This window comes from Tursiops truncatus, chromosome 8, assembly GCF_011762595.2.
Source record: "Tursiops truncatus isolate mTurTru1 chromosome 8, mTurTru1.mat.Y, whole genome shotgun sequence".
Taxonomy (NCBI): domain Eukaryota; kingdom Metazoa; phylum Chordata; class Mammalia; order Artiodactyla; family Delphinidae; genus Tursiops; species Tursiops truncatus.
The window spans coordinates 30,376,794-30,520,972 of record NC_047041.1 but is presented as its reverse complement, the minus strand read 5'-3'; the positions used below and the strand labels follow the sequence as shown (position 1 = coordinate 30,520,972).

Sequence of the window (144,179 nt, the reverse complement as noted above, 5' to 3'; positions counted from 1 at the left end):
TTCCCTCACTTCCCTAATTAGTAACTGCTTGAGTCTGCTCTTTGGAACCCAAGGAAGGCCTAGAAGACTAAAGCCTTTTACTACAAAAAAGAAATGGGGGACACTGAGGGGCTCTTGTACCTGGGAGGGGCCTGCAGGGTACTGCTTGGTTTCAGTGCCCCCTTTTCTCTGATACTTCTTAATCCTGAGAGGACCAGGGGCAGAATGAGAAAGAGAATAAAGCTTTGGCTAGAGAGGTTAATCATAAACTTGGCAGGGGAGCTCGGTTTTAGGGGGACTCAGTTTCAATAATAAAGTCTAATAATGATCTCCTCTGTGTGTGTGTGAGCAGGTTCAAGACTCCCATAACAATTCTTCTCTCATGTAAGAATAGAGTTATAGCTGTGACTTCAGGAAATATGCATAATCTGCATCTAGTTCTGTTACAGTTTGGATTTGTGTAATATGGAAGAAAATAGCAACTTGTTGGCTATTTTCTGTTTTCTTTGCAGGTATCCATTGATGAAGGAATATATAGACTCCTCAGCTGGCTCTTAAAATTGTGTTCTTTTCATTACTTTATTTTGTAAATACATATTAGAAATCCCATGTAAGGTTTTTTTGTTTTGTTTTGTTTTTGTTTGTTTTTTTGCGGTACACGGGCCTCTCACTGTTGTGGCCTCTCCCGTTGTGGAGCACAGGCTCCGGACGCGCAGGCTGAGCGGCCATGGCTCACGGGCCCAGCCGCTCCGTGGCATATGGGATCCTTCCGGGCCAGGGCACGAACCCGTGTGTCCTGCATTGGCAGGGGGACTCTCAACCACTGCACCACCAGGGAAGCCCTAGAAATCCCATGTAAGGTTTTAAGCCCCTAAAAATTTATTGGATGAGGGCTGAGCCTGCGCGTCCGGAGCCTGTGCTCCGCAACGGGAGTGGCCTCAATGGTGAGGCCCGCGTATTGCAAAAAAAACATTTATTGAATGAGACTTTTAATACTATTTTTGTAAATACAATTTAAATGATTTTAATATAATTATAAAATTAATCACCAGAATCCCCCTCCTCCTTTTTTTTTAAAGATACACAATAGAATCAAACATTTGAAATTGGGATCATAATAGCCATTTTGGCTATTAGTTTTTTTTAAATCACCATCAGGATGGAAGTATGTTGAGTTTAGAAAAATCTACATATTTAGAACCAGAAATTCATGAAGTTCAAGAAGTTCATGAGCTAGAAATAAATCGGTGTCTTATCATGATACATGATGCTTTGTCGTATGGGATTTTTTGTTTTTTCTTGAAGGGGTTTGAAAATACCAATGAACTGAATCTTCAGGGAAAGAACAAATTTCCAAGAAAGAGAAATTTAAAACAAACAAAAGCACCAGTATCTGGACATATTAAATGAGAAATTAATCTATTCATGAAAGTATTTGTGGTAGCTAAAATCTTAGCCACATAGTTTATTTGTTAAAGATATTTGTGGTCAGACTAATTCTTATCGTTGATTTTAAGTATTATACTTACTTAATAAGTAAATGCAGTACAAAAGATTCAGTTTGAGCTTGTGTAAGTATGTTCAGATTACTCCTTAAAGAAGGCACTTTAAAATGGTTGCTAATCAAAAGGTTTCTCACTTGGCTCTAACTTTCAGTATTTAAAAATAAATGTAATTATTAGTAGTTCTTGGCATGTCACAGCTTGATCTTTGGATGAAAATATTTTTATCTTCCAATTATATTTTACAAGGTGAAGTAAACAGATAATTCCATGAAAGTTCAAACATGCATTCTTTCTTAAGAAAGAATATAACACTTTCCTCATCTGATATATAGAGATACATCTTCAGGACTGCATGTAACAATTCTCTACAAAGATCAGTTTTTTCTAATTTTTCTCTTGAATGAGTATAAATTGGAGCATGAAAATTTCAAAACACACTTGAAAATCTATTTGATGCAATAATAGTGCCATTTTGCTTTTTTTTTTTTTTTTTTTTTTGCATTATGCGGGCCTCTCACTGTTGTGGCCTCTCCCGTTGCAGAGCACAGGCTCCGGACGTGCAGCCTCAGCGGCCATGGCTCACGGGCTCAGCCGCTCCGCGGCATGTGGGATCTTCCCGGACCGGGACACGAACCTGTGTCCCTTGCATCCGGCAGGCGGACTCTCAACCACTGCGCCACCAGGGAAGCCCCCACTTTGCTTTTTTAATGTATAACACCTCAAAGTATTTTTTAATGTAAATCAGCCTTATTTGGTTGTTGATTTAAGATAAAGTCTGACTAAAAATTTCTAACCACTTTCAATTTTTGTTCAACAGTAATTTTACACGGATACCACATTTAGCTGTAACAGAACAAAACTTTCAGCTTGCAAAGCAAATTCAATCTCAGTGGAAAGAATTTGGCCTGGCTTCTGTTGAGTTAGCCCTTTATGATGCCCTGTTGTCCTATCCAAATAAGACTCATCCCAACTACATCTCAGTAATTGATGAAGATGGAAATGAGGTAAAAAGAAAGAAAGAAAAAATAAGTCCCCCTGGTCTACTATTTTGAAATACCTTAGGTGAAAGAATGCCCTCTACCATGTCCAAATACTGATAGAAATCAATATTGACACTTGTGAATGATGCCTTTTATAATCTTATTACTGGTGCCAACTCTTTCTTATGATGTTTGAATTTATGTGATGTTGGAAAGATTCTGAAAAATTGATGTTTCATGACATTTGCTATTTTTTAGTATTGTACACTAATATAAAATATGATACATTAGTAAACTTCTAAGCAACTAAATTGATACATTTTTGAAAGGTTTGGACTATAAAAGATCATGCATAGATTTGAAGATGCTAGAAAATTCAGAGAAGTGCTGTTTGAGCTAGCAGGTTTTTATTGGTACTTAATGATTAAATCTCATATGATCATGTGTTCAGCTCTGTGCCCAGAACTTGGGTGTGGTCATTTGGAAGGAGGAGAATTTGGAGAGAAATACTATAGAATTATATCTACACTAAAGAATTTACAATCTTCTTTGCTAGTTAGGGCACTTAGGAAAGAAGATAATACAAGTAATTGAGGTATTTCTTATCACGATATATATTCAATATGAAAGCTCATAAAATATAACTCAATATTCATCCCTATTTGCCTTACAGCTACCATATTTAAAGTAGCCCCTTTTACTCTGGAGAGCTTCTTTCAGTCCTTTGGATAGCTGGGCCTTTTAAATTGCATATAGCTTCAGATATGTCCAGTTTGATCAGTCAACTAAAAATGTCATGTGATTTAAGTATATATAAATTTTTAATCACCTCCCCTTATTGACTAGTGAATCAGCCTCTTCTTAATGATTAATATGTTGTTTTACAGTCAGTGATGTAATCCCATGCTAAATTTCCTAATACGAGTTGAAAGTTTCCATATTCAATATTTTCAATTATAGTAGTTAATACAGTTTAACTTTTAAAAATATTATCAAACTATTTCAAAATTTTAAAAATTTTTTTAAGGTAGGTATGGGGAATACTGATATACTTCCTATGGTCCCATAACCTTTATTAAATAAGCAGGGGCATATCTATATAATTAAGTATTAAGGGGTCTTTAAATGTATATTTAGGAAGATTATTTAATGATGTAATAAAATATTGGTAATGTTAAAAAAATACACATACTTAAACCAAATTTGATCTATCAAATTTGGCAATTGTGTGCAATGAGGAAAATAGCAAACTTTCAATTCTCTTCTTTTTTCCTTGCTCTTCACTTCCAATTTTGACTGTACCTTTGCTATTATTTCATTTCATTGTTTCTTTTTGCTATTATAAGCACTTATGAAATTTCTAAAGCCTGTCACTCAATGTAAACCTATCTTGTAGAAGTTTCATTTTGGAGATTTTCCTGAATGGTGTTAGCTGCCAAAAGCTTATTAACTTTTTTGGAAGTTATATCATTGAATCATTTTTATTTTTACCCAAGTTTTACCTGCACATAAAGAATCACACAGTTCTCCAAAGGGCCCCTCTATATCCCCCTTCCCTGAGGCAATCACTGTTCAACACTGAGTTGATTCTTTTGGTATTTACTTCTGTTTCTTTAAATGACATGCTTGTATTGCTTGTGTTTCAGACTCAGGCACTATCTTTTGACCTTGTGACAGTTCAGCTCTATTTTCACCCCAACTACAAATGCTCTTTTACTGTGTCCCCATCTCCCAGTTTAATTACTGTGACTATTCATAGCCAAGCTATGTGGTAAACTGCAAACTTTTACTTTCCTGCATGACACAGAGGAGTTCCCCTTCCCACAGGCAACAAATATGATTAGCATTTTATAGATTCTGCAAGAAATATTTTTAATACTATATGCATTATTTTATCTTTGTTTACTAAGGATAACGTGCCATATGGATTGAACTATATACATTGCCTTTTTTATGTCACAAAAAGTAAATAGAAATTTGTAAACCAAAATTATTTTAGTTATACTCAGAATACATAATTTGAAGCTATATTAGTGAATTTTGGATAGTGAGCAGTGCTCACTGGTGTATTGTCTACCTTTGATAAAGTCACCCAAAGGACTCTTTTCCGTCACCTTAAGAAACTTTTCCTAGTTGTTAGAATAACTCATAAACTTGATGTAAAATCCACCTGCTCAGTGGTGTTGTAAAATTGAAGATTACCGTAAAGGCAAGTCAAGTGAGACGAGCTTGAGTACTTCCTTGGCTGAAAGACTTGCTGATGGGATGACTTTGTCTCTAGATGGATTTTCATTGCACTTTAGTATAGTTTTTCTTATAATCTTTCCCAGTGATTCAGCTTCATTTGTACCCTATGTGGACCACAGAAAAATTATGGGAAAGATGGAAGATATGGGAATTTTTGAAGAGTAGTAGTTGATTTTGTTTCATTTTAGGTTCTATCAGCATCAGAAGTAGGTAACTGGTGCTCTAGTCAGTACAATATAATGTCAGCTCAGAGTCACTCCGCATCTCCCACAACCCTTTGCATTACTGCACGGACCAGGACTTATAGTTTAACATGAAAAATGAGTGGTGATAGCAGGTGTCCTTGACTTGAATGTTTTCAATGTTTCACCTTAATTTTGATATTTGTATCAGGTTAAGTTAATTCACTTCCTTTCCAAGTTTACTAAGACTTTTTGTCATGGATTTATGTTGAATTTTATCAACACATTTTTTCTTTTTTTTGGATATCTTTTGAGATGAGCGTATAATTTTTCTTTTTCACAATGATAATTATATTAAATGATATTCTAATATTAGACTAATCTTACATTTTTGAAATTTGTAATATTAGTAGTAGAGTTTTCAACTCATATATCTATATATATTCAGTTTATATTCATAGCATGTTTGGCTTGTATTTCTGCAATTTGCTTATTGGGGTATAATTTCTAGATTAGACCTGCCTTATAAAATGAGCTGAGTTTTTAATCTCTGAAATAGGTTGTGTTATACTTAAACAATCTTTTACTTTCATCTTTCAAACTCAAAGGAAAAGCAGTTGGTTTTGATACTTTGTTTTGTGGGAGATTTTAAAGTACTGATTCAATTTTTTTTATTGTTATAGGACTATTTAGATTTTAAAAAATGCATCCTTATGTCAGTTTTAATAAATTTTTTAAATGCATTTTTCCATTTCATCTAAGTTTTCAATTATTGGCATAGTTCTTCCTAGTATTTTCTTATTACATTTTTGAATCTGTGCTACATCTATAGATACGACTCTTTTTCAACTCTTAATATTATTTATTTGTGCTTACCTTATATATTTTTCTTATTGACATTGACAGAGATATGTCCATTTTACCTGTATTTTCAAAGAATAAACCTTCAGCTTTGGCAATCATTTCTTGTATATAAGTTTTATGTTTCATTAATTTTGTTCTTACTTAATATAATTTCCTCTTTTACCTTCCTGGTGTCTATTTTGCTGTTCTTTGTAACATTTTCAGTTGAAAATTTATTGATGTTCAACCTTTCTTCTTTTCTAATATGAGTATTTAAAACCATAAATTTCCTTCTAAGAGCCACTTCAACCAGATCTCACAAGTTTGGAGAAGTGTTTTAGTTATCATTAATATCTTAATATTTTCTAAGTTCTATGTTTTCATCTTTGAGCCTTGGAGCTATTTAGGGGTATTTTTAAAATTCCAAATTTAAAAGTTATTCCACTCTTGGTTTGATCTGATTTTCTAACTTAACTACATTGTGATCAGATAATGTGGTTTCTATGACACTAGTCATTTGGCAATTGTTGAGGCTTCCTTTATAGCCTATTATGTGGTCAATTTTTATAAATGTGTTTCTTTGAAAACAATGTATTCAGTTGTTGAGTTTAATGATCTTATATTTGTTCATTAGTTCAAGTTTGTTAATTGTTTGGCTAAAATTGCCTTTATCCTTGATGTAGTCTTATTTTGTCTGCAATCTTTATTAATTGCTGGGAAAGGAATGTTAGATTATCTCACTATAGTGGTGGATTATTTTTATTTCCCTTTGGAATTCTGTCAGTTTCTTCTTCCTGTAGCTTGGAGCTCTCTTTTAGAGGTAGTGGTTTGGAACGTAAAAAAAAATTGATTCCTACTAAACAATGTCAGTGATACACTTAAAAGATTATATTATATTTGGTTCAAAGTGAATTTAACATTGATTTGCTCCCAAGTAATTATCTTAGCATTTTTATAAGTGACTAAGAATATTGTACGCTGTTATTTTTATTTGGGAATTAAAGTTTTCCTTCTAAATCAAAAGCTAGTGCTTATACATCCTCTAAGGGTCTCTAAGTTTATCATCTCATGAAATCCTTATAGCCTCTAGCACAGTGCTGGCTCTTTGATCTGTATCTTTAAAATACCAAAGGCTTCATTAACCATCTACTGACAGAAAGAGATAGTACACACTTCCTTTTTTGGTTATAGTAATGAAACTTTACCTCATTTGCCTCTGATTTTTATGTTTTGTTTCTCTAGATTTTCAACACATCATTATTTGAACCACCTCCTCCAAGATATGGAAATGTTTCAGATGTTCCACCTTTTAGTGCCTTTTCTCCACAAGGTATGCCAGAGGTAAAAATGCATGCAATAAAATAAAAATAACAAAGAGAACTTCCTTATACATACAAGCAATAATTAAAGAGGTATTAAGAAGGTTTTTGATGTAATCCAAATTCATCTTTTTTTACATTGAAGAAATAGAATTTCTTAGTAATAAAAAGGAATACATACTACTTTTTGTTCATAGTTTTTTTAAGATAATAAAATTTACTATACTGAGATGGAGAAATCCAAAATGTACATTTATTGACTTTTGACAAATGCATACACCTGTGTAATGCAAACCCCATCAACATATAGAATACTACTATCACTTCAGAAAGTACTTTTAAGCCCCTTCTCAATCAACTCCACACACTCTCAAGGCAATCATTCTTCTGATTTTTTTTTTTGCCACCTTTGATTAGTTTTGCCTATACTAGAAATTCATATAGATAGAATTGATAGCATGTAATCATTTGTGTCTATTTTCTTTCACTAAGCATAGGGTCTGTGAAATTCACATGTTTTGCATTTATCAGTAGATTGTTCCTTTTTATTGCCAAGTAATTTCCATTGTATGAAAATACTACATATCTTACTACCACTGTATAACTTGGACTAATTTTCAAAGAACTTGAATGAGAATTTGAAATTGTTGCCATTTTCAAGTGAAGAGTACGAATGTCCGTTTTAGAAAATGTTATGTGGTTTACTCAATAAAGCAGTGTCGGGGCTTCCCTGGTGGCGCAGTGGTTGAGAGTCTGCCTGCCGATGCAGGGGACACGGGTTCGTGCCCCGGTCCGGGAGGATCCCACATGCTGCGGAGCCGCTGGGCCCGTAAGCCATGGCCGCTGAGCCTGCGCGTCCGGAGCCTGTGCTCCGCAATGGGAGAGGCCACAACAGTGAGAGGCCCGTGTACCACCAAAAAAAAAAAATAAAGAATAAAGCAGTGTGTATAACTATCATCTGAGATTTCACAGTAAATCCCCAGATTCTTGCATAGTACTTTTTTTTTATAAGAAAGTTAAATTTGAAAGAGTTGAATATAATTTATTAATGTCTTTTAAAATGTTATGTCTCCTACCATAATATTTAACATTAAGTAGATTCAGTTTTGGACATACTGAGTTTCAGGTGCCTAAGATATATTCCAAGAAGTTGCTAATAGACAGTTGGGCATATTGAAGTATCACTCAATAGGGAGATAAGGGCTTGACTATCATCGAAACATCCTAAGTAAAAAATTTACATTTAGAATTGAATTTATTTATTTATTTATTTATTTTTTGCGGAAAAAAGGAAAAATAGCTCTTATTTTTCTTAAATCTGAAGAAATGACAGAAAATGTGTTTTTATTTTGAGGTGGAGTTTACATGTAACAAAATGCACAGGTCTTGAGTTAATTCAATAAATTTTTTAAATTGCATGTATCTATATCACTCAAAATAAGATATAGGACATTTCTGTGACTCCAGAAGTTCTCTGGTGCCCCTTTGTGGTGAATTTTTACCATATCCCCCTAGAAGCAACCACTTCCTGATATCTGTCATCATTGATTAGTTTGGTTTTGAACTTCATATAAATGGAATCAGATAGTAGCTATTCTTTTGTGTGTTGGTGGAAAATCAAATAACAGTCAAGCTAAGAAGAAAGAAAAGAGAATTTTATTTGAGTCAAACTGAGGATTATAACCCAGGGAACAGATTTGCAGAAGCTCTGAGAACTGTTCCATTGGTCAGGAGTTAGAGATGCAATTTTATGCATTTCTGAGGCAAAGAATTTCTGTGTTATATTGACAGGTTAGCATTTTACATAAAGTTGATCAAAGATGTTTTGGTCAATACAGCTCCCTGTATGGGATGAAAAAGAAATTAAAATAACCTTAAAACTACAACGTTGGTGTCTGAATAAAGCAGCCATTTTTCTTAAAGGTTGATTACATCCTCCTGTTTGAGGAGGTCTGGTTAATGTACAATACAGATGCACATTGCACATTGGGAAAGGCCTACCACAAAGCGGGCATACTATTCTTTTCCTGTCTTAGTTTGATTTCCCGGTCATAGAAAAGTTTATGATTTTCCCTCATCATTTGCCTTGCTGCTCTCACTCAGTACAACGATTAGAGATTAGTTATGTTATTGTGTGTGTTAATAGTTTCTTCCCTTTACTTGCTGAGTAGAATTCTATTATGGGACTGTTCTACAAATTGCTTATTCATTCTCCTATTTACAAACAGCTGGACTGTGTCCCATATGGGCTACCTAGATTCAGCTGCTATGAGCAATTTTGTACAGGTCTTTTTGTGGACATATGTTTCCATCTTTCTTGGGTAAATACCTAGGAGTGTAATTGTTCTGCCACAGGGCATAATTCTGCATAACATTATTTTTCAAAGAAGTTATTTAAAGTGACTCTCTAATTATACATTCTTACAAGAATGTATGAGAGTATCAGTTGCTCCACATTTTCGCTAACATTTGAAACTGTCTTTCTAATTGTAACAGTTCTAGTAGATGCAATTTAAGAATGTGTGTGTGTGTTTTTTTTTAACATCTTTATTGGAGTATAATTGCTTTACAATGGTGTGTTAGTTTCTGCTTTACAACAAAATGAATCAGTTATATATATACATACGTTCCCATATATCTTCCCTCTTGTGTCTCCCTCCCTCCCACCCTCCCTATCCCACCCCTCCAGGCAGTCACAAAGCACCGAGCTGATCTCCTGTGCTATGCGGCTGCTTCCCACTAGCTATCTACCTTAAGTTTGTTATTGTATATATGTCCATGCCTCTCTCTCGCTTTGTCACAGCTTACCCTACCCCCTCCCCATATCCTCAAGTCCATTCTCTAGTAGATCTGTGTCTTTATTCCTGTCTTACCCCTAGGTTCTTCATGACATTTTTTTTTCTTAAATTCCATATATATGTGTTAGCATACGGTATTTGTCTCTCTCTTTCTGACTTACTTCACTCTGTATGACAGACTCTACGTGTATCCACCTCATTACAAATAGCTCAGTTTCGTTACTTTTTATGGCTGAGTAATATTCCATTGTATATATGTGCCACATCTTCTTTATCCATTCATCCGATGATGGACACTTAGGTTGTTTCCATCTCCGGGCTATTTTAAATAGAGCTGCAATGAACATTTTGGTACATGACTCTTTTTGAATTATGGTTTTCTCAGGGTATATGCCCAGTAGTGGGATTACTGGGTCGTATGGTAGTTCTATTTGTAGTTTTGTAAAGAACCTCCATACTGTTCTCCATAGTGGCTGTATCAATTTACATTCTCACCAACAGTGCAAGAGGGTTCCCTTTTCTCCACACTCTCTCCAGCATTTATTGTTTGTACAGTTTTTGATGATGGCCGTTGTGACCAGTGTGAGATGATATCTCAGTGTAGCTTTGATTTGCATTTCTCTAATGATAAACGATGTTGAGCATTCTTTCATGTGTCTGCTGGCAATCTGTATATCTTCTTTGGAGAAATGTCTATTTAGGTCTTCTGCCCATTTTTGGAGTGGGTTGTTTGTTTTTATAATGTTGAGCTGCATGAGCTGCTTGTAAATTTTGGAGATTGATCCTTTGTCAGTTGCTTCATTTGCAAATATTTTCTCCCATTCTGAGTGAACCCTATATTTCTAATAATTTGTCTATCAATGCAAATTAATGATTAGATTTTAATGAGAATGTTTCAGGTATTTACACATTAAGGATAATGCTTGTTAAGGATGTGTATATTTGTGTTCTGTACTTTTTTCCTGATTTTGTTTACATAGGCACTCTTTCTATAATGGTAGATTTTTATCTGCGTCCCCTGTTTTATTATAACGTGATATGCTTGTACTTTTCTCTCTATTCTCTTTTGCTTATGTTTTTACACTTTTCGTGGTCTACAAATTGCATTTTGGTTTCAGTCATCATTTCTATTGGGTGTTATGTTTTCTTTTGTAATTGTTTCAGCTTATATCATTGTTTTCCTTTCCCTAATTTTTCTTTTGGGTTAAGCCACCCAATTTCTTGAGTTGAGTGCTTAACTCCTTTCTTTTCAAGCTTGCTTAATGTCCTTACTGTTCAATTAGATATTCCTCTTTTTCTGTCTTATGATTTGTCCTAATTCTTTATTTTTAAATTTCAGCTTTATTGCTGTATAATTGACTTTTAAAATTGTAAAATATTCAGTCAACTTTATGGTGATTTGCTATACATTGTGAAAGGATTCCCCCCATCTAGTTAATTAACACATTTCCTTCATATATTTACTTTTTTTGGTAAGAACATTTAAATCCTACTCTTCTGGAAAATTTCAACTATACATCACGTTGTTATCAACTATAATCACCATGGTTAACATTAGCTCCTGAGACTTTTTTCACTGTGTACCCTTTTACCCTCCCTTCCCTGACCTCCCCCGCAACCACTTTTCTACTCTGGTTCTGTAAGCTTTACTCTTTTTTTTTTTTTTAAGATTCCACATATAAGTGATACCACGCCATATTTGTCTTTCTCTGTCTTATTTTACTGGACATAATATCCTCCAAGACCATCCATATTGTTGCAAATGACAAAATTTCATTCTTTTTATGGCTGAGTAGTATTCCATTGTATGTATGTACCACATCTTCTGTATCCATTCAACCATCACTGGACATGTTGGTTGTTTCCATATCTTATCCATTGTGAATGTGGGAGGGCAGATATCTCCTTGATATTGTTTTTATTTCCTTTAGCTATATACCCAGAAGTGAGACTGCAGCATCATATGGTGGTTCTAGTTACAATTTTTGAGGAACCTCCATACTGTTTTCCATAGTATGCACCATAGCTGCACCAGTTTACATGCCTACCAAAAGAGTGTACTTTTTGCCCTTAAATTCAAACTTTGAAATTAAGATTGCTATACAATTGTCTTTTACTTGATGTTAAATCAGTTTGTTTTGTCATCCACTTATTTTCAATATTTTGTACTTTCTTTAGGTTTGGCTTGGAAACTTCCATGAAGAGACTTGCTGCTACAGTGAGGTGAGAAGCCACCCATGCACTCAAGTGTGGGAATCTAGAGAGGTCTCAGGCACTTATACCCCCAACAGAGGAAACTCACAGAGCTGCAGACTGAGGCAGGACTTGGCTTAGAGAGCCGTCTCCTGTGGGAAATACTGGATTTCCTTTGGCTCCAAAATGCTGACAAGAGTGGAATCCTTCTGGTGGATGGACAAGCCTGGAGAAGATACCACCTCGTTTGTTTAAAAGTTCAAGTCTGAGTTCCAGCCCTAACATAGAGCTTGTTGCTTTTGTGTGGATAGAGAGGAAGCTCATTTGTATCTGGGGCTAGAGAAGGGAGAGGCAGCATCTTGTAGCTCATGTTAAATATTTGAGTTTTTTCAGCTTGAAATGAGAAGGCATTGGAAGTTGAAAATAGCATTTGACATGATATAATTTGCATATTTAACTAATCACCTTAAGTGTTCTGTGGACCCCTTGGGGGCAGGAGAAGTAGATAGAACATCTAAGTAATACAGGTGAGAATCGATGGTTACTGACTTAGGCCATAGTGTTGAGAATGCACAGAAGTGGCCAAACTCAGAATAAATTTTGGAAATTGAAAATGATAGTTTAGATGCAGAAGGAAACATTTTGGAGAATCAAACCACCTCTCTCTTCCCTCCAGCTGTCCCCTACAGAATTTCAGTAAGATTCTGAAATTTGAAGCACCATGTAAAACTACAGGCCAGGAGCAATGAAAAAGTAAGGCTTCTTTGAAGTTCTCATTGAGGAGTAGCAAAAGCCCATGTGTCCTCCCTATCACCATGCAGCTAGGCAACTCTGTGGTAGTATATTCTGTGGAAAACTGAAGCTGAGAGACTGAACTCCAGATCCTCAGTGGAGGATGGCAGTGACATGCTTGGCTGAAAAGATGATTAAGCCCTGTATTGAGATGGTGGAACCACATGATGGAAGCAGACTGGAATTACTGAGAAGGCAGCAGCCCTGGAGAGCAACTGGACCATAGTAGATCTCATATGAGCAAGGAGTAAACTTTCATGTGATAAGTAACTGAGATCTTGGGGGCTTTTGGTCCTTTAATTTAGGTCAGTTGTGGATATGGCAGTGCAGAGAAATATGGGAACTCTGAGAAGCCTCTATGAAGACAGTAGCCTGGCTCATATTGCTATTTTAAATTTTAGAACCTGAAATTTTCCTTGTTACATTTCAGGGATATCACAATCTCTTCCCGGCAGATACACGCTCCAAATAGCCTAGGATAACAAAATGGGGGGTTTTGAAGCAAAAGAAACAAAAATAAATTTCAGAAAATATTTCTTCCACTACACTCCCTATGTTTTCACTTCACTTTTGTACTTGAAAGAACATTTCCTTTGCCCAATAAAGAGAAGCAATGTTAAAAATACAGTTTAGTTTTTACCAGTACACTGGTTCCTAAATGAGTCTCCTTGACCTAAGTAGGCATTTCTCAAAAGAAGATATACAAATGGCCAACAGGCACATGAAAAGATGCTCCACATCGCTAATTATCAGAGAAATGCAAATCAAAACCACAGAGGGGTATCACCTCACACCTGTCAGAATGGCCATCATCAAAATGTCTACAAATAATAAATGCTGGAGAGGGTGTGGATGAAGGGGAGCCCTCTTACACTTTCGGTGGGACTGCAGATTGGTTCAGCCACTATGGAAAACTGTATGGAGGTTGCTTAAGAAACTACAAATAGAGCTACCATATGATCCAACAATCCCATTCCTAGGCGTATATCTGGAAAAGACGAAACCTCTAATTCGGAAAGATACATGCACACCAGTGTTCATAGCAGCCTTATTTACAATAGTCAAGACATGGAAACAAACCAAGTGCCCCTCAACCGATGATTGGTTTAAGAAGAAGTGGTACATACATACCATGGAATATTACTCAGCCAGAGAAAGATGAAATATTGCCACTTGCAGCAGCATAGATGGACCTAGAGAATATCATACAAAGTGAAGTAAGACAGAAAAAGACAAATATATCACTTACATGTGTAATCTCAAAAACAATACAAGTGACTCTATATACAAAACAGAAACACACAGACATAGAAAACAAACTTGTGGTTAGCTAAGGGGAAAGGGAGCAGGGGAGGGATAAATGAGGGCTATGGTATTAACAGATACACACTACTGTACAGAAAACACATAAGCAACAAGGATTTGCAAAACAAAACAAAAACAACAAAACAAAACACACAAGGATTTGCTATATAGCACAGGGAACTGTATTCATTATCTTGTAATAACCTATTATGAAAAATAATCTGAAAAAATATGTATATAACAATCACTTTTCTGTACACCGGCGACTAACACAATATTGCAAATCAAGTATACTTCTGTTAAAAAAAAAATTAGTCTTCTTGAAAGGATCAGGAGTTGGGGGTGGTAATGAAGGGGGTTCATCAAGCAATTCTATTGAAAATTCTATTTTATTTCAATTCAACCGGCACACTCAGTTTGGATACCCACAATCTGGACCACTCTTCTCAGGAAAAGATGCCCAAATCCAACTGTTCTTCCATGTCCAGTAAGTTTTTGCTATACTTAATCTTGGAAAAGCAAGGGACATTGACAATGACAATTACATAGAGGCAAGGATAGAGCCACCTTTGTTCTCACTGCCACGATCTCTCCTAGGCCTCTCTCCACTTCTGAAAAATAACAATCACGAGTCCAGTGTATATTCATCAAGTTTGTAGACAAAAGGCTGTGAAACCGAAAGTAGTATGTCGTGTTGGTTTAACAACTTACCCCCACCATCACCTTTTAGAAGAGTCAGTATTACATCACAGGTGCTCAATAAGTGCAGCTATAGATATGTGCTTGGCGGGTGAAGGAGAGAGAATATGACCCAGAACTTGATACAGTATTATTCCTCTTCAAAATAAAGTCCTCTCAATATGCTGAAATGGAGTCCTCTCTGGACTCCTCCTGCCCCTTGCACTGACACCTGCCATGATGCCTTCTCTCTCTTACACACACACACACACACACACACACACACACACGATAGGCCAGTAGTACATTGGGAAAGACCTGGGAATTCTACTCAGGATATCTGGCGTGCTGGTTTCAGTAATGTGGGGGTAATTACTTGGCCTCTCTGATCCTCCAGTTAAGAGGCAGCATATTGTTACCAGATTTTTTTCAGAGATTTCAGGAATTTTTAATACAACATGAAAATTCTGATTTTTGTGCATCATTTTCCATAGTGTTTATTTTAATAATGTCACTAATGGCTTCTAAAAGGCTTTACAGTGCTGGGCATAAATTAAACCCCCCCCTTTTTTTTTACCATTTCCTAATCTGCTGAATTCCAGTTATATTTATTATTTATTTTATTTTAGTGAAGTATAGATGATTTACAATGTTATGTTAGTTTCAGGTGTATAGCGAAGTGATTCAGTTGTAAATACATATATATCATTTTTTTTCAGATTCTTTTCCCTTATAGATTATTACAAAATATTGAGTATAGTTCCCTGTGCTATACAGTAGGTCCTTGTTGGTTATCTATTTTATATATAGTAGTGTGTATATGTTAATCCCAAACTCCTAATTTATCCCTCCTCCCCCTTTCCCTTTTGCTAACCATAAGTTTGTTTTCTAGGTCTGTGGATCTATTTCTGTTTTGTATATAAGTTCATTTGTATCATTTTTTTTTCAAGATTCCATGTATAAGTAATATCATATGGTATTTGTCTTTCTCTTTCTGACTTACTTCACTTAGTATGATAATCTCTCAGTCATTCCATGCTGCTGCAAATGACATTATTTCATATTTTTATGGCTGAGTAATATGCCATTGTGCGTAATATATACCACATGTTCTTTATCCATTCAACTGTCAGTGGACATTTAGGTTGCTTCCATGTCTTGGTTAATGTAAATAGTGCTGCAATGAATGTTGGGGTGCATGTATCTTATTGAATTACGGTTTTCTTGGTGCAGCCACTATGGAGAACAGTATGGAGGTTCCTTAAAAAACTAAAAATACAGCTACCATATGATCCTGCAGTCCCACCCCTGGGCATATATCCAGAAAATCCTGATTTTAAAATGATATTTATTTAAATAATTTAAATAATAAGTAAACAAATAAATAACAATACTGTGTGACCCAACACCCTGCAGTTCAAAGAAAACATGCCTTTAGGTTAGCGTTTCCCCGTGGACCACCCTTTCCAACTCTGAAAACAGCCCGACCCCCTTATCTCTGGTTGACAGAACAGGAGTAAACCTAGTGTTTATGGCCTATGGAGTGAGTCATTGTTTTTAACACCCCCTTTCTCTGTATGACAAAATTATTTTGTCATAATCAGGAAACAAAATGAATAAGAATACTGACTGGAAAGGAAATGCAGAAAGTGAAATTTTCAGTTACTGAACATCGTAATGAATGTTAAAGTTTTTTTTTTCAGCCTGAACTTCATTGTAATTGATCTTTGCACATTTGGGTTAAAATTTGTCAGTATATCTTGACTCATAGTTAATTGAAGAACAATTTTTTTTGGATTTGCATTTTATTTATTTATTAAAAATTTTAAAATTTGAAATATAGTTGATTTACACTGTGCAAATCTCTGCTGTACAGCAAAGTGACTCAGTTATACACTTATGGACATTCTTTTTTAATATTCTTTTCATTATGGTTTAATCACAGGATATCAAATATAGTTCCCTGTGCTATACAGTAGGACCTTGTCATTCATCCATTCTGTATATAATAGCTTGCATCTGCTAACCCAAAACTCCCAGTCCTTTCTTCCCCTACTCCCTTCCCCTTTGACAACCACAAGTCTGTTCTCTATGTCTGTGAGTCTGTTTCTGTTTTGTACATACGTTCATTTGTGCCATATTTTAAATTACACATATAAGTTATATCATATGGTATTTATCTTTTTCTGACTTACTTCACTTAGTATGATAATCTCTAGTTGCATCCATTTTGCTGCAAATGGCATTATTTCATAAAGAACACGTCTTATTAATTTAATTTTAAAGTTTTCTTTCACATGGAGCAACCAACATACAAATAGGAAAAATCTTAAACTTAGGGATAATTTTGTCAGAGTCATAAAAAATCCCATTTCACATTAATTTCCAGAAATCACAGTGCTGTCCATGTCTGTTTCTTTGGGATTGAATTTATCATCTTTCATATGTCTCTACAGTTGAAAATTTTAAAATACCAAAAAACTCCACATGGTCACAGGGAATGACAGAAATGATGGAATTCAAATTCTGTTTTCTTATTTTTATAATCCCATATTTTGATTTATCTCAAATCTACTGTTTAAATACAGGAATCAGTAGTGCTATAGAAATTGGCAAAGCGAATTTTACCATAGTGAGCATGAACTGTTATGGACTTACTTTTAAGGGTATGTGTGTAGCTGAGTCCTCATTAGTCCACAGTTAACTTCAGCAAAAAGTTCTCTAAATTAAATTCTATGTGGGACACAATATCTATTAAAGATAAGTAATAAAAATATGCTAACTTGAAGTCTACATATACATTATTAAAATTCAACAGTAATTTCAATATTTATTTAGAATAGAGACTAAGACAAGATTTTTGAAGGGGGATTATTTCATCAATGCTATTTATTAGAATTTCTGGCACATGGAGACTGAGATTTAGTCATTCTGGAAAGATGAAGCAAGCCATCCAAGAACTCAGAGTTCATTAGCAGAAGACCAGGACTGGAACTCAGATACCTTGTTTCCTAGCACTGGGTAATAAGATGGGTAACACTGCAACATGAAACAATTCCTCAGGACTGTAAAAGGGAAATAAAAATAATTATTAATTATTTTAATATTATACCAACCATTAATTTATTGCTTATTGTGAACTAGGCATTGTGATATGTGTTTTATATAGACTGTCTCATTTAATTCTCACAACAACAATTCTGTAATTATTATTCCCATTATGCAGATGAGAAAACTGAGGCTTGTGAGATGTGTGTCATCAGAAAGGTAAAGGTGGGAGAGAGCACATTGATCAACAGGGCTGTCTAGAGCTGTGAGCTCCTGCTGCAGCCACTGCCACTTTCCCTCCCACCTCCACCCACATAGCAATTCATCTTTTCACTTTTGGGTTCTGGGAATTTAGGTGGGGTCTGAGTTCTAGACTCTAACAACCTGTGGGTTTGCAGGTGTAATATCTAATCTTCATTGCTTGGTGAACGAGAGAGGGTGGGACAGATATCACCCAGGGCCCTTCCTCAGTGAAGCATGAACCCCTTATAATGATAGTACGTTGACAACAGTAGCTCCAATGGGATCCAGACAGCCTGTGGGCTGCTCTTTCATGCTCCCAAATCCTGTTTGTGTCTGGACCTTTAACAGTTTGTCTGGGAGAGTTTGAAACTGCCTTGTCTCGGGTTACCAATTAGAAAAATACAACCCCTGTGTACTGATACTTACTTCTCATTTTTCACTTTGTATTCTCCTCACTCAGGCTATGAGACTTGGGCTGGAAATCCTGCCCTTCCTTTATAAGATTCCTGAAGCTAAAACATTCCAGCATTTTGTGATTTAAAAAAAAAAAAAAAGGTGTTCTCCCTATCCTGGAGAGGCAGAGCAGTAAACAAATAGATTTCTCCAAAGAATAATTAATAATTCAAATACTTTTATCAATTAATAGGCTACCAGTATACTTAATAACAGAGGCTGAAATATTTAATGTTGTATTTGTTTTTCATGTTCCTCTCTGCTGCCTTAGAAAGCTGTCTTCATATTTTATTTTCTCATTGCCCCTTATGTCCCCTCATTTGATGTAGTTTTTGGAGGATTTGAGGCAAGAGGCAAACACTAAGAGGTAGATTGCCACTTGGATGTTTGACTTAGTATCTTCTGTATTTTGGGGAAACACAAATTGCTAGGGACTTGGAATCTGAAGAACAAGATTTTAACCATTCTTCTGGCACTAATTTGTGTTAAATTAGGCAAAAATCTTAACCTCTGTGGGCCTCAGTTACACTGCTTGTTAGGTGAGAGTAATAACCTCAACTCCCAGGACCATTCTGAGAATTACACTCTTGGCATAGAGTAGGGGAACAAAAAATCTTCTTTCACAGGGACCACAGGAAATAGGACCTAAATAACTGATGTGTAAATATTATGCACCTTGAAGTTAGAACTGTGTTTCAGATCTCTGGAATATTCTTTTGTATACGACAAGAGTTTGTTCTTCAGTTTGACTCGCCATGTGTTTCCTGCCTATTTGTGTTGGCTGCATAATCTAGAGGTGCCTTATTTTCCTGGTGGGAATAGTGGAGAGGAGAATTTTGTGCATCCTTTGATGTGGCCAATCCTTAACTTGAGCTTTTGTCTGATGCCAGAGACATGATTCATCTCTGAGACCATGTCCTCGAGAAGTACTTTTACCCATGAAAGAGCAGAAAAAAGCCCCGGCTCTGATGTTTGACCAGGTAAGGGAGAGACTAGCTTGAGAACTGCTCTCCTTCCACCTACAGACTCCCGGAAGAGGAAAGCACAGGTGCTTTCACCATGAAACTAATAAAACCTGAGTCGGAAGCTTTGAAGTTGTTTAAAACGTTCAGAGATCTGGGCTGCTGCCGAAGTTGGAAGCCTAGAGTGCATAGTTTTCTTTTAAGGATACCACTTATGATATTTTGATTCTGAAAATTCAAGATTATGAAATGGGAACTGGAGGCAAAGGAAACTACCAGTAAATCAATCTGTGTAATAAAGTAATAGGAATTTCCTATTTTTCCTGGTGGTCCCCAGGAAGTGTTCAAAGGCCTCTGAACTTGGGGAAGCATAAGGGAAAATACAGGCAAGAGGAGAGGGAAGAGTACCACAGATGTTGAGGATAAGGGTCTGAGAAGAGAAACAGCCAGGAAAGGACATCGGGCTGATATGGTCAGGAAATGTTACAAGAGAGCCTTAATAGTCAGTTGTAAGTTGTTTCCTCTTCTGTGCTCTAATCTTCTCCTTAAACCTGCTACTCACATCAACTCTGTGATTGTGATGACCTGGGGCATGGGGAAGAGGGGCTGTGTCCATGCTGAAGGGGACAGCAGGCCCAGGGCGGGTGACAAGGCACAGATGACCATAATGATGATCTGAGGAGGAGCTTGGAGAAAAGATGATGGAACAAATAAGAGATGAGAGAGAATGCAAGCATCCCCCCAGCATGGAAACTCTCAGAGGATCTGACTGGTGATAACTTAAACTCAGTGCAGAAAGGGGGCTCTCATTTTTGTATTTAGATAGTGAAAATTGTGACCTCAGAGGTGGAAATTTGGACCGAAAATGCAATACTCTGAGCTGGCTCAGACACATGTCCACCCAGAGAGTAAGGCCAGGCCAACTTGGATCTCAAAGAGGGGAAGATACCGATGATCTGTGCACAGACACACTCCACTTGTGGGTTGTGGGAAGGTGGTCAGACAGCCAGAGGCTCAGAGCACACTTCCCAGGCTTTACCGGGCTCAGCTCATCAAAGAGACTGCCAGAATTTTAAGAGGAATTCCCATCAGAGTGGGAGGATAGACCAGCACCAGGGGAATGAGAAAGAGAGGAAGAAAATTCCACTTAGAAACAACAAACAGAACCAAAGAACAAAGGGTGGAATTCCAGGAAGATATAACAGAAATTTTCTCCCCAAGGTGAAATGTGTGTGAAAATCACTTTTTCATTCAGAATCGTGGTGTCTGTAGTATTCTGGGGAAAGCTCCAGAAAGTCAGACAACTCACTTCTCAGGAAGTCATATATGCATGAGGCTGCAAGTGCAGAGCACAGAGCAAGCCCAGTCACATAGCTCTTTTTTTTTTTTTTTTGGCTGCGTTGGGTCTTCGTTGTGGTGCGCGGGCTTCTCATTGTGGTGGCTTCTCTTGTTGCAGAGTACAGGCTCCAGGCACATGGACTTCAGTAGTTGCAGCACATGGGCTCAGTAGTTGTGGCTCGCGGGCTCCAGAGTGCAGGCTCAGCAGTTGTGGCACATGGGCTCGGCGGCATGTGGGATCTCCCCAGACGAGGGATCGAACCCGTGTCCCCTGCATCGGCAGTTGGATTCTTAACCACTGCGCCACCAGGGAAGGCCCAGTCACAGAGCTCTTGACCTCACTTGTGTGTTTTCCACCTCCCAGCCTTGCCTAAGCCATCCTTCCCCTCTTTCCAAATCTCTGAATCATCTTCCCATGCTAACTGTATCTGGAAGGCTTGTGTCTGCTCCCATCAGCCCTCAGGCATATCCCCATGCAGAGCTGACCGTTGACTGATGTGCAGAACTAAATGCAGCTCTTCCTTTACTGCATTGAGGGGTATTTTTCATATGTGTTTGCTCTGGATGCACTGAAGTCTTTCTCAGGGAAGGCTTAGTGGCTTACAGCATTGGACATGGGCTCCAATCCTGGCTCTGCCTCTTTTTAGCTATATGACTGGGGCAAGTTCACCTAACCTAGAAATAGAGAAACAGTAATACCCACCTCACTGAGTTGTTGTGAAGATCAAATAAAACTACACATGAAAAGCACTTACACGGTGTCTGGCACATACTAAATGCTCAATAAAAAAGATTATTCGGGCTTCCCTGGTGGCGCAGTGGTTGAGAGTCCGCCTGCCGATGCAGGGGACATGGGTTCGTGCCCCGGTCCGGGAAGATCCCACATACTGCGGAGCGGCTGGGCCCGTGAGCCATGGCCGCTGAGGTGGTGCGTCCGGAGCCTGTGCTCCGCAACGGGAGAGGCCACAACAGTGAGAGGCCTGTGCACCGCAAAAAAAAAAAAAAAAAAAAGATTATTCACTGGAACTCACACACTGCTGGCTGGAGTGTACATTAGGACAACCCCTTTTGAAGATAATTTTTTGGTATATATTATATATTAAAGCTGAACATATACATAGATTATGAACCAACAATTCTACTCAAAGGTATATAGTCTTTTGTTAGTTTAAAAGATCACCGTCTTGGGAAATATGTTCTGAGTTCTAAAGAGCCAACTAACAAAGTTTTGAAATACAACCTAAGTATAACTTGAGGACTGTTTTGTATTTTATTAATAATGCTGTGGTTTGGTACTCTTTGGTACTTAAATTCCTGAGCCTTACTGGCTTGAAGTTTTTGGCATTCTGTGGTTAGGTTAGTCACATGGTCATGTTTTGGAATTTGGGGCTCTGTTATTAGAAGAATAGTTACATCTTGGGTTGATTTGAAATTGACTTGGAATTGGCTGACTTCCTCAAATAGACAAGAGTAAGTCCCATGATGCTAGGCCACTAGCAGAGTTTCTCGGTGTGACAAATGTCACATTGAAATGCTTGACAGTTTTCACTGTTGAGGACATTATTACTTGTGTAAAAACTAAACTCTCATCAAACTCTCACTTGGTGAAATTATATTCAATGTTCTCTTATTCTCTCCTCAGTAGAATTTTCACACTTGGTTGTAATGTTTTATGAATAAAGCCTTATTGAAATATATTTTGGTGTAATTATGAAATTGTTGGCTCATTCTACTTCTCTTCCTACCACTTTCCCTCTTCCGTTGTATCTCCTCTGTAATGTTTTTAGATATCTCATAAATATAAACATATATTATGACATACTTTACAGATGACTTTTAGTTTGAAAACTTGCTGAATGACATTGTTGATATGATAAAAAGTTTGAATTTAAGGCACATCATTTTGAATGGCTCCATTCTATGGACCAGGGCTACCCAAAATGTGCTCCACAGGGCAATGCCGGTCTGGGATCTGCTTGCTACCAGTCTAATGACATGCATACAGAACTAGAGGGTAAGCATTTATAAGCTTATATAAGCAATTTCTCAGAGTAATTTTACATCTGTTGAGTATGTCTGTAATAATATCTTCCAAAGAGAAGCAAGTGGTTTGTCTCATGCTGTTGCTTCTCTTCCTCTTTTTCTTCCTCCCCACCCTCCTTCTCCTCCTCCTCTTTCCCATCATCCACTTTCTCCTCCTCCTTCTCTTCCCCCTCCTCCTTCTTTCTTTTCTTCTTCTTGTCCTCCTTGTCTTTCTCCTCCTCTAGACATAAAAGTCCATGATATTTACATAAGGTACATAAACAATTGTTCCTCTCAGTCAATGCAATGGCAACTTAGTTTAAACCATTGTTGGAGGAGGTCATGAGAGGACATGACTGCTGGTTGACCCATGAACTGGACCTGGGCAATCAAAGGCTCCTCACTCCTCCCCTATCCCTGGAATGTATGTTCTGCCCACTGCTCCCAATGCTGGAGCCATTTTCAAGGATGCAGCCTTGAGAGAGCCTGTGTTGTTGAGATCACATGGACTGGATATGTGAGTTTGACTGAACCCAGTTAAGACCTCTGTATAAACAAGGTTCTGGGGGCAGGTGCAGAGATCTACTCACCTTGTGGTCGCCCAAGACAAGCCTCATATGTAAGTTCCCTTGCTTATCAAATCTGCCACCTACCAGTCTGGAGTGATCTTCCTTTCTTCAGTCTCTCTTTGCTTTCCGTGTGTGGGAGCCAGTTTCAAATTTCACCCAGGGAACTCCTGAGGTTGTGAACCTGTAACAGGGAAGAACCAAATCTGACTACATGTTGGATCTGTTTCTTTTACTTTAACCTTTGCTTTCCACTGCTTTTGTTCACTAAAAGGATACTGTCTATACATAATGGCCTGCCTCAGGGGAACCCTGCCCCTCTGCCTGAATGTTAAACCCACGTGCCTTTGTTCAGGGAAGCATCCTGACCCTGTCCACCTGTGGATGTCTGCAAGAAAGAAGAAATTAACACATCCCCTCCCCGAGGCTGGCCATTCTAGGGGACATTTGCAAATCTTATGCCTTTTTTACTTTCCTTCCTCATCTCCTCCCCGTCTCTGTTCTATAAAAGAAATTGACATCAAATCCCGACAAGATGGTTTTTTGGAGACACCTAGTCTGCCATTTTCTTGGTCTGCGGGCTTTCCAAATAAAGCTGTATTCCTTGCCTCAACACCTCATCTCCCGATTTACTGGCCTGTCGTGCAGCAGGCAGAACGAGCTTGGACTCAGTAACAAACCAACAACCATTATTTAAAATACCCCGTTTCCTCTGTAGCTCCATTTAAAAAAATTCCGTTTTGCAACCTGCATTCTTCGTTGAATAAAGTCCAGTTCTTCAGCTTGATCTCCTGTATCTTTCATAACATAGCCCAATATAAGTTATATAATTTCTCCTTATTGTCTATTTAAACCATTTCCGTTCCCAGAATGTGTTCTCTGCTTAGGTATTTATTAATTTATTCACTCATGTAATGAATATTTATTTAGCATCTACTAGATGCTGGGCAATGGGTTCCTGCCACTCAGTAGTTTAATAACTAGTACTTCAAATACGTACCTGTTTTTAGGGGACTAGCTCAAGTCTTGCCTTCTCCATGCGGTGCAATTAGAAAAAGTACTGCCTATCATGAGAAAAGTTGAGAATCAGAAGACTTGGCTGTAAATCCCAGCTGGTCAAGTTACTTTACTCCTTGCGTCTCATTTGCATATTCATCTGTGAAATGGGGATGATAGTGATCTTTTCTTCATGTAGATTTATCTTAAAAAAAAAGATTATGTGGAATAATGATGTAAAAATGTCTGGCATAACACGAAGCCACTCAATGCTATTTTCCTCTATTCTCCTATGAAAAATTTTGCTTTTTATTAACTCTGCCACAAAAGGCATTTTTTTTTTCTGTCCTCTACACCATACACATTCTAAATTAGTTCCTTTATCTGGTACTATCTTCCTATTCCAACTTCCCCTTTTGCTGGAATCCTCCCCCACCCTCCCTTCCTTTCTCATCTGCCCCAATTCTATATATTTTTTCAGGATGGGATTCAAAACCTCGCTCCTCTGTAAGTACTCACAGGTCCCTTGACTTTCTGGCATTTTCTTATAGAACTCCTTCAGCTCTTAGTCATGTTATCTTGGGTGTTGTTGGCCATCTTATTAACTCCATCTTGTCTGTCTAATGAAAATAAATATTCTTTGATGGCAAAGAGAATGTCTTATATGTTTATATTCTTCTACTCCCTGGAGTATAGAGCATACGATAGGTAGTTTAAAAATCCAGCAGAACCTTGACACTGGTGAAGGACATTGATTGGTAAGCCACGCTATAATGCAGATGCCCAGTGGCTAGCAGGATCTAGTGCTCAGGTGCTCCTCTCATGCACACCATCCTCACAATGCCACTGCACCCAGTTTTTCCTTTAGCAAAATAATGAAGCCATGAACTTGGACATTCTGTGCTTGCAAAAATCTGAAATTTCAAGGGTAAAGCTTCAGATTCCAAGGGTATCTTATGCTTTTGATAAAGCTGGTTGTACCCAAAAATACTTAATGGGAAAATTCTTATTTGGCCAATTATACTGGCATTGTACTGCTTCAGCAAGAGACATATCTCCAAATACCTGTCAAGTGTGGGTTGGAAGGCTGGTTTCTGGGTAAATATAGACAAGGGAATAACTGCTAGTTCCTGCCTGGAGGCTCTGGACCTGCCTGAATTTTCCCAGCTGTGAAGGAGCAGATGCCAAGCACTCCTTTAGGTGCTCAGTGAACTTCCAGAGGCCACATCAGCTGTCTTCAAAAGTCCCGCTCCAGGAAGTGTCCTTTCTCAAATATTCCATCTTTCAGTAGCTCTACCCAGTAACCAACTTTCTGAAGAATATTGTCTGGCAAGATGGAAGGATAAAGCAGGGTTTTGACCTAGAAAACTGTCTTTTATTTAATTTGAACTTTATTTATGTTGATTTTATTTGTAAAAATTACTTCAAAAGGAAAAAAAAATTCAAATTTCCACCATAATATTAGGAACTAATATTAGAAATAACATTCAAATTATGGCTAACCCTAATGGAAAGCTTATAACGTACCTGTATAGATTTTCTTAGCCCAGATAGATATATGAAAGCAGACTGCAGGCTCAAAATCCAGCTGAAAAAAGAATTAATTAGAGATACCCTCTTCCACCAGAGGGCAGACAGCAGAAGCAAGAAGAACTACAATCCAGCAGCCTGTGAAACAAAAACAACATTCACAGAAAGATAGACAAGATGAAAAGGCAGAAGGCTACGTACCACATGAAGGAACAAGATAAAACCCAAGAAAAACAACTAAATGAAGTGGAGATAGGCAACCTTCCAGAAAAAGAATTCAGAATAATGATAGTGAAGATGATCCAGGACCTTGGAAAAAGAATGGAGGCAAAGATCTAGAAGATGCAAGAAATGTTTAACAAAGACCTACAAGAATTAAAGAACAAACACAAACAAACAGAAATGAACAATACAATAACTTAAATGAAAAATACAGTAGAAGGAATCAATACCAGAATAACTGAGGCAGAAGAATGGATAAGTGACCTGGAAGACAGAATGGTGGAATGCACTGCCATGGAAGAGAATAAAGAAAAAAGAATGAAATGAAATGAGGACACCATAAGAGACCTCTGGGACAACATTAAATGCAACAATATTCGCATTATAGAGGTCCCAGAAGGAGAAGAGAGAAAAAAGGACTCGAGAAAATATTTGAAGAGATTATAGTTGAAAAATTCCCTAACATGGGAAAGGAAATAACCACCCAAGTCCAGGAAGTGCAGAGAGTCCCAGGCAGGATAAAGCCAAGGAGAAACAAACTGAGACATATAGTAATCAAACTGACAAAAATTAAAGACAAAGAAAAATTATTGAAAGCAACAAGGGAAAAATGACAAATAACATACCAGGGAACTCCCATAAGGTTAACAGCTGATTTCTCAGCAGAAACTCTACAAGCCAGAAGGGAGTGCCATGATATATTTAAACTGATGAAAGGGAAGAACCTAAAACCAAGATGACTCTACCCGGAAAAGATCTCATTCAGATTTGATAGAGAAAACAAAACCTTTATAGACAAGCAAAAGCTGAGTTCCGCACCACCAAACCAGCTTTACAAAAATGCTAAAGCATCTTCTCTAGGCAAGAAACACAAGAGAAGGAAAAGACCTACAATAAAGAAAGCAAAACAATTAAGAAAATGGGAATAGGAACATACATATCGATAATTACCTTAAATGTAAATGGACTAAATGCTCCCACCAAAAGACACAGATTGGCTGAATGGATACAAAAACAAGACCCATATATATGCTGTCTACAAGAGACCCACTTCAGACCTAGAGACACATACACATTGAAAGTAAGGGGATGGAAAAAGATATTCCATGCAAATGGAAACCAAAAAGAAGCTGGAGTAGCAATTCTCATATCAGACAAAATAGACTTGAAAATAAAGACTATTAGAAGAGACAAAGAAGGACACTACATAATGATCAAGGGATCAATCCAAGAAGAAGATATAACAACTGTAAATATTTATGCACCCAACATAGGAGCACCTCAATACATAAGGCAAATACTAACAGCCATAAAAGGGGAAATTGACAGTAACACATTCATAGTAGGGGACTTTAACACACCACTTTCACCAATGGACAGATCATCCAAAATGAAAATAAATAAGGAAACACAAGCTTTAAATGGTACATTAAACAAGATGGACTTAATTGATATTTATAAGACATTCCATCCAAAAACAACAGAATACACATTTTTCTCAAGTGCTCATGGAACATTCTCCAGGATCGATCATATCTTGGGTCACAAATCAAGCCTTGGTAAATTTAAGAAAACTGAAATTGTTTCAAGTATTTTTTCCGACCACAATGCCATGAGACTAGATATCAATAACAGGAAAAGATCTGTAAAAAATACAAACACATGGAGGCTAAACAATACACTACTTAATAACGAAGTGATCACTGAAGAAATCAAACAGGAAATAAAAAAATACCTAGAAACAAATGACAATGGAGACACGACAACCCAAAACCTATGGGATGCAGCAAAAGCAGTTCTAAGAGCGAAGTTTATAGCAATACAATCCTACCTTAAGAAACAGGAAACATCTCGAATAAACAACCTAACCTTGCACCTCAAGCAATTAGAGAAAGAAGAACAAAAAAACCCCAAAGTTAGCAGAAGGAAAGAAATCATGAAAATCAGATCAGAAATAAATGAAAAAGAAATGAAGGAAATGATAGCAAAGCTCAATAAAACTAAAAGCTGGTTCTTTGAGAAGATTAATAAAATTGATAAACCATTAGCCAGACTCATCAAGAAAAAACGGGAGAAGACTTAGAAATGAAAAAGGAGAAGTAACAACTGACTGCAGAAATACAAACGATCATGAAAGATTACTACAAGCAAATCTGTGCCAATAAAATGGACAACCTGGAAGAAATGGACAAATTCTTAGAAACGCAAACCTGCCAAGACTGAATCAGGAAGAAATAGAAAATATGAACAGACCAATCACAAGCACTGAAATTGAAACTGTGATTAAAAGTCTTCCAACAAACAAAAGCCCAGGACCAGATGGCTCCACAGGCGAATTCTATCAAACATTTAGAGAAGAGCTAACACCTATCCTTCTCAAACTCTTACGGAATATAGCAGAGGGAGGAACACTCACAAACTCATTCTATGAGGCCACAATAACCTTGATAGCAAAACCAGACAAGGATGTCACAAAGAAAGAAAACTACAGGCCAATATCACTGATGAACATAGATGCAAAAATCCTCAACAAAATACTAGCAAACAGAATCCAACAGCACATTAAAAGGATCATCCATCATGATCAAGTGGGGTTTATTCCAGGAATGCAAGGATTCTTCAATATATGCAAATCAATCAAAGTGATACACCATATTAAAAAATTGATGGAAAAAAACCATATGATGATCTCAATAGATGCAGAGAAAGCTTTTGACAAAATTCAACACCGATTTATGATAAAAACCCTGCAGAAAGTAGGCATAGAGGGAACTTTCCTCAACATAATAAAGGCCATATATGACAAACCCACAGCCAACACCTTCCTGAATGGTGAAAAACTGAAAGCATTTCCACTAAGATCAGGAACAAGACAAGGTTGCCCACTCTCACCACTCTTATTCAACATTGTTTTGGAAGTTATAGCCACAGCAATCAGAGAAGAAAAGGAAATAAAAGGAATCCAAATCAGAAAAGAAGAAGTAAAGCTGTCACTGTTTGCAGATGATATGATACTATACATAGAGAATCCTAAAGATGCTACCAGTAAACTACTAGAGCTAATCAATGAATTTGGTAAAGTAGCAGGATACAAAATTAATGCACAGAAATCTCTGTCATTCCTATGCACTAATGATGAAAAATCTAAAAGTGAAATCAAGAAAACACTCCCATTTACCAGTACAACAAAAAGAATAAAATATCTAGGAATAAACCTACCTAAGGAGACAAAAGACCTGTATGCAGAAAATTATAAGACACTGATGAAAGAAATTAAAGATGATACAAATAGATGGAGATATATACCATATTCTTGGATTGGAAGAATCAACATTGTGAAAATGACTATATTACCCAAAGCAATCTACAGATTCAATGCAATCCCTATCAAATTGCCACTGGCATTTTTCACAAAACTAGAACAAAATATTTCACAATTTTTATGGAAACACAGAAGACCCCGAATAGCCAAAGCATTCTTGAGAATGAAAAACGGAGCTGGAGGAATCAGGCTTCCTGACTTCAGACTATACTACAAAGCTACAGTAATCAAGACAGTATGGTACTGGCACAAAAACAGAAAGATAGATCAATGGAATAGGATAGAAAGCCCAGAGATAAACCCACACACATATGATCACCTTATCTTTGATAAAGGAGGCAGGAATATGCAGTGGAGAAATGACAGCCTCTTCAGTAAATGGTGCTGGGAAAACTGGACAGGTACATATAAAATTATGAGATTAAATCACTCCGTAACACCATACACAAAAATAAGCTCAAAATGGATTAAAGACCTAAATGTAAGGCCAGAAACTATCAAACTCCTAGAGGAAAACATAGGCAGAACACTCTATGACATAAATCACAGCAAGATCCTTTTTGACCCACCTCCTAGAGAAATGGAAATAAAAACAAAAATAAACAAATGGGACCTAATGAAGCTTCAAAGCTTTTGCACAGCAAAGAAAACCATAAACAAGACCAAAAGACAACCCTCAGAATAGGAGCAAATATTTGCAAATGAAGCAACTGACAAAGGATTAATCTCCAAAATTTATAAGCAGCTCATGAAGCTCAATAACAAAAAGACAAACAACCCAATCCAAAAATGGACAGAAAACTAAATAGACATTTCTCCAAAGTAGATATACAGACTGCCAACCAACACATTAAAGAATACTCAACATCATTCATCATTAGAGAAATGCAAATCAAAACTACAATGAGATATCATCTCACACCAGTCAGAATGGCCATCATCAAAAAATCTAGAAACAATAAATGCTGGAGAGGATGTGGAGAAAAGGGAACACTCTTGCACTGCTGGTGGGAATGTGAATTGGTTCAGCCACTATGGAGAACAGTATGGAGGTTCCTTAAAAAACTACAAATAGAACTACCATATGACCCAGCAATCCCACTACTGGGCATATACCCTGAGAAAACCATAATTCATAAAGAGTCATGTACCAAAATGTTCATTGCAGCTCTATTTACAATAGCCCAGACATGGAAAGAACTTAAGTGTCCATTATTGGCTGAATGGATAAAGAAGATGTGGCACATATATACAATGGAATATTACTCAGCCATAAAAGGAAACAAAATTGAGCTATTTGTAATGAGGTGGATGGACCTAGAGTCTGTCATACAGAGTGAAGTAAGTCAGAAAGAGAAAGACAAATACCGAATGCTAACACATATATATGGAATTTAAGAAAAAAATGTTATGAAGAACTTAGGGGTAAGACAGGAATAAAAACGCAGATCTACTAGCGAATGGACTTGAGGATATGGGGAGGGGGAAGTGTAAGCTGTGACAAAGTGAGAGAGTGGCATGTGTATATATACACTCCCAAATGTAAAATAGATGGCTAGTGGGAAGCAGCCACATAGCACAGGGAGATCAGGTCGGTGCTTTGTGACCACCTAGAGGGGTGGGATAGGGAGGGTGGGAGGGAGGGAGATGCAAGAGGGAAGAGATATGGGAACATATGTATATGTATAGCTTATTCACTTTGTTATAAGCAGAAACCAACACACCAGTGTAAAGCAATTATACTCCAATAAAGATGTAAAAAAGTCACCTTAGGGGATAAAAAAAAAAAAAAAAGACAAGAAAGGACACTACATAATGTTAAGGGAACATTCCTAGAAAGAGATATAACAATTATAAACATTTGTGTACCCAACATAGGAGCACCTCAGTACATAAGGCAACTGCTAACAGCTATAAAAGAGGAAATCGACAGTAACACAATAATAGTGGGGGATTTTAACACCTCACTTACACGAATGGACAGATCATCCAAACAGAAAATTATTAAGGAAACACAAGCTTTAAATGTCATAATCGACCAGATAGATTTAATTGATATTTATAGGATGTTACATCCAAAAACAGCAGATTACACTTTCTTCTCAAGGGCATATGTAACATTCTCCAGGATAGATCACATATGGGGTCACAAAGCAGGCCTCAGTAAAATGAATAAAATTGAAATCATATCAAGCATCTTTTCTGACCACATCGCTATGAGACTAGAAATCAATTACAGGGGAAAGAAACGTAAAACACACAAACACATGGAGGCTAAACAATACGTTACTAAATAACCAAGAGATCACTGAAGAAATCAAAGAGGAAATCAAAAAATGCCTAGAGACAAATTACAACAAAAACAAAATGATGCAAGACCTATGGGATGCAGCAAAAACAATTCTAAGAGGGAAGCTTATAGCAATACAAGCCTACCTCAAGAAACAAGAAAAATCTCAAATAAACAATCTAACCTTACACATAAAGGAACTAGAGAAAGAAGAACAAACAAAACGCAAAGTTAGTAGAAGGAAAGAAATCATAAAGATCAGAGCAGAAATAAGTGAAATAGAAATAAAGAAAACAATAGCAAAATCAGTAAAACTAAAAGCTGGTTCTTTGAGAAGATGATAAATAAAATTGATAAACCATTAAACAGACTCATCAAGAAAAAGAGGGAGAGGACTCAAGTCAATAAAATTAGACATGGGGCTTCCCTGGTGGCACAATGGTTGAGAGTCCGCCTGCCGATGCAGGGGACACAGGTTCGTGCCCCGGTCCGGGAAGATCCCACATGCCATGGAGCGGCTGGGCCCGTGAGCCATGGCTGCTGAGCCTGCGCGTCTGGAGCCTGTGCTCTGCAACGGTAAAGGCCACAAGAGTGAGAGGCCCGCGTACCGCAAAACATAAAAAAATAAAAAAATTTAATAAAATTAAATAAAAATAAAATTAGACGTGAGAAAGGAGAAGTTACAACAGACACCACAGAAATACAAAGCATCCTAAGAGACTACTACAAGCAATTCTATGCCAATAGAATGGACAACCTGGAAGAAATGGACTAATTCTTAAGTATATCCTTCCAAGACTAAACCAGGAAGAAATAGAATATAAGAACAGACCAATCACAAGTAGTGAAATTGAAACTGTGATTAAAAATCTTGCAACAAACAAAAGTCCAGGACCAGATGGATTCACAGGTGAATTCTATCAAATATTTAGAGAAGAGCTAACACCCATCCTTCTCAAATCCTTCCAAAAAATTGCAGAGGAAGGCAAACTCCCAAATTCATTCTATGAGGTCACCATCACCCTGATACTAAAAAAAAAAAAAAATTACAGGCCAATATCACTGATGAATATAGATGCGAAAATCCTCAACAAAATACTAGCAATCAGAATCCAACAACACATTAAAAGGATCATACACCATGATCAAGTGGGATTTATCCCAGGGATGCAAGGATTCTTCAATACATGCATGTCAATCAATGTGATACACCATATTAAGAAATTAAAAATAAAAACCATATGATCATCTTAATTGATACAGAAAAAGGTTTGACAAAATTCAACACCCATTTATGATAAAAACTCTCCAGAATGTGGGCATTGAGGGAACCTACCTCAACATAATAAAGGCCATATATGACCAATCCACAGCAAATACCACTCTCAATGGTGGAAAACTGAAACCATTTCCTCTAAGATTAGGAACAAGGCAAGGATGTCCACTTTAGCCACTATTATTCAGAACAGTTTTGGAAGTCCTAGCCATAGCAATCAGAGAAGAAAAAATATAAAGGGAATTCAAATTGGAAAAGAAGAAGTAAAACTGTCACTGTTTGTAGATGACATGATACTATACATAAAGAATCCTAAAGATGCCACCAGGAATCTGGTGCCACCAGGAATTCATAGAGCTAATTAATGAATTTGGTAAAGTTGCAGGATACAAAATTAATGCACAGAAACCTCTTGCATTCCTATATTTTAAGGATGAAAAATCTGAAAAGAAATTAAGGAAACACTCCCATTTACCATTGCTATACAAAGAATAAAATACATAGGAAGAAAGCTACCTAGGGAGACAAAGAACCTTTATACAGAAAACTATAAGACACTGATGAAAGAAATTAAAGATGATACCCATAGATTGAGAGATATACCATGTTCTTGGATTGGAAGAATCAATATTGTGAAAATGACTATCCTACCCAAAGCAATCTACAGATTCAATTCAATCCCTATCAAATTACCAATGGCATTTTTTACAGAACTAGAACAAAAATTTTCACAGTTTGTATGGAAACACAAAAGACCCCAATGGCCAAAGTAATCTTGAGAAAGAAAAACGGAGCTGGAGGAATCAGGTTCCCGGACTTCAGACTATACTACAAAGCTACAGTAATCCGGACTATATGGTACTGACACAAAAACAGAAATATAGATTAGTGGAACAGGGTAGATAACCCAGAGATAAACCCAAGCACATATGTTCACCTTATCTTTTATAAAAGAGGCAAGAATATACAATGGAGAAAAAACAGTCTCTTCAATAAGTGATGCTGCAAAAACTGGACAGCTACATGTAAAAGAATGAAATTAGAACACTCCCTAACAGCATACACAAAAATAAACTCAAAATGGATTAAAGATCTAAATGCAAGTCCAGACACTATAAAACTCTTAGAGGAAAACATAGGCAGGACATTGTGACATAAATCACAGCAAGATTCTTTTGATCCACCTCCTAGAGAAATGGAAATAAAACCAAAAATATACAAATGGGACCTAATGAAGCTTAAAAGCTTTTGCACAACAAAGGAAACTATAAACAAGATGAAAGACAACCCTCAGAATGGGAGAAAATATTTGCAAATGAATCAATGGACAAAGGATTAATCTCCAAAATATTTAAACAGGTCATGCAGCTCAATATCAAAAAAACAAACAACCCAATCCAAAAATGGGCAGAAGACGTAAATGTACATTTCTCCAAAGAAGACTTAGAGGTGGCCAAGAAGCACATGAAAAGCTGCTCAACATCACTAATTATTAGAGAAATACAAATCAAAACTACAGTGAGGTATCACCTCACACCAGTTAGAATGGGCATCATCAGAAATCTACAAACAACAAATGCTGGTGAGGGTGTGGAGAAAAGGGAACCCTCTTGCACTGTTGGTGGGAATGTAAATTGATACAGCCACTATGGAGAACAGTATGGAGGTTCTTTAAAAAACTTAAAATAGAATTACCATATGACCCAGCAATCCCACTACTGGGCATATACCCAGAGAAAACCATAATTCAAAAAGACACATGCACCCCAATGTTCATTGCAGCACTATTTACAATAGCCAGGAAGCAACCTAAATGCCCAATGACAGACGAATGAATAAAGAAGGTGTGGTACACATATACAGTGGAATATTACTCAGCCATAAAAAGGAATGAAATTGGGTTATTTGTAGAGACGTGGATGGATCTAGAGATTGTCATACGGAGTGAAATAAGTCAGAAAGAGAAAAACAAGTATCATATATTAACGCATATATGTGGATCCTAGAAAAATGGTACAGATGAACCGGTTTGCTGTTCAGAAATAGAGACACAGATGTAGAGAACAAACTTACGGACCCCAAGGGGGGGAAGTGGCAGGGGGTGGGGGGTTGTGGTGTGAAAAAAAAGAATTAATTATATAGGCCTTAATAAATTGATATTGGAAACTTTTTTTCATTATTTATTTTAAATTTCAAGAACAATTATGAGACTTGAAAAATCGAGAAAAAAGAGAGCACTAACTGTTCTTTCAGTGGAGTAGTCCTTAGTGTTATCTAGCTGATCCTCCAGAGATTATTTGGTTGTATTTGATTATTTCACTGTCTGGTTGACTAATCTATTTCATAGCTGTTTAGGGATAGAAACTAAGTTGTAGAAAACCAATAACAATCTAAGTTTTTCCAGTCCACAGTAATGCAAACAGTCTTGTCCATAGAAATGCAAAGACTCTAAAAAACAAAACAAATGAAGAGGGACTTCCCTGGTGGCACAGTGGTTGAGAGTCCGCCTGCCGATGCAGGGGACATGGGTTCGTGCCCCGGTCCGGGAAGATCCCACATGCCACGGAGCGGCTAAGCCCGTGAGCCATGGCCGCTGAGCCTGCGCGTCCGGAGCCTGTGCTCTGCAACAGGAGAGGCCACAACAGTGAGAGGCCCGCGTACCGCAAAAAAAAAAAAAAAAAAAAAAAATGAAGAAAGAGTCTCATAGAAACAGTGAATAAACTGGTGGTTGCCAGAGAGGAGGGGGAGGGGCTTTGGACCAAATAGGTGCAGGGGATTAAGAGGTACAAAACTTCCAGATAGAAAATAAATGTCAAGGGGATACAATGTACAGCATATGAATTATAGCCAATAATATTTTAATAACTTTGTATGGTGACAGATGGTTACTAGACTTATCATGGTGATCAATTCATAGTGTATATAAATGTCAAATCATTATGTTATACACCTGAAACTAATATAATATTATATGTCAACCATACTTCAATTAAAAAAATTTAAAAAAGGAATGCAATGGCATATTGTCTCATAGAGATAAAACTTTTAAATGTAAAATTTATATTTAATTGACCTATAAAATTTTAACCAGTTTTGCGTTTATTAGCAAAATCACTTCAATGTTCCTATTTGCACATATATATTCTCCAAAATCTCTTACTAGTACACTCATTAATTAATTGAATAAACAAATTCTTTGACATATGTTTATTTTATGTTTGTTTGAGAGTCATAATTTTACCTTTTAGAAAATTATAGTTTGGCAGTTTGGGAGGTTACACTGAGAAGCCCAAGTGGGCTGTCTTGGCAAAGTATCAAGTAAACCGCATTTCTGGAGAAGTTCACTAATGTTTATATAACCTGGACACATCCTTTCTTGGCCTCCAGAGTGAATTCCAAGTAACGATAGAATTTTAGCTTTGCTTACTCTGTTTCTCTAGTTTTTCTTCTCTGTCTACTGATTTTTTTTTTCTGACTTTCCCATAGTCAACAATATATTCCCAAGTGGTTGCATCAGTGACTGGAAATTTGGTTTTATAGCATAACCATTTGATGATGTTTCTAGATGATGCAGATGAATTCTCTGTTGTGTGAGAAACAACAGAGAAACTGATTGGTTAGTCTTTTTTGTTTGTTTTTCTGTTCATCTATATTTTCATGAGCTCACATCAATTCAGAATTTTGTGCCCCCTGGGAAAGAGGATAACTCTTTAAGATCGAGACCAGTTTGTCTTTGTATTTCTGTGTTTATCCTCGACTGGGCTGAGGTGTGAGACTGAAGCCATAAGTTCACATTCTTCCCATCCTTATTTCTTCTTTCTTTCATAATGTGCAGCAGCAGGTAGAGAGATCTCTTGAAGGTTACTCCAAAGCCCATGGAAGTGAATGTTGTGGTAAACCTCGGGCTCTGCTGATGGGGGCCAGGCCATCTAGGAGCAATGTTGGCACCAGGCTCGGTCACCTCTCTACCACTTGTGGCGGCTAAGTACAGACAGAACACGGGTAGCTCCCCAGAGGAAGCTCAGCACCACAACAAACCCCAACAAGAAGACAATCCTTGGGAAGGTCAGGAACAGGTGCTGAATAAGAAAGACAGTGTCAACAACCTGCAAGTGTCCAAGGTCATCGACGTAAGTCTCCAGGTACAAGTCAGACACCACCAACTGGTCCAGAAACAGTGCTCTCCACAGCCGTGGTGGCAGCTTAGGCTGTCACCATCAAGAGGAAGAAGAGGAAGTACCTGGTGTTCCAGGCCCCAATGCAGTTGTTCACCCACACACAGTGATGGTCAAACTGATGTACACACCAGTTATACATGCTGCAGTGCTTGGATCATGCTGGTTTCCTTAAATCACATGTGGAGCGCTTCACGTTCTTTGGGAACATCACTTCATCGAATTCATAAACTTGAAGAAACAGTAATTCGCTTGCTTTTGTTATGGTACCGGGGTTGGTTACACAACTTAAGGCAAAAACAAACAAAAAAAACAGGTTTACAACCAGCAGCAGATAAGGCAGAAAAAGGTAATACAAGGAGAACTCCAGCTCTTGACAAAGGCAAAATATTTCCCAGGTGTATTTGGCATAAACTATCCCTTGCAAGATGAGATGCAGGATAACGAAGGTGTGGTTCCATGTATGAAAGTGATAATGAAGCAATCTTACTATGGCTGTCCAAAAGCATTCTGGAATCATACAGGAAAAAGAATCTGTGCTCCTCCTCTGACCAGGCCTTTCAAGCAATGGGTTTTTGAGCAGATGCAGATTGTAACAACACCAATCAGCACCAAAGCCAGGTAGAACAAGAAGAGAACCAGAAAGTCCATCCTGCGGGAGGTGATTCAGGGTCCCCAGCCTACATATATCTTTTGTTTGGATAGTTTTCAGCTGGTAGCTCTGGCATTCCTCCTCCAAACATTCACAGAGAATTCAAACGGCGTCTCCTCTTGTGCAGTGGCATCCGCCTGGCACAACAGGTGGCACCCAAAGCTGCAGGACATGGTTCCTCTAAGACAGCGGTCCCTAACTTTTTGGCACCAGGGGTCAGTTTCGTGGAAGACAATTTTTCCACCGAAGGTGGGGGAGTGGTTCAGGAGGTAATGCGAGTGATGGTTCAGGTGGTGATGTGAGCAATGGGGAGTGGCAGATGAAGCTCCACTCACTCGCCCACTGCTCACCTCCTGCTGTCCGGCCTGGTTCCTAACAGGCCACGGCCCGGTACTGGTCTGCGGCCCAAGGGTTGGGGAACTCTGCTCTCGGATGCTGGATCTGGCACCAGGATCCTTACATAATCTTAATATGTCCCAAATTCACAGAAAATGAGAAAAGTAGTTTTAATATAGAAAATGTATTATTTTTTTAAATTCTTTTTTACAGATACTATTAACTCAGAAACATCTTAAGAATTTAAGTTCACATAATAACGGTAAGTCTCCGGCAAATCAGAATGGTTTAATAATCTTGGTTTTATGAAAAAAGCTAAGTCTTCTCTGATTTATTAGTGTTAAGTATAATACAAGAATACACTTTATTTTAAAATAAGAAGTGAGTTTGTTTTCTCATGAACATACTAGTTAATTTGTAATTTCTCAGTGAGTCCTTCCCTGACTTAGAACACTTCAAGTTAAGAACTACACCTTAACCCCTGATTCCCAATTGCCTGACACTGCCTTACAAGTATTTTTCCTATAGAACTTATCATCTTCTAACATACTATATAATTTAATCACTTATTATGTCTACTGTTTATTGCCTGTCTTTCTCAGGCACACGGGAAGCTCCATGAGGGCAAAGGCTTTTGTTTCATTTGCTGACATAATCCAAGAGCCAAGTAGATGCTCAATAAATATTTTTGAATAAATTAATATGGAATTGAGGCTGAATGCCAGCAAAGATGGGAAGTCAGTAACAGGATATATAGTCAGCCTGACCAGTTCCTGAAAAATAACTTCTCTCACTCCTCCCCAGACTAGACACTAGAAAATTACAGAAATAGCAGCAGCCCTCAGAAATTCTCAGAACCTGATATTGAATTTCTGAGGTGTCCCTGAGGGGAGGATCCACTGATCAGGTTGAGATATGAGAGTGGCTGAGTCCAGACTTCCAACACCAAGCTTCCTGTCCTGAGGTGCTTCAATTTCTTCCTGGCCCCTAAACTAGGCAAGAAGGCACAAACTAAGATGAAGGCCCTCATCCCTCCCCCAGCTAGGGACACTGATAATCCATGAAAATATGAACTCACAGAGCAAATAAGTGAGGCATCTGAGGAGAGAAAAGATGTCCAAAAGAAAGTTCACATGCTGAAAACCTATGTCTGTGAAATAGGCTGGGACCTGGGAACTGGGACCTTTACTGGAGTGCTTGCACCTGGGAAAATGTCTCCTCCAGCAACAGAATACAAAGAAACCTATAAGGGACTAAAAATAATTGCTTGCATGTGCAGTTGGGGCAAATTATGAACAATAAGATACAAAAAGGCCAAAACCCAACTGCCACTTCTGAGGTGTCGGGAGCAAAAGCAGGGTACTGTGCATGATCCCTGCACACAGCACCACCAAGACCACATAGAGAAATATTGAAAGACCCCAGAATCAAATTGCTAGAGTTTTTCATGTGATATACTTTCCGGAACAGCCTTTACTTTCTGTAGTAGTTTGAAGCCTGCTTCAAATACAGTGAAATTTCCGTTCATATGCATGTAACCTATTTAGGTTTCAGGCTTTCAAACTAAATTTGATCTGGCTGAAACTTATTCACATATTTTTGTGACTAGCCTGTAATTAGCAAAGAGCGAGAGTAGGGGGAGAGAGGGAAGGAGAGAGAGATACAGAGAAGGAGATTGATTATGTAGTTGTGTTTATGGGACGTGAAAGTCCTGGCAGTTAAACCTAACCACTTTCGAGTATTAATATTATGAAAATAACAGAATTGAACTTCAGGTTCACTTGTAGGAAGGAAAATCTGAGACTCCTTTCCTCCTTTTTTTTTTTTTTTTTTCCGGTACACGGGTCTCTCACCACTGTGGCCCCTCCCGTTGCGGAGCACAGGCTCCGGACGCGCAGGCTCAGCGGCCGTGGCCCACGGGCCCAGCCGCTCCGCGGCATGTGGGATCCTCCCGGACTGGGGCACGAACCCCGTGTCCCCTGCATCGGCAGGTGGACTCTCAACCGCTGTGCCACCTGGGAAGCCCCTCCTCTTTCCTTCTTTCTTGCCACCTTTTCCTTATTTGGGTTTCTGTAGCATGTGTGGTTCGTGCTACTTGCTTGGCAATTAGTTAGCATTGATCTTACTCTCTGTACACATTCATGTACATTTCTAGTCTTACCCTTGTGACCGTGGAAGTAATAATACCTCTCAGGGTTACTGTAAGTCTCAAAGCAGATTAGGTATGTAATGATGCTTGAAAAACTATGGTAATAAATATAATTCTAGGACACCAGCCAAGGGATCTGGGGGTTCAGCCAAAGTAGGGTTATGAATCTGTGTACTGGGAACAAACACTGAGGCAAGGGCCTGTTTGCACACACTGGGTTAGGCAGAAGAAGGTGTACATCTCTGGGATTCATCCTAACCCTTGGTATACTGGCCCACTGGAGAGCAAGACTGGCCCTTCTGATATGAGCGCCACTGATGGCTGGACTGAGGTTCCAGGCATAATGGTTGTTTTGAAGATTGACTTGGGTACTGGGGAAGGCCTTGACTGAGGTAAAGACAAATTGACTCTGGCTTTCAGGCAAAGACAGAAGAATGTTGTAGAGAACTTGCTAGTCACTTTCTCTGTAAGGCTTGGTAAGATTAAAAATAGAAGTGTTTTCACGATAAGAACAAAATGGAGTTTTTAAAAAAAATCTTGAAACTTCTTTTTTAACCTTTTAAAGAAAGTCCTAGGCTACCAACAACTTTCTTCCAGAAGAGCAATCCTTAAGATTTTGTATTTTCTTTTGTGATTTATTCTTTGATTTTTGTACCAAGAAATGTAAATATCAAGGGAGAAAACCCCTCAAAACCTCGAAAATTCTTGTTGAAAATTAAACCATGTTCTTGAAGAGGAGAAGAAGAATGGATTAGTAGACTGAGCACTGGATGGTGATTAAAAAACTTGATTTTATCAGCTTCCATATTCTTTTATAATCCTTTTTCCCCGAGTTTCCTGGGGGAAGGGGGCTCAAAACATTGTAGATAACAATATAAGGGCTATCTATGACTCCCAAATTTCTAGCTCCAAATTCTTCCTTGAACTCCGGCTTTTATATCTACTACCTAATTGGACATCTTCTCTTGGATGTGTAATAGGCAACTCAAACCCAGCAAAGTCAAAATTTCCCTCTTGATTTCCAGCCCTCATAAACCCATTCTTCCTCTAATCTTCCTCATTTCACCACCTTTCTCCCACTTGCTTAGGCCGAAAACTTTGGAGTTTTTCTTGACTCCCCCCACCACCTTTTTTCCCTAAAATCCCACAGGCACTTCAGGAACAAATCCTGTTGGCTTTGCCTGGAAGAATTTCCTCGATCTGACCATTCTTAGCATCTTCATTGCTCCTTCCTTGGTCAGCACTGTCATCATCTCTCCCTTGGCAAATGCCACAGTCTGGTGTCCCTGCACCCGCTCATAGGCTTTTACAATCTCTTTGCCACCCGGCTGCCAGACTGACCCTTTGAAACCTGGCTGAGATCATGTTATGTACCTGCTCAAACCCTTCTCATGTCATCAACATGAGGTCGATCTCCACTGGTGGCCTGCAGGCTCTGGGTAGTTTGGCTGGCTTTCTCTCGGACCTCACCTCCTTCTACTTTTCTTCTCCCTTGCTGCCTCCAGCCATACTGGCCTTTCCGCTGTGCCTCAAATGTGCCCGACCCCTTCCTAGCTCAAGGCCTTGCACTTACTGCTTCCTCTACCTGAAACCCAGAGACACCATGTCTCCTTCCTTCCCTCACTCACATCTTTGCATAAATTTCCCTGACTCAGCATATCCTTTCCCTACACATGCTTTTATAAAATGGCACTCCAACACCCTTTATCCCCTTCCCTGCTTTATTTATTTTTCACATCATTTTTAATGTCTTTCATTGCATCTAGATTTATTCATTCATTTGAATATTGAATGTCTCTCCCATTAGAATGTAAGCTCCTTGAGGGCAGTTTACACTTGAAAGCAGCTGAGCCTAGACTGGTGTCCACATAAAGTAAACACTTAATAAATATTTTTTCATGCATTAAGAATGAGTACTGAGGGTGATGGTGGGATAGCTAGGGCCTTCAAAAAAGGCTGAATTATTTGTGGAGATAAAACTGTTTTAGGGAAGGGGTGAAGTCTTTCAAAATAAATGGTCAAAAATTTATTAACTTCCAGAAATTGTCAGTTCATACATGCAAATATGCCTAAAGTTTAGTAAAGTGACACACTACAGTTGTTGGGCAGCCTGCGATTCATGTGGAATGTGCTCTAATAGGACTTTTGACATCCCATCCTCTACCGAGGCAGCTGTGAACAACCAACCTCAAAAGCTCACATTATTTACATTGCATTACAGGCCTGGGCTTTTCCAAGAATAAACAAGTTACTAACTATTTACACAGACTTGCTTTTTTTCCGCCCACTGCAGATGAGCTAAAATGGATTTGAATGTTACATTTCTCAACTGGTCTTTTGCAACAGTTTTTTTTTTCATTCTTCTATCCTTATCTTTTCTGATCTCTCCCTCTACTCTTGTAGGAACAACATGCTGCATTGTGCAATGAAGGTTTAATATTATCCCCAACCATTTAAAATGATATATTGAATGAAAGGAAAGTGTGTTGGATTAAGAATAGTGGAGAAGAGATTAACATGAGGATATGTGCATTAGAAGCATCCTTTTTTGGACTCCAAAGTCACTCACTAATTTCCTACTCTAACTTATTTACCAGCAGGCTTCCCAATTCTGCTGTATTTCAATTCCAAGAGTCTAAGTGGTGGAACCAAGGCAGAGATTATGGCATTTTGAGTATAATAGATGCCTTTTAGTCTTGCCATGTTGACAAGCCACTTGGGGATGGGAATGAGACCAAAGACAGGGTCAGCAGATGGAAGATAATCAGAAGATGCTGTTTAGGCCTACTCAGGCCTGTAGGAGAGAGATGCAGTGAATCTTTTGACCTAGACTTTTCTATGATCTATTATGGGAGTCTAAAACTCCAACCTGTTGACAAACATTATGCATTTCCTCTCAAATGGTACTTTGCTGGGTAATTTGGCTATAAATATTCACAAAAAACCTTCAATATCATTGTACATATAAATGAAAGCACTTGAAGACCCTGTGATATGTTTTAAACATATCACACAGAATTCCAAATAAAAAACGGTAGTTCATTTGTGATCTACCATGTGAAATGGAAGTCCAAGGTGTTTCCAAAGAAACATTTGGAAAAGAACAGAGGACCTAGAAAGGTGGGTCTGCCATTTCACACCAGGCTAACTGGAAGAGAGCTTGGTCCAGCCACAGAAAATTTAAGGCTGAGCTGTTAGGGAACCTCCTCACCTAGGTGAATCCATTTGTCCTTCAGTAGCCTTTCTGGTACTTTCCAAATAGTTATCACTGAGGTTAATAGGACAATACACAGAGGTCATCAGAAAGCAAACTCTGTTCTGCTTCCTCTTGATCTCAAAAGAAGCAGTCAAACCACACTTTGTTCAAAACTGTTATTTAACTGAATATTTTTGCACTGTTATTCTGAAAACAAGTGAGGAGCATATGTTATAAATTATTTCTGCACAAAATTCCTCTTTCAGATGAGCATATAAATGCTCTGACTGAGTTCTGACACAAACAAAATCACTATTTCTTGTGCTTTAGAGAGACTATATCTTTCCAAAATACATACAACTATATCTGGAAGCCAGTTCTCTTACTCAACAAAGGAATAAGGATTTGTAAGAATTACTTTCAGGGAATGGAGGTTAACCACAGTCAGTATATTATTTGATTGTTGATATAATTTGGAATTTGGAAAAGAAAAATTTCAGGTCACTGGTATCAATCCTTGTGGTACTATAGCTCAGCTATCTCAAGGGATATACACAAATTCTCCAAAGCATCTCAAAACAAAATTAATTCTAATTGTTTCAAAAACAACAATTATAGAGCCCTTATAAGGTACCAGGGACTATCTAGAGTTCTACATATTTTGACTCATATATTTAAGCCTCTAAATATCCCTAGGAGGTAAGAACCATTCTTACTGTAATTTTACAAAGGAGGAAACTAAGACAGAAATTAGGGAACTTGACCAACCTCACAAGGCTAAAAATAGCAGATCTGGGGTTTGAATTCAGTCAGGCCTCAGAGCACATGCTTTTTGCATCCAGTAACATTCGTTTATTTAGTGAAGTGTTTACAGTGGACATGCCCCTTGGCTAGCCCTGGACATAAGGAGAACATCTGGCTGGTTGTGCTCGGCACCAGATGCCTTCAGGCTGATGTTTCATTGCTATGGGGTCCCTGTCACAGCTGACCAGATTGCACGGCCTGCACAGATAATTGCACCACCTTGATCTCCTTGCTTATTATTTAAAACAAATAATAGGTTTATTGAAATATAATTCACATACCATACAATTCCTCCATTTAAGGTGTACAATTTAATGGCTTTCAGTTATTCACAGATCACCTTTAGCATGTTATCCATCACCTTTAGCCACCATCACCTTTAGCGTGTCATGCCTATTAGTAGTCACAGCTGCCCCCTCCCTCCAGCTGCTGACAAGCAGTAATCAGCTTTCTGCATCTATGGCTTTTCCTATTCTGAACATCTCATATAAATACAATCATACAATATGTGGCCTTTTGTGTTTGACTTCTTTCACTTAGTGTAATGTTTTCACATTTCATTCATGTTGTAGCATGTATTAGTCCTTTTCTAAATTGCCAAATAATGTTCCAATATGTGAATTTACCAGGTTTAAAAAAATCCATTCCTCATTTAATGGCCATGTTTCTACTTGTTGGCTATTATGAATAATGCTGCTGTGAACCTTTGTGTGGACATATGTTTTGATTTATCACAGGTATACACCTAGGAGTGCAATTGCTGGGTTATGTGGTAACTCTATGTTTAGTGTTTTGAGGAGATGCCAGACTGTTTTCCCTCCTTGCTTATTGATACTAAGAAGTTTTCCTCAGCTGACTGTTTTTGCAAAAGTGACTTTTCTTACTCTGTAGAATCAGTTGACATTGGAAAGCAGGGATGCCAGATTCAACATCTGGTTGGCTGTAAATAGCCACTTTCAGTAACAGAAACAAAATGGAAAGTTTAGAGTAACCTTGAGTAACTGCTCCATCCTTTTTTTTCCAACATTTTAGTTTTTAAAAAATAATTTTCTACTTCTTATACTTTATTTATTTATTTTATTATTATTATTATTTTTGGCTGCGTTGGGTCTTCATTGCAGTACGCGGGTTTTCTCTAGTTGCTGTGAGCTGGGGCTGCTCTTTGTTGTGGTGTGTGGTTTCTCATGGTGGTGGCTTCTCTTGTTGTGGAGCACAGGCTCTAGGCACGTGGGCTTCAGTAGTTGTGGCACGTGAGCGTAGTAGTTGTGGCTTGCTGGCTCTGGAGCGCAGGCTCAGTAGCTGTGGGGCACGGGCTTAGTTGCTCTGCAGCATGTGGGATCTTCCCGGACCAGGGCTCGAACCCATGTGCCCTGTATTGGCAGGCGGACTCTTAACCACTGCGCCACTGGGGAAGTCCCCAGTCCCTTCCTAATATTGTCTTTTTAGTGAGTGTATGAAACAAATTTAATAAATGATGGCAATAATTATAGCTAATATCTGTTGAACACTGTAGATGTTCCAGTCTATGAAATATGTTAAATGTATTTTATCATCTAATTGTAGAAGTACTGAAAATTTATTTTAATTGAAATGTAGTTGAGTCCCAATGTTGTGTTAGTTTCTGGTGAACAGCAAAGTGGTTCAGTTATATGTATACATATATATATATGTTCTTTTTCATATTTTTTTCTGTCATGGTTTATTACAAGATATTGAATTTAGTTCCCTGTGCTATATAGTAGGTTCTTGTTGTTTTCTATTTTATATATAGTTGTTTGTATATGCTAATCCCAAACTCCTAACTTATCCCTCCCCTCCCTTTCCCCTTTGGTAACTATAAGTTTGTTTTCTATGTCTGTGAGTCTGTTTCTGTTTTGTAAATAAGTTCATTAGTATCATTATTTTAGATTCCACATGTGACATCATATGGTATTTGTCTTTCTCTTTCTGACTTGCTTCACTTGGTATGATAATCTCTAGGTCATTCCATATTGCTGCAAATGATATGATTTCATTCTTTTTTATGGTTGAGTAGTATTCCATTGTATATACATACCACATCTTCTTTATCCATTTTTATGTTGATGGACATTTACATTGCTTCCATGTCTTGGCTATTGCGAATAGTGCTGCTATGAACATTGGGGTGCATGTATCTTTTCAAATTAGAGTTTTCTCCGAATATATACCCAGGAGTGGGATTGCTGGATCATATGGCAACTCTGTTTAGTTTTTTGAGGAACCTCCATACTGTTTTCCATAGTGGATGCACCAATTTCATTCCCACCAACAATGTAGGAGGGCTCCCTTTTTTCCACACCCTCTCCAGCATTTATTATTTGTAGACATTTTAATGATGGCCATTCTGACCGGTGTGAGTGATACCTCATTGTGATTTTGATTTGCATTTCTCTAATAATTAACGAAGTTGAGCATTTTTCATGTTCCTTTTGGCCATCTGTATGTCTTCTTTGGAGAAATGTCTATTTATGTCTTCTGCCCATTTTTTTGATTGGGTTGTTTGTTTTTTGTTATTGAGATGTATGAGCTGTTTGTATATTTTGGAAATTAAGCCCTTGCCAGTCTCATCATTTGCAAATATTTTCTCCCAGTCTGTATGTTGTCTTTTTGTTTTGTTTATGGTTTCCTTTGGTGTGTAAAGGGTTATAAGTTTGATTAAATCCGATTTGTTTATTTTTGCTTTTACTTCTATTGCTTTGGGAAACTGACTTAAGGAAATGTTGCTATGATTTACGTCAGAGAATATTTTGCCTATGTTCTCTTCCACGAGTTTTACGGTGTCATGCCTTATATTTAAATCTTGAAGCCATTTTGAGTTTATTTTTGTGTAGGGTGTGAGGGAGTGTTCTAACTTCATTGATTTACATGTGGCTGTCCAGCTTTCCCAACACCACTTGCTGAGGAGACTGTCTTTTCTCCATTGTATATTTTTGCCTCCTTTGTCAAAGATTAATTGACTGTAGGCATGTGGGTTTATTTCTGGGCTCTCTTTTCTGTTCCATTGAACCATACATCTATTTTATGCCAATACCATGATTCCTGTAGTTTTGTAGTATTTTCTGAAGTTTGGGAGGGTTATGTCTCCAGCTTTGTTCTTTTTCCTCAGGATTGCTTTGGCAATTCTGTGTCTTATGGTTTCATATAAATTTTAGGATTATTTGTTCTAGTTCTGTGAAAAATGTCATGGGCAATTTGATAGGGATAGTGTTACATCTGTAGATTGCTTTGGGTAGTATGGCCATTTTAACAATATTAATTTTTCCAATCTAAGAACATGAGATATCTTTCTATTTCTTTGAATCATCTTCAATTTCCTTTATCAATGTTTTATAGTAGAACTACTAAAATGTAAGATTAAAAAAAATAAGAATGACAGACAGCAGTATTTTATCTGTACTAATGAGTAGGTAGGAAAAAAATGGTTTAGTTTGAAGTGAGAAAAACTAAAACAAAAGATAAACTTCCCTAAATGGAAAGCTGTTCAGAAGAGACCCACTTAGATGGGTTAAAGATAGTTTCATTGAGGGCATTTTATTTTCGGGAAGAAGGAAAAAGAGTGAATTATGAGTATTTTTTCTGGGTCTGCATACTCATGATACTATACCAAGGTTTGAGTTTTCTATAGGTACACAGAATTTGTTGCCAAAGTGTGATAGAAGCTAGTAAACATTAACGAAAGAGAAATGAGGAACTATTCTTATACAACATTTTTATTGGCTTTTGTTAAAAGCCTTCCGGTTGCAAAGTGCCCACCTCTTACATAGTATGAAAATCCATTTGAGTAGGTTTGCCCACTGTAACCTACTTCAAAGACCAGTGAGCACACATAGAATCAAACAAACAAACAAACACAAAAACAATGAGAAACAAAACTTATACAGTATGTTGTCTGTGATATGTTTAAAGTAAAGGCGGATACATTTATATTCATCATAACAAATGTTAAGGTCAAAAAAGCCACTGCTTGTAAAGAATTATTATAATTTGTATAGTAATGCTATTTCCTATTAAAAGAATTATAATACATGTCAGGGAGTCCACAAGTAGGCTTCTTCCTGGAAATAAAAACCAAACTTATCAATTTGCCTCAGTGTATTAGCTAAGAAAAAAATGACCGGTGTCTAACTGAAGCGTGCATTGTGTTGATTCTGATTTTGTGTAAAACTGACCATATAGGAATTTTCCATTTGGATTAAAATTCTGAATCCAAAACTAAGAAACAGTTCAGAAGCATAATTATTTTCAACAAATTCTAAATTTCCCTTAGAATTGAAGGCCATGGGAAGAATACGTAACCTGAGTTCTGATTTAGTCCTTAAGATCCGGTTACCAGCTGCTCTCGGTCATCTTCATTCCTTAGGAAAGACTAGACTTTTCTATTTAGCAACCAATCCAGGAACTAGATTTCAGCACACTAACCACATCTTCCTTCTCTGTATCATACTTGTACGCTTTGGGTCCTGAAAAGAAGTAAATGTAGCCTAAAAGAGACAAAGTTGAAATTATGATTACTGAAAATGACTTGCAAATTTATAAATGGGATTGTCTTGTAGTTGTAACTTTCTTGAGGTAGCACCAAATGGGGACTGAGAACGTGTCAGGTGGCAGTTAGCTAATCCTCGTCACAGCTCTCTCGGAGCCCTAGAACTTGACACCCCTAACATGTTGATCATCTCTCATCTCTCTTCTCATGCCAGAGGTGGTTTTTGCTTCTACTCAGGCTGTTCCCCTCCAGGAAATCCAGCCCCCACTGTTTTCTTTCCCTAATCAAACCTCTAGTCATTCTTTAAAACCCAGCTGAAGTCCCATCATGAAATCTACAGCACCTGATGCCTGTTTTGATCTTTTCTTCCTCAGATCACCTCTTGCAATTATTGTGAAGACTACCACACAATTCAATACTAAATTATAGATTATCTTGTTTTCTAGTAATTTCATCTGTGTTGGATAGAGGGTCATTTCCCAAAGAGAATAACCATTCCACAAGTGCAGAGACCATATCAAACTGTATTTGCATTTCTGAACAGTGTCCAGCTCTGTGCTATGTACTCAAGAAGAATGTTTTGACCAATTCAAAAGATCCAATTAAACTTATTCAACCCACTTCAATTCAATTCAACTTTCCCAGCTATGTGTTAAATTTCAGGAGTTGGGTGATGGTGTGGGGAAAGCCCCTGGGAAGGCTGAGAGTATGTGCATTTTAAAGATGAAAAAGGTAATTTTGACTGGATGGCCTTTATGATGTAGCTGACTAATGCACTGAAGGTATACTTTTAAAACTTTCCATTTGTAAAGAAAGAACCATAATGACAGACTTTTTATACTCTTTCTGGTGGTTAATCTTTTTAGCTAAATTTATAAGGAACTCAGGGACAAAAAAATAAGAACCAAGGACTCCCATTTGGAAATCCATCTTCTTCTATGTTACAGCAGAGACCAGATTTCTTGTTACAATTTCTACAAAGAAACTTTACAGTGGAAACACTCACCATTTAACTCCATAGCAGCATCTATTTGGCCATTAACTCCTGAAAATTCTTCTTCAGTATTCTTTGGATAGTCTTTTTCCATTTTCCTTTTTCGTTCATCATAGCTGGAAGAAATATTATTTCATAAATAATATAAACAAGAAGTATTTATCGATTGTAGAAGACACTGCGCTATCAGGCATATTTAGCCAGGGCTGATTTATGATTTACTTTAGATCTCTCTCTGTCTCTCTGTCTCTCTGTCTTTCATACACACACACACACACACACACACACACACACACACACACACACACACACACACACATTCTGCCATTTCTCTTCCAGTTTCCAGAGATTCTGGGAACACTAGTTTGGGAGTCATTTGCTGTAAACATTCTATTGTTAAAAAATTTGCCAGATATATTGTTTAGAAATAGTTATATTGTTTAGAATTATAGGATCATATTTCTATAATTAAAAAAATACTACCTTTCAATGGGAACTCTGCATATATTTTTAGTGCTTTATTTACTGTTGCAATTTCTGTCTCTCTTTTGTTCTCTATGTATGAATTTCTTGGCTTACCAAACAGTTAAAAACCCTTCACAGAGGCTTTCATTAATGAGCTTCTTACTGTGTACCCATAGAGGAGGGATTGAACAAATAATGCACAGTGAATGAATAAATACATGTGTGAATGCTCAATAGATAAAGACAAGAAATGAGAAAATCTGGAATAATGGAGACTGCCTTTTAAATTGTTTTAATTGAATTAAATTTTTTTGTTTCCTAGAAAGATTATACAACTGACCAAAGAGTAGATTAGGTTTTTTTTTTCTGAATCCACAACTACCGTGCAATGATAACTCTGAAGATTGGTTAATACCTCTCTTTGTGATCTAAATTACCCCTTGTAGAAAAGACTGTGACTTGTATGAATCAGTATGACTTGTATGAGTTCAGCATGTAGGCAGGGCAGACTCTTTTCCCTTCAAGAAGTTTTCATTTAAAGTGTGAGAAAGTCCCTTCTTCATTAGCGTAGAGCTCCCAACGCGGACATTCCCAAGGTGGACACGCCACTGCTTTCCCACCCAAAGGTCAATTTCTCCTGTGTCTGGGCCACTGAGAGTTTCCTGCAGCAGCAGATCAAATCCACCTTCTCCTGAAATGTGCCTTTCTTGTAACTATGACTGCACAGGCCAGGGGACAGATCTCTCATGATACTGAGCAGATCAAACGTTGGGAAAGAAGTATTCAGGCTGAAACTGACTAGTGGACTGAGGTGCTTTATGGCGTGTTGCGGATAGGAGTGGAAGCTAAATCCTAGAAGTATCAATAGGAGTCCAAACTCCCTTTCCAGGAGAGCTATTAGAATCTTCCAAGTAGGCCAAGGGGAAAACCAAGTTATATGAGTTACTGTAAGCACAAATAAACATGGAAGCCATTTACCATATTTTGTTGTCATCAGAAGTGCCAATAAAGAGTGGGGACAGGACACCTGTATGGTATTAGAAGCAGTGGTGGCAAGGTATCAGGACTGTAATGAGGGAAAGACTGGAGAGAAAGAACAGCCAGGCATATTGCCTCTCCCGTGGCTTAGACTTCTTTTGTTCTGAAATCTAGAGTCAGACACTGAAAGTACAGGTTGTTTACATATTAATCTCTGTTCACTAGGTTTTCTTCTCTCAATTCCCTGAGGCAGTTGTACTGGGAAAATGGATGCTTTGAGTGAAGGGAGTGAGGAAGATAATTCCAAAGCTTAAAATATTTGGGGAGAGGGATGCAAAAGGAAGAACAAAGAAGTGACCAAGAGACATTTGGCGTCTGTGGATATAGAGGGAAATGTGGTGGGGGGATGCCAGAGAACATGACATTTTGAATTCTTTGCTTAATGTTGACCCCTAAGCTCAGGGAAAACGGTGAAAAGCCTTTCATGTCTTTATCCTCTTTTGTCTGCTCTGAATAGAGGATTAGAAGCTGAGCTATTATAATTAGAGCTATGCCTTACCTTTGTGTTCATTAAACATTTATGAGTGATTTTGAGAACTTAATCACCATTTATATTGTTTTATGGCAAAAGGTGTTCTCAGTTCCAAACAAGTGACTGACTAAAGAATATCTATAGGGAAACCTATTACAAGTTGGGATCTGCTTGTATATTTAAATTGGATTGGGAAATCTGGAAAGTATGAAAGGAGAGAGTAAAGATCTTTTCTGAGACTAGAAATACTGTTTAAATAATATAGGAATAAGTTTTAAAGAGAAAATGATGACTATTAATCCAATAGAAAAATCTGAAAAAGAAATCTTTCTCTTTTTATCTGTCTGTTTAGTTTGCTAAGGTGGGTGATGGTGACATCTAAAATCTTATATTTTATATATATATATGTTCAGAGGATAATGGAGGTAATAATATTATATGTAAATAAAATTTCAAAAGAAATTTTAGAGATGCAATGTCTGGCTGAGAATTTTAATTTTCAATTGCATTTATAAAAACGTAGGCAAAAATTTTGGCAAAACTATGAAATCATTTTTTTTCCTCCATCCCTTCTACCACTTATGTATTTAATAGTCCCTCTCCCTTTCTGCCAACCCCCTCTCTGCCCTCTTGCCTCTTATCCTATAACTGCTTTCCAAAGAGTATTACTCTCAATAAAATCTATCTCAAAGTATCAGTCTGACACATAAGTCACCATTTTAAGATTAGCTGATAACATGTATATTTCATTTGGACCTTTTACGTAGTCACTGTGTAGATGGGCCTACATAATTAACATAGAGTTACCTACTTTTCATTTTACCAAGTAAGAACATTACCATCAACCCTCAAAATAAAAATTACCACCTATTTCCATTATCATTTCAGAAAGAAAAGAAACTTTAATACTAAAAAAGGCAGAAAGGACATAATCTCAGAATAAAAGATGGTTCTTGCCAATAATACTGACCCAGATCACACCCCCCTGTGTTTATTATATTGTGCTATTTTTATTTTTCTGTGGACTGCTGAAAACTTTGTGATGATCTAGCCCTTGGTTTTTGGACAGATATTTGAGGATTTCTGTTATAGAGCAAAGAGTGTATAGTCAGATGGTTCTGGGTTTGAGTTCTGACTCTGTTACCTGCTGGCTCTGATCAGGGGAAAGTGTTCTGAGCTCTGAACCCTGGTTTCCTTATCTGCAATACAGTAGTCATGAGGATGAGAGAAATCACACACACACAAACACACACACACACACACACGTGCCTGGTACATGTTAACGTCAAGGTCTGGCCCAAGCTATAAGACTTTGTAGTTTATTTTGGCCCCAAGAACCAATAACTCACTGGCTAGTATGACATTTAGTGGATGTTGCGATTTGGTCTGGGATCCTAAGTCACCAAAGAGTTTAGTCTTTACCTAATTTTTTAAACACACTTCATTAAGATAACATGCAATAGTAGACAAGGTTGAGAAGAGGAGAAAGGAGGGCTAGAGAATGTTGGAGGTAGTCCAGAGACCTCAGCAGAAAGGGGTTAGGAGGTCTACTAGTATGTTGAGGATTTGGCTGAGGGTAAAAGAAAATAAAATTATATGATAGGATGAGAATTATGGGCATGGGTATTTTAATTGACAGTAAATAAATAAATCAATGGTGAAGAGAATAAAAGGTGACTACGTATGGTAGATGGGACGGATCTCTGTATTTGGATTCAGAGGGCATAAAATATATCCTCAGATGGACTATTTTTAGCTGTGTGACCTTGATCTAATCACTTAATCTCTTAGATGCAATATTTTCAACTATGAAATCGAGATAGCAATACCTACTTCTCAAGACTGTTGAGAAGGCAGATGGGAAAATGAGAGAATATGAGAAAATACGCAGTGTGATTCCTAACACATAATAAACCATCAATATTTGAATACTAAGAAAATATTTATTGTAAATATACTAGAAACCTGCTAAAATCGTTGCATACGTTTTCTCATTACTGAGGTCTTTTTTGTGAAATCTAAATATCAACTAAAAATGATTCACCGGTAACTATGTTTATGTCCTTTAAGGGTATTTGTTTAATCATTTAATATTGATCAATGGGTATAGATATTAACTAAATCATTACTGACAGTGACACTTTACTAGTGATATTGCCATAGATATCTGATGTGGTTTTTCATATATATTATCTTGCTCTCTACCTTTGTAATCTAAGAATTTGGGGACTATATTGGTAAAGTACTTGCATATTGTTTAACTGTATGCTCAGACCTTAGATTTGTTAGGAATTTGTGGTGTTTTCATTGTAATGATTTCTAACTTATGTCAGTGGCAAAACTTAACTCCATTCTGCCTTCTTTGAAGTACTGAATAGGGAGTTCAGTCTGCTAAAAGATGCTTAAAGAAAATGTGAGAAAGGATGGCAAAAAGAGGAATTTATTGATAAGTATTTATGGTATATGTTTCAGGAAGTTTCTTCAAGGAGACCTTTCTAGTGAAATCTAGTGGAATTTCTAGTGGAATCCCCTTTGAAGTTAATAATCCACTCCTAGCCAGGAATCACATGGCTTTCACGGAGGAAGGGACCTTTGTGATCTCACTAGAGAGGGCAGCCGGGAGAGTGGTCAGGAATGAAGAGAAGGGAGAAGAGTAAGAAGCTGTCATGTACCATCCTAGATAAGGGTCAGGAACCAGGTCCCCATGAGGAAAGTGACTGTGAGAAAATTCTGAAACAAAGAATTAATAACAATGTTGAAATGTATTGATGGTCTCAATTACTATCTTACTGTATGATGAAATGCAAATTTATATCTCCAGCCTGAATTCTCTGAATTCAAGACCTGTATTTCCAACTGCCTTCCAGACATATCCATTCATCAGTCTCACTAGCATTTCAAACTACATATGTACAAACTGGAATTCCTGTTTACTCTTTAATTTTGCTTTACTTCTTAATTTTATTCTTTCCCTATTGAATGGCCTTAGCTTCCTTGTAAAAAATCAACTGAGCATAAATATATGGGTTTATTTCTGGACTGTCAATTTTATTCCATTTACCTATATGTCTATTCTCATGTTAGTTTCACATTGTCATGATTACTTTTGCTTTCTAGTAAATTTTGAGATTGAGAAGTCTGAGCTCTCCAACTTTGTTCTTCTTTTTCAAAATATTTTGGCTATTCTGGGTCTTATGAGTTTCCATATAGATTTTAAGATCACTTTATCAGTTTCCCTGAAGAAACCAGTGATATTCTGATAGCGATTGTATTGAGTCTGCAGATCAATTTTGGGAGAAACTGCCATCTTAAAAACATGAAGCCTGACCTATGAACATAAGATATCTTTCCACTTAGATCTCGTTTAATTTCTTCCAACAATGTTTTGTAGTTTTCATATTACAAGTTTTCTACTTGTTCTGTTAAAATTTATTTCTTAGTATGTTTTTCTTCTTGATGCTATTGTAAGTGGAATTGTTTTCTTAATTTTATTTTTGCATTGTTCATTGAAGTGTACAGAAATACAATAGATTTTTTCATTTTGAACACATACTCTGCAAACTTGATGAACTCATTTATTAGTTATAACAGTTTTTTTTTCTTTTGAGGATTCTTTAGGCTTTTCTATGTAAAAGATTATACGACATACAGATAAAGATAATTTTACTTTCTTTCCAATCTTTTCTATCATTAATTTTTTATAGCATTCATTCTTGCTTAATTGCCCCACTAGAACCTCCAGTAAAATGTTGAATAGAAGTGGTGAGAATGGAAATTTTTGTCTTGTTCCTGATATTAGGGGGAAAGCATCCAATCATTCACCACTGAGTATGATATCAGCTGTGGGTTTTCATAGATGCCTTGTATTAGACTGAAAAATTTCCTTATATTCCTAGTTTGTTGAATGTTTTTATCATGCAGTGGTGTTTGATTTTGTCAAATGCTTTTTCTACATCTATTGAGATGATCATATGGTTTTTAATTTTTTTATTCTATTGGTATGGTGTATTATATTAATTGATTTTCAGATGTTAAACCAACCTTGCATTCCTGGAAAAAAAGTTTCCCCTTGGTAATTCTTTTTATATGTTTCTGGATTTGGTTTGCTAGTACTTTTGGAGGGTTTTTGCATCCACATTCACAATATATTGGTCTGAAGTTTTATTTTCTTGTGATGCCTTTGTTTGGTTTCCATAGAAGGGCAATGCTGGCCTCATACAATAAGTTGGGAAGTATTCCTTCCTCTTCTATTTTTTGGAGGAGTTTGTGAAAAATTGGCAATAGTTCTTTAAATGTTTTGGTAGAATTCACCAGTGAAACATGTAGGCCTAGGTTTTTCTTTGTGGATAATTTTTTAAATTATGAATTAAATCTCTTCACTGGTTATAGGTGTATTCAAGCTGTCTATTTCTTCCTGACTCAGTTTCATCACTTTGTATATTTCTAGGAATTTGTCTGTTTCATCCAAATTTTCTAATTGATTGGCACATAATTGTTCATTCCTTTATAACCCATTTATTTCTGTAAGGTTTGTAGTAATGTTCCCTCTTTCATTTCTGATTTTAGTAATTTTGGTCTTTTTTTTACTAGGTCAATTTAGTGAGCAGTTTGTCAATTTTCTTGACCTTTTCAAAGAACCAAATTTAGTTTTGCTGATTTTCTCAAATTGTTTATATATTCTCTACTTCATTCATTTTCACTGTAATCTTTATTATTTCCTTTTTTCCTCCTTATTTTAGGATTAATTTGCTGTTTTTTCCAGTGTCTTAAGTGGGAAGTTAGGTCATTGATTTGAGTTTTTTCTTCTTTTTAAACATGGGTATTTACAGCTAGAAATTTCCCTTTGAGCACTGCTTTAACTTCATCAATAAGTTCTCATATGTTGTATTTTAATTTTCATTCACCTTTACGTATTTTCTAATTTCTCTTGTGATTTCTTCTTGTCCCATTTGTTGTTGAAGAGCATGAAGTATAATTTCCACTTATTTGTAAATTTTCCAGTTTTCCTTCTGGTATTGATTTCTAGCTTTATTCCAATGTGATCAGAGAAGGTATTTTGTATGATTTTAATGGTTTTAAATTTACTGAGGCTTGTGTTTTGGTCTAACATGTCATCTGTACCAGACAATGTTCTACATGCACCTGAGCAGTATGTGTAGTCTTCTTTTGTTGAGTGAAGTGTTCCATAGATATCTGTTAGGTCTAGTTGGCTTATAATGCTGTTCATGTCTTCCTTTCCTAATTGCTCTTGTTGTCCAGTCGTTCTGTCCATTACTGAAAGTGAAGTATTGAAGTCTCCAACTATGATTATTTCAGTTGTGGTTTTCTCCCTGCATTTTTGTCAATATTTTTGCTTCATCCATTTTGGGGCCCTGCTGTTAGGTTGTCTTATATTCCTGGTAGAGTAACCCTTCTATCACTATAAATTATCTCTCTCTATTCCTAGTAATACTTTTAATTTTAAAAGTATTATTTTAATATGTTTTGTTGCCTGGTATTAGCATAGTCACCCTGGCTATCTTATGGTCATTGTTTGCATGATGTATATTTTTTCCATCCTTTTACTTTCAGTCTATTTGTATCTTTGAGTACACAGTGACATCTTGTTTTTTTATCCAGTCTGACAACCTTTACAATTTGATTAGATTGTTTAATCTATTCACATTTAATATTATTGATATAATTAGATTTATATCTGCCATTTTGCTTTTATTTTCTACAGGTCTCATATCTTTTTTAGTTCCTTTTTTCCTCCTTAATGCTTTCTTTTGCTTTACTGAAGAATTTCCAGTGTACCATTTAAATTTCTTTTATGAGGTTTTTACTTCATTTAATAAAGTTATTTCCTTAGTGGTTGCTATAGAGCATACCATATATATTTTTTAACTTAACATAATCTGCTTCAAAGTTTATATATAAATGTATATTTTATTTCTATATGTTATAAGCCCAGCCATACAATTATATATATATATATATATATATATATATATATATATATATACACACACACAGCTTTATACAGTTAATTTTAATTAATTTAAAAATCAGAGAACAAATACACATTTATACTATCTTTTATAATTACATAATTACACTTACTGGTACTCTTTTTTTATGTGGATTCAAAATTTCAAATAACTGTCTGGGGTTACTTGCTGAAGCCTGAAGAATTTTCTTTAGTACTTCTTGTAAGGAAGATGCTAACGACAAATTCTCTGTTTTTGTTTATCTGGGAATGTCTTTATTTTGCCTTCATTTTTGAAAGATAGCTTTGTGCAATATAGGATTCTTGGTTGAGAGTTTTTTCTTTAAGCACTCTGAAGATGCTTCCCACTACTTTCTGGCCTAACTGGTTTGACTGACTTCCAGTCTTGTCCCCCTCTAATCCAGTCACACTGCTGCCAGAGTGATATTTTAATTACACAAATCTTAATGGGTTACTTCCTTGTTTAAGACATTTAGAGATATCCCTCTTTTCTATAAATTAACACTGATCTCCCTAGAAAGGCATAGGCCCTCCATGATCTCCATCCTTGGACCAAATCTCTCATTCTAGCCCACGTTCTAATCATACTGAACTGCTTGAGGTTTTCCTCCTATACACAGGCTTTTTTATGCATCAGTGCTTTTGCTTCAACTGCTCTCTCTGCCTGGAAGCGCCCTTCCCCTCCTGTTTGGGAAACTCCTACTCAACTCTCAAGATGAAGCTCAGTCACTGCTTCCTCTAAGAACTCTTTCTTGACAATTTTGCTAGAATTGTCCATTTCCTCTTTGTTTTGCCCCACTAATCCTTGTGCAGTCTTTTACGAGGCCACCTGGATTGCTCTTAATTACTTATCTATACATTTACCCTCAACTGTAAGACTTGTTGAGGGCATTAATAACACCCAATATGAACTGAGTACTTACTATAGGACAGGCATTTCACATTTTCTCATTCATTTCCACAACTCAATGAAGTAGTTACTATTTCTGCCTCCATCTGCCTCCATAAACTAAAACAGAAAGGTAATCCAGGTTGCCAGATGACTGCTGTTAGAGTTGACATTAGCACTCTCTTACTCTTGTCTACACTCTTATAAACAGCAAACTTTGTGCCTTCTCATGTGTCAAGGTCCTAGTACAGATCCTGACATGTAATCATGCCCAGTATATGTATGTTGAATGTGGTAGTTTGGCAATACATTAAAAAAAAAAAAGATTAAAAAACCAAGATTTTGAACTCCACCCATCTTTTAAATTTTTATTACTTATTATTTATTTCTCTATGGTGACTAACTATAAAATCCTTAAATAAACAGATCCAGTTCCAGTATTCTTGGGGTATCTAGGAAGGAAAGAATTTAGAAGACTGTATCCTATTTTGCATCAATCATGCCTCCATATATGTAGAAAGAGTGATTTGGGAGTGGAAAAGGGCTGGAACCTGTAGATTTGTAAGTCACTTTACACAAAATTTAGAAAACACTGACCATGTCAAAGAATGATGGAGTTGATAGCGCCTCCCCGTCCCCCCACCCCCCCCCCCACCCAGTTCTCAGGAACTACTTGGTGTAATCACTGCTCTGGTATTAGTAGGCAAGGGAGAACATCTATTGGGAGAGATTAACCATAGGTAGTGGAAGTAATGTAAAGAAAAAAACTGGCTGGATCATTTAGGCCTTCTAGGAAAAGAAAAGGAAGGAATGAAAGCAAACAAATGTATGGGGAAGTAGCCCTTGTTAGTAAAGTTTAACCAGTATGTCATTTGGTAATGTAGCATGTGATGGTATCAGCATGGCAGAATCCCCTTTTGGATTTCACTTTGTAGTTCTGTGAGCTGCTCCTCTGTAAGTTACTATCAATATTACACTGACATGTGGGTTCTTACTCTTACAGCCTGAATCAACCTAGCCCCAAGCCAACACTCAAACCTCAGTGGAGGAATTCTTCAGTAGTTTTCTCATGCCATTTCATTCACTAAAACGGGTCCCCACCCCTAGGAGTTCATGGAGAATTTCCCTGACAACCTGCACATCCAGAGACTTTTCTTCCCTTGGCACATTACTTGTGTCACAGACTGAACTAGCATGAGGACCAAAGAAGAACCTGAGGAATGACTAAGGAAAATAAATCCTAACACAATGTCAATGGGTGTCAATAGTAAAATTATTCGTCTGTAACTTGAGGCTTCTGTATTTTTTGAGTGTGTCCATGTGCTTTACCTATAGAACTTCATTGCCTCCTTTGCTTTTTCCTTCCAGCCCTCTTTCTTCCTATTTAGAATAGGATGTAATGGCTGAGGCGCCATTGACCACCTTGAATCCTGTGGCCACTATGAGAGTGGAAGCTACCTGTTAATACTAGAGCAAAATGCCAGAAGGAACTTGGGTCCCTAATGGCCATGGACCCACCTTACCAGCTCTAAATCTGATAAACTTCAGACATTTTACATATATGAGAAAGAAAGACCCTTATGTGTTTAAGTCACAGTTATTACTAGGTCTCTCTTACTAGCAGCTGAACATAATTTCTAACCAATATAGGCTTTACAAGACAATAAGATGTCATACTCATGCGTGAAATGTGTGGAATTCAGGGGGATTTATTAATAAAGATGATATGTTAGTTTTTCCTGAACTTTTTTTTTTTTTTTGCGGTACACGGGCCTCTCACTGTTGTGGCCTCTCCCGTTGTGGAGCACAGGCTCCGGACGCACAGGCTCAGCGGCCATGGCTCACGGGCCCAGCCGCTCCGCAGCATGTGGGATCTTCCCGGACTGGGGCACGAACCCGTGTCCCCTGCATCGGCAGGCGGACTGTCAACCACTGCGCCACCAGGGAAGCCCTTTCCTGAACTTTTGAGGTTATTTGAAAATAACCTTTTCAAGGTTATTTGTCTTATTCCTTAGTATGTAAACCGGTGTCTGTGTTGGAGAGTATGAAGTAGGAGACTCCGATTGCTGAAATGACTGTCTCTGCCTTGCCAAAAGCAGAGATTTCAGTGCAATTTCAGGGCCCTTCAGTATTGAAAAAGGAAATCCCCTTGACCAGCTCTTTGACTGGATTGCTATTTATAGGAATACTGAAGTTTAAGCAATCATTTGTTAATTATCACAACTTTTAAAGCAATTATTTGCTAATTACCATATAAGTTCCTACTGTTACTGAACAGTCACTCTTTTTGAGCACCTATTATATGTCAGGCACTGTGCTAGGTATGTACATGTATTATATCACTTAATACTCTCAATAACCTGGGGAGATTAATAGCAAAAGTGCCTACTGCAGTTTCTTTTCCTTTCCAGCAAAAGGAGCTCTTTAATATTTGTATTAGTGCCCTAGGCCAACTTTTTAATGAATTTGTTTTATCTAGATTACTAAAGACTTTTCCTTAATAGACATTCACAGAGGTTCAGTTGGAAAGGTTCAAAATTATTTCCTCAGGGGGATAAGGCATCGTTAAAATCAGGGACCCTCCCCTCCCCATCCCTAAATTTATGGAGTATTATAAACCTCTCACCAGGCCCCTTGTGTTAGCCGTTAAGCCTCAGTCCTGCCTGGTTGGAGGTCCATGCTTTACTGCAGGTGCTGGTGGGTGGAAGATTAGTCCAAAGACCAGGTGATGAATGGAGAATGGAAATAGTAAGAGAGTGGATAATCCCCCCAAGGAGAATCGGGCTATGAACAGGCTTTGACAAAGAACCAAATAATCATAACTCATACTCTCACACACTTGCTCATACACTCATCTCTGGATGCCATTCTCTGAAAACCTAAAATGGGAGTTGGATTTCTCAATATCTATCTTCCTGTATGTCAACACGGTGATTACAACCACCTTACCTTAAAGAAAGACTTTGGAGAGTATGCCCAGCAGATATTAGGGACTTAATAAAGGAATAACTATTGCTATTTCATAAAGGAAGTTCTGAAAGAAAATTAGTTGGCTTAGTGGTTTAAACATTGGACTGGAAGTGACAACTCATGACAGCAAGTAATACTTTGAGCAATGCTACCAGGGCTTTCAGTGGCCCAAAAAAGTCAGCAGGGTCCACATTTTGACATTCATTTTTATGAAATAAATTTTTCTTTTCATGAAGTATATCTGTGCTTCAGTTATATTACTTTCTCAGCTCTAAATTGAAGAAGATGACAGATATATTTATAAATTTATTTTATGCCACAGAAATGGTTATTAAAATAGATAATAGAAAATAGAATGAAAACCCTTGGACCAAAGCTGGGTCCTCTGCCAACCAGACCCTAACAGGGACCTAAAGTGTTTAGCACAGTCACCTGTTTAGAGTCTGTTTTGGTTTCTTTCTTATAGTTCAGAAAAACAAGCAATGCTAAAGTGAGAACTGTGAATAAAGAAGGAGCAGAGGCAGCGCTTGACAAAGAGCTGCACTCAGTTCTCTAACATGAGTCAATTAAAGTGGTAAGATGAGGCAGGAGAGATGAGGTGTGACCCTGTGTGCAGTGATTGGATCTGCTTACAATAACCTCCTGCAAGACGGGCATGGAAATGATATGTAATCCTCCTTGGATAAGAAGAATCTTCATGTTCTGGGTTAAAGGACTTAGCAATAAGGCCTTTGCCTTTCAGTAAAAATTTCCTTCAAGGAGCCCCATAGTCATGACCACATTCATTTTGCGCAAAATCACAGACTATGCTGGAATGCATAGATACTCAAGAGGAAATCAGTTCTTCTTTCAGGCATTCCCAGTGGGTAATTATATACTGGGAGTGCTACATCCACTCTTTTAGGCCACTGGGGGTCCAATTAATGAATGATTTGAAAGCTTTGGATGATTCATGTGCTAAAGACCAAACAATGGGATTATTGAATGAATGTTTCACTTATTTGGACGGTTCAGTACCTTGAAGACAGTATCAACCATCAGTAAATGACACCCCTGTGGCTGAGAAGAGTCAATGGGCCTATAGCAAACTTGCCTTGCATTCTTTTCTGCAAAAGCATTTTTCCTTCTCACTGAATACATCTGGACAATCAAAAGGAGAAAAGCCATACCTGTAGTATTCATCTCCCACAAAGAAAAGGGTCTTCTGTGCATCCTTGAGATAGACGGCAGCATCTATTCGCTGCACGTATCTTGGGAACCCAAAGTCATAAATAGTCCGAGGAGTACCTTGCATTTGGAATCCTCTTGTTATCCAGTAGTGGGGTCCTGGAAACAGAAATTAAAATTTACAAAAACTCTGTACCATTTAGTGATGCTCTTTACTCATGAGGATTTCTATGCAGGATCACAAATAGGGCTAGTTTATCGGATATTTACCATGGCTAAAACCTGGTAGGAGAAAAAAGCCTCTATTCAATTCGGTAAAAGACTTAAAACTTGCTCTGGAGGCAAAATCCCTAGTGATGCCTTAAGAAAGCAAGAATATTGATACAATTATGTTTTAAATTTAACACGTTCAATTTTTTCAAGATAACTTTCATCTGTATAATCTCATTTCAGTCTCATATGTGTATGAGAGACAAGGGGCAAGCAACTCACAAAAGCTGATTCTTGCTTAAATTGGCACTAACCTTCTACCCTTAGCCCTCAGCATCAAGAAAATACAAACTAAAACTGATAGTTATCACTTATTGGACAACTTCCATTGGCTAGCCATTGTCATATCTTCAAGGTTGTTATTATTATAATTATTTTGCACAGAAAGAAATGAAGACTGAGAACAGTTAGATAACTTCCCAAAGTCACTCAAATAGTAAAGGTCTGGAGCCAGAGACATATGTATGCGTCCACCTCCTGAAGTTGCAGGCGTCTGTCCTCTCTCAGCTGCGTGTATTTTTCTCCTGAGGGTTCCATGCTGATTTTTGTGAATTAGAAGCTCTCAGAAGAGTATACCATGTCACTCAGAGCAGAGGTCCAGGGGACAGGGACTAGGTTTCTACCTCCCTGGACACTGTCACTTATAACAGTGCCTCACTAGACGACATCTTTGGCTCTGAGAAGAGTTTGATAGTCACTGTCACTCCTGTCATGGTCACAGTACAGAAGAGGGGTTTATCATCCCCAATCTGAGAAGGAGTGACTGGAACATGCTCTGTGATAGCTAACAAATGCTGACAGTACTAGGTGTTCCAAACACACCAGGCACTGTACCCTGCCACTTCTTTCTTTGAGGGTTCTTTAGGGTACCTTTAAAGAAGTAAGCTGTGCCCCTCTCAGCCACTTCATAAGCTGCATCCACATTGGATATAAGCTGGGGAAAGGTGCTGGTGATGGTGTTGGGCCGGATCCCTGACATCAAGTGAACCTGCCGACGCCAGAAAATCCTATTGGGCAATGGAAAAGAAATCAAGATCAAGGGTTGACTTAGATCTTCAACTGAACCTGGGCTGAAATATACTGCAAACCACACTTCAGAGGCCATTTCTAAATGCCTCTTGCTCTTACCTTGTTTTTAAGGAGAACATAATTTTTTTTTAACATATCTGGGACAGTCATAGTCTAACCAAGTTTGTTTTATTTATTTATTTTTGATTTTTTTAAACATCTTTATTGGAGTATAATTGCTTTACAATGGTGTGTTAGTTTCTGCTTTATAACAAAGTGAATCAGTTATACATATATATATGTTCCCATATCTCTTCCCTCTTGTGTCTCCCTCCCTCCCACCCTCCCTATCCCACCCCTCTAGGTGGTCACAAAGCACCAAGCTGATCTCCCTGTGCTATGCGGCTGATTCCCACTAGCTATCTATTTTACGTTTGGTAGTGTATATATGTCCATGCCACTCTCTCACTTTGTCACAGCTTACCCTTCCCCCTCCCCATATCCTTTTTTGACTTTAGTAAACAATTTCTTCTCCCTTTTCATTCTTTTAGCATCTCTGTAATCCTCTTTCCTTCATTTATTTAAGGATGTTCAAAACATGAAAGGATAGCAAGGGTTGACATCAATAATTTATACACTTAAGCTGTGCACCTTCCTATTCCAAGTATCATTTGCTACAAATTTCCCTTTCCACTTCTGATCTTTTAAAAATTAAAATCTCATAAAGATAAATACCATCCAGGTGCACTTTATAGATATTATATAAATGAGCCAAACTTTTGTGGTTGGAAGAGGCTAATTATTTCCTGTAAAAACTGCAAAAACATTAACAATTATAAATGATGTTGTCTATGTATTTATCTACTGAAAATGTTTATATCTTTGTACCTAATGGCTACTTCAGAGAAACTCTGGTACACATACATTAACTTAAGATTTATCAACTCAACCACCCATCTATCCAGTATTATTTACATAAAATTGTGGGAGTATACAAGAGGGTACTGGGCTGAAACCTTCAATGCAAATGAAGTCCACTTTGAATTTTGGAGATGAAAATCATTCTTATAAAATACAAATAGTTTACTTGACTCCACAGAAGTTAGAATCAACACATAAAATTATTTGCAGACAGGGAAATTGTAATAAAGTTCTGACATTTAATTTTCCATATAGTAAGTTTAGGCACTCCTCAAATCTTATGTTGAGTTTTAGTTAATTTAACAAATATTTATGGAGCACCTATCAGCAGGCACTGAGGTAGACGTCAAGGATGAAACACTGAACAAGACTCGGGCTCTGCCCTCAAGAAGCTATAATCTAGTAGTAGAGGCAGATAAGTGATTAGACAATTATAATTCAGAGCAATTTGTGCAATGAAGAGTCAAGCTCATGTTGCTCTGAGAACATAGAGTGTATTCCACAGGAGGGATGTGTCATTCCATCTGGGGGGAGCTGGCGAAGCCATCCAGGTGAGGCACTTTAAGCTGATGACAAAATCTAAAGGAGAGCTGTACTGAGAGAGAGAAATACTTCATGTTCCTAAGCAACATCAAGAGGCAAAAGGAAAAGCACATGTTTTAGAAGGCTGTAAGCTGGAGCTGCAATTCCAATGCTGACGAGTATCTCCAAGTCTGTTTCATAATCTCTTTCTTTTTAGGTTCACTAAATTTATTTTAAAAATCATAAAACGTTTCTTACAAAAGAGTATTACATTCTGCACACTGCTCTGAATAGATGCCAGGGACATATGGACTATTGTTACTTTTCCTCCCTGTCCCCCACCCCCCCCAATGTTACAGTGACCACAAAGCAAAGTGTTCACAATAATTACGTGGGGGATTTTTTTTTTTTTTCGGTACACGGGGCTCTCACTGTTGTGGCCTCTCCCATTGCGGAGCACAGGCTCCGGACGCGCAGGCTCAGCGGCCATGGCTCACGGGCCCAGCCGCTCCGCGGCATGTGGGATCTTCCCAGGCCGGGGCACGAACCTGTGTCCCCTGCATCGGCAGGCGGACTCTCAACCACTGCGCCACCAGGGAAGCCCAATGGGGGGATTTTTTTTAAAACCACCAACAATGAACAAAAATTAAAATTCACTCACTCTGCTGCTGTTTCAAAATTTCAATGTTAGTTTCTGCACACCCTCCCCTACCCCCACCCCTGTTTGTAAGGAACTAAAACATTACATCTGGTGAACAGCAAAGATTTCACTGCATCTCAAATGCAGGACACCTATGAAGCAGAGGAATGTTGGCTTTTTAAACAGAAGCAGATAAAAAAAAATGATGCAGGACTCCTTCAGTTCTTCACTAGTCTTAGATAAACTTTCCAGAATACTGCTTCACACTATAAAAAAGAAAAAAATATCTTGCATTAGAAACCTTCAGCATCTGCATACTGCTTCACACTGTCCTGCAGCAAATATTGTGCATTCTGTATCTGGTCCTGTGTTCCTATAATGGTAATGATCTGATCTTTGGACCCTTCTAAAGGCTCATCAATTTTGATCGAAGCTCCTGACTCATGACGTATTTGTTTAATCTGCTTACCAATTTTGCCAATAATAGATCCAGCCATAGATCCAACTATATCTTTGGGAATAATTACTTGTGTAGTAATAATAGGTCCACCAAGAGCACCATATGAGTCACGACCCCCTGCATAGGAATAATCATATCCAGAGCCACCCTGTGGTTCATAAGTCATCTGCCACTCTGATGGGCTCCATGTATCTATTGCAGAGCCCCAGGTTTCATCAGCACTGAAACCAACCATGCCATCATAACAGTCTCCAGGTCTTTCTCTTCTGTCATAGGCCATTAGATCTCTTCCTCTAGGTGGCGGTGGAGGAAGAGGAAGATTCCGAGCTCTGCCACCACCCCGGCCCCCTCGTCCAGGAGGAGGTCCTCGACGAGGGCTCCTATCATCATAATCTCTTCTGGATGGAGGCATGGGACGCCCACCCCGACCAGGAGGCATTCTGTCAAAACCACCTCTTCCCCACATGGGAAATCCCATGGGACATCCGGCGGTCATTGAACATCATTGAACCATCATAATCATAGGTTTCATCGTAAAAATTGGGATCATAAGGCTGAGCATGTCCTTTGATGGGAGACTCTGATATAAGATCAAGGATGATCTTTATGCACTCTACAACCCTATCAGGTTTTCCTCCAATAAGAACAACTCTGTCAGTGGATTGAGGACAACATTCCTGGAAAAGCTTGATTGATGTCTGAGTGTTCTCTCGAAGTTCTTTGATTTTAGCACCTTTGACCCCAATAATTCCTCCAGCCAGACTCTGGAGGATCAACAGTCTCAACTCACAGTCAAAGTCGCTTCCTTTATAGTGTTGGTAATTTAAGCATTCCACAGCATCAGATTCGAGCGGGAACTGGCTGGTTGCAGTGGGTGATGGCAACTGCAGGCCCTCTTCCAAGGTACGAATGATTTTCTTCAGAATTTCTCCAATTGTTTCAATATCAGCACTGATACTCAATATGTGCTCGGAGCCACTGCTGTCTGGGACTCAAACACTGGCATTGTAGTCTGTACAGAGAGCCTTAATATTCTTGCCTCCTTTTCCAATCACTGCCCCAGCATTCTTGCTCTGAAGCAGAATGCGTAATTCAACCATCTCATCAGTGCTTCTAGATCTTTTAAGAGCTTATTCCTCTTCCATATCTTCAGGAGGGCGTTTACCAAATTTGCCATTGGTTTCGGTGTTGGGAAAGGTTTCCTCTGGCTGTTCAGTTTCCATTTTCTTGTATTAAATAGACACACCAATCTATTATTAAATATATCCTTGCAGGGCAGAACTGAAGTGTTCTGCTGCAGTTGCCAGGCAAGGTTACCATCCCTATGCTGCCGTGCTGCCTCAGCCCTGTTTCATAATCTTGTAAATGCAAATAATAATAACTTGCCTATCTCCTGAGATCCTTATGCGGATCAATTGAGATAAAGCATATGAAAGTGCATTATAAACTGTAAAGTGCCACTTGGCTGAATATTGTCCATTTTTAAAATTATTATTTGGGCATCTACCATAGACAATACTCAGTGTGGCAGGAGGCCATTGAGGGTACACTTCCTCTCCCCAAGCTTTACACATCACAGCCTTATCTAGACCATATGTATTAACAGATGGAAAACTGAGACCCAGAAAACTGATGGGCCCAAATGTCAGCAGTGGTTAGGGGCAAACAGAGCCGATTAGACTCCAGCTATGTTGATTTTCATCACATGTCCTAACTAATCTACTTGCTCCTTCCCAGACTGTGACCTCCAGTTTTTCTCTGTTTATAACTTGACCCCTTACCCAATGAGACCTAGCCTTTGCTGAAGGCCAGAGGGACTGCTTTCCCCCTCTCCCTTCTCTTCACCATCACAGAAAGAGCACAGGTTTGGGTATCCAGAAGAATCAGGTAATGAAAATAGAAAAAGAGATCATGTCAACAGTCCATAATCTCATCTTTGATAAGGAGGACAAAACAATGGATTAACTGGGAACCTGATGAAGAATCCAAAAAGCAAGTGTTTTACAATTAATTCAATTTAATACATACTTCTGAAATGCTGACTCTGCTCCAGTCATTGTGCTAGATTCTCATTAAGGCACAAAGCGTGGCTTTCAGGCAATTATAATAGTGGGGATGAAGAAATGAGAAAAGTGGGCAGGGGGAGCAATGCTACTGGAGTCTAGTGAAGACAAGGGGTGACATTTTAGTTTACATCCTACAATGCACAGGACAGCCCAACATGACAAAGACCAGTCTGGCCCAAAATATCAGTAAGTGCCAAAGTTAAGAAACCTTAGTTAAAACACTTAGACATATTATAATGTATACACTGTATATATAAGGTAGTAATAAACACTACCTATATGTGATATATGTGTGTAAAGTATCACAAATTCCAAAAGAATCTGTACTCATGAAAAATTTCAGTACATTAATGAAGAAAAATTATGTCTACTGGGTAATAAAGCAATAGAACACATATTCAGAGGATTTACAAACTTAGAGCTATAGATTACAATAATTAATAAATTAAAATTGACAAAAAATGTATAGCAAGTAACCTCCTAATACAGCTGTAAATGGATTTAAAATATAAGCAAAATGAAAATCTATAAAACTGTTGTAAAGGAACAGCTAAGGGGGATGTAAAAATGTATTCTATGCAAATGGAAATCAAAAGAAAGCTGGAGTAGCAATACTCATAAGAGAAAAAATAGACTTTAAAATAAAGACTGTTACAAGAGACAAAGAAGACACTATGTAATGAGCAAGGGATCAACCCAAAAAGAAGATATAACAATTGTAAATATATATGAACCCAACATGGGAGCACCTCAATATATAAGGCAAATGTTAACAGACATAAAAGGAGAAATTGACAGTAACACAATAATAGTGGGGGACTTTATTGCCTCATTTATGTCAATGGACAGATCATCCAGACAGAAACCCATAATGAAACACAGGCTTTAATGACACATTAATGACAGATTAACTTAATTGATATTTATAGAGCATTCTATCCAAAAGCATCAGAACACACATTCTTTTCCAGTGCACATGGAACATTCTCCAGAACACATCACATGCTGGGCCACAAAGCAAGCCTCAGTAAATTTAAGAAAATTGAAATCATATCAAGCATCTTTTCCTACCACAATGCTATGAGATTAGAAATCAACTAAAAAAAACACAAACACGTGGAGGCTAAACAATATGCTACTAAACAACAATGGATCACTGAAGAAATCAAAGAGGAAACCAAAAAATACCTAGAGACAAATGAAAATGAAAACATGATGATCCAAACCCTGTGAGACTCAGCAAAAGCAATTCTAAGAGGGAGGTTTATAGTGATACAAGCTTACCTCAGGAAATGAGAAAAATCTCAAATAAACAACCTAACCTTACACCTAAAGCAACTATAGAAAGAAGAACAAACAAAGCCCAAAGTTAGTAGAAGGAAAGAAATTATTAAGATCAGAGCAGAAATAAATGAAATAGAAAGGAAGAAAACAATAGCAAAGATCAATGAAACGAAAAGCTTCTTTGAAAAGATAAACAAAATTGATAACCCTTTAGCCAGACTCATCAAGACAAAAAAGGGAGAGGGCCCGAATCAATAAAATTAGAAATGAAAAAAGAGACGTTACAACTGACACCACAGAAATACAAAGGATCATGAGAGACAAGCAACTATATGCTGATAAAATGGACAACCTAGGGGCTTCCCTGGTGGCGCAGTGGTTGAGAGTCCGCCTGCCGATGCAGGGGACGCGGGTTTGTGCTCCGGTCCGGGAGGATCCCACATGCCGCAGAACGGCTGGGCCCGTGAGCCATGGCAGCTGAGCCTGCACGCCCAGAGCCTGTGCTCTGCAACGGGAGAGGCCACAACAGTGAGAGGCCCGAGTACCGAAAAAAAAAAAAAGGACAACCTAGAAGAAATGGACAAATTCTTAGAAAGGTACAATCTCCCAAGGCTGAACCGGGAAGAAATAGAGAATATGAACAGATCAATCACAAGTACTGAAATTGAATCTGTGATTTAAAAACTCTCAACAAATAGAAGTCCAGGATCACAGGTGAATTCTACCAAACATTTAGAGAAGAGTTAACACCTATCCTCAAACTACTCCAAATAATTGCAGAGGAAGGAACACTTCTTTTTTTAATTTTTCTATAAATATATAACTATATTTATTTTGAATATTAAATAGTTTTTAAATTAAAAGCAGTTTATTGAATCACACTATGCATCAATATACAGTAAAAATCTTACAATTTAAAAATGTACACAATTTAAACTGAAAGTTCATTAACTATTATATTGCCGTGAACCTCTTACAACTGTGTTAAAGCACAACAGGGAAACCTCGGAGGTGGGATGGCCCCACGCGTCCTCATTTGCGGCTGGAATGAAGCAGTGGGTACTCACAGCGGGTCGCTGTTACCGTCTATCTACACCTGTGCCAACTTGAACTTAACCATGTTCCAGCCATTCAAATAACAGGTTGTTGGCGATTCAATACTGTCCACACATCTTTTAAGAATTAATTTACATACTAAAGAGTGTTTTACTTTTTGATAGCCAAAGCTTGGGCCAGCCCCATTACTAAGGAACGTTGTTTTTGAGACTTACACCTGAAGTAACTGTGTACATCCATTCTTATTTTAAGGCTACTTCTCCTAAGGCTAATATTTTGAAGACCCTCGTAACTGAAGCCCGGCATCTCCAGCCTCACATTTGGTTCGCTTCTGGAATTTTCAGATGACGGGCTGAGTAGAGTAAAACCAGGAGCTGCCTCCCTTGCACCTGGGCCCTCAGGACAAACGTACAGAAAGTCATTAACCCCACGAACACCCTGTGGAAAGTGTTAATAAAAGAAGTAGGCTTTGAAAGGGGATTCAGGGCAGCAAGACATAACAAGACCTTTCTTAGATAAACCCATTTTCATAGAAACAATCGCCTGTACACTCAAAAATAGAACAGATACTCTGTTCTCCATTCAGCTGAACTCATTCTATGAGGCCACAATCACCCTGATACCAAAATGAGTAAAAGATACCACACAGAAAAGAAAATTATAGACCAATATCATTGATTAACATAGATGCAAAAATCCTCAACAAAATACTAGCAAACCGAATCCAACAATACATTCAAAGGATCATACACCATGATAAAGTGGGATTTATCCCAGGGGTGCAAGGAATTTTTGATATCTGCAAATCAGTGTGATATACCACATTAACAAATTGAAGAATAAAAATCATATGATCGGGCTTCCCTGGTGGCGCAGTGGTTGAGGGTCCGCCTGCCGATGCAGGGGACACGGGTTCGTGCCCCGGTCAGGGAAGATCCCACATGCCGTGGAGCGGCTGGTCCCGTGAGCCGTGGCCGCTGAGCCTGCGTGTCCGGAGCCTGTGTTCCGCAACGGGAGAGGCCACAGCAGTGAGAGGCCCGCGTAACCCCCCCCAAAAAAAAAATCATATGATCAACAGACACAGAAAAAGCTTTTGATAAAATTCCACATCGATTTATGATAAAAATGCTCCAGAAAGTGGGCATAGAGGGAACCTCAACATAATAAAGGCCTTATATGACAAACCCACAGCTAATAACATCATACTCAACAGTGAAAAGCTGAAAGCATTTCCTCTAAGATCAGGAACAACACAAGGATGCCCACTCTTGCCACTTTTATTTAACATAGTTTTGGAAGTCCTAGCCATGGCAAGCAGAGAAGAAAAAGAAATAAAAGGAATCCAAATTGGAAAGGAAGTAAAACAGTCACTGTTTGCAGATGATATGATACTATACATAGAAAATCCTAAAGACACTACCAGAAAACTATTAGAGCTCATCAATGAATTTGGTAAAGTTGCAGGATACAAAATTAACACACAGAAATCTCTTGCATTCCTATACACTAACAACAAAACCTCAGGAAGAGCAATTAAGGAAACACTCCCATTTACCATCACATCAAAAAGAATAAAATACCTAGGAATAAACCTACCTAAGGAGGCAAAGACTTGTACTCCAAAAACTGTAAGACACTGATAAAAAAATCAAAGATGATACAAACAGATAGAAAGATATACCATGTTCTTGGATTGGAAGAATCAATATTGTCAAAATGACTATAATACCCAAGGCAATCTACAGATTCAATGCAATCCCTATCAAATTACCATGGCATTTTTTTGTAGAACTAGAACAAAATAATTTTTTTAAAAATAAATTTATCTATTTATTTTTGGCTGTGTTGTGTCTTTGTTGCGGTGTGCGGGCTTCTCACTGCGGTGGCCTCTCCTGCCGCACAGCATGGGCCCTAGGTGCGCGGACCTCAGCAGTTGTGGCACACAGGCTTAGCTGCTCCACGGCATGTGGGATCCCCCTGGACCAGGGCTCGAACCCACGTCCCCTGCACTGGCAGGCGGACCCTCAACCACCGCGCCACCAGGGAAGCCCAGAACAAAAGAATTTTAAAATTTGTATGGAAACACAAAAGACCCAAATAGATAAAGCAATCTTGAGAAAGAAAAACAGAACTGGAGGAATCAGGCTCCCTGACTTCAGACTATACTACAAAGCTACAGTAATGGTACTGTTACCAAAACAGAAATAGAGATCAATGGAACAGGATAGAAAGCCCAGAAATAAACCCATGCACCTATGGTCACCTTATCTTTGATAAAGGAGGCAAGAATATACCATGGAGAAAAGACAGTCTCTTCAATAAGTGATGCTGGGAAAACTGGACAGCTACATGTAAAACAATGAAATTAGAACATTCTCTAACATCACACACAAAAATAAAGTCAAAATGGATTAAAGACCTAAATGTAAGACTATAAAACTATAAAACTCTTAGAGAAAAACATAGGCATAAATTGCAGCAATATCTTTTTGGATACATCTCCTAGAGTAACAGAAATAAAGACAAAAATAAACATATGGGACCTAATTAAACTTAAAAGCTTTTGCACAGCAAAGAAAACCATAAACAAAATGAAAAGACAACCTACAGAATGGGAGAAAATATTTGCAATTGATGTGACCGACAAGAGATTAACCTCCAAAATATACAAGTATTTCAATATTAAAAAAACAACCCAATCAAAAAATGGGCAGAAGATCTAAATTGACATTTCTCCAAAGAAGACATATAGATGGCCAAAAGACACATGAAAAGATGCTCAACTTTGCTAATAATTAGAGAAATGTAAATCAAAACTACAATGTGGTATCACCTCACACTGGTCAGAATGGCCATCATCAACAAGTCTACAAATAATAAATGCTGGAGAAGGTTTTGAGAAAAGGAACTCTCCTACTCTGTTGGTAGGAATATAAACTGGTACAGCCACTATGGAGAATAGTATGGAGGTTCCTTAAAATACTAAAAATAGAGCTACGTGTGATCCTGCAATCCCAATCCTGGGTATATATCTGGAGAAATCCATGATTTGAAATGATACATGCACCCAGTGTTCATTGCAGCACTATTTTCAATAGGCAAGACACTGAAGCAGTGTAAATGTCCATGGACAGATGAAAGGATAAAGAAGATGTTGTATATATATACAATGGAATATTACCCAGCCATAAAAAAGAATGAAATAATGCCATTTGCAGCTACATGGATGAACCCAGAGATTATCACACTAAGTGAAGTAAGCCAGATGGATAAAGACAAATATCATATGATATCATTTATATGTGGAATCTAAAAAATGATACAAATGAACTTATATACAAAATAGAAATAAACCCACAGACACAGAAAACGAACTTATGGTTATCAAAGGGGAAAGTGAGGAGGGATAAAATTAAGAGTTTTAGATTAACATATACACACTACTATATATAAAACAGATAACCAACATGGACCTACTGTATAGCACAGGGAGCTATACTCAAATTTTTGTAATAACCTATAACAGAAAAGAATCTGAAAAAGAATAGATATACATGTGTGTATAACTGAATCACTTTGCTGTACACCTGAAACTAACACACGTTGTAAATCAACTATACATCAATTATAAAAAAAACAGCTGCAGGATGTATTGGAACTGGTAATGAAAATAAACAGATCATATCAACAGTCTGTAACCTGCTCTTTGATAAGGAGGGCAAAACAATGGAGTTTATTGATATTATAGACCTGCTGATAAATATTTAACTGCACTGTTTATCTTTGTGTAGCCAGGAGCCACTGCTGTGCCTGGCAGATAGTCAGGGCTCAATAAATATCTGTTGGCTAGATAAATGGGTGTCAGAGGGTTGTGTGGAACTCATCTAATGATCAGTTTTCATATTCTCTGAAATTTTCATTCTCTTTTACTAAAGAACAGCAATTAAATCATCAAGTTTGAGATGAAGTCACTGGTAACATTCTTGAACCTCTTTGCCAGTCCTGTGAGCTCCTTGGAGCAAGGTCATGTATGATTCATCTATGTATTCTCAGGCTTAGCAAGTGCCTGGCACATCTGGGACTTGATTCATATTTGTTGAACTTTTCTTTTTTTGTTTTACCCCACTGTTTTCACTCCCCATTTGCCTAAACCGATCCCCTCAGTCTTTCATTTTCAGGAGAGACATTCACCTCTTCTTTGCTGACTGTCAAGGTAATCCAGCAGGAGCTGATGGGTGCTTTCATTTTCTACTGTCTTCACCCCTTACTCTCCTTGACTCTCTTCTTCTCTGTCACTCTGTTCCCTAGTTTCAGGGGAATAGGTGTCTTTCTTCTTTTTATCATTTTGATGCTCTCAGTTGAACTGATGCTTCTCTCCCCTGAGACTGGACACTGTAGTTCAGTGAAAGAAGAAAGGGGTGCTGGAGACCTTGTTTTATTATTGGATGTGTGACCTTGTATGGGTTACTTAATTTTTCTGGGAGTCAGTTTCTTTCTGTCAAATAAGAATGATAATAATAATAAACCTGTGCTAATATTTCAAAGGATCAATTGAGACAATGCATATTAAAGCATTTTATAAACTCTGGACTACTCTTACAATTATTTGTAAATACTTTAAAGAGACATGTTTTTACTCTACAAATTTTTTAATTATGTAAAACTTAGAGTTTATCAGTAGAGATAAGTTTCCTTCTAAATTTGTCTCGCTGATATAAAATTTTGTCACTGGAAAATTTGAAGTACAGACAGTCACATCATTGGCCAAGAAGCCATTCATTTGAGGGGAGCTCACTAACCAGGGCTGTTTATATGAGGATGTTTCAGAGGCCAAAAATCAGACATGAATCATCCATCTCACTGAACCCACGAGAAACAGAGCTTATAAAATTAAAAACCCACATGTAGACAGTGGTTAAAATAGCCAAAGCTGTGCACAGTGTCCTTAAATTAAGTGTTTATACCCATCTGAGGAGCCTACAGAGATCCATATTTATAAGCCGTAACCTGTGAAGATGTAAAGAACCTCGTCCTTAGTCAGAAGGAGGGTGTTCAGAAGAAATGGCAGTGAATCAGCAATCTTAGTACACCTTCTGCCTCTTTGTCTGAATTTGTAGTACATAACAGAGAATCAGTCTAAGTAAATACAATGCCTGTGTTGACTTTCAGTGATGCAACCTTATAGCCAGAAAAGAAAGATCCCCAGGGAGACTGAAGGAGAAAGACTTCCTCTTTAGCTGTGCAAGCTTTCCTCAAGCCCACGGAACCCTGGGAAATGCTAGGTTCCAATGGTGCCATCTAATAGCAGAGGTTACTGATTTTATTGTCCCTCCTTCCCAAAGTGCTTTGCATTTCTTTTTCTTCATTGGCTCCTTTTCATGTCTTCAAATGCGCCCAGGTATTTCTCATCTTGAAAAAAATCCTCATTTGACCCTGCTGCCTCTTCCAGCTATTATCTTAACTCTTTGTTATTAACAAGATTCTCAAATGAATGACCTACATCTACCATTACCCTTTGCTCCACACCATTTGCCTTTTCACTCCTCGGGATCTGGGTTCATTCCTTACTATGCCACTAAAACTACATCCCTTCATCATCCTGGCCAGTCAGTCCTGTTCTTCAGTCCTCAGTCTGGTGACCTCAGCAGCATTGTCCACTATTGATCACTTATAGAAAAGATAATTCTCTTTTCCCTGGTTTATCTGGGGCTCCATTATAGGGATTCTGCCTCTGAAGTCAAGTAGACCTAGGTTAAAAATTCTAGCTGGGAAAAAGAACAGTGTGGATTAAATGAGCAGATGTCTATTAAATGCTTAGCAGAACACACAGCACATTGTAAATGATCATAAAATGTCAGCTATTGTTATTATAATTATTAGAGTTTATTTTCAAATCTTTCAGTGCCTCCTCCATGTGGGAGATTCTATAACCTATGAAGCCTCCGACTGTGATCTCTCCCCGAGCACTGGCTTATTTCTATAAAACCCCACTAGAATTGTCATCACCTTAAATTCGACACATCTAAAATTGAGTTTTTCTTCATTTGTCCCATAAGTCTTTTGGATTTTCCTATCTATGTGGGCCATGCTGCTTCCTTTTCCATTGTTCTCACCAAATCAGTGTCCAAGTCCTGCTGGTGACTCCTTCAGGATGCCTCTTACATTCGCCCTTCTCTTCAATCCCTACTTGCATGACTCTTAACCATATGTTTCTTTCCATTCGAATCTAGTATACATAACGTCTTTCAAATGTGACAATTAGTGATTGACAGATGTTTTTAAATAAAGAATCCTATTTTGAGAATAAAACAGAATGTGGAGAAGCCTAGCAAACATTTTTGGGAAACCTGGATAGTCTAGAACCTCCTCCTTCTTTACCCTGAAGGTTGGGTAAAGATTGTGGCTCTTTACCCAATCCACAGGCCAAGGGCCCAGGAGAACAGGAGACGCCCCAAAGTGCTTTTCCTACTCACTCCAAATGCATTCCAGTCAAAGAGCATTCATTCATTCAAGTCAAAATTCAGCGTTCTCTTCGTAGTTCCATTGCACAGTCAGAGGTTATCTATGTGAGTGATAAGATAGACTCAGCATCATGAGTCAGCAGACCCGGGTTGCAGTGGAGGGTCTGCTGGGCTGAGAGACCTGGGCCTAGCTTTCTTATCTCCAAAATGAAGGATTAGGACATGATCAACCTTTATGCTTATTCCATATGTAAAATGCTATTATTCTTCTAAGGTCTATAGCTGATTGTGATATTCTTGATTTTATCGTTAAATTATATCATGTAAAACCGAGAATAATCAGAGAGATGCAAATATCATTTGGGTATGACTGGAGTTCCAGTCACCTCGAGGAAATCTGGGATAACTTTAATATTTTGTCATCTATTATAAAGAGAAATCTATATGAATTAAATATATACATATATTTATATATATATGAAAGTAATATATACTTATGACTTTCAACTTATTATAGCTGAAGTTTATTTCTCTTCAAACAGAACATTTGAATGTACCAATGTACATTTATACACTGCAACAATCTCACGGTGACTTTAAAAGACACTGCATTCCATCTTGCTTTGGAAACAAACTGTGTGGTTATTACATCCACAGCCTGAAATGTCTCATCAACAGGTTATTGTTGGTGATGGGGAATTCCAGGCTGGCAGGTGGGAGAGAACAGACTGGGAACTCTTTCATCATGGCCCCCAGGTTGCCATGATGGCTGTGGCTTGAAAGAATTCTTTGTTCTTTGTCCAGGCTTAGCAAGCACTTGGGGACTTTTGGTGACAGCTGGTAGGAGATCAGAGCCATGGGATTCTAGCTCTGGACAGCACCTTAGGAGGTGGTTAGGCAGGGAGGTTAGGAGCATGGGCTCTAGCAGAGGACAGTGTGGGTGTGGGTGTGAGCTTGAACCAGTTATCTTTTCTATGTCTAATAAAATAGGAATAATAATCCATACCTTACAGGGGTGTTGTAAGGAGTTGATAACAAAGAGCTTAGCATAGTAAGTACTGGACACACTGAAGTCGCTATGAATATCAGACAACACCTCATTTTAAAGAGGAGAAATAGAGGTTCAAAGTCCCAAGTTGGGTCAGTGGCAATTCCATTGTTGAAAGGGTACCACTGCTGGCTCCTTCTAGCTCCTCCTAGACCTTTGGTATTACCTGCCCTACCGCAATAGCTCATCAGATCAGAAATGGGAGAAGATGGCTGAGCAGATACAAGTTCGCTTTCTTTAATCCCTTCCCTAACCACTCCTTTCTAAATGTCCCTTATATCTATGCCTCCCTTTCTATTCTGTTACCACCCTCAGTATTTACAGTCAAGATTTAGTCAAAGGATGTATTATCTTCACTTAGTCATGGCAATTTTTGAATGCTCACAGTTTGATAAACAGAAGGTTAAAAAAATTTTCTTTTGCTTTTTTAAGAAAACAATTATAGTTGCATGAAAGGGCATAATACCTTTGACTGCACTGTCTCCTTGGCCTCTATCACAAACATTGATATTACCAAAAGAGTAAGCTGTGTGCTGCACTGGGGCACAAGTGCTACATGCACTTGTATGGGCAGCAGAGTCTGACAAGGTTATCCCTCAGATGAAGCTGATGTCATCTTGCACGGTGTCCAGGATTCCTGCTCTGTGCCTTGCCTATCACTCCTGGGTCAACGTTTACTGATTCCCCTTTGGTTTACTTTTTGGTTATAAACAATAAAAATAAAGTAAATAATCAATAAGTCTTAATAAAAAAGATAATAATTAAAAATACCTCAGGTTGTTTCTAATCCCTAATCTGTTGTACATGTTTTTTGATTTCCACTCCTAAATATAGTAACTGCCTTTTATTGAGTGCTTACTGCGTGTCTGGCACATTAGTTGCCCAGTGTCACCTGATCAGTAAGAAGCATGGCCAGATTTAAACCAACTTAGCCTAAGTCTAAAGCCTGAGTTCCTGGGCTTTCCTCTCATTTGCCTTTGAAAATCCGATGCCCATTCATTATTGAAGCTGTTCCTAATTTTTAAAAATCAGAAACAATCCAGATGTTCATTAATTTGGGATTGGTTAAATAAGTTAGGACAGATCTGTATATTAGGATAATATATACATACATAAAATAAAGATGAAAATTAAAATTCATTGACATGGAAACATGAGAGATAATTGAGTGAAAAAATGTACAAATCAGCACATCCAGCACATTACAAAATCCCACTTTTGTGGACATCCCTGTCTCCCTCCCACATTTACAATAAATCTCTACCCAGAGAAAAAGTCTGGATGGACATCCAATAACATATTTAACAATGTGATTACTCTGTGTTATGAGCTGAATGTTTGTGTCTTCCCGTAATTCATCCCAACCCCCAATGTGATGGTGTGATGGTATTTGGATGGGACCAGTGGGAGGTAATTAGGGTTTGATGAGGTCATGAGGGTGGGGCTGATGGGATAAGTGCTCTTATAAAAAGAGACACCAGGACGTTTTCTCTCTGTCTAAATGTGCACATGAGCACACAGATGGCAGTGCTTTCCCTCTCCCTCTCCCTCATGTCCCTCTCCCTCATCTAACCCTGAAGTGTACAAAAGCAAGGGGACTATTGATCCATCTTTATAGCTCCAGTCACTACAACAGTTTTTAACACTCTGTATGAGCTCAACGACCACTTTTCCAATGAAGAAAAAAGAAGAAAAAATAATGTCACACATGCATATGCCTGAGCCACCTCTGCCTATTCTGATGTGGTTGAATTCAGTCCCCAGTAAGGGGAGGAGTGGAGGTGAGAGTTGGGATGTTTCTCTTGCTGTCCAAGGAGAGAAGTAATTATGCTCCCTGAGAAGCCACAGAACGAGGAAACAAGGAACAATTTAATTTAAACTCATGAGATTTCCAACACATCTTCATGTTTAACCTTGGTCATTATCTGCTTCTAGTAAGGGGGCTTCCAGCTTGGCCTCACCCACGACTTCCCTCAGCTACAGGAAGCCCAGCAACAGCCTCAGCATCATTCAAACACAAGAGTTGAAACAGGTGTCTTTTTACTAATTTGTTTTACCATTGATAGAAAATAATAAAACTATTCAAAACACTGACACTCTGTCTAGGTGCTATCACCACACTAACTATTCACAGCAAAATGACATCAAGCAGACTGTTGTCTTCTCTACTTCAAGCCAGTTAGGCCTAATAGTTACCATTGGTATTACCCAACCATACTTAGCACCCTTCACATCTGCACACGTGTATTTTTAAATTCCATGTTATTTATATGCTCTGGGTCTATTATTTGTAACTTAATGAAAGAGACACCTGAAAAATAGGCAGCTTATTTAGAGCTTTACCCTTTACTTCAACCTCACTTATTATCAGAAGCCTAGAGCTCACAGGTAGGCCTTCCCTTACAGGCTTTTACTCCAAAGCCTTAATTATCAAACTGCTAACACACTGTACACCAATGCCTGAGCCCTATTATTTACTCTTGTTGCTACTTCCCTAGCAGCTGCCTATAGTGTTCAAATTATTTTCTTCACCTGTCTAGCACAACCTCATTTTTCAACACTAATTCTAATGAATGAAAATAATCCTCTCCTAATCGATTCTATTAAACACCTTTCAATCAGAAGCATTTTCACTAGATTTTTTACTTCCAACAAGATTACCCCAACAACTATGCCCTACGACCTAAAATGAGCAGCTCTCCCTGTAGCTGTTTCAGGTTTTATTCTAGCACTTGAACTTAACTTTGTAACACAAAACCTAAAATTTAATTCCCCTTTGCACCTGTATAAATTTTCCAACCTCTTCAGGGTTTTTCCGATTATTACTCACTGTCTGTCACCATTCATCAACATTTCAGCAAGCCAAAAAGTTAGCATCATTAATATTACGTTTAATTTTGATAGAAAACTTTATTCCAGAAACTACTTCTTATCTTCAGATAAAAACTTCCACATTGGGACTTCCCTGGTGGTGCAGTGGTTAAGACTCCGTGCTCCCAATGCAGGGGTCTGGATTCGATTCCTGGTCAGGGAATTAGATCCTGTATGCAGGCCGCAGCTAAGAGCTTGCATGCCACAACAAGGAGCTGGCAAGCTTCAACTAAGGAGCCCACCTGCCGTAACTGAGACCCGGCACAACCAAATAAATAAATATTAAAAAAAAAATTTCTACATCAATTTCAAACCAAAAATGTTTAATTTTCCTCTTTTTCCTTATTACACTAATGTTAAACTTACTTATTTTACTTTTTTTAAAAAATTATTTATTTATTTATTTATTTATGGCTTGTGTTGGGTCTTCGTTTCTGTGCTAGGGCTTTCTCTAGTTGTGGCAAGTGGGGGCCACTCTTAATTGCGGTGCATGGGCCTCTCACTATCGCGGTCTCTCTTGTTGTGGAGTACAGGCTCCAGACACACAGACTCAGTAATTGTGGCTCACGGGCCCAGTTGCTCCGTGGCATGTGGGATCTTCCCAGACCAGGGCTCGAACCCGTGTCCCCTGCATTGGCAGGCAGATTCTCAACCACTGCGCCACCAGGGAAGCCCCATACTTATTTTCTTTTGATGAATAATCTCCATAACAATAAAAATACTAAAAAATAAAGATCAACCACCTACCACCACTAATCATAGCTGTATCTGATACTATAGCTACTCCTATAGCTCCTATAGTATCTTCACTAAAAACCCAGGATCTCTAGTATCGTAAATTACTCAATCTCCTATGCTATTAAAGTTAAATACCAATGCTATCTCATCATTCTTTACAACTCACAGAACTACTGAAACTTCTATTAGTAAGCCCAAAAGAAACATTCCTAAAACAACAGTAATAGAAACTCAAACCTCAGGGTATTCTTGAGTAACTAAAGCTGTAACTAAACACCCACCAATATTGCCTCCTTCTCTGTGCTTTCTGACAGCTGATAGTTGAAAAGTCAGGAGGCCTTGAGAAAGAAGCGTTTAGGAAGAATACTAACTTTAGAACCATCCACCCATCTATCTATCCACCTGACTATCCATCCATCCATCCATGAATCCATCCATTCTTGCAACAACCTCTCTGTCCATCTTTCCATCTATCCAACCCCCATTAACAAATATTTATTGAGAATATACTATGTGCTCTCGCTAGGGATACAGTGGTGAGCAAAACAGACATCAGATAAATCTGGGCTGGTGTCATAACTCAGCCACTTAATACAACTGTGTTACTTTGTGAAGTTACATGTTCTCCTGAGCTTCTGTCTTCATCTGTAAATTTGGGATTCTAACTCTGCTTCACAGTGAAAAAGGTTAGAAGAAACACTGTACTCATACCAAAAACAGTACAGTGGCAAGAGCACAGTAGGTGCTCTTTGGGTTTTGGCAGTTCCATATCTCCCCAAAGACTCCTGCCTCCCATCCAGATGCCACACAGGACAGCACTTCTGCATGATTGCCACCCATGGCAGCAACAAGGTCCTCTAGAGTGACGTGTGTCTGGATACGGAGCTGAGTTCTGATAAGAGTTGGTGGCATGTCTTAATGCTTACCGGTCCCTGAAGAACAGGAGCTCCTTTCCCAGCATTGTCACAGCATCAAAGGCTGAGCTGGAGTCACAGAGGTCGGGGATAGAAGGATTATGAGGGGGGCTGTGGGGCACAGCGGGCTTCCCTGGGAATGTCTTCCGAGGTCCTAGGATTCAAAGCAACTTGGTCAAAATGGTACCAGGAATGTAGAGTCTGTGCACTTCTGCTCCAGGGACCTGCTTTCACTGTATATGACAAGGTAATAAAGAGCATGGCTGTCGATGACAGGCAGACCTGGGTTTGAATCCCGGCTTCATTAGTTGCTGACTTGTGTGATACAGGTGAACCTCTCTAAGCCTCCGTTTCCTCATAGTAAAATGGGGCAATAATGGTACCTACCTCAGAAGGTTTTTGTGAGAATTAAATAATGCCTAAAAAGCACTTAGTGGAGTGCTGGGCATATAATAAAAGTTCCAAAAATGGTAACTATTAATTTCATTACTATGCATAATTTCTTTGATAGCTATGGGTGTTTCAAATTAGGAATCTATTTTGAAAATTGCCTCTGATTTTTTTTCTTTTTGATAATTAAGTATTCTTGTTCTCAATAAGATTATAACTTTCTTGTGTGTTTTCTTATTGTTTTCAAACAACTTCTGGGTGTCCTTCCCTGTGCACAAGCCTTTTCTTAGGCACCCAGAAGAGACTGAGCAAATTCTTGGGGCACTGAAGTACCTTGGAAGTGTTTGCCATTTAAAGTTATCTTCTGGTGGACCCTCTTGGAATGTAGGACCCGCCCTTTGGGAGAGGTGCTGGTGAGTTTTCATCCCCCATTCTGTTCCTGAGGACTGTCTGCCAGCTACAGAAGAGTGAGCTGGGGCTGCCTGAGCCACTGCCCCTCGCAGATCTCTGTGCTTGATGGAGTCTTGTTGTGACCAGAGCTGAGGATCAGGGAAGGAGTGAGGCACAGGGAAGGGTCCACTAAGAGTGAGAGATGGGTGAGATCAGGGTGGAGAAGGGTCAGCAATGGGGCGAAGATCTGAGCTGGGGTGCAGCTTTGGGAAAAGATCAGAAACTGGAAATTGGTCAGATCAGAAGTGTGCTGCCAGGCACTCTACCAAAGATCAGGGTGCTCAGGTGGTCAGGGGTGGCTGATGTGTGTGCTTCTTGGCAATATAAAACCATGTTTCTGCATTTTGTTCACCTGTGTAAAAATGGCCATGTCAAAATATATGCTGCAGCTCCTGGCCGAGTAAGAGTGGCCATCAGATGGTGGTGACTCTCTAGTGCACAAGGACCCATAAAGGGCAGGAATGGATTTGGAGTGGGTTCTTCTTGGTGGCCACAGGAAGTGTTTCACATTGGAGTCCTAGGGCCAAATGTGTTATATGGAGAGATTCACAGTATTTTTTCTTCCTGTCAATCAAGGCCGGAGCAGGACTGCCATATACCCCTCTCTGAAGGGATACAGCTGGCCGAACACGTTTGGGGATGAAATTTGTCTTTTATGCCTCAGGTAAAATCTGACTGCCCATTTCTGTGTCCCCATTTCTGACTGCCCAAATCTGTGTGCCCATTTCTAAGCAGCAGATGGGTTGGCTGGCATGCAGGAAACATGGGCGAGCTGGACTCTACAGACCCTTTTCTAGGCTGAGAGGAAAAGGAGGAACTCCTATAACTAAAGCCTGAATAACCAGGCTCTGAGGCTTAAGGAAAAGTCAGTTTCCTAGATTCTTCAGCTTTTATCCATCAAACACAAAAAAATGTCAAGGTCTAATGACGTTTCAAGATTTCATCTCATGGATTAACAGATTTTTCTTTCTGTTAAGCAAAATTGGATATAGAGTTCCTAATAATCCTTTATTACCTTTGAAAGAATGTTAACGCTTGAGATCATTTTGAATATTTTGGGATAGTTACTGTCTTTGAGCCTCAGCTTTCTCAACTATCGAATAAGGAAAACATTTCACACCCCACAGGCTGATCCTGAGGATGGTAGGGAGATGACTCACATGAGCATGATTTACAAACTGAAGATTGCCTATATGACTGAATGGTACAGTTATTACCATTATCATTGCTGTTTTTAGGAAGATAAGGTCACTTATCTGCAAATGGATAAGCGTGATATATATGAACTATAAAAAATATCCATCCTCTCCCAATGTCTGACTCCTGATCGACACTCAAAATACACACAAATGATTGTATTTTCTATGGCCATCAAGGGACCAATATGCTCCGGAGGAAAGATGTAAAATTTAATTGTACATCTTACAAAAGAAAGCAATACTCATATCTGGTAAATAAGCTCTTCATAAGAGGGCATAGCTGGGGCTGTAGTTTCTAGCTTAATCTTCACTTATGTAGGTAACTTCTGACAAAGTATACTTTCTTTAAGTTGGAGACCAAATGCCTGTCACTTTCAGGGTTTGTGGTCAAAAAAAGCGTAGTGATTGTACCGTACAGTGCCTGGATCCCTTTCACATCATCCTTGGGAAGGTGGAATCCATAGGGATGCTGATACTTATAAGTTGGGTACATCAGTGCTGATGGGTCTGTGGAATGGGCCAGGCCCAGTGCGTGGCCAAATTCATGAGCAGCAACGGTGAATAAATTGAAACCTAGACAATATGAGAGAGAAAAAGACAGCATCAGCACAAGGTTTTATTTTCAACATTTCCTGTCTTCACAGGAGAATTTATGCCCAAATCACAGTTTATTCATTTTCTTTTCATAACTGGGTTATTCAAAGGTTGGTAGGTTGTCCTGGCACTTAACTTTGCTGACTTTAGTCCAGTTCTCCCCACCCTGGCTAGGAAGGGCTTGGGGGTGGGAGAAGATGGAAATGTAAATCAGTTCATTTTGTTCATTGTCAATGGTGCTCAGTAGATTGATAAAGAAGGGCCTTAGATCTAACAGTGGCAATAATACCTAGATTTAGGCCACAGATGCCTTACTAGTTCCCTGCCTACTCCCTTTTATCCACACAAGTTTCACACTGAAGATTTCCACATGACATGCATGATGTTCTAGAACTTTTATACCCATCCCCATCGTACTTCTCAGGAAAGTACTGACTCCCCTCAGGTCATTTCTGAATATAGCCTATTTCCAAGTACAAGTAAGAATCAAAAAATATTATGTAGTTGAAGAAAAATTGAGCTGTGTGTGGAGTAGGGGATTGCTGCTTCTTGAGATTATACACTATGAACCAGAGATCAGAAAAGTCTACAGCACATTTGAGGGTGGATCTTTTTCCCTTACGGTGTTCCTTTTGGATTTTTGGCTTACTTGTTTTTCCTAGCCAGCCCCCCTAGTTAAAGGGTGGCTTGGGACGTTGAACCTCAAGGTTTCATGATGGAGGCCCAGAAGAAGGTACAATATTTTCCAGGTTATGGTGAATTGTGCATATATACCATTCATTCCCATAGTCCACTTCTCAGCATTGTCGAAATGTGTATCTCCTCCCAGGCCTCCTCCAGGTGCAAATGCATGGGCTAGGGTCCCCCGAGGCCCATCGAATGGATAGGAATCCCCGTGATCTAAACAAGTGGGGAGAAACACCAACAGGATTTAGTCTTTCTAGCAATTTTTGAAGGGTACCTAATATCACAGTGAACAGAAAACTTTTTCAATAGCATTGACACTTCTCATACAAATAGGTTTACTTTTCAATATTCATTTTTTTAATAAGAAGAAGCTCACATGCCAATGAGTAACCTATCCATTAAAAAAATGAAAGGGTTATTTTGTATTTTAAAGATAGTAAGCATTAAAAATAAAAAATGTTCTTTTGATATTGTATTTGTTGCAATGTCTATTAATTGGCACAAGGCATACTGTAGACTATGACCATGCCACAGATTACAAAAGGAGAAAGAGCGGATGGTCATTCAATCGCAACCTCGTCCACTGACTGGAATGTGAACACGTTGGCAGAGTGCTTTCAATGTATGATTCGGGGTTAGGTGGGGAGGGATAAATTAGGAGTTTGGGATTAAATATACACACTACTATATATAAAATATAACCAACAAGGACCTACTGTATAGCACAGGGAACTATACTCAATATTTTGTAATAACCTATAAGGGAAAAGAATCTGAAAAAGAATGTGTATATATATATATATATATATATATATATATATATATATATATATATATATACACACACACACACACATATATATAACTGAATCACTTTGTTGTACACCTAAAACTAACACAACATTGTAAATCAACTATACTTCAATAAAAAATAAAATTAATAAGAAAAACAAAAAACCAAACAAAGATATGATTTGACTAAGACAATTATAGAAAATTGAACAAGTGTGTGCTTTCTGTTTCTAGAGCACAATATAATTTAAGGAAGCATCAAAAAAAGAAGAAAATTCTCTGTAATTTTGATATACTTTCATGCATAAAACTCATGAAAGCAATAAAGGTGTTTATAAAATTATAACTTTCAAAGCTTAATATGCTTTTGTATTAGTATCTACATTTAATTAAAAGTTCATTACAAATATAATAGAAAAGGAGGAAGAATAAAACGAGAGATATTATAGAAACTACATTTCACAATTTTTCAGGATTTTCGTGAGGATACCTTGTTTTATTAAAAACCAACAAAACAAATTCTGGTGTGCCATTTCCCAGGTTTCAGTGCAATGTTGTTTAATCAGATTACATGCCCTGAAGGCCTGGTTAAATGGCAGCACAGTCCCTAGTTAACTCTGTTTTAGGGAACAGAGCACAAGCTTGGAAGATCAAGAGACAGCCAGATGTTAACTACATCACCTCCAGAGCTGCCCTGAGCCCACTGCCCTGCTAGTTCACTGGGGGGTGGCCTTGGTCCTCTGGGAGAACAGGATCTGCCATGGACCAGGCCACACCCAGGGCCACCTCTCAAGGGGTCACACTCAGGACTTACTTGATCTTCTCTCTCCCAGCTTCTAAGCATGTATTTCCCCAGTGACATCAGATTAAAATTAAGATAAGGACTTGAAATAGGACACTTAGAAATGTTATCTGTGAAGGGGAAGAGGCAGTGATACTCACCTTGACTCTGAGGAAACTGAGAGGGGAAAGGAATTACATGGCCTTTCCATCATCTACTACTAGACATGCTTCTCTGAAAAGGGCTCCACTCCTCGCTGCGGGGAGTTGGGGGATGGAGAAGTGGGCAGGTTGGAGGCAGGCCTGGCATCTCCAAAAGATGGTATGCAAGTGTGGACAAGACGGCAATGCCAGTCACTCTCCTAAACATTGCTGCACGGGAAAGCTGCCAGGGCTCCTGTGAAATTAATCCTCAGTGAGGATTCAAGGTGGGACATCCTTGGCTAATATGGGAGGGGGTATATGGCGATGGGTATCATCATGGGAATAGAATGAGGTCAGATGACCTTCTAGCCAATGGGAAAGTTAAATCTGACAGCATTTGTCCCTGATGGGGCAATACCACTATGAAAGCTGATTATGTTGAGTCCATTCTACAGCTCAGTCTAATGATGACAAGAAATGCTGAGAACTCCTCTGGTTTTATATTCTGGCCAGACGAAGATTGTGACTTTGCCATGACCTTGTCCTCTGCCCTTCACAACTGTGTGAAGGAGGATTGTGCTGATCACATGGATTAAATACTGTAGAAGGAAAAGTGTTGAGACATTTCTCCTCTGATTAGTAGACAAAATCTAAGAAGCACCACAGTACCTCCAGTTTCAAAAGATATCATAATATCTGCTTCTCCTGAGTTTATTCTGACAAAGCTCAGAGGGACGGCGCTACTCCAGGCCTGCAGGGCCATCTCCACTGCTTTGTCCACTTCTGCAGAAGTCATGGAAGGTGTGTATTTGGATATTCTGTGAAAACAGAAGGAACATGTTTTGCTTTCAGTAAGTGCTCCTAAGTGAAGAAAGCAAGAATTACATCAAGGTTGTATTAAAAATAAAAATATTGAACATAAATCTACAACTTAGATTTTTTTCTCCAAAATAATAATTCTTATTTTGCTTTCATATTTGTTAAATTACTGAAACATGTTAAACAGTAAGAAAAATGAAGGGGAGAAATGAAAGAGTTGAGATAATCTGGTGCTGAAACAGTTTGGCTTTCATTGTTATTATATATCACTAACTTTAAAGAATAATACCTTGTGTAACTTTAAGAGTAGCCGGAAGTCCATTTTCCCTAAAGTGGTTTTAACTGAGAAGGGACCTCTTTCCCCAAAAAGTACTGAAAATTTTCAATTGTAAAAAATAAAAACACAGAGTTTTGAGGGTTTTCAAATTCTTGTTCAGAGACCATCAGGATTTCCCCAGGGCCATGGGGGAATGCTTTTTCTTAAAATAATATGTATCTTAAAGGGGAAGTGCTAGCTCCTCACAATGATGCTCGCTTGAACTGAAAAAGGCTTGAGTCTTTCATCAAATCCTGGCCTGGCAATGACATCAGAAGGCAGAAAAGTACAGAGCATTTTGGACAAACAGTGGGCAGAGACAGTTGGTGTTTTTCTAGGACATGCCATGCTGGAGGCCAGGGGCTGGGGGCTCTTGGCAGCATGTAAAAGAAGGGCAGGAGAAAGGAACTGCCATCCAGAACCTTGGGCTCAGACGGAATCATGGGTGCAGAGTTAGAAGTGAATTCTGTGAGAGTCAATCTTGAGAGCAGATACCTAGCCAACTTTCTCTTTCTGCAGCTCCTAATCCAGGCCCTTGCACATAGTAGGCACTTAGCAAACACTTGCTAAGTGGATGAACTAATGAATAAACGCTAGTGTTTTTTAGGGCCTACTCAGTAGTTCTCAAAGTTTAGGACTTGTGATAACTACTTAGGAAACTTGTTAAACACACATGTATGATCCAGAAATCTGCGTTTAACAAGTATTCTAGGTTATTCTGATGCAGGTGGTGCATTCTCAGCCAGAAACCAACAGTGGTTATCCTGGGGGTCGAAAAGGAAGGGACCATGTCCCACAGAGAGGATGGGAAATAGCTAAACCTCAGTAATGGGAAATAACTAAACCTCAGTAATGGAGAGAGAAGGATCCAGGAGATCTCTAACTCCAGGGACTGGGGGAGGGAGGTAGAGTGTCTGGGGGGAAACCAGAAGAACCCTTGAAGAGACCATTTAGTGTTTTCAGAATATGCCACGCCCACTGCATAATATGAAACTGTGATTTATCATGGCTCTGTGTAGTTGGTATCTCGAAATTCGCTCACATTATAGACAAGCTATCCATTCCCACAGAGCTGCCTGTGTGTTGGGCTGGAGAAGACAGAGATGGAGAAGGGACGACACCAGAAAGGAAGAGCACATGGACAGAGGTCCTGACCCAGGGTCTGGAGACCGACACAGCAGCAGTGATGACAGCTAATGTTCTGTGAATACACACTACGTGCTGGACGTTGTTCTAGGCACTTTTAAATGTGGTACGCACTCTAACGCTCACAGTAACCTTCACAGATTATAGTAACACTCTACGTTTTATGACTAGTCAGGACTTGAGCCCAGTTCTTTATGACTCCAAAGCCTACGCACACAAGCACTATGCTATATTTTGTCTTTTGCAGTCCTTTGGGCTATGTTAAAAGGAGTTATTCTGAGATCCAGTAGCTATACAGACAGAGTACTAAGATAGTCTCTAGTTCCTTTTTGGGTGGGGCGGGGGAGAAGGAGAGTTGTTTGGGAGCAACTGTATGGGCAGTGTGGAGGGTGCTTTTGGGACTGCCCCAAATATTATCACAAGAATATTATACTTCTTTAAGTCCCAAATTAGCTTGATCTCTCCCCTTGTCTTTGCTGTGCATAATCACTGACTAAAATTCTATGATACAGTTTATTTTAAGAAATGACAGAAAAAACTTCATGAGTTTATATAAAATATTTCTGTCTTGCCCTTAATCATCTCATAATCTTTTGGGTGTTTAATTCTTTATAGGGTGTTTCTTCCCCAAATGCTTTGATTTTTGTGGAATTCTTATGCTGGAGCAGAGGCTAATAATTGTGTTCAGCACCACCTTAATGGACTCTTAGGCTCATAGCAACTGACAAGTGGCCTAGAGGAATCATCTGATCTCTCTTTGGGTTTGAGCCCCCATTTGATCACAGGGAATCACTGGTGTGCTGCTACAGTTTAACAACCAGTTCTATGACCAAAACTCCTCATCTGTAGGGTTTGCTGATTTCCATACTCTAAGTACCCTCACTATGGCTAATTTCAACAACCACCTTGCCATGAGTGAACGTAAAGTTGGGAGCAGATGAGTAGCAGCACATCATTTCCATCATACAGATAAGAGATGTAAATGACCTCGTGAATATAGATAATAGTAAAATGTAGTATAATAATTAGGAAGCACCATGGACGGTCCAATGGAGGAGGGTGGACCAACCTGGGAAGGAGGCCTGTACTGGCCCCACAAATGGATGCAGGCTGAGGGGCTGGAATTCTGGCCTGAAAACCCAGAGTACAGTGAGGGTGTAGATTCTGGTTGGGTGAATGAGTCCTCTTGGATCATGCGGAATCCTTGTTCCGCCTGGGACAGGAGGAATCCAGAGGATGGCCAGGTGGGGGCCAGGCTCAACTGTGGAGGTGGAGGGGGGTAAGGTGGGAGATGGGAGAGCCTGGGGCTAGGGGCTGACTGGCTCCCGCTTTGCCTACAAGTCAGGCTCACATGTCACTGGCCAGTCCCTGTGTGACTTGGTAGCTCCCTCCATGTGCTGCCACAGTTCTCTGCTTAGACCTGTAGTTTCACACTTCTCACCCGGAGCTGCAACTGTTTGTATGCGTGTCTCCCCCAAAGAAGAGGAAAGGTGATCTACTCACCTTTACATCTCCAAAATTGAATGCCTATGGTAGACATTTAATAAATTGTCAATAAATTATTATTGGAATTAATAAAAAATTAATTTATCAGTAGGTGAGTTTATTTACTTCTGATTTAAAAGATTGTTTTAAGAAAACTGGTTGGTACCATCAGGTTATTAATCCTAGACTAGTTTATTTTTCTTTAGAGAAAAATGTGTTGTCTCTGATAAAATTGTAATGCCTAAAACGGCCAGCCATTATGATACTCTTGAGATCATATTTTCTAGTGAATTCTCCACTGTCATTTTCTAAAGATTAGACCTAAAAAGTTCTTATGCTCTCTTATGATTGTGATGAGTCATGATTTTTTTTTTTTTTTTTTGCGGTACGCGGGCCTCTCACCGTTGTGGCCTCTCCCGCCGTGGAGCAACAGGCTCTGGACGCGCAGGCTCAGCGGCCACGGCCCACGCGCGCAGCCGCTCCGCGGCATGCAGGATCCTCCCGGACCGGGGCACGAACCTGCGTCCCCTGCATCGGCAGGCGGACTCTCAACCACTGTGCCACCAGGGAAGCCCGAGTCATGATTTTTATACAGATCAGAAGGAAGATATTTTTAAATGAAAAGAAAGAAGGAGAGAAAGGCTCTTTCTCTCCGAATTTGGAAAGACTCGATCTCATTACCTGTATGTCAAAGTATTTTTTTTCCATTTGGGTTCACCTGGGAAGAGGCGATAGTTTGCCACATCAGGAACTCCACAGCGAGGCCTCTTGATCACATCCATGGTGGCCCGGTCTAACTTCCCGGTGACTCGGAGGCCGAAGAAAGCCTGCAGCTCCTTAATGTTTTTAACCATGGAATTGCCTCCTCTTGCAATCATCTCACCAATCTGGTGCCCTCCTTTCTTTGTGTAATATTTGTCAAGGTATGCCTGAAACGGAGAGGCAGGCTGACATCCACAGCACAATCTCTGGACAACACTTATGCTCAGGTAAGACAGGGACGGTATTCTTGATATGCTAAAGATAGTGTGCAGAGCATATTCCCACTTTTGAAAAAATTAGATATATTTGCATAGATGAAGCTTAGACAGATATATGCCAAGTTATGAACAACAATTGTCTTTGGGCGGTGGGATTTTAGATTTTTTTATGTGCGTGCCTTTTATACTTTTTCTACAATGAATAGTTGTTTGAAGAGAAAAAAATAATGGAAGGAGAATAATGTGAACATTTTCCCCACGGACCATTTATTTGTCATTGAGGTCTTTACCAATTTGTAAAACAAAGACTCTCCTATTTTTCTAGTAAGCAGTTATTTGTGTCGTATTTTCATTATACATTATGCAAGATCAGTATGTTCTTAACTCTCTGCGGCTTTATATTGCATCCTCTCATCTTATACAAAGGCAGCAGGTCAATCTGTTTCCCAGCTGAGACTTTTAATTAATTCAGGTGTGTTCAATACATGGGGTGCAAATTGTTTCCAAGGGGCATGTTTCCTAGGACTGGCTCTTTGCCCCTTGAAGCAAATGAAATTAGCCATAAATTATAAGGCTTTTACTTGCGCTTAAAGGCTTAAAACCCTAATGTACCACTCAAAACACTCTGTATGACTTCTTGGGTGAAGTGAGTGAGACAGGGTCGTGAAAATGCAGGGTCAGAGCCTGCTGTTGGCCCAGGAATTTCACCCACCCAACTTATTTCAGGAAAACAAAAAGCAGCTAAATCTTTATATCTATATTTTATTAAATATAAAATTTTATATTTGTATATTATTATAAGGTACTTATTTGTTGTATATAAATAATATTATTTATATATTTTTGAAAAATATTTAATGGCATGGAGTAATGAAGTCAATATAATGGCAATATACTGAGAAAGTTAGAAGTAAAATATTTATACATAATTTCATAAATAAAATTGTATAATGTAAATATATTATATTCATGTTTATTATATCTTTATATTAATATAATAATGTTAACATCTATATTAACACTTAAAATTAAGACATTAATCAAGACATTGATAATTAACATATATATAATTTATAATGAACATAAGTAACATAAATAATGGAAAGAAATAAGTCTGAATATTAATCTTGTTTATCTCTGGGTGTTAAAATTATGGGTGACAATTTATTCCTTATCCTTTCCTATATCCCAAAGTTTTCTGCTATGAACATGAACTGTAATTGTTAAGGAAAAAAAGAAAAGGAGTAAGACTCACTCACTTGTTTGGACAAGGTGTTCTGTGTCCTTACTGTGGGGTCAACAAATCCTTACTCCTTGCCCTGCTTATGAGAGGAGCTCACTTCCCTGGTGGTCGTTCTTTGTAAAAATCTTACTGAGATGAGAACCCAAGAGGAGGAAAAGGGCGATGGAGCCCTGAAACAAAGCCCTGCTCTTTGCTTCAGGGCAGGTGCCCTGAAACAAAGGTGTAACTATTTGCTTTCATTTCCATGTCTTGGTTAGGCCATTTTAAATCAACATTTTATGTTCCTGATCTTTTTGGCAGGATGACGTTGATTCTCTGAGCCATTCTGTTTGCTCAAGCTGATGCTGAGATAACACGATGCTCATGGTAAGTCTGAATTACTCTCTTCAGAGGTGAGCTCTGTGCGGAAAGCCAGATGCTCCATATTTTCTGAGGCCGTTTTGATTTCAAATATTTTATTCCCTTGTTAGGTTATGTGTTACACTTACACTCTAAATTCTAATTTTGGTTTTATGAAATATGGTCATATAAGAAGATGCTTCTGATATATTAAGTGAAAAGAGGTTTACAACTATTATTATAGTACAAGCCACCTTTGTAAACAGAAGTCTGTGCACATTAATACACACAGATATATAGTCCTAAACTAGGACTAGGATGAGGAAGTGGGTGGGGGTTTGCCAAATACTCAATGATCAAGAAAAATAATGTTTAATGAAATATTTTTGGAAAAAACAAAAATTAATGCATAAAATCTGTGATGGACAAAATATCAACATTTTAAATAAAGACAGGGTCCAAGCTTGTGTCACTCCTTCATGTTAGTCCCAGCACTGAGTCATAGAAAGGGTTTTGAAATATGTAGACTAAGGGATTAACAGTGGTTATATTTTAGTGATGGAATTGAGAATAATTCATTTTTAGTTATATATGTTTTATATATATATTTTTCAAAATATGCTTAAGATGCTAGACCTGCAACTCAAAAGGTTTAAGGCAAGTCATAGTAAATAGGATTAAAACTATCTTTAATGAAGTAAAGATAAAATCAAAAACTATTTCTACTTAAAGAGACCACAAGGATTGGTTACTGCAGTGACACAGGTGAGTTGCTCCCTACTGGGTGCTCCCACGGAATGTGGTTCTTAGACTAGTGAACACCTGCCACCTTTTACCATAGTCTACCAGCTTCTCAACACTCTCACCTTTGGTTTCTCAGGCTGGGGATCGTGATGCCTTCACAGATATGGCCCCGGCCTGACCCAGTTCTAGGTGCAGAGTAGATGTTCAGTTACCATTTGAGCTATTTTTCTTTAGGTAAAATATAGAAAATATGCTTCTTTGAAGAATTATCAAGCTCTCTGAAGTACAGAGAGCCCAAATTATTCTGTACACTTTCTTGCCAAAGTTATTGATGAGGTTTTAGCATACTTTTCAGAGTCAAAATGTTCAGTTAGGCACAAAGATGCCCACTTAGAACTGTGTTTGTGTTCTATTCTAACACTTGTGTGCTGTTGGCTCAACACCTAATTGTGGGCCTGGGTCAAAGATTTCAGGACTCACCAGAATTGTCCTACGTGCCTCACCACCCTCCGTACTCCCCCACTGTTGAAACCACAGGAGTCTAGGGTTGGCAATATGGTGGTCCCCTCTCCGTGTCTCCAACAATATTTGACAGATAAGAATAGCAGAGGCCTCGAGGGCAGTCCCAGAAGCTAGTGGCCCAGGTCCCCCTCCCAACTCTTCTTTCAGTGCCCTTTCCTAGTGTCCTTCCTGAGAGTGAAGAGCTTAAAGTTCAGATTTAAGTGTGCTTCAGGACAAGGTGAAGTTCAAGATATGGTTCTTCAATATTTCTTTCTGTTTTGGCTAAGCCACAGGAATGGAACTGTGGGAACTTTTTGTTGTGTGACAAATCCTAGGTTCTAAAAATCTTGGGCAATTCCTTTTGGTGTCAGGTTTCTCGTCTATAACATGGGGCTGGTGTCTATCCTACCCATACCAGTATGAGGATCCAGTGAGATCCTTAGTGTGAAAATACTTTGAAATGTATCAAAAGACTTTAAAATGTATATACCTTTTTACTCATTAATTACACTTCTGGAAATCTATCCTGAAAAAAATAATCCTTTAGGTTAGGCTGATGTACAAAAATGTTCATAGAAACATTATTCATATGGAAATATTCCATGTATCCAACAAAGGAAATGGCTAAATAAATTATAACTCACTTATATTCTGAAATATTTGTAACTTTATAACATGATCTTTATGAACATAGTATAAAATCAAAATTTTATTGTGTTATAATAATAAGAAAGGTAGGAACCAAATTTTGAGTATAATGACAATTAAAAAATATCTTTATGCACAGAAAGTAAAATGGTAGTAAAAGTACCTGAATTTAACAGTTTGTATTTGGAAGGTTTTTTGTTTATTTTCTTTAATTATAAGCTCATAATAATGTGATTATAAAAGCTTATATTATTTTAAGAACAATTTAACAGCCTGTATTAAATGTTGTATTGATATTATTATTTAAAAAAAAACAAACAAAAAGTAGAATAAAACTCTGGATTATGAGACTAAGTATGTCATCATTTTCCAAGCCTTTATGATAATTAGCCAATCAGAATTTAAAAGATACAAGTGGGCATTAAATCAACTAAAACCCTGTTTATCTTTTCAAGCATAGATTATCGTGTTCATGGGTTTAGGAAGAAGCGAATAGTATTTGGAAACGTTTCCTGCCTCGAGTTTCCAGGCACAGGAAACCATTTGTTATCTCTTAGTGAGCGATCTAGAAAGAAGAGAACAGTGTAGAAGGGGCTTAACCTGACCTGGACCCCCAGGCCCCAGGTGTATGCTGGTCTGGCCTGACTCTGGGACTCAGCCAGTATCTTCTTGCCATGCTAGCCCGATGCTCCAATCCAAGCTCTTTCAGTCCCCAGCTGCTGCACTCGCTCTTTTCTCTGCCTGGACTGCTCTGTCTCCAGATCTTCACACGACTGTGAAGTTCAGGTTCACGTAGCTCTTTATCTCAAATATCACTTCCTCAGAGAATCCTTCCTGGACTACTCAAGTGAAAATGCCCCCCAGGGTCCCAGTAACTCACTATCATCCTAATTTATTTTTTAATATCACTTGGGGACTTATTGACTGACTTGTTTGTCTCCTCCCAGCATCTTCCCACTCCTCCATCATCCCCATGCCAGCGCCATAAGAACAGGGACTTGACTTGTTTTGTTCACTGATGTTTGTCCAGTGCTTAGAACAGGTCCTGGCACATAGCATACAGTAAACTTTCAATAAATAATTGCTGAATGAATGAACTTAAGCTATTTTAATGAAATAAGCCTATTTTCATGTCATTTCATTTGTTGTATTGTAAGGCTGCCTAAGTTGTTAAATATTTCTATAAACTATAAGATGGGACAGTAATTCTTTCTAGGCACTGGGATCCACTTGAGAGGTTTGCCCTGATCATTCCAGCTTGCTGCCATGGCCTCAGCATGACCCTCCTTCTGGAGGTCCCAAAGCCTCTAGTTTCTGAATCAGGGTGGCATGAGGCTGGGTGATGGAAGATTACATTTGGGGAGAAGGGATTCAAAGCTTGGTGCCACCAGCAAAATACAATTTGAAATAGACCCCCAGTATTGTGAGATATGTTATTTGGAATTTAGTTCGTCTGAAAGTCGGCTCAAGTCAAAGGAGGTTCAATTCAACAGGTCTGTGCTCGGCATCCACTGTGCTGTTTACATGCAGGGCTGATGTTCAAAATGTTTAACGACTGGTGTGGCAGGGGGATGGACCAATTAGAATGGAAGAGTGGTGTAAACAGTCAGTAGGGACACGCCGGTGTGTACAGGTGACAATCAGCTCTGCAATGTGTACCCAGTTGTAGCCTGGCAGGTAGGAAAGCAACCCTGAGGCAGGGTTGGCAATCACAGATGCGCTGTCATTTTGACAGACACTTGAAACAAAGGCCCTGGTGCAAAAACATCTCACTTACACATCTTTCATGAATGTTGGAAATTCCTTCATTGAAGACTTTTTCTTAAGGTAAAGTTCGCCACTTCTCTTTAAATGTTAAAAACAAAACACTTGGAAGCAAATATACATTGAATCACTTTGAGTCACACTTAGTCTTTGAAGAAATTCTGATATGTATTATTTTATCAGATCCTCTCCGACAGTCAGGAGAGATTTTAAAGGAGGGGAAGGTACAGAAATTGTAAGTAAATAAGGTACTTGGTGAATATGCTTTAGAGAGGAGAGACCCTCACATGAGAAGCAGGTAGCCACCCAGCAAAAACTTGGTTCACTTCAATTTTTTTTTTTTTTTTTTTTTTTTTTGTGGTACATGGGCCTACTCACTGTTGTGGCCTCTCCTGTTGCGGACGCGCAGGCTCAGTGGCCATGGCTCACGGGCCTAGCCGCTCCGCGGCATGTGGGATCTTCCTGGACTGGGGCACGAACCCGTGTCCCCTGCATCGGCAGGCGGACTCCCAACCACTGCGCCACCAGGGAAGCCCGGTTTACTTCAAATTTTGATCAAGTTTGCCCTGAGTACAAGAGCCATTTTTCTAAAAAGTGAACACAGGAAATCTTTCTGTTGCGACTGTTAGGAATCTTAGCACTAAGTTTCCGACCCACCTCTACTGTGCAAATCTTACACTTTGATTTTTATTTTTCTGCCCTTATTTTTCCTCCTACGTTGCTCCTCAAATACTTCTTTTGTCTTTTTTTGTAATGCATGTATTTTTGCTAGCCGCCTCAAATTCTGTGTGCAGCAAGATACCCGAATAGACATTCATTCATTTATTTATGCAATCATGCAACACAGGCACTCAGTGTGTACCAGACACCAGCCTTAGCTGTACAGGGGATCATATCCATTAGACTTTAGTGGACTTAGAAGATGATTTCAAAGCCATAACAGATTTTCCTTATTTTCTCATTATCCCCTTTAGGTTTTCTGGGGCAGGAGGGGGAAGAGGGAATTGTGCAAAGATTCACAAACCTGTGCGAGGTGGTAGCTGTTCCTTGAGGTCCTGGGGGTGGCTGCAAATAGGGAGGGGGCTGCAGTGGAAAACTTCAGAGCCGTGACGAGGAGGACAGCAAGGCCAGATGCAGGGAACACCTTCATCTCCTCCTGGTGGCTTGGTAATTATAGCAGCCTGGGGGATGGCAGACAGTGCACGTTTGCACTTCGACCTTGAGCTGCTTTTATAGAGTCAAACAGGTCTGGGCCCTCAGAGCAAGGATGATTCATGTCTCAAAAGGTAATTATACAGCTCCTTTCTCCGCTGATGACGGGGTAACACAGCAGTACACAGGAGTCAGGGAACCTTCACTCTTTGCAATTTACCAAGTGGCAAAACGAGAAAAACAGTCACTTTTAATGCAGTTTTCAGCTACTTACATGAATTGGAGTAAACGTGATTAATTTGAACCCACATCAACTGAAACATTTGATGAGTCTCAGTTTGGGGCTTTTCCATTCTGCTGGCAGAGAAGGTAAATGAGTAGAATATACTTTAACTTGACTTCTACCTCTGGGCTCCCCACACATCTACCCCATTCACCTTCTTCTGTATCCACTTGGACATTTCTCAGAAACAAATGCTGTTTATAATGATGGTTCTGGGACACGTAAGATCCTGAATCATCAAGGAAGCATTACATTATACCATGCTGACTTAGGGTGGAAGGTGCACTGGTAATTGTTAGAAAGCTTTTGAATAAGTTAACATAAGAGAGATGTTCTTCATTAACCGAAACCGTCAATTCCCCATTCTCTGTGCACTCTGGTTAACTGGAGTCATACTCTTGTTCCTGGCTCTGATTTGGATGGATCCTGATTTAGAGATAGCATGGAGAAATGGTGTTGTATGGTGGAAAAAGTACTTTGGCATCAGACAAACTGAGATTAAATTTTGTTTAAGATACTTCCTAGCTGGGTGACTTTGGGCAAGTTATATAACTTCTCTGAACATCATTTTTTTTTTTAATCTGCAAAAGACTGACAGTAACACTGTGTGTAAGCCCCTCATGTTACAGAGGTAGCATAGCATGTGACATGGTGTCTGTGGGTGTCACTTGCATCCAGTAGACCTGGGTTCAAGTCTTAGTTCTGACACTTGTCCATATGACTGAGCAGGTTACTTAATCTCTTTCAGCTGTGGTAATTTTGCCTGGAAAATAGGGAAAAAAGTACCTACTTTGAAGAATTGTCATAAAGGAGTAAATCAGGTCATAACAAAGCCCTCAGCAGAGTGCTCAGTAGACGTCAGCTCTTACAGAATAATGTTCAATTTATCTTTTTACTTTATTACCAGGCACCAGGTAGGCTTTTTTTAAAAAATGAATTAATTGTTCTTAAATTATTTCACTCTGGAGTTTTTTTTTTAATTTTTGAAATTTATTTAATTAATTTATTTATGGCTGTGTTGGGTCTTCGTTGCTATGCGTGGGCTTTCTCTAGTTGCGGCGATCAGGGGCTACTCTTCGTCGTGGTGTGCAGGCTTCTCATTGTAGCGGCTTCTCATTGCAGAGTACGGGCTCTAGGTGTGCAGGCTTCAGTAGTTGTGGCATGCGGGCTCAGTAGTTATGCCTCGCGGGCTCAGTAGTTGTGGCGCACGGGCTTAAGTGCTCTGCGGCATGTGGGATCCTCCGTGGCATGTGGGATCTTCCCAGACCGGGGCTCGAACCCATGTCCACTGCATTGGCAAGCAGATTCTTACCCACTGCACCACCAGGGAAGTCCCACCAGGTAGGCTTTTAATTAATGTTTTTTGAATGGATGAGTGGATGACTCAATGATTCTCAAAGTGTAGTTCCTGGACTAGCAGCATTACTATTACCAGGGAACCTGTTGGAAATAAAAATTCTCAGGCCCCACCCAGACTTACTGGATCAGAAACTGTGGGAATGGGGCCCAGCAGATGCATTTAAACAAGGCTTCCAGGTCATTCTGATGCATGCTAAAGTTGGAAAACCACTGGAGTAGATGAGCAAACAGGATTATGAAGTATGGGATGAAACGAAAATATATACAAAGTGCCAAGAACATCCTGGTCACAGAAAGTATTCAGTATTGCCCTTGCCATCTACAGCAGTGTGTCTAAGTGGTGACATACCTGGTATTTAAAGTCATTTGTGAAGTCTGTTGCAAATAATTTAATACTATTATTTGTTAAATGATAAAAATACATAAATGTCTTACTTTCGCACTTAGGCTAGATTCAAAGTTATTACTATAGTGATATCTCTCTCTCTCTTGCTCTGTTTGCATGCTGACACATTTTCCTGCATGAAGAGAAAACAGTGGGGTTATGGCCATGTATGGTGTCTAGTGAATAACCCCAGGTACTCAACGAGAGTTTGTCACACATGTGAACATCATCTCTGTTATATGCTGTGAGGCACACAAAACATGATCCTCAGAAGAAAAAAGAAAGAAAACCGCAGATCTAGTAGACTAATTCAACTAACTGAATTATAAGTTCCTTGGAGAATGAATGATATAAAAGTCACGTAAGTTTGTTTTATAAATGAATGAATGAATGTACAAACATATACTCATTGTCTCTTTTTGGTCTAAGTAAAGGAAAATACTATGACAACAATCTTTCAAAATTTGCATTTATATGTTCTCCTGTCCTCTGCAGTGCTACTACTACACTTTCACAGCAGCTGCCACAATTGAAAAACAAAGAATGAGTCCTTGAAATTTCCCTCTCTTTGATCATCTCATTCCCCCAATTTCTCCCCAAACCACTGTTGCAATTCATCGTGATGGCCCCAATGCAGGCAGGGAGTGAAGGAACGATAGCAAGAAATTCTCGGACCTATAGAGAGAAAATACTGTCACCTCCAGAACTCCAAAGAATTTGCTAAGTTCCATTTTTGGAAGTAGACTGAAGTAAATAACTGCTTATAAGGTATGATCTAGATATTTCTAGAAGATTCCAGTATCCACTCTTCAATTGCGTGAATGCAATGAATCCCAATATTCCCAAGTATGACACTTCGATTGTTAAGCGCAAAAACTGAAGAGGAGTAGCAATTTATGTTCTTATAAGTCATTTACACATTAATGTGAGTAGGTATTACCTCAAGGCCAGTGCTAGGCAACACCTTTGACCCTTCCAAAGTGACAAACTCAAGCTGGTAATTTCTCACTAGGTGTTTTTTTGTCCTGACTTTCTCTCTTCACAGGGGAGCAAAAGTTTCCTTTCTTTCTATCATTCTTGTGTCAAATCTAAACTAAATCCAAATCATTCTAACCTAAAAAGATCATATCAAAGCAAGTCAATGACTAAAAGGGAATAGAATGAGAGCCCGTATCACAGAGAAATGTGGAAAGCATAGTATCTGTAGAAAAATCAGATTATAAAAATAATACAAATGAAACAGGAGGTTGGTAGCCTCTGGGCAGGGTTGATGTTTTGGGGTCCTGCAGACTTTGTAGAACTTTACACAGAACTAAAGTTTCCATGTACCACTAATGTAAGAGGATAAGCATTTTAAATTACAGAATCAAGTTTACTGCAAAGAACTGCTTTTCTCTAGACCCTAGCTGAATTTGATTCCATAGGGGTTTTAGTAAATCCTCAACATTGAAGTTGCTGAGATGGTGCCTGCTGTGCATGTTATGCATTGATGAATAATTGTTGAATAAATTACTGATTGCCCAGTTGACTTATTAAAGGGCTCTGTATTTAGACAGACCTAGAATTAAATATTGACTTGGTCACTTTCTAGATATATTACTAGTCAGTGTTATTATGTTTCAAGCTATGAAAACCAGTTTTGGATAATTTAAGAGAAAACATTTGTTTTTTAAAGGATATCAGGTAGCTTAGAGAACTGCCAGGAAGCCTGGAGCATCAGGCTGGAAGAAGCAGCAGGACTAAGGGCAGAAGAAACCAGAGCCAAGGAATTACCATTTGTGGGACCCTTGCCTCTTACTACTGGACAATGTTCCAGATGGACAGTCAAGGCTACTGCTGCTCTTGTTTCTATGTCTTTTTCTCACTCCCTCAGCATTCAGAGTCTTTAATGAGAAATTCTATTGGTTGGGCCTGGATCGTGTGCCCTCACCCTGATGTCCAGAGGCAAGAAGCAGGCCTCCATACTAAGAGGCGGGACAGCTTCCATAGAGACAACCAATTATATATAAATAAATAAATAAATAAATAAATATGAGATGGGAATATCCCCCAGAGAGAAAATTGGTGCTGGGCAACCAAAGAACAAATCAAAACCAGACCCAGAAAATGTCTACCACAATCTGTGAAACCTCGTAAACTACTCCTGCATTGTCAAATGGTGTGGGGGCGAGGTGGGGATAATACCTATGTCAAGGGATGTTGAGAGGATTAAATGGATGCTTAGTGTTCAGTCCAGTTCATAAATAGGAGACTACAGAATTGCTTTTTGCCATGATTTTCAAAAATTCCACAGAAATATTGTGAAGGATTAATAAAAAATGAATATATGACATTTTCTTACTTCTAAGATACCATCGGCTATTGAATTGACCCTTGATTAAAATAACAGTTGTAGGGAAAAAATAAAGCATTACATCATTAAATGTATACACTGACATGCTATATATTGTTCAAGTGTGTTTTGTCTGTCTTTCACTTCTAGAATGTAAGCTCCATAAGGATAAGGACTCTATCTTTTGTCTGCAGCAATATCCCTAGTGCATAAAACAGTGCCTGGTACAAAATAGGTTTTCAATAAACAGCTGTTGAATAAATGAATGTATGAATGAGTAACTGATTGAATGATTAAAGTTAGGAATAAGAAAAATAAGATTGCCCTTAGGGAGAGAAATTTTTCCTTAATCCATGTAATGAATCAAACAAAGGTGTGTAGCATTACCCTAAGGTATTGAAATTTTTATTAAACCCTTATTATATGCCAGACGTTGAGCCAAGCACCTTACGTACATTTTCCACACAACTATAGAACACCTCATTTTACAAATGAAGAAACTTGGGCTTAGGTAAGGTGAATAATTAGTTGAACTGCATGTAGATATTAAGTGGTAGCTCCATGATTTTAACCCAAATCTGTCAGAGCTCAAAAATCTGTGTTCTTGACAGTTACAGGAATACATACATTGATGCATGTGCCATGCAGTGTCCTAGGGAACACTGGGCTCAGAGTTGGCTGGAGGTGGACCACTTGGCTGACCCTGTGGCCAGGCAGCTTCCTAGCACTCCCACGAGTCTTGCCTACACTGAAGGGGGGCCAGCCAACCTGCCCAAGCTCCCTGACTGATGCTATTTCTCATTGCAAATGATCCAACTCTCTCTCTGGTTTCTACATCTCAATCTCTAGTGAGTTCAGCTCTCATAAATGATTACATTTCTTGACTTGCAAGGAGTTCAGCCCCAGGCTGGATGAATGCCTTCCAGTGAGGCAGGCTACTAGCAATCAGCGACCAGCTGGGCTTCCAGCCCACAGCCAGCCATATCACAGTCTTTCTTGCAGACTTCCCCAGTAAATATACTCCACTTTGAATGCCTGATTTGTAAAAATGTTTTCTTTAACCCATAAATCATATCATACTCCATTTTGTAATGATACATATATTTTTAGTTTAGAAGGTCTTTCTTCAGACTATAATACAAAGCTATAGTAATCAAGACAGTAATGTACTGGCACAAAAACAGAAATATAGATCAATGGAACAGGATAGAAAGCCCAGAGATAAACCCATGCACATATGGTCACCTTATCTTTGATAAAGGAGGCAAGAATATACAGTGGAGAAATGACAGCCTCTTCAATAAGTGGTGCTGGGAAAACTACATGGGAAAAGCTACATGTAAAAGAATGAAATTAGAACACTCCCTAACACCATATACAAAAATAAACTCCAAATGGATTAAAGACCTAAATGTAAGGCCAGACATTATCAAACCCTTAGAGGAAAACATAGGCAGAACACTCTATGACATACATCAGAACAAGATCCTTTTTGACCCACCTCCTAGAGAAATGGAAATGAAAATGAAAATAAACAAATGGGACCTAATGAAACTTAAAAGCTTTTGCACAGCAAAGGAAACCATAAACAAGACCAAAAGACAGCCCTCAGAATGGGAGAAAGTATTTACAAATGAAGCAACTGGCAAAAGATTAATCTTCAAAATATACAAGCGCTCATACAGCTCAATATCACAAAAACAAACAACCAGTACAAAAATGGGCAGAAGATCTAAACAGACATTTCTCCATAGAAGATATACAGATTGCCAACAGACACATGAAAGGATGCTCAACATCACTAATCATTAGAGAAATGCAAATCAAAACTGCAATGAGGTATCACCTCACACGGGTCAGAATGGCCATCATCAAAAAATCTACAAACAATAAGGACTTCCCAGGTGGTGCAGCAGTTAAGAATCCGCCTGCCAGTGCAGGGGACATGGGTTCGATCCCTGGTCCGGGAGGATCCCACATGCCACGGAGCAGCTGAGCCTGTGTGCCACAACTGCTGAGCCTGTGCTCTGGAGCCCGCGAGCCACAATTGCTGAAGCCCACACGCCTAGAGCCTGTGCTCCGCAACGAGAAGCCACTGCAATGAGAAGCCTGCATACCACAACGAAGAGTAGCCCCCACTCTCTGCAACTAGAGAAAGCCCACACAGCAACGAAGACCCAATGCAGCCAAAAATAAATAAATTAAAAATAAATAAATTAAAAAATATCTACAAACAATAAATGTTGGAGAGGGTGTGGAGAAAAGGGAACCCTCTTGCACTGTTGGTGGGAATGTAAATTGAAAGAGCTACTATGGAGAACAGTATGGAGTTTCCTTAAAAAACTCAAAATAGAACTACCACATGACCCAGCAATCCCACTACTGGGCACATACCCTGAGAAAACCGTAACTCAAAAAGAGTCATGTACCACAATGTTCATTGCAGCACTATTTACAATAGCCAGGACATGGAAACAACCTAAGGGTCCATTGACAGATGAATGCATAAAGAAGATGTGGCACATATATACAATGGGATATTAGCCATAAAAAGAAATGAAATTGAGTTATTTGTAGTGAGGTGGATGGACCTAGAGACTGTCATACAGAGTGAAGTAAGTCAGAAAAACAATTACCATATGCTAACACATATATATGGAATCTAAAAAGAAAAAGAAAAAATGTTCTGCAGAACCTAGGGGCAGGACAGGAATAAAGACACAGACGTTGAGAATGGACTTGAGACATGGGGAAGGGGAAGGTAAGCTGGGATGAAGTGAGAGAGTGGTATGGTCATATATACACTACCAAATGTAAAATAGATAGCTAGTGGGAAGCAGCTGCATAGCACAGGGAGATCAGCTCGGTGCTTTGTGACCACCTAGAGAGGTGGGATAGGAAGAGTGGGAAGGAGATGCAAGAGGGAGGGGATATGGGGATATATGTATACGTATAGCTGATTCACGTTGTTATACAGCAGAAACTAACACACCAATGTAAAGCAATTATACTCCAATAAAGATGTTAATAAAAAAAATCTATTATGGAAGAATGGTTATCTAAATAATAGGTTTTTAATTTGATGAACATGTATTTATTTTGGTCCTCTGGCATTTATCTTAGCAATGTTCTGTAAGATTTAGTGCAGAGTTATTTTATAAGTTTTGTTGAACTTATCCCTAAACACTTTTGCTTTACTTTCTGGTACTTTTAAATTTACTTGTATAGTTCTTCCTTGATTTTTAAATGTTGACTATATTCTCCAAATTTGCTAAATGTAGTTATTAGCTTTAACATTTTTGTAGATTAGTTAGAATAATCTATGTGAATTATTAGGCTATCTGATACCAGAGATCTAACTTTTGTTTCTAATTTTTGTGCCTTCTAATACCTTTCTTATTACCCCGACTTTTACATTAAATCAGACAGTTACATTGAAAAAAAAAAGAATAGAGAATAATATTAACTGATATTCTGAATTTCTAGGTGAAAACATATTTTAGAATCAGGTGGAATAAAAATAGAAGAAAGAAAAAGTGTATTTGAAACCAAAGACTACCTTCAGAACACCATACAGAAAATGATCAAATGATCTGGCATCACTTGTGAGAATGAGAAGCTCAAAGAGGGCCTGCCAGCCCCTTCCAGAAGCAGAATCCAACTTGTTTATCTTCACCAAGAACAGGAAAAGAAGGAAGGAGAGGAGAGGAGAGGAGAGAAAGAAAAAGGGAAGATTTTATATATATATGAATACCTACATTCATTCACATATTCAATAAATATTTATTGAGCATCAATCATTTTTTAGGCACTGGAAGTACAGAGATATGAGACACTGTTTTTACACTTTAGGAGCTTAAAGTTTTCTCTTGTAATAAGATTGAGAACTTGGAGTAAGATATTAGAAATGGCCTGAATCTTTGTGACAAAAAAATGTGCCTTTACATTGCAAATTGGTAGAATCCTTCTGAAAGGCACTATATACCAAGAACCATAAAAGGGTTCATATTTTTTGGACATATTGCATATTCCTAAGAATTTTCAGTGAGAAATCAATTTAAAAGAATAAAAGCAAAAGTGTTTATTTTATTCTTAGTTATAAGAGCAAAAAATTGGAAACAATCTAAATGTCTAAAAATAGGGAAGTGGTTACGTAAGTGATGACAATTCAATGTTATATAATTTAGTCATTAGAAAGGAAATAGCAGTGCATAAAATATTAAAAGAACAATTTTAACCAAAAAAGGAAAACACAAAATTGGGCACATTTGTTTCTGTCTGCTAAGGAAAAGTATAAAGGCAAAAAAGAAAACCTGGGGAAACGACAACAATAGTGTTAAGGTGGTAAGGCCTTATACCTAACCATATCTGTAAATCTTCCTCTAATGCTACCATACATTTTTTAAAAAACAGTGAAAATTTCAGATATAGAGAACAAACTAGTGGTTATTAGAGGGGAGAGAGAAAGGGGGAGGGGAAGGATAGGGGTAGGGGACTAAGAGGTACAAACTATTAGGTATAAAATAAGCTACAAGGATATATTGTATAACACAGGGAATGTAGCCAATATTTTATAATAACTATAAATTTACAAATTGTGAATCACTATATTGTACACCTATACTTATATAATAATGTACATCAACTATGCTTAAAAAAAGTATGACATTTGCGCCACAAAAAAACCAGTGAAACTTTGAGAGACTATATCCATGTACCCTTTAAGTTTGTATTTGAGAAAATCAGTATGATGAACTCAATGGCATATTTTACTTATTCATTTGCCCACTCTTCATTTATTTACTCAGTCGAAAACTCTTGCATTTAGTCTATATGCTGGTACGAGGCTTAGTGCTGAGATACAAAAGGTAAATAAAAACCTGTTCTTATCTACCATGGTCTCAGAGTCTCCAGGGAGAGACTCAGATGTAAACTCAAAGTGTCCTTGCAGTGTAATTAGTGGAGTAACAGAGGTATTTCGGAGTCTAGATGAGGGCAGAAGAGGGCCAGCCTGTTTCTTCCTGGGCTGTTGAGAGTGGGAGTGGGATGGAGGAAAGGAGGGGTCAGGGTAGGCTTTCCATAGAGAGGAGCTTTAGCTGAGTTCACCAGCAAGATGGGTGAGGTCAGAAGGAGGACTGAGCAAGGGAAGTGGGGAGGGGAGAATTCCAAGCTGAGGGATTATGGGGTGAGGAGATATTGAAAGGCATCTATTCCTAGGAAATTGAAGGTATTTCTATGCACAAGTCTATTTGGTGGCAGAACCAGGAGATGGGGCAGAAAAGGGAGGCAGAGAGCTGTCTGTTAGAGGACACCTCTCACTCACAGTTCCAATGACTGAATCGGCAAGGCAGAGGCCAGGAATCATTTGCTGGGTGAGCCATGGGCAATGGTGAAAGCCAGGAGAACAAGTCCTACCCCAAGCTGAGGTCGAAGAGCAAGAATGAAATGAGGTTCCAGGGCACAGAGCTGGAACATGTTGGCAAAACAAAGAAGGCAGAAGGTGAGCCGAATGCCCAGAGCAAGTCTGGAGCAGCCACAGTAGCAGCAAGGGCTTTTGAGGGCTTGCTGGGTTTATTTAAAGGGCACGGAGAGGAGTGGACTGGGCAACGTCATGGAGCCTTGTGTTCCAGGCTAAGGCATCTACACATTAAGGGTTTGTGATGGGAAACCACTAGAGCGTTTCTTTCCCAGGAATGACATGACTGGGTTTGCATTTACAGAAAGACTGCTCTGAAAGGAGCAAGCACACAGTGTAGACTGGAGGGGGTCACCGAGGGGTGAGTTGTAGGAGGCTGGGGTCAGAGGGCTAACAGTTATGTTTTTCTTAGATCACGTACCATGAGAGACAAACATGTCAATATAGTTAGCATTTTGTTTATTCTTGTAAAATCCCAGGCCTGTAATGCAATGATCACTAACGTGAGCTTCTGAGGTTGGATAGTAAATGTGTTTACAGCAGTCTCTGTAAGGGGTGGGATGTCAAAAGTCCCATTAGAACACATTCCACTTGCCCAATCATTTTAATGAGTCAATTCTCTAAATTATAAACCTATTTCAGTAATAGGAATCAGCAATTTCTGGAAATTGATAGCTTGCCCAGTAGTTTCTTTTGAAATCTCCATTTGTTTCCTCTAGAGTTTTGTCTTCACGTAAAATAAATTCAATCACTTTGAAGGATCTACCACAGCCCCACCACTTCCTCCTCTTCTATTTTCTTTTATATATGTTCGAAAATGTTTTTTGAGTGTCCTCTATGTGTTCCAGGCACTGTTCTGGGTTCAGGGAATGCAGAAGTGAGAAGGCGGCATTTGAGCAGAGATTTAAATGTAAGGAGAAAGTGGGTCTCATCAGTATTTAGGGGGAAGAATATTCCAGGCAGAGGGAACAGTAGCTACCAAAGCCTTTAGGTGGTACAGAGTCTGGTGTGTCTGGGGAAGAGCCAGGAGCGAGTAGGAGGCCAGAGCAGAGTGAGCAAGGGGAGCGTGGTGGAGGGGTCAGAGCGGCAGCAGGGTGAATCTTGGCTGGTCTTGGATTCCTGCACCAGACTCCCCATGTGATGGGAGGCGCTGGGAGTGAGGGGATTGAGCATACGCACCACAGTGCATCCAACGTATCTAAAAGGAAAACTGGCTGCTGTGGACATGTGTGAGTGTGAGCAGGGAGACCAGCTGGGCTGCTTGGTGTCCAGGCAAGAGGTGATGGTGGTTAGACTGGGGCTCTCAAAGTGTGGCCCCTGGACCAGCAGCATCAGCATCATTTGGGGATTTGTAAATTCCTGGTCCCCATCAAGACCTACTGAATCAGAAACTCTGGGGATGGAGGCCCAGCAACCTATGTTTTAACAAGCCTTCCAGGAGATTCTGATATATGCTTATGTTCCAGGGCTGCTGGTGGGAAGAACTTATCAGATCTAGGTTACAGAGAGAGAGAGAGAGCTTCTGAGGCTTGCTGATAGCCTGTATGTATCATGGACGAATCAAGAATGAATCTCATGTCTGAGCAAATAGTGAGGGAATGTAGTAAAGCATGGTGATTTTGAACATAAGTTTGAGGCAGTATGTCTGGATTTAAGTCCTAACTCCATCACTAAGTATGTGTGACTTTGGGCAATTAATGTCTCCTGCAAAAGCAGACTCTGAAACGATTTAGGTGCAGTGATCCCCAGAAGTGCTAGGAGGGACTTCTTGTGTCACTTCCCTGGGGAGGGAAGAAAGCTAATAAAGGGTACATGAATGAGAAGCTTACCACTGTGGGCATTTGGGGTTCAGCCCCACTGGGGACCTTATGTGGAGCGTACTTCAGAACTGTCCCAGGAAGGGGGGCGGGCAGCTGGGCTATTTATCTAGTAATTACTGTCTTCATTGGTTGAGGTTGCTCTTGGGACATTCCTTTTCAGAAGCCTCTAGACTATCCCACATGGGCCAGGTATGTGCCTGTGACTAGAAAATGCCTTCAGAAAGAGGTAGGAATTGACTGTAGGTAACCTCTGATGTAGGCTAAAGGACTCTGAGAGGGTCACTGACACAGCCTGCAGCACAAATTTCTCTGTGCCTCACTTTTCTCATCTGGAAAATAGGAAAGACGGTAATAATACATCCCTTCCAGAAATGTTGTGAGGATTAAATGTTGGGGCATTTAAAGCTATTGGAACTGTGTCAGACACATACTAAGCACTCAGTGAATATCAATTATTATTTTTTACAAGATAAGAAAGACGACGGGAGGTGTGAATTTGTGAGCAAGGGAAGTCACGAGTTCTGTGTCTGATCGGTTACATATGATTTCAGGAAGGCAGTGGGTTGTAAAGCTGGAGTTAGGAGAAAGGTTGAGACTGGAGATAAAAATTTGGGAGGCATTAAGTATAGGTGATGGTGAAGCTACAAGACTAGATGAGATTACCTACGGAGAGAGTAGATGGAGAAGAGAAATAGCGCAGCCTTGAGGATCCTTTAACCTTGATCATGGCATCCACTTGCCTCTTTCTCTAGCTGTTGAACTGGCTTTTGCTCTTCTCTCCCCAAACCCCCCCCCCAACCATTAAAAAATAACCTGTTGTCTTCCTTCTTTTCTTTCTTCTTCCGTCCTCCTCTGACCTGTTTCCCTCTCTCTTTCTCCCCGCTTCCCTTCCTTCCTTCCTTCCTTCCTTCCTTCCTCACTCCCTCCCTCCTTCCCTCTCTCCCTCCCTCCCTTTCTTATCAAAAAGCCATTAAATTAGGCCAAATGGGGTTGGTAACTTGGAGAAGGCAAGCTTGAGCAGGGGTCAGGGTGTGTGTATGTGAGGCAGGATCAAGAGATTGACTACACCTCGAGGACTAAGATAACAGGAGCCAAGTTTCTCACCATTAGAAAAGAGAAGTACAGCTACAGACAGGAGGGAAGCTACAATGAATGAAGCCTGAGCAAATGGGAATGATGGTATTGGTGTAAACTCATAAGACACAGAAATAAATATGGAGCCAAATGTGCAAGCATGTGTGTACGTGTATACATATATGTATTTCCTATCAGTGTCCACTGAGAGAGCCTAGGAACAGGGATACACCAGCTACAACATGCATACTTTGCAGCCAGATTTTGTTTTCCAAATGCTACCTCGACTAAAAAGCACCAGGACTTTTCAGAAAGGGCAGATTCTAGAGCTGGGGGAGGAAAATGAAAAGATGAACCCAGAACATCGTGTGGTGCCAGGTAGCAAGGAAGTTCTCAAATAATGATGGAGGCCTGTCAAAAGAACACAGCTAGCTTGTTAGGCCCCTCTGGCCTAATCTGGGATGCTGTTTAGCATCAAGATACATAATGATAGTAATAGGTTACAGTCCATTAAATAAAATAGGAACCTATGATAGACTATGAACTAAACAAACTAATAATGAAGAGAAGAGAAATCTCTTCCTTCCAGTAGAAAGCCAACTAACAAATAATCGTGGAAAAAAAAAATGACTTTAGGAAAATAGCCATTTGGAAACCATCTTAGTGATAATTGATTCAGGCAAGAAACATCAAGGGCTGCTAAAACTAGTGGGTGAAATGGAGGGAAGAAGGGGATTTTTACATGGTTACAAAGTATCATCTCACAAAATGTGTATTACTCAGGAAAAAAATTACCATCACCTGTAATGGGATTAAACGGACACTATATCTCACCCAATAGTTTCTGTGATAGTGTGGCCAAAAACACAAATACAAATTGAAGAACATTCTATAAAATAACTGCCTATAATTTCAAAAATGTCAAGGTCATGAAAGTATGAATAGAACATATTGTCTGCCATAAAAGTAAACAAAGGATGCTGCAGCCATCAACCCACCACATTACAGCCACTCCAAAAGTGAGAGTTTTTGTAGTTTTGTAGTTTTTAAAGGAACTTCCATACAGTTCTCCATAGTGGCTGTATCAATTTACATTCCCACCAGCAGTGCAAGAGTGTTCCCTTTTTTCCACACTCTCTCCAGCATTTATTTTTTCTAGATTTTTTGATGATGGTCATTCTGACTGGTGTGAGATGATATCTCATTGTAGCTTTGATTTGCATTTCTCTAATGATTAATGATGTTGAGCATTCTTTCATGTTTGTTGGCAGTCTGTATATCTTCTTTGGAGAAATGTCTATTTAGTTCTTCTGCCCATTTTTGGATTGAGTTGTTTGTTTTTTTGTTATTGGGCTGCATGAGCTGCTTGTAAATTTTGGAGATTAATCCTTTGTCAGTTGCTTCATTTGCAAATATTTGCTCCCATTCTGAAGGTTGTCTTTTGATCTTGTTTATGGTTTCCTTTGCTGTGCAAAAGCTTTTTAAGTTTCATTAGGCCCCATTTGTTTATTTTTGTTTTTATTTCCATGTCTCTAGGAGATAGTTCAAAAGGAATCTTGCTGTGATTTATGTCATAGAATGTTCTGCCTATGTTTTCCTCTGAGAATTTGACAGTTTCTGGCCTTACATTTAGGTCTTTAATCCATTTTGAGCTTATTTTTTTGTATGGTGTTAGGGAGTGATCTAATCTCATACTTTTACATGTAGCTGTCCAGTTTTCCCAGCACCACTTATTGAAGAGGCTGTTCTTTCTCCACTGTACATTCCTGCCTCCTTTATCAAAGATAAGGTGACCATATGTGCATGGGTTTATCTCTGGGCTTTCTATCCTGTTCCATTGATCTATCTTTCTGTTTTTGTGCCAGTACATTACTGTCTTGATTACTGTAGTTTTGTAGTATAGTCTGAAGTCAGGGAGCCTGATTCCTCCAGCTCCGTTTTTCGCACTCAAGATTGCTTTGGCTATTCGGGATCTTTTGTGTTTCCATACAAATTGTGAAATTTTTTGTTCTAGTTCTGTGAAAATTGCCAGTGGTAGTTTGATAGGGATTGCATTGAATCTATAGATTGCTTTGGGTAGTAGAGTCATTTTCACAATGTTGATTCTTGCAATCCAAGAACATGGTATATCTCTCCATCTATTTGTATCATTTTAATTTCTTTCATCAGTGTCTTATAATTTTCTGCATACAGGTCTTTTTTCTCCTTAGGTAGGTTTATTCCTAGATATTTTATTCTTTTTGTTGCAATGGTAAATGGGAGTGTTTTCTTGACTTCACTTTCAGATTTTTCATCATTAGTGTATAGGGTTGCTGGAGATTTCTGTGCATTAATTTTGTATCCTGCTACTTTGCCAAATTCATTGATTAGCTCTAGTAGTTTTCTGCTAGCAGCTTTAGGATTCTCTATGTAGAGTATCATGTCATCTGCAAACAGTGACAGTTTCATTTCTTCTTTTCCGATTTGGATTCCTTTTATTTCCTTTTCTTCTCTGATTGCTGTGGCTAAAACTTCCAGAACTATATTGAATAAGAATGGTGAGAGTGGGCAACCTTGTCTTGTTCCTGATCTTAGTGGAAATGCTTTCACTTTTTCACCATTGAGGACAATGTTGGTTGTGGGTTTGTCATATATGGACTTTATTATTTTGAGGAAAGTTCCCTCTATGCCTACTGCCTGCAGGGTTTTTATCATAAGTGGGTGTTGAATATTGTCAAAAGATTTCTCTGCAACTATTGAGATGATCATATCGTTATTCTCCTTCAATTCGTTAATATGGTGTATCACGTTGATTGATTTGTGTACATTGAGGAATCCTTGCATTCCTGGAATAAACCCCACTTGATCATGGTTTATGATCCTTTTAATGTGCTCTTGGATTCTGTTTGCTAGTGTTTTGTTGAGGATTTTTGCATCTATGTTCATCAGTGATATTGGCCTGTAGTTTTCTTTCTTTGTGACATCTCTGTCTGGTTTTGGTATCAGGGTGATGGCCTTGTAGAATGAGTTTGTGAGTGTTCCTCCCTCTGCTATATTTTGGAAGAGTTTGAGAAGGATAGGTGTTAACTCTTCTCTAAATGTTTGATAGAATTCGCCTGTGAAGCCATCTGGTCCTGGGCTTTTGTTTGTTGGAAGATTTTTAATCACAGTTTCAATTTCAGTGCTTGTGATTGGTCTGTTCATATTTTCTATTTCTTTCTGGTTCAGTCTCGGCATGTTGTACATTTCTAAGAATTTGTCCATTTCTCCCAGGTTGTTCATTTTATTGGCATAGAGTTGCTTGTAGTAATCTCTCATGATCCTTTGTTTTTCTGCAGTGTCAGTTGTTACTTCTCCTTTTTCATTTCTAATTTTATTGATTTGAGTCTTCTCCCTTTGTTTCTTGATGAGTCTGGCTAATGGTTTATCAATTTTGTTTATCTTCTCAAAGAACTGGCTTTTAGTTTTATTGATCTTTGCTATCGTTTCCTTCATTTCTTTTTCATTTATTTCTGATCTGATTTTTATGATTTCTTTCCTTCTGCCTACTTTGGGGTTTATTTTTTCTTCTTTCTCTAATTGCTTTAGGTGCAAGGTTAGGTTGTTTATTCGAGATGTTTCCTGTTTCTTAAGGTAGGATTGTGTTGCTATAAACTTCCCTCTTAGAACTGCTTTTGCTGCATCCCATAGGTTTTTGGTCATCGTGTCTCCATTGTCATTTGTTTCTAGGTATTTTTTTATTTCCTCTTTGATTTCTTCAGGGATCACTTCGTTATTAAGTAGTGTATTGTTTAGCCTCCATGTGTTTGTATTTTTTACAGATCTTTTCCTGTAATTGATATCTAGTCTCATAGTGTTGTGGTCAGAAAAGATACTTGATACGATTTCAATTTTCTTAAATTTACCAAGACTTGATTTGTGACCCAAGATATGGTCTATCCTGGAGAATGTTCCATGAACACTTGAGAAAAATGTGTATTCTGAGGTTTTTGGATGGAATGTCCTATAAATATCAATTAAGTCCATCTTGTTTAATGCATCATTTAAAGCTTGTCTTTCCTTATTTATTTTCATTTTGGATGATCTGTCCATTGATGAAAGTGGGGTGTTAAAGTCCCCTACTATGAATGTGTTACTGTCGATTTCCCCTTTTATGGCTGTTAGTATTTGCCTTATGTATTGAGGTGCTCCTATGTTGGGTGCATAAATATTTACAATTGTTATAACTTCTTCTTGGATCGATCCCTTGATCATTATGTAGTGTCCTTCTTTGTCTTCTCTAATAGTCCTTATTTTAAAGTATATTTTGTCTGATATGAGAATTGCTACTCCAGCTTTCTTTTGGTTTCCATTTGCATGGAATATCTTTTTCCATCCCCTTACTTTCAGTCTGTATGTGTCTCTAGGTCTGAAGTGGGTCTCTTGTAGACAGCATATATATGGGTCTTTTTTTTGTATCCATTCAGCCAATCTGTGTCTTTTGGTGGGAACATTTAGTCCATTTCCATTTAAGGTAATTATCGATATGTATGTTCCTATTCTCATTTTCTTAATTGTTTTGGGTTCGTTATTGTAGGTCTTTTCCTTCTCTTGTGTTTCTTGCCTAGAGAAGTTCCTTTAGCATTTGTTGTAAAGCTGGTTTGGTGATGCTGAACTCTCTCAGCTTTTGCTAGTCTGTATATGTTTTAATCTCTCTGTCAAATTTGAATGAGATCCTTGCTGGGTAGAGTAATCTTGGTTGCAGGTTTTTCTCCTTCATCACTTTAAATATGTCCTGCCAGTCCCTTCTGGCTTGCAGAGTTTGTGCTGAAAGATCAGCTGTTAACCTTATGGGGATTCCTTTGTGTGTTATTTGTTGTTTTTCCCTTGCTGCTTTTAATATGTTTTCTTTGTATTTAATTTTTGACAGTTTGATTAATATGTGTCTTGTCATGTTTCTCCTTGGATTTATCCTGTATGGGACTCTCTGTGCTTCCTGGACTTGATTAACTATTTCCTTTCCCATATTAGGGAAGTTTTCAGCTATAATCACTTCAAATATTTTCTCAGTCCCTTTCTTCTTCTCTTCTTCTTCTGGAACCCCTATAATTCGAATGTTGGTGCATTTAATGTTGTCCCAGAAGTCTCTGAGACTGTCCTCAGTTCTTTTCATTCTTTTTTCTGCTCTGAAGCAGTTATTTCCACTATTTTATCTTCCAGGTCACTTATCCATTCTTCTGCGTCAGTTATTCTGCTATTGATCCCATCTAGAGTATTTTTAATTTCATTTATTGTGTTGTTCATCATTCCCTGTTTCATCTTTAGTTCTTCTAGGTCCTTGTTAAATGTTTCTTGCATTTTGTCTCTTCTATTTCCAAGATTTTGGATCATCTTTACTATCATTATTCTGAATTCTTTTTCAGGTAGACTGCCTATTTCCTCTTCATTTGTTAGGTCTGGTGGGTTTTTATCTTGCTCCTTCATCTGCTGTGTTTTTCTGTCTTCTCATTTTGCTTATCTTACTGTGTTTGGGGTCTCCTTTTTGTAGGCTGCAGGTTCGTAGTTCCCATTGTTTTTGGTGACTGTCTCCAGTTGCTAAGGTTGGTTCAGTGGGTTGTGTAGGCTTCCTGGTTGAGGGGACTAGTACCTGTGTTCTGGTGGATGAGGCTGGATCTTGTCTTTCTGGTGGGCAGGTCCACATCTGGTGGTGTGTTTTGGGGTGTCTCTGGACTTAGTATAATTTTAGGTAGCTTCTCTGCTAATGGGTGGTGTTGTGTTCCTGTCTTTCTAGTTGTTTGGCATAGGGCGTCCAGCACTGTAGCTTGCTGATCGTTGAGTGAAGCTGGGTGTTGGTGTTGAGATGGAGATCTCTGGGAGATTTTTGCCATTTGATATTATGTGGAGCTGGGAGGTCTCTTGTGGTCCAGTGTCCTGAAGTTGGCTCTCCCACCGCAGAGGCACAGCACTGACTCCTGGCTGCAGCACCAAGAGCCTTTCATCCACACGGCTCAGAGTAAAAGTGAGAAAAAGTAGAAAGAAAGAATTAGTAGAAGTAGTAAGAAAGAAAGAAAGAAAGAAAGGAGGGAGGGAGGGAGGAAGGAAGGAAAGAAGGAGGGAAGGAAGGAAAGAAAGAAGTAAAGAAAGAAGATAAAGTAAAATAAAATAAAGTTAGATAAAATAAAATAAAGTTATTAAAACAAAAAATAATTATTAAGAGAAAAAAAAGGGACAGATAGAACCCTAGGACAAATGGTGGAAGCAAAGCTATACAGACAAAATCTCACACAGAAGCATACACATACACACTCACAAAAAGAGGAAAAGGGGAAATAATCATAAATCTTGCTCTCAAAGTCCACCTCCTCAATTTGGGATGATTCTTTGTCTAAAGGAGGGAAGGAAAGAAAGAAAGAAAGAAAAGAAAGAAAGAAAGAAAGAAAGAAAGAAGATAAAGTAAAATAAAATAAAGTACGATAAAATAAAGTTATTAAAATAAAAAATAATTATTAAGAAAAAAAAACGGACAAATAGAATCCTTGGACAAATGGTGGAAGCAAAGGTATATAGACAAAATCTCACACAGAAGCATACACATACACACTCACAAAAAGAGGAAAAGGGGAAATAATCATAAATCTTGCTCTCAAAGTCCACCTCCTCAATTTGGGATCATTCCTTGTCTATTCAGGTATTCCACAGGCGCAGGGTACATCAAGTTGATTGTGGAGCTTTAATCCACTGCTTCTGAGGCTGCTGGGAGGGATTTCCCTTTCTCTTCTTTGTTCTCACAGCTCCCGGGGCTCAGCTTTGATTTGGCCCCGCCTCTGCGTGTAGGTCGTTGGAGGGCATCTGTTCTTCGCTCAGACAGGGCAGGGTTAAAGGAGCAGCTACTTCGGGGACTCTGACTCACTCAGGCCGGGGGGAGGGAGGGGTACGGAGTGCCGAGCGAGGCTGCGGTGGCAGAGGCTGGCATGACATTGTACCAGCCTGAGGCGCGCCGTGCGCTTTCCCGGGGAAGTTGTCCTTGGATCCCGGGACCCTGGCAGTGGCAGGCTGCACAGGCTCCCTGGAAGGGGGGTATGGATAGTGACCTGTGCTTGCACACAGGCTTCTTGGTGGTGGCAGCAGCAGCCTTAGTGTCTCATGCCCGTCTCTGGGGTCCACGCTTTTAGCCGCGGCTCGCGCCCATCTCTGGAGCTCCTTTAAGCAGCGCTCTTAATCCCCTCTCCTCGTGCACCAGGAAACAAAGAGGGAAGAAAAAGTCTCTTGCCTCTTCGGCAGGTCCAGGCTTTTCCCCGGACTCCCTTCCGGCTAGCCGTGGTGCACTAACCCTGTGCAGGCTGTTTTCACGCCGCCAACCCCAGTCCTCTCCCTGCGCTCTGACCGAAGCCGGAGCCTCAGCTCCCAGCCCCGCCCGCCCTGGTGGGTGAGCAGACAAGCCTCTCGGGCTGGTGAGTGCCAGTCGGCACCGATCGTCTGTTCGGGAATCTCTCCGCTTTGCCCTCCGCACCCCTGTACTATGCTCTCCTCCGCGGCGGCTCCGAAGCTTTCCCCCTCCGCCACCTGCAGTCTCCGCCCGCGAAGGGGCTTCCTAGTGTGTGGAAACCTTTCCTCCTTCACAGCTCCCTCACAGAGGTGCAGGTCCCATCCCTATTCTTTTGTCTCTGTTTCTTCTTTTTTCCTTCACTCTACCCAGGTATGTGGGGAGTTTCTTGCCTTTTGGGAAGTCTGAGGTCTTCTGCCAGCGTTCAGTAGGTGTTCTGTAGGAGTTGTTCCACGTGTAGATGTATTTCTGCTGTATCTGTGGGGAGGAAGGTGATCTCCGCGTCTTACTCTTCCGCCATCTCTATTTTGTATCTTCTAATCCTATTTGACCTCTTGAACACTGAGGCGATCCTCTGGCTTACACTGCAAAATAATCTGAACACCTGGCTGGTAGCCCTTAAGGAATTATACTCCAACTTTTTGCTCAGAGACTATTTGGCATCATTTGGCATTATTATCTATCATGTAGTTTTGTTGTTTGTCTCCATAGAGGTTTGATATAGTTGCCATTGCCATGTTTCCATCAGGATAACAGGATATGATAGTACTACAAAGAACAATGCTGAATATTTTCAGTGGCTCTATTTCTTCATGTCTTAAATAAGAATTTTTATTAGGTAGCATTTTCATATAACTCCATTTCAGTACTTAGTCCCTTTCATTTGGGTTATTTATTGTATTTCTGTTTCCCACATTATATTATGCGATCTCTAAAAGCAGAAATCATATTTCACTCATCTTTGGTTTCCTAGTCCCATAAGATCTAATACAAACTGCAGAGAACCGTTTAGAAAATATACACTGTGTCAAATAAATTATAGCAGCAACAAAAATATTGACTTGGAACCAGAATTGTGCTCTGAATTCAGAAGCATTTACTTTTTTCCCCTTGGGAACCCAGGATCTTTTAAAAAATGCTAATTTGCAGTTTGAAACTGTTGAAAATACAAGAAGCAGCAGCAAAAGAGACCAAGCAGGCACTTTTGGATATTATAATTACACCTAAGGTTTGTTTTTTATTATAGCTCTTCAGGTTTAATCATGCTCTTGATTCGATGAAATGTCATAGAATCACAGGACTGAGAAGGTCTCAAAAGGTCTTTAGTCTTTGTCTCTAAAGAGACAGGAGTTTGAATTTCTGCAAACATTTGCTTACCTTATAATTTTCTTTCAAAATACCCAGGAAAAGAAGGACACAGAGAAGTCCAAAGATTTTTTTGAATAAATAATATTTCACTTAAGCCTATTTTGGTTATGGTTTAACAGATATATCTGTTCTCAGTTCCTCCTTTTCTTGCCACTTCTGACATTTCCCTTTCTCTGATCTCTTTCTCCTTCTCTTTTCAAAGACAACTTTAAATCCCTCACTTCCTGGCCATACAGAACAACTTAGCAATGATTCTGGTTTCTCCAGCATGCACCTGCAGCCTGCGGGTGATTCTTACCTTTGACTAGTAGTGGTTAATTCAGACAGTTACTCTATGACAAATACAGTGCTTTCTCTAACAGAGATTTTGGTGACTGAGATATTTCTTCATCTCATTACATTTTCATGTACTCTTCTTCTAAATAAGTGACTCCATTCCTTCATTCTTTCAACATAGTGCTTCCTTTCCAGAAAGAAAATACACCTTTGTTTCCTCTCTTTTTGGTCCTCTGCTCAGGTCAACACCCATCATCTAGGTTGAGACCTAGAGCTGATTACAGGTTTCTATAAAAGGCCAGACCACTCCAGATTGTAGCATTCATAGGTGGTTGAAAGTGCTGATGACTCAGTTCCTGGGATTTGCCAGATACCACCATTTGCAACTCAAACTATATTTTATCATTATTATTTTTAAATCTTCATTTGTTTTCTATCAGATTTCTGGGTTTTCTACCCTACTCATTTTGTTCTATTCTCAGACTCAGTAGAGTAAGGCTGTTCCTTTTTTTCTACTCTTCAAGGCCAAAGGATCCTAAGGGTTAAAATTGGGTATATGCTGTTTGTCTGACTACTTTTCTTTGGTCAATTCAAGGCATATAGATTGTACCCACTTTGATCACTTATTTGTGGACTTCCTGGCCTGCTGTCTTGAGAAAGACTTTGGATAAATGTGATGATAGACATACCATGCAGTGTGCTAAGGGAAGAGGACAGGAGGGAAAACGCTAGGTGTGGGGAGTCAGGGAAGGATTCCCAGGAGAGGGGAACTCTATCTGGTGTCCTAAAGACTGAGAAGGAGAAGGCCAGGTGAAGAGGACAGGACAGTAGAGGGAGAGAGTTCCAGGAAATAAAACAGCAGGTTCAAAGACCTGAAAATGAAAGAGAACATGGTCACCTTTAGGCAAACTTGTGAAAGATTGGCATGGCTTAAGCATCAGACACAAGGCTGGGTGGGTAAAGGGTAAAGAAAGATAAAGCCGGATAGAGACTTTTGTCATGTTGGGGCTTCTAAGTCATGTTCAGAAGGCTAAGAGTGATGGCAAACTACTTAAAGTTCTTAAGAAAGGGGATGACATTATTAATTTCAGAGGGCTTACTCTGGCCTTGGTGTATAAACCTAGAGGCAGTGGGATCCCAATAGCCTGATGTAGCAATAACTCAATAGTGGGATAATGGAGGCCAGAACTGAGGTGGGAAAAAATTAGATGAATTTGAAAAATAAGATAAAATGGACAAAAAAGATGAAATACACTGCCACTCCTATCATATTTGCCATTAAAATTGTACAACTCTTAACCCTAATCAGTGGAATTGGGAGCTGTAGTAAGCTCTTGAGGGGCCACACTGAAGAGCAGGAGTTCCTTGGCTTCTTTGCTTGACAATTTGCTTCTGAATAGACACTGTCTAGAAGCAGAGTGACCAGCCTTACATGGCATGTATTCTGGGATTGGATGCAGGAGATGATGTGCCAGCGCAAATGCTTCATTGATCTCAGCACTGATCAAAACACACCTGCACCGTTGTGACCAGCTCTAAAGTCTGCATTTGAAAGTGGTCATTGGGCTTCCCTGGTGGCGTAGTGATTAAGAATCCGCCTGCCAGTGCAGGGGACGTGGGTTTGAGCCCTGGTCCGGGAAGATCCCACATGCCGGGGAGCAACTAAGCCTACGTGCCACAACTACTGAGCCTGCGCTCTAGAGCCCGTGAGCCACAACTACTGAAGCCCGCATGCCTAGAGCCTGTGCTCTGCAACAAGAGAAGCCACCGCAATGAGAAGCCCGCCCACCACAACAAAGAGTAGCCCCCGCGAACCACAGCTAGAGAAAAGCCCACGCACAGCAAAAAAGACCCAGTGCAGCCAAAAATAAAATAAATTAAAAAAATTAAAAATATAGTGTTCATAACTGGAACCTCTACAGAGAGGAATCAGAAAGTAAGAGGTGCTCAGAACACATCATATAAGGAATCGGTTAAGAAAGCAAGCATATTAAAGACTCAGGTGGAGGCACATAATAGCTGTCTTTGAATACCTACAGTGTTCTTAAACTTGTTCTGCGTGACTGCAGAGGAGTGATCTGGGATCAGTGGAGAGACAGAAGTTCCGAGGGGATACATAACAGCTCACCCTGAGATCCAAGTCTTGGAGTTAGCTGAAAAGTGGAGGCAGTGTGCTTCCTCCTAATAGAAATATTCAGCAGACCAGGTTAGGACCTCAAAAGCACCTTCTAACAACAAGTTACTTCCGTTTTTAAAATACTTCTATTTTCCCTTCATTCATTTTTCCTGCTGTTGGATCTTGCACAGAGCAAAACAAGAGCTATCTTGTCACTTGCATTAAGCATAGTAAACAAGTAATAAATATATTTTGAATACTGCAAACCCTTTCTGTATTATTATCTCAGAGTTGCCACCATATTCTCTTTTTGTCTGGATCTTTATAAACCTATCTTAGAATAAGGAGGAAAAACAGTAATAATCTTTGTCTATACTGATTTCCTAAGTTTCCTATTTGTACCAGTCTTTGCCAGAAGCATTGAAGGTGACAGTGGGCATGGGATGCCAGTGGGAGTGAGGGTAGTCATAACGGAGAAAGCAGGGGGATGGTTGAGAGTGAGGACATACACAGACATATTTATGTTACAGTCCACATATATAGGCCATCTCATTGGCAGCTGAGAGATGTAATATCTAAACATCTTGCCCACCTTTTAGCAAAAATTTTGAGACTTTTAGTATCTACTTGCTCACATTTCTTATCAAAACACTATCTCAAAGATTAAATTCCTCATTCTTCCTCTTTTTTCCTTTTTCAAACAATTTAACTCAGAAACCATTTCATTGGGTGAAATCAAGGAAAGGTAGGCATCTGTGCTAGTGGGGGGAAATCTGTGGTGGTCCAGAGCAGGATATAAAGCCCAAATGGGATGAGGAAGTATCTGTCAGTGGGGGAGCCCAGCACAGTGTACTTGAGCATAAGGGAGGTGAAGAGGGTGTCCATGCAGGGATGTGAGTGATGGCAGCCCAGTGAGAGACGTTGGAGATTGAGAGGTGTGAAAAGGGCATCTGTATGAGGTCTAGAATAGCAAGGCATCCAGGAGGTTTGTTACATACAGGAGGATAAATTAATTCAGTAAATTTTGTAAGGATAATGGGAGATAGGTTTTCCAAAGTCATAGAATGGCATCATAAGTAAGGGAAGAGAAAAAAAACTAGGTGTTGGATTGGGATTGGAGGTACTAGTGTGAACTCATGGTTTTCAATTTATATAGACAGAGAAATATGCATAGTTGTGTATATACACATGTATGTATACACATATACAAGTGTATATATGCATGTGTATGTTTGTATGTACATCTACATCTAGCTTTATCCAATGAAGGAATCCTGGAGCTGTGGCACCCCAATAGTAATAAACACAACTAGCACCTAGATCTTGGTTTCTAAATACCATTCTCTCCTCAAAGGGACCAGGGCTCCTTGGAGAGATGACTAATTCCTGGGATGGGGAAGGAAAAGTATAAGATAAGCCTGAAATATCTTGTTTGGCTAGAGAGTAAGGAATTGTTTAAAGAATAACAGAGACTGGCAAAAAGATGCAATAACTAGCTTGAAGGGGTCCTGCTGACCAAATCTGGAGCACTTTGAGTATCAAAATAAATAATGACGGTAGCATAATTTAATTGAATAAAATAGGACTCCATTAGTCCATATACATGCAAATTAAAAATAGATAGCTTAATGACAATTAAGATATTTGCATGGTCTCAAAGTACTTCCTTTATGAAATACTTATTAATTACAAAGAGAAAAGGAGGAATTCAAGAGTTGAGAAAACTGGAAAGAAAAGAAAATCTCACAAGAATTTTGAGAGAGGGGCTGAGGTCTTGAAATTCTATATACTGGGATTAAAAAATTTGGACAACGATATTACTGTGACTATATTTATACTCACAAGCTGGTGAGGAATGTGAGTATTCAGATTAAAAGTTCACGATCTCAGTAAAGTTCATCCTCACAACAACTGTAAAACAGAGGCATTACTGTCCCCCATTTTACACATATGGGCAAACAGATGAGGAATTAAGCAACTTGTCACAGCCAGTAAGTGCAGCTCCAGGATGTGGACTCAGGCTTGACTCCAAATCTGCTGCACTTTGAGGAACAATGGAGAATCCCTGTTTTATGCTTACCATAGCCAAGATCTGCTGCAGTTTCTTTATTTCACTAAATTAGTAGGTCTGAAATTTGCCTGATCAATGTATGCCGTAATTTATAATGAACACATTTCATGTAAAACTGCATAGGCTCCAACAATAAAAACATCAGCCTATGGATAAAAGGTCTGTACTGTGTTACGGAAATAGTTCTACTGAGAAATTAAGGGCTCTGTTCTTATGTTATACATTGCTGGGGCCTTTGAGGGGGATCCAAATAGTAGTTCTCAGAGAAAAGCATTTGAGACATCACTGATTTCCTATAAAGTTTAGAAATCTGTAAAATGGGAAGGTCTGTAACCAGTTTTTGTTTTAAGTGCCTTCCGTTTCCATCTAGTATATTTGAATGTCTTAATCCACTTCCCCTCTTCCTTTCCTGTGTTCTGAAGCAATTGAAAAATAAAGCAAAGAAATAAGGCAGGTGGGATCAAGGTATCTCTTTTGTTAAGCTGATATTGGGAAATCTCACATGTCCGCTAGCTCCCAAGTATTAGGCAGCTTGCCCCACCACCATGGCTTCCAGCACAGGCTGGGGAGAGGGGTAATATGTGCTCCCTGCAGGCAGACAGCTCCCAAAAGAGAAGGGGGAGCACAGGGAAGGGCTAGGCATGACCACGTACCCCTTCCAACTCATCAATCAGGGGAGTAGGTGAGCTGGTGGGCACTGCATTGTGGCTGTAGGCTTCCACCCAGGAAGGAAACATCAGGAGTGACGACACAGTGACCTCACTCACTTCCTTCCCCCCCCCGCCATCCCCGTCCCCAGTCCAATCCAGTGACTGGAACAGTAAGCCCGTGGTTAACCAAGGGTGGCCTATCCTTGTCATGGGAGGAGATCAGCCATCTTTAGGACAGACCTGTTCATACTTCCATGAGGCCACTGCCTCAGTAACAACCTCTGCTCTTCTGGGTTCTATCCTGGAACTACTGAAAAACAATGTGGATTTTTACCTCTCAAAGATTATAAGTGAGAAGTGTACATTAATCAAACCAATGTGTAGCTGAATGTTGAACTGCTTTGCCAATACCCTGAAGTTACCTGTATCTACTAAAGACCTATAACTTTGCTGAAGACAGAGAAGTCAGAGTTTGTTTGCCAGCCCCTGTGTGAACTGCATCCATCTGAGGTCCTCTCACCTACACCAGATGTCCTGCCATTGAGAAGATCCATGGGCTCCAGTGTCTTTGCTGAGGCCCAAGTGGCCTCTAGTTGCCATTTCTCTGAAACCACCCATGGATCAAGTTCTGCCTGTGGAATTAGCCTTCTTAACCTATAATCACCCACAAAAGTAAAAACACTGGACTTAGAAGCCTCTTGTGCAGGTTGCAGCATTTAAAATCAAACTCCCCAACTGTAAAAACCTCCATACAGGCAGTTAGCTTCCAAAAGAACAGAAGAAGAAAGGGATTGAACTATGCATGTCCAGCTTCTCCCTCTAAATTCATCAGTAAGTGAGAAAGTAGACAAGTCAGAAGTGTTAAAATGACGAGGATATCCTCCTTGTAGAAGGAAATATCAGGAGTGGTGAAGAAATGACCCCTTCAACCAATGCTGCTGTTACCAGAGAAGTAGTTTAAAAATCTGGCTAATATTCAGAATCTCCTGAGGAATATTTCTCTCCTGAGAATTACAGACTCCTAGGCCTGATAGTGGAGATGGGAAATCCTAAATACTACTGCAGCTTTGGATTAGTTTCCTGTGGCTGATGTAATAAGTTTTCACATACAACTGAAATTTATTATCTTAATGATTTGGAGCACAGAAGCCGAAGCCAGCTTCACTGGGCTGAAATCAAGGTGTTAGCAGGGCCATGCTCCCTCTGGAGACTCTAAGGACAAATCTGTTCTTTGTCTCTTGCAGCTTCGGGTGGCTGCTGATACTCCGTGTCTTGGGGCAGCATCACTCCAATCTGCCTTCATGGTCACACTGACTTTTCCTCTTCTGTCTGTGTCAAGTTTTCCTCAGCTTCTCTCTTATACGGACAATTGTGACTGGATTTGGTGCTCACATTGATAATCTAGGATAATGTCCTCATCTCAAAATCCTTAATTTAATTGCATCTACAAAGACCCTCTTTCTAAATAAGGTAACGTTTATAGGTTTCAGGGATTAGTGTGTGGACATATCTCTGGGGAGTGTTTTTTCAGCCTACCACAAAGTTTCACAATCATTTGCAGACATAAGATGGTAGCATCTACCAATATTTTCTTTTATTATGTATTCTCAACCATTGAACTAATGTCTTCTTTCCAATTCTTCCCTTTTCCACTATTTTATATTTGTTTTTTATGGTTATCTTTACAAATTAATCCATAGGTTATAGGATATTGAATAGAAGATGGAATTATGACATGACCAGAAGAGAAGGGACATCAACAGAGATCCTGGCCTTGGAATGGAAGCAACAAATGATAACAAGACTTTGACTGACTATTTTTTTTAATACTAGGACAAAAGATGAGCATGTTTTCAGTGGAACAGGGAATGGTTGGTTACATTATGGTATGTAGGAGCATTTGTTTTAGAAGTGTAAGTATAGAAGAATGGTGAATATTAGTGTAGGACAGATAAAGGGATGGACTTCACTGAACATTTTCATCCTTTGTGATTACATAGTAGTATCTGAGCTCTCATCCTATATTTAGAAGATTCCCTATTTATGAGGCCAAAGCAGCCTCCAATTTTGAAACTGAATATACCAAGCATTTGCTTTCAACTAGGGCATGGTCAGCTTCTCCATACTTTGAATTAGCATCTAGTGGCAGGAAGACTCAAGTGCTACACAGATCTGTTCTGGTGAGTCTGGCAGTTGTGGTTGCAGCTACTTTTAGCTTCCAGGGGTAAATTGGAAAAGATTCTATTGATAACATGCAGAACTGAGTGTTGGTGACATTGGCAGTGCGAGCTGTGGTGACTATGCCCAGTGATGGTGAAGCAGCATCTTTATAGAAAAAGTTCTGTAAGGTATTTGGGTTTCTCGGCTGTTGTATCCTCCAAGCTTGTTCCTTAGTCTCAAAATATTCCATAAACTACTCCCAATGTTTTAAGTACATTCGCTTTCTGTTTAATTAGCCATAATTTGCTTCTCATGCTTTCAACTAAGTACCCTGACTGATACTTAGTAAATTGGTTAATCTTATTAAAAATAAAAGTATAGATAAAGTGAAGAATCTTGTCCAGAAAATAGAATGAAAATATGAAGAGGTAAAAAATTGGAGAAAAAGATAAAACTGGAGATCGAACCAGGACAATTGACATCCAAAGGAGAAAATTTCCAGAAAGACAGAACTGAGGAAACAGAGAGGAAGAAATTATCAAAGAAATAATATAGGAAAGTTTCCTTCCTTTGAAGGCTGAGAATTTCTAGACTGAAAGGGTCTACCAATTACCCAGATCAACAAATACAAAAAGGCTTATATCAAGGCATATTACCTTGAAATTCAGAAAACAAAACAAAACAAAATAGATAAAGTAAAAAAACCAGATCACAAAATTTAGGAATTGAAATGGCCAGAATACTACAAGATGGTGGAGAAATGTCTTCAGATTCTAAGGGAAAATGACTTTAACTTAGGTTTTTATACCCAACCAATCCATCAAGCAAGATAAAAATCAATAAGTAAAAAAAAAAACCAATTTTCCATGTATCTTTTCTCAGAAAGTCACTGGAGAATATGGTTCAGAAACTTGATAGGGTAAAAAATAAAGAAAAAGACATGATACTTAGGGGTTGAGGAAGGCAGTATGGAAGGAAATGAAGGGAAGTTTCAGGATAAACAACTCAGCATCAAGGTTAGAGACCTACCTGTTCAGGATGGACAGCTTAAATCTCAGGAAAAATAGAACTAAGTTAAATGGTTGGGTAGTATTTGAGTTGGGTAATAGGCACACATCAACTCAGCTGGAACATTTGAAAAAAACTTGGAATGGACACACAGAAAACTAAGCAATGAAAACAATAAAGCAATAACTAACTTTTAGGAAAAAAACCTCTTTAGGAAGAACAGAAAGTTTATGTAAATGGAAATTTAATCATAGTAAACTATCACAACTTAGAAGTAAACAATATTTACATAATCAAAAATGTAAACTATTGATTTAATTTAAATGTGATATGAGTAAAGAAGGAGTGTAAGCAAAGAAAAGGGACAGAGGGTTGGGAGTGTGATAGAGCTAAATCCTGTCTTAACAGAAGTCAGTTGATTATGTATAAAACAGATAATAAAGAAATAAATGCATAAGCATATTATTTAGAGAAATAAAGTTGAACACTGGAAGACACAATTCAGTATGCAGCCGTGGTTGCCTCTGAGTTGTCAGACTGGGGCATAGCAGAGATAGCTTTATTTTAAGTCTTTTAATACTATTTGATTTAACTCTTAAGGTTAATTGTAAATGGATTTGCATCACATACACTGTTAACTTAAATGCACCCCAGCTTCAGCTCTCTTCTTCCTCTCACCCTTCCTCCCAATGAGGACCTCCCTTTGCCCTCCATAAACAGAGCTCTCACCTGAAAAACAAAGAGAGGTAAAAACTCATTTATTCTTTGCCTTTGGGCTTTCAGATCTTTAGGTGTTGATAATTTAGGGATTACCCAAAAGTAATTTTGATTTAACTTGAGTTTTGCATTAATTATTAATTTTATAACTTAATCTCAAATCATATCATAAATTATTGAAACAAAAGATAATAAATCTTTTTCATTGTAATAACTGTTAAATATTATTGAAAGTTTGTCATGTGCCAAGTCCTATTCTAGGCATTTAACATATTCATCTAATTTATTCCTCATAAAACCCTAAAAGTAGCACTATAACTACCCTCATGTTTAGTACAAACTGATGTCCAATTTTGTCCTTGGATTGTGGGTGGGAAGATTCCCTACTCTTTTTTGCTGTTACTCAGTGATTTGAGATTATGCACTTGGATGAACTTGCGAAGATTGGGATATTGTGGGTCTCATCCATGTGTCCATTGTACGAGTCTGATGTTTATGATTGCCATTTTCTGTTCATGAAATCTTTTCCTATAACCTTAAGTGGAGCAGCTACAGATCAGGAGCCAGGGTGCAGGCAGGAGCCTTTCCATAAATGCTGGAGGTGGGCTTGAGGTCTAACAGAGTCCTTTCCATGACCTGAGTCTGCAATGCCAGGCATGAGTGCTGGAATTCGTTTCCCTTCTGTACTCATGGAAGACATAACTAATTTCTCACAAAACTCTTTCTGAGTCTGGACATGGCTTCAGGATTTTTTTTTTCTTTCACAATGCAGCACTTCTTTCAGCAGCCACTCATTGAATGGGGCTGTCCCTCCAGGTGAAATCTATTTGCCTTCCTTAGTCAATGAGGCCTTTAAAAATTGTAATCCTTAGTTCTAAATATTTGCATTCCACTAAGGCTTGGCTTCCTCCCACTCTCAGATAACTATATAGATTACAAAGTGCTTTCATGTAAATTGTTTTATTTTATCAGTGATAACAACCCTCTGAGCTCTCATGTATTAAGTATCTATTACATGCCAGACAGTCTAAAATATACCAACTTTAATCCTTCTAGGTGGGTATTGTGATTCCCATTTTATTGATGGGAAAACAGGCTCAGAGAAGTGAAATGGCTTGCAGAAGCCCACCAACTGGTAAATAGCAGAACCAGAAGTAGAACTTGGACCTCTTACAGGGCAAGTTCTCAGTTTCTTTCAAACACTGTAGCTACATCGAGTTTCCAAACACTGGAGTAAATCCAGCCTTTTTAGCCAGATGCCTGATGGAATGCTGCTGCTGTTCAGTGGGAGTGTTGCCCCTCCTCACACTTCTACCCCCATCTTCCCTGTGTGCATGTGTGTGTGCATTCACGTGTGTGCACAAGTGCACACGTATGCAATGTCCACTTATTTTAGGCCCTTGAAACCTTACTAGGTCTCCTATCTGGCCAAACACAAAGATTAATAGTCTTGCAAACACAATCATTTTTCTTATGAGACTCAGTTCTCTACCTCCTAGAAAGACCTGTATACATAACCGAAAAGTAAATTCCCAACACTGCTCTTAACCTGTGCAATGATTCTGCTGACAGCAGCTGAGTGAGTATAACTAAAGGGTACATAGATGCCTAGCCTTATATTAACAAAGAATCAAGGCAAATAAACGTGCAGACAGCCTTTCTTCAATTTTCTGGACTCTGTCTTTGCCATATTGTAACGAAAGCATTTGGATCCTTGCTGGAAAGGTATATTTAAAATGGAAACATTGTTATTATATCTAATTTTCTGTCTCTCACCACTAGATCTTCTAGTCAAAGTTAATTTGCAGTCACTTCCTTCTATTGAAATTGTAGTACCCAATTTCTTTTTTTCTTTCTTTCTTATTATTTTATGCAAGTAGAATCTATCACAATATATTATATCTGTTCTTTTTTTCCTTGAAAAAATTTTTCTAAGACATGCACTTAAAGATTAGAAGCCGTTATCTTGGGGGCAGAGGTAGTTTATGTATGACTGTTGTCCCTTTTCCTTTGTGCTTTTACGTATTTTGTAATTAGGAAAAAATTACATAAAATATATTTTATTTCAGATTGTGCTTTTTAGAATGGTGATCAAATCTCCATAGAAACACACATGTGCCAGGTTATGCCTCAATCTATAATATTTTTATGTTAAGCAAACACACATACAATGAAATAGAATGCAAAATTCAGATGACTTTTTAAGTGAAAACGGGTATGTTTAGAGATATTTATATTTGCAAATCTAATTTGTACTACATCTATAACTACTTCTTTGCCAAAAAGTATTATGTCCTTAGGGCACTTTGGAGGAAAAATTTGAGAAGCCCTAAGTGTAAGGGAAGTGCTCAAGCAATAACTGATAGGAATGTTCTAAAGAGGATTTCTATACTGATAGGAGAAGGGACGATGACCTCTTAGGTCCCTACATTTAAAGTCCTCCAAATGCCTTTAAAAAAGAAGACAGGGCCTAAAACAAGTCAAGAGGAATCTTAGATTTCTAGTTTTGAGATCTACTGCAAAGAAGATCATTTGTGTTAACTAGCATTTACTTATACAGCAATTTTCTTTTCTTCCATACAAGATCAGGTCATAAACTAAATGATGCTTTTCAAGGGCAAAATACCCCTTCTGCAATTGCCACAGAAAGTTCATCATGTTTCCCCACATGTCCAAGACATAGAGTGATTCTCTAGTTGATGATTATGGAGCTCACACCTTATATTTAAGTTTCAGATTCTTAGCTCAAGTTTATTTGGTTTTCTGGCCATGACCCATCTTATATCCCTAGGGTATGGTAAAGCAAAAGTGGTTGTGTCGGTGGATTCCCCATGTTCACCCCTAGGTTCCATGATTGCTAGGAGAATGGACAGGACTCAGCATATAGTCATACTCATGGCTATGATTTATTATAGTGAAGTGATACAGAGAAAAATCAGCAAAGGCAAAAGCAGAAGGACCACGTCTAGGGGAAGCCAGGTGCAAGTTTGCAAGGGTTCTTTCCCAGTGGAGTCACATAGGGCGTGCTTAAGTCTCCTAGCAACAAGTTGTGACAACATGTCTGAAGTGTTGTCAACCAGGGAACCTCACTAGAGACTCAATCCCCAGGGTTTTTATTGGGTGCAGTTGACATGACCCCTCTTCCTGCCTTTGCCAGGCATGAATCCGAATTGCCAACTCCCAGAAAGAAAGCAGGTGTTCTGCATAGACCATACTGTTTGCATAAGCAGTTTAGGCACAGTGAACCACTCAATCTGTTAATGGTGGGAACCCTTCTAAAATCCATGTTACTTGAAGCCAGCCAAAGGCCAACTTTGTAAGCAGAGCTTTCTAAGGATAGCAGCTCAGACCTGCTATGTTCTTTTCCACACAGTGGTCCTTTAACACTTTCTGAAAAAGAGTTCTAGTCTTGCTAACAAAGAAAGGACCTCTGGCTTTTCTTTTGTAGTTTTTGGAGTGAGCATAACCACTCTACAAACTTTCCTTCTTTTCTAAGAACCAGAAAGAACAGGAAGAACTACAGTAGGAGAATCAGAAGGAGGACTTTTTTTTAATCCTTCAAATGGGACCAAATAAGTAGAGACTTGTCCAAATGAACATCACAGCTTGGCTCAGGTAAATAATAATGAATGAGATCCCTCACCACAGCCCAGTGTCTGCCTTAAGTATGTGTTGGAGCAGGAAAATATACACGTGCAAGAGCCACAGTAAACACTTAGAGGCATCCTGCTGACTTACTGACAGGGGCTAAATGCTGATTTCAGGTTTAATACACAGTCATCACATTAAACAATGTTTACCTGCCAGGATCCTATTGTGTCTGGCTGGTGCAACTTCTTGAGGTTCTTTGCTCTCCTCACTGGAATGCCCCATCTAGCACATCATCTCATAGCCCTTTCAATTCCTTCCTGATGGCTCTGGGTCCCCAGTGTATCTCCTAAGGCACCCTCACTCCAGGATCAAGAGAGTTGCCAGCATTTCCTTCCTCCCTTACTTAATACTGTCCCTTGGGAAAACCTGGCTCTACTGGTTATCCAGTAAGGGAACGGTGGTGGGAGAAAGAGAAGTCGGTGGGGGAATAACCTCTGGAAAGTTGAATGGATTGGACCAGATGAAGAATGGCAAATAGGTGACCAGTCCCCTCACCCCTGCCACCTGGGCCCTTGGCAGTCAGAGAGCACTATGGCAGTCATTGCCAGTTCCTCAAAATTGGCATATAAATTGAAGCTTACTTCTACCAGGAATAAATAGCCATTATACTCTTTTTTATTTATAAAATAAGTAATTCTTTCTTTAATATAAAAAATTTTAATGTGCTTGATTTTCACTGATGCTGACAGAAATTATAAAACCAACAGTACTTATGTTTTAACTGTATTAGGAACATCCCCAGATTATGTTTGTTAAGCAAAGTGAAAAGCAGGACTTCCCTGGTGGCGTAGTGGTTGAGAGTCCGCCTGACGATGCAGGGGACACGGGTTCGTGCCCCGGTCCGGGAAGATCCCACATGCCGTGGAGCGGCTGGGCCCGTGAGCCATGGCCGCTGAGCCTGCGCGTCCGGAGCCTGTGCTCCACAAAGGGAGAGGCCACAACAGTGAGAGGCCCACGTAGCACAAAAAGAAAAGAAAATAAAAGAAAAGTGAAAAGAAAATGCAGTAAAGTAAAAATGGTACCAGACACTTCTCTAGCAAAGGGACACTATGGACATGAATAAGTACTTGAATTTATGGGAAAATAATTATCACCTGCAGTATTGGGTTGTTTGTGTTTGTATATAGAAGGTGCATTCATCATGCGTGAAATCCAGGTTAAGCTGTGTCTAAAAAGTGACGCCCTTTGTGCAGGACCGGGATGAGACTTGGGAACACACTCAAAATTCTCAGAATACGGGATTTTGTAATTTGCAGTGAAGGTTCCACTTCTCACTTTCTCTGGTCTGAACAGAAGTAAATTTTCAATCTTTTGTTGCCAGAATAAAAATTTTTGAACTGCCTCTTCACTGTATTATATGCCCATAATAAAGAGAAAACTTTGCCCACATGGAGAATAACTTAGTCAGGAAAATTCCATTTTTATGAGGAAGCACAGTTTCTTTCCCTTGAGAGGGCTGATTGGATTGTAATCTAATAACAATTCCTACTGGATTACTGACAAGAGCTTATCATTATGGTCCTGTATTATTATAATTTGATTCTGGTATGAGTACAAGTTATTACTATTTTGCACAAAAAATAATTAAAATATTGATTTATGGGGTACTTTATATTTCTCACAATATTATCCCATCAGTTTCTAATTTTATTTTTCCTATAGCACCTCAAAGAGCTGTAGCCTGCAGTGTTATCCATATGAAATAGATAAGAGAAAGTAACTGTTGAGAGAATTGCCAACTGTACCAAAGCTATTTAAGCAGTAGACTGAAGTCTAGAATTGAAGTCCTGTATTACTTTAACTACACATTTCTGGCTCTCTCTCTTTCACTATTATTCTTTTGTAAATTTTTTTTTTTTTTTTTTGCTTTCTCTCTCTCTTTTGTGGTAAAAACTCATAACATGAAATCTGCCTTCTTAAATTTTTAAGTGTACAGTACAGTATTGTTAACTATATGCACATTGTTGTACAGAAGATCAACTCATGTAAATCAAAACAGGCTCAGCATCATGGTCCAGTACTGCATTGACCAAGTACTGTGGAATATTTGATATTTTTAGGTGAAAGGTGGACAAACATTTAAGAATTTTGTATTTATTTTAATGTGAATTAGGATAAGTGGCCAACACATCAATCTCATTTATGAAAATGAAATGAAGTTTACACTATATTTATTTAAAGGAAAAAGAGCCAAATTAAAGAATACTTAGTAAACAATAGTACATATATGGCAAAAGTCTCATAAGTGGTATGCAGTTGACTGAAGTTTGGAAAGAGCAGAGAGGAGAGAGACAACTTTGGGTTCAAATCCTTGTCCCAGCACTTCCTGACCATGTGAATTTGAGAAAGATACTCAACTTTTATGGGCCTTAGCCCTCTTAACAGTTGAAGGAGGAAAATTTGCCTCCTTCTGGTGTTGTCATAAGGATTAGATGTAATATATGTCAAGTTTCTGGCATCACAGTTGATATATAACATATGCTTAATAATAATTAGAATTAATTGAATGCTTACTATTTGTCAAGATTGTTCCAGAGCTTTACATATATTAACCCAATCCTCCAAAAAAAAAAAGAAAGAAAACAATTTATGGGAAAGGTACTATTATTACCACCTTTTTGCCAATGAGGCCCATAGAGGTTAAAGTAATACTTTTCCAAGTCACACAACCAGTAAATTGTGGAAGGGAGATTGGAACCCAGGTAACCAGGCTCTAGACTCAACTAGATGACAGTATGATCTACCATCATGTACTAAAGTTTATTATTCAGAGGTCTTTCTCCACGGGCACTAGGTCGTCCCTGATATGTGCTACAGGGACTCCCAGGGTGGCCAGCAATGCCTGGGAGTGGATGTGGGGAAGCAATTAAGAGACATACTGGTGCCCTTGAATGATAGGACAAGAGGTTGGGATTTATTTGGCAGGTAGTGGGAACCAATTATGGGCATCAGTATGTTGCAGATCCATTTTTAGGTGCTGGGCGTAAAAAAACAATAACAAACAAATGAATAAAATATGGCCCAGCCCTCATGTTACTCTAGTGAGAAACAGCTGGTAAAAATTCTTTGCAATAAAGAGGGATAGATACCATGAGAGAAATCTACATGAAACAAGTGGAGACACATGGAACAGAGGGTCAATTCTACTCAGAGAGGCAGGGAGAGAGAAGGCTTCGCAAAGGAGATGTAATAAGCTTATCTTAAAGGGTCCATAGAAAGTTTTGAGCAGGTCATAGTCAGAGCTGTGCATTTTGTCAAATAGCCTTTTGTGACAGCCCAGGGAAATGAGGGCCCTGGGTGATGGCAGTAAGAATGGGAAAGAGGAGTGTAGAGGCTTGAGGTAGGATTATTACGGAGTGACAGTTACATGTGGTGTCCAAGGAGAGCAATGAGCTGAAGTCCTATGACTGGGGTGCCATTATCAGGGACAGTTTGTGGAAGAAGAGAATGAATTTATTTGAGTTTGAGGCACCTATAAAATACAGGTGTGGATAAAAGACAAAACAAAGGAGTATTGGGTTTTGGCAATAGCTTTTTCTCCAGAATGACTATTAAAAGCCATGTTACTGATAAGGAAAGAAAAGGATCATTCCTGGCTTTCCCCCATTACCTCAGGTCAGTTTATTAGCCTTGCCATTGTCACCGGAGGCTCAAGCAATGTAGGAGATGAGATGTGATTTCCACAGGTGAGGGGTGGGGACCATGGCCACATTCAGTCCTGGGCTGGTTAGACAGAGTCTCTCTCCTTCTCTGGCACCTGGATTTGCTTTCTTAAGGAAAAGAGAAAGAGTGTTATTTTAGCTAGTGGAGAACTGAGGTATTCATTTAACTTTCATCTGACAGATATTTATTGGGCAAATGTTTATTATTATGTAGTAGGCACAGTTATTGAGGTTGGGGATGCTGTAAGGAACGAAACACAGCCCCAGCAGTCCTGGGACTTACGTTATGGGTGCTGTGAGCTAGTAAGTAAATACATAAAGGAGTACGCTATACAAATGATAGGGGAAGAGGATCCAAGAAGGTGGGACAGCCAAGTGCAAAGGCCCTGTGGCAGGAGCAAATCCAGGTTAGCTGAGTGAGTGAGTAATAAATTGTTCTGGACCATCACCCCTTCCCCCGCTGAATTTCAGGAATGGGCTCTGAATTTCTTGGTTACTGAGTGAAACAAATTCTCCTTGAGAGGATAGACACCCTGTTACTTGGTGTGGCTCTAGGCCTGATCTGTAACATGAATGAGAGCCTTGGATAATAAGCTTTGGAGATTTTACTTCCTTGGAGCTCAAATGCTCTGGGAAGCAACTGCCATCTAGTGGCAAAATGAGGAAACATGCCTGGTAGATTGGGAAGAGAGGAAGCTCAATCTTGGATCCCTGGCTATGAAATTACTCTGAAAATCTGCATATTTTCCACTCTCACAAAATCCACGTAAGCTGAACAGTAAGCCCCAAAGTAACCTCTATCACAATTGTTTTCTGACAGGAGTCATTTTCTTTGACATCTACTTGGCATTTTAACGTTTCCATATTTAATTTTCACAGCAACTCTGCAAATTGGCCATTTTTATTATCCTCATTTTGAATAGGAAGGTAAGTAAAGATTGAATCACTTTTTCAATGTATTAGATCTGTTAAATGACAGAGTTTGCATTTACCCTGGTTTGTGTGAGGACAAACTTGAGCTACATTGTCTACCTGTAGGCAGCTCTGAGCACTTAGTAAAGGAACTGGTTCTTAATTGGATGCCAGCAAGTCCAATTAACTTACTATGAAACCAGGTCTACAATTCTCATTTTGAAGGAAATGCTCAGAACTAGGATTAATAGGGGAAAATCACCACAGGTAAATGTCACTTCAGCATAAAGAACTTTCTAGTAATTAGACTTGTCTGCAGTAGAACAGGATGCCTTAGCAAGCAGACATGGATGGGGTCACTACTGGGCACTGGCAGGACATTGCTGTGTTTTTTTGGCCCAGGCTGAGTCTTATAAACATTTGCATTTGAGTGCTTTGTCTTGGAGTTCTTTCAAGTTTGTCACAGTCTCAGCCATTTCCTAAATACTACACATGGCCCAATTCACACATCTACCTTACCTGACTGGCCCACTAGGCATTTGGATTGTTGACCACTGAGGAAATTAGAGGTGTTTTAAGTGATGTCCTATCATATATTGTATGGGCTTAACAACATTTTAAAACTAACTTTTTTTCAGTAGAAGGGTTAATACAAATAACTTAGTCCTCTGTTACCATAAATATTTTCTTGTACAAAATAGATTAAAATATACGGAAGAGAAAAGAAAATAACAATTATTGACATTTGTTGAGTGCATACTATCAGTGACCATAAACTCTGATTTTCCCATTTTTGTCCTGTCAGTGCCTGTTGTCACTGTACAATTATTAATATGGCCCCTTTTCACTTTTCAAAGTGTCTCTTACCCCAATCTCTCTCCTGCCCAGGGGCAGCCTCTACTATTATTTTCCTGAATATCACTTAGGAAATTTCTATGACTATATAAGCATATATACATGCATATATGGCCCTTCCAAAAGAAAAAATAAATAGGAGCACACCACTTTAATACATCATTCTTAGCCTTGCTTTTATCTCACTTAGTGTGTCTTAAAGACTTTTTTTTCAATACATAAATAAAATGTTAAATTTAACATGAATATGTGTTTTTTAAACCTTTTATTTAAAAATGGTTATAGATTCATAAAATAAATATAGACTATAGATTCACTCTGTACTACAGAGAGAAAGAGGACCATGAACGTTTCTCCCAGTTTCCCCCAGTGGTTACATCTTACACAGTTATAGTACAATATCAAAGCCAGGAAATTGACATTGGTGCAATGATTGTATATTGTTCTATGTCATTTTGTCACATGACTCATGTAGCAACCACTGCCGTCAAGATAGGGAACTGGTCCATCATCAAGAAGATCTCCCTTGTGCTATACTCTCTTATAGCTGCCCCCTTTGCCCAACCTCCTACTATCCCATAACCCTGGCAACCACTAGTATGATTTCCATCTCTATAATTTTGTCATTTGGAGAATATTATGTACATCAAGGGTCCCCAATCCCCAGGCCACAGACTGATACTGGTCTGCAGCCTGTTAAGAACCGGGCCACACAGCTGGAGGTGAGCAGCAGGCCAAGTGAAGATTTATGTGCCGCTCCCCATCGCTCCCCATTGCTCCTCATTGCTCCCCATTGCTCGCATTACTGCCTGAACCGTCCCACCACACCCTCAACCCCTGGCTGTGGAAAAATTGTCTTCCACGAAACTGGTCCCTGGTGCCAAAAATGTTGGGGACTTCTGATGAACATGGCACCTTATAGTGTGTGACATTGAGATTCACTTTTTTTTAGTTAGCATAATGTATTTTTGAGATCCATCCAAATTGTTGTGTATTAATAGTTCATTCCTTTTAACTGCTGAGTTAATTATTTCCTTTTAATTTCATAGTATGGGTATACTACAGTTTGTTTAGCGATTCACCTATTGATGAACATTTTGTTTGTTTCAGTTTCTGGCTGTTACAAATAAAGCTGCTGTAGCACTCATATGTAGAATCTAATACAAAACAAAACAAAACAAAAAAAACTGAGCTCATAGATACAGAGAACAGATGGGTTGTTTCCAGAGGCAAGGGAGTGGGGAGTGGATGAAATGAGTGAAGGGGGTCAAAAGGTACAAATTTTCAGTTATAAAATAAGTCCTAGGGATGTAACGTATAGCATGGTGACTATAGGTAATAAAACCGTATTGTATATTTGAAAGTTGATAGGAGAGTAGGTATTAAAAGTTATCACAAGAAAAAAAAATGTATCCATGAATGGTGACAGATGTTAACTAGACATGTTGTGGAGATCATCTTGCAACATATGCAAATATCAAACAATTACGTTGTACATCTGAAACTAATATGATGTTGTATGTCAATTATACTTCGATTTAAAATTTTTTAAAGCTGCTATAACAATCATTTACTGGTTTTGTGTAAACATAGGTTTTTGTTTCTTTGGTATAAATACCAAGGAGTGAAATTGTTCGGTTGTATAAATGTATGTTTCATTATTTAAAAACACTGCCAAACTGATTTCCCAAGTTTACCATTTTACATTCTCACTAGCAATATATGAGAGATCAGATTCTCCATTATGTCAGCATTTGTTATTGTCACTATTTTTCATTTTATCTGTCCTAATAGGTGTAGTGATATCTCATTATGGTCTTTTAAAAAAATTTTTAAACCTCTTTGTTGGAGTATAATTGTTTACAATGTTGTGTTAGTTTCTGCTGTATAACAAAGTGAATCAGCTATATGTATACATGTATCCCCATATCCCGTCCCACTTGTGTCTCCCTCCGTCTCTCCCTATCCCACCCCTCTAGGTGGTCACAAAGCACTGAGTTGACTCCCTGTACTATGCGGCTGCTTCCCACTAACTATTATACATTTGGTAGTGTATATATTTCGATGCCACTCTCTCACTTCGTCCTAGCTTACCCTTCCCCCTACCTGTGTCCTCAATTCCATTCTCTACTTCTGCTTCTTTATTCCTGTCCTTAACCTACGTTCATCAGAACCTTTTTTTTTTTTAGATGCCATATATATGTGTTAGCATACGGTATTTGTTTTTCTCTTTCTGACTTACTTCACTCTGTATGAGAGACTATAGGTCCATTCACCTCACTACAAATAACTCAGTTTCGATTCTTTTTCTGGCTGAGTAATGCTCCATTGTATATATATGCCACATCTTCTTTATCCATTTATCTGTCGATCGACACTTAGATTGTTTCCATGTCCTGGCTATTGTAAATAATTCTGCAATGAATATTGTGGTACGTGACTCTTTTTGAATTATGGTTTTCTCAGGGTATATGTCCAGTAGTGGGATTGGTGGGTCATATCGTAGTTCTATTTTTAGTTTCTTAAGGGACCTCCATACTGTTCTCCATAGTGGCTGTATCAGTTTACATTCCCACCAACAAAGCAAGAGGGTTCCCTTTTCCCCACACTCTCTTCAGCATTAATTGTTTGTAGATCTTTTGATGATGGCCATTCTGACTGGTGTGAGGTGATACCTCATTGTAGTTTTGATTTGCATTTCTCTAATGATTAGTGATGTTGAGCATTCTTTCATGTGTTTGTTGGCAGTCTGTATATCTTTGGAGAAATGTCTATTTAGACCTTCTGCTCATTTTTGCATTGGGTTGTTTGTTTTTCTGATTTTGGAGATTAATCCTTTGTCAGTTGCTACATTGCCAAATATTTTCTCTCATTCTGAGGGTTGTCTTTTCATCTTGTTTATGGTTTCCTTTGCTATGCAAAAGCTTTGAAGTTTCATTAGGTCCCATTTGTTCATTTTTGTTTTTATTTCCATGTCTCTAGGAGGTGGGTCAAAAAGGATCTTGCTGTGATTTATGTCATAGAGTGTTCTGCCTATGTTTTCCTCTAAGAGTTTGATAGTGTCTGACCTTACATTTAGGTCTTTAATCCATTTTGAGTTTATTTTTGTGTATGGTGTTAGAGAGTGTTCTAATTTCATTCTTTTAGATGTAGCTGTCCAGTTTTCCCAGAACCACTTATTGAAGAGGCTATCTTTTCTCCATCGTATATTCTTGCTTCCTTTATCAAAGATAAGGTGACCAGATGTGCCTGGGTTTATCTCTGGGCTTTCTATCCTGTTCCATTGATCTATCTTTCTGTTTTTGTGCCAGTACCATACTGTCTTGATTACTGTAGCTTTGTAGTATAGTCTGAAGTCCAGGAGCCTTATTCCTCCAGCTCCGTTTTTCATTCTCAAGACTGCTTTGGCTATTCCTGATCTTTTGTGTTTCCATACAAATTGTGAAATTTTTTGTTCTAGTTCTGTGAAAAATGCCAGTGGTAGTATGATAAGGATTACATTGAATCTGTAGATTGCTTTGGGTAGTATAGTCATTTTCACAATGTTGATTCTTCCAATTCATGAACATGGTATATCTCTCCATCTGTTTATTTCATCTTTAATTTCTTTCATCAGTGTCTTACAGTTTTCTGCATACAGGTCTTTTGTCTCCTTAGGTAGGTTTATTCTTAGGTATTTTAGTGTTTTTGTTGCAATGGTAAATGGGATTGTTCTCCTAATTTCTCTTTCTGATCTTCTGTTGTTATTGTATAGGAATGCAAGAGATTTCTGTGCATTAATTTTGTATCCTGCTAGTTTACCAGATTCATTGATTAGCTCTAGTAGTTTTCTGGTAGCTTCTTTAGGATTCTCTATGTATAGTGTCATGTCATCTGCAAACACTGACAGTTTTACTTCTTCTTTTCTGATTTGTATTCCTTTTATTTCTTTTTCATCTCTGATTGCTGTGGCTAAAACTTCCAAAACTATGTTGAATAATAGTGGTGAGAGTAGGCAACCTTGTCGTGTTCCTGATCTTAGTGGAAATAGTTTCAGTTTTTCAACATTGAGGACGATGTTGGCTGTGGGTTTGTCATATATGGCCTCTGTTATGTTGAGTTCCCTCTATGCCTACCTTCTGGAGGGTTTTCTCATAAATGGGTGTTGAATTTTATCAAAAGCTTTTTCTGCATCTACTGAGATGATCATATGGTTCTCCTTCAGTTAGTTAATATGGTGTATCACATTGATTGATTTGCGTATATTGAAGAATCCTTGCATTTCTGGGATAAACTCCACTTGATCATGATGTATGATCCTTTTAATGTGCTCCTGGATTCTGTTTGCTAGCATTTTGTTGAGGACTTCTGCATCTATGTTCATCAGTGATATTGGCCTGTAGTTTTCTTTTTTGTGGCATCTTAGTCTGGTTTTGGTATCAGGGTGATGGTGACCTTGTAGAATGAGTTTGGGAGTGTTCTTCCCTCTGCTATATTTTGGAAGAGTTTGAGACGGATAGGTGTTAGCTCTTTTCTAAATGTTTGATAAAATTTGCCTGTGAAGCCATCTGGTCCTGGGCTTTTGTTTGTTGGAAGATTTTTAATCACAGTTTCAATTTCAATGCTTGTGATAGGTCTGTTTATATTTTCTATTTCTTCCTGGTTCAGTCTCAGACGGTTGTGCTTTTCTAAGAATTTGTCCATTTCTTCCAGGTTTTCCATTGTATTGGCATATAGTTGCTTGTAGTAATCTCTCAAGATCCTGTGTATTTCTGCAGTGTCAGTTGTTACTTCTTCTTTTTCATTTCTAATACTATTGATTTGAGTCTTCTCCCTTTTTTTTTCTTGATGAGTCTGGGTAGTGGGTTATCAATTTTTTTTTTATCTTCTAAGAGAACCAGCTTTTAATTTTGTTGATCTTTGCTATCGTTTCCTTCATTTCTTTCTCATTTATTCCTGATCTGATCTTTATGATTTCTTCTGCTAACTTTGGGTTTTTTAGTTCTACTTTCTCTAATTGCTTTAAGTGTAAGGTTTGGTTGTTTATTTGAAATGTTTCTTGTTTCTTGAGAGAGTATTGTATTGCTATAACTTCCCCTCTTAGAACTGATTTTGCTGCATCCTATAGGTTTTGGTTTGTCGTGTTTTCATTGTCATCTGTTTCTAGGTATTTTTTGATTTCCTCTTTGATTTCTTCAGTGATCTCTTGGTTATTAAGTAGTGTATTGTTTAGCCTCAGTGTGTTTGTATTTTTGACAGATTTTTTCCTGTAATGGATATCTAGTTTCATAGCGTTGTGGTCGGAAAAGACACTTGATACAATTTCAATTTTCTTAAATTTACCAAGGCTTGATTTGTCACCCAAGATATGATCTATCCTGGAGAAAGTTCCATGAGCACTTGAGAAGAAAGTGTATACTGCTGTTTTTGTATGGAATGTCCTATAAATATCAATTAAGTCCGTCTTGTTTATTGTGTCATT

The 144,179-nt window shown here is 38.7% G+C and overlaps 1 protein-coding gene and 3 pseudogenes across 1 annotated transcript; 1 reads left to right on the top strand and 3 right to left on the bottom strand.

The window, feature by feature from the left end:
* The window catches only part of LOC109552305 (lysine-specific demethylase 4D-like), a 359,102-nt pseudogene extending 338,927 nt beyond the window's left edge, over window positions 1–20,175 (top strand).
* Window positions 20,176–36,895: 16,720 nt separating this feature from the next.
* Window positions 36,896–37,915, bottom strand: LOC101318943 (palmitoyltransferase ZDHHC4 pseudogene; annotated as a pseudogene).
* A 10,887-nt stretch (window positions 37,916–48,802) lies between these two features.
* On the bottom strand, window positions 48,803–99,319 carry MMP20 (matrix metallopeptidase 20). Its single transcript, XM_019948808.3, has 10 exons — window positions 99,194–99,319; window positions 92,632–92,879; window positions 88,854–89,002; window positions 86,556–86,681; window positions 85,599–85,760; window positions 83,161–83,302; window positions 64,030–64,166; window positions 62,892–63,048; window positions 49,912–50,015; window positions 48,803–48,903 (listed from the first exon to the last, which is right to left on the bottom strand). The coding sequence occupies exons 1-10, from the start codon at window positions 99,317–99,319 to the stop codon at window positions 48,803–48,805; spliced, it is 1,452 nt and encodes a 483-aa protein (XP_019804367.2).
* LOC117313293 (heterogeneous nuclear ribonucleoprotein K pseudogene) lies at window positions 66,373–67,941 on the bottom strand (annotated as a pseudogene).
* Window positions 99,320–144,179: the final 44,860 nt, after the last annotated feature.

Coding starts and splice junctions, on each gene's coding strand:
- MMP20 (XM_019948808.3), bottom strand. CDS start 99,319: ATGAAGGTGTTCCCTGCATCTGGCCTTGCTGTCCTCCTCGTCACGGCT. Junction 64,167..83,160: donor CTCCTGTTCTTCAGGGACCG/GTAAGCATTAAG, acceptor ATTGCCCAATAG/GATTTTCTGGCGTCGGCAGG. Junction 63,049..64,029: donor CACAGCTTACTTCTTTAAAG/GTACCCTAAAGA, acceptor TTCTGTTTCCAG/GACCCCACTACTGGATAACA.